General features: G+C 36.9%; 8 protein-coding genes across 9 annotated transcripts in view; 2 read left to right on the top strand and 6 right to left on the bottom strand.

The window, feature by feature from the left end:
• Positions 1–3,884, bottom strand: part of LOC106065893 (uncharacterized) — a 5,525-nt gene extending 1,641 nt beyond the window's left edge. The window contains exons 1-3 of the mRNA XM_056033961.1: positions 3,727–3,884; positions 2,480–2,620; positions 1,484–1,618 (exon numbers count right to left, since the gene is read on the bottom strand). Of these exons, the coding sequence (XP_055889936.1) occupies positions 1,484–1,618; positions 2,480–2,620; positions 3,727–3,796 (346 nt within the window). The 5' untranslated portion in view covers positions 3,797–3,884. The remainder of the gene's footprint in view (positions 1–1,483; positions 1,619–2,479; positions 2,621–3,726) is intronic.
• Positions 3,885–6,788: 2,904 nt separating this feature from the next.
• On the bottom strand, positions 6,789–9,846 carry LOC129926903 (uncharacterized). The gene is made up of 2 exons (XM_056033436.1): positions 9,739–9,846; positions 6,789–7,978 (listed from the first exon to the last, which is right to left on the bottom strand). Exons 1-2 carry the CDS (start codon positions 9,794–9,796, stop codon positions 6,936–6,938), a joined length of 1,101 nt encoding a protein of 366 aa, XP_055889411.1. The 5' UTR covers positions 9,797–9,846; the 3' UTR covers positions 6,789–6,935.
• Positions 9,847–57,193: 47,347 nt separating this feature from the next.
• On the bottom strand, positions 57,194–59,677 carry LOC106074166 (uncharacterized). The gene is made up of 2 exons (XM_013234897.2): positions 59,433–59,677; positions 57,194–58,443 (listed from the first exon to the last, which is right to left on the bottom strand). The coding sequence occupies exons 1-2, from the start codon at positions 59,494–59,496 to the stop codon at positions 57,383–57,385; spliced, it is 1,125 nt and encodes a 374-aa protein (XP_013090351.2). The 5' UTR covers positions 59,497–59,677; the 3' UTR covers positions 57,194–57,382.
• Positions 59,678–61,402: 1,725 nt separating this feature from the next.
• Positions 61,403–66,080, bottom strand: LOC129927022 (uncharacterized). The gene is made up of 2 exons (XM_056034230.1): positions 65,930–66,080; positions 61,403–62,953 (listed from the first exon to the last, which is right to left on the bottom strand). Exon 2 carries the CDS (start codon positions 62,926–62,928, stop codon positions 61,879–61,881), a length of 1,050 nt encoding a protein of 349 aa, XP_055890205.1. The 5' UTR covers positions 62,929–62,953; positions 65,930–66,080; the 3' UTR covers positions 61,403–61,878.
• A 4,082-nt stretch (positions 66,081–70,162) lies between these two features.
• Positions 70,163–72,827, top strand: LOC106057855 (uncharacterized). Its single transcript, XM_056033256.1, has 3 exons — positions 70,163–70,399; positions 71,780–71,935; positions 72,309–72,827. The coding sequence occupies exons 1-3, from the start codon at positions 70,178–70,180 to the stop codon at positions 72,771–72,773; spliced, it is 843 nt and encodes a 280-aa protein (XP_055889231.1). The 5' UTR covers positions 70,163–70,177; the 3' UTR covers positions 72,774–72,827.
• A 368-nt stretch (positions 72,828–73,195) lies between these two features.
• Positions 73,196–78,270, bottom strand: LOC106065719 (uncharacterized). 2 transcript variants are annotated; one of them, XM_056034197.1, is made up of 5 exons: positions 78,107–78,270; positions 75,875–76,015; positions 74,730–74,852; positions 74,513–74,544; positions 73,196–73,312 (listed from the first exon to the last, which is right to left on the bottom strand). In XM_056034197.1, exons 1-5 carry the CDS (start codon positions 78,204–78,206, stop codon positions 73,301–73,303), a joined length of 408 nt encoding a protein of 135 aa, XP_055890172.1. In that variant the 5' UTR covers positions 78,207–78,270; the 3' UTR covers positions 73,196–73,300. The 2 variants fall into 2 exon arrangements, with proteins under 2 accessions (XP_055890172.1, XP_055890173.1); XM_056034198.1 differs by lacking the exon at positions 74,513–74,544.
• A 4,314-nt stretch (positions 78,271–82,584) lies between these two features.
• On the top strand, positions 82,585–93,367 carry LOC106065718 (peptidase M20 domain-containing protein 2-like). The gene is made up of 10 exons (XM_056033751.1): positions 82,585–82,674; positions 84,331–84,499; positions 85,941–86,070; positions 88,160–88,343; positions 88,488–88,636; positions 88,756–88,898; positions 90,095–90,249; positions 90,879–91,004; positions 91,363–91,471; positions 92,130–93,367. Exons 2-10 carry the CDS (start codon positions 84,391–84,393, stop codon positions 92,306–92,308), a joined length of 1,284 nt encoding a protein of 427 aa, XP_055889726.1. The 5' UTR covers positions 82,585–82,674; positions 84,331–84,390; the 3' UTR covers positions 92,309–93,367.
• Positions 93,368–109,417: 16,050 nt separating this feature from the next.
• On the bottom strand, positions 109,418–118,172 carry LOC129926664 (uncharacterized). The gene is made up of 4 exons (XM_056032114.1): positions 118,114–118,172; positions 115,020–115,304; positions 112,426–112,524; positions 109,418–109,545 (listed from the first exon to the last, which is right to left on the bottom strand). The coding sequence occupies exons 1-4, from the start codon at positions 118,121–118,123 to the stop codon at positions 109,418–109,420; spliced, it is 522 nt and encodes a 173-aa protein (XP_055888089.1). The 5' UTR covers positions 118,124–118,172.
• Between the last annotated feature and the right edge of the window lie 26,007 nt (positions 118,173–144,179).

Here is a 144,179-nt window from a genome sequence, read left to right as displayed (position 1 = left end):
GGAAGCAATTATCTTCAACTCTGAAGGAACATCCGAAACATGTAAAACATTTTACAAACATTTTGCACACACACGCACACACATACACACACACACACACCCTAACACTGGTGACCATCATGACCTCAGTCTGAGTCTCAAACCACTCGACCAGGTGAACTTTGTACCTTACAGTCTCCTATTAACCCCAACCCGTCAACAAACAACTCGCCAGCCCGTTAACCCCAACCCGTCAACAATCAACTCGCCAGCCCGTTAACCCCAACCCGTCAACAAACAACTCGCCAGCCCCTTAACCCCAACCCGTCAACAAACAACTCGCCAGCCCCTTAACCCCAACCCGTCAACAAACAACTCGCCAGCCCCTTAACCCCAACCCGTCAACAAACAACTCGCCAGCCCGTTAACCCCAACCAGTCAACAAACAACTCGCCAGCCCCTTAATCCAAACCCGTCAACAAACAACTCGCCAGCCCCTTAACCCCAACCCGTCAACAATCAACTCGCCAGCCCGTTAACCCCAACCAGCTTTTTGAAAAAACCAACAACATCGTATTCTGTACAAACAGATAGAAGAGATGCCAAGAACTGGAACTGTACTAAGTAGCCAGAAACATCAGCCTCCACTTTTTAGACTAGCTGAGTGTCAGCCGAACATTCCCTTTGAGTTTATTTTAATATTCTCATTCACAGTCGAAGTAGTTCACACGAGCACATGATTTACATTTCAATTTCAATATGTGTGTGTAATCGAGACCATTCTTCATAGCTGATGTGGGCAGTGTAGACCAATAGCTCGTTACAACAACGTACAGACCTGTGACGCTGATCTAAAATGCCCACTTGATGTGACGTTGCAGGTCAGTGATAAGGTCTTCTGTAACGAGTGGTCTCGGTCCAATTCATTCACCAAGGGAGATAATGATGTGTAGGTCTAACGTAACTCATTCTTTTCACGTGAAGGGCGAGAGATTATATCGTTTTGTTGTATATCTTAACTTTGCAACTTATGCAACATATCAAAGTCAAACAGCAATCACTTTCATCTCACCGGTTACTTGCGATAGGATAGAAAGTGAAAGCGTGAAATTTTATTCACTTTGAAAAGTCTGTTACGATTGGGGTAAACATAAAATAGATCTGGGATTTTTTTTTTTTAGGTCATACTGAAATAGACAGACATTCGACTATAATGGCTTATAAAAAAAATAAAAATAATAATGGCTTATCTAATATAGAACTTGACTGAATCTCATACCACTCGACCAGGTGGCTGCCTGGTCGTGCGGTTTGCGCACTGGGCTGTCGTTCGGATTTATCGATGGTCGAGGGTTCAAATCCTGCCCGCTTCCATCCCCCGTCGTCCTGCGGGAGGTTTGGACTAGGAAGTAAACTATCTTCAACTCTGAAGGAACATCCAAATTATGTAAAACGAACATTTTTACAAACATCTACTCTGATAGTCAGGAACCAAACTACGCACCGAAATTGAAGAGGTTGAATCGGAGATTTCCAGCGATAGTTCCGTTAGCAGCAGACGTCAGGTTGGCGGCTCCTTGCTGAACTAAAGACAACAGATTGGCGAAGTTTGTCGGAACCGGTGGAATGGTACCATTTCCTGTGAAAGAACAATCATAGACATTTATAGATGTAGTTATACAATCATAGACAGGTATAGATAAGTGGTTATAAAATCATAGACAGGTATAGATAAGTGGTTATACAATCATAGACAGGTATAAATAAGTGGTTACACAATCATAGATAGGTATAGATAAGTGGTTACACAATCATAGACGGGTATAGATAAGTGGTTACACAATCATAGACAGGTATAGATAAGTGGTTACACAATCATAGACAGGTATAGATAAGTGGTTACACAATCATAGACAGGTATAGATAAGTGGTTACACAATCATAGACAGGTATAGATAAGTGGTTACACAATCATAGACAGGTATAGATAAGTGGTTATACACTCATAGACAGGTATAGATAAGTGGTTATACACTCATAGACAGGTATAGATAAGTGGTTATACAATCATAGTCAGGTATAGATAAGAGGTTATATAATCATAAACAATCATATTGGGAAGGGTGGTCGAGAGGGTAAGTACGCTTCAACTTGGCTTGGCTAGACTACTTAGGATGTGGGCTCGAGGTTCGACACCCGACTTGAGCAGAGTTGTGTTTATTGAGCGCCTAAAGGCAGCACGGAAAACCTACTCCCAGATACCCCCCTCAACCCCACTGGTCCACAAATGAGATTGGACCATAGCGCTCTGAGCATGCTATAAGCTTGAAAGTAGCGCTATATAAAAGCTATAATTTACTTAATTTATTTAGAGAGGTCATAGAAAGTAGTCCTACAAGCATAGACAGGTAATGAAATGTTAAGCGTTTCTTTCATACTATTGCAGTGCTCTTTGGTCCAAAAAAACACTTGCACTGTATGTCTGTAGATTCAAACTTACCGAATTGTTGAACTATATTGAAAAGATTATTACATGTCGTCCTGGTGGTATTGTTAGCAGTAGCGTTCTGGAGACCGGCCAGTGTTTGATTCAATGAATTCTTAAACTGCTGAAGCTGGCTAAGAAACGGGGCCAAGTTAACTGTAGGAGAAAGGAAGAACATGTTGTGAATTTGGAAGCGTCATTAAAAAAGAACTCTCTCTCTGTCTGTCTCACTCACTCTCTCTCTCTCTCTCTGTCTGTCTCACTCTCTTTCTGTCTCACTCTCTGTCTCACTCTCTCTCTCTCTCTCTCTCTCTCACTCTATAACTGTGCGATTCCTAAGTCTCAGTCTCTAAAACTTATTAAGTTCCTACAATGCACAACAGAAGACAATAATAGCCAGTACAAATAAATACTGGTAAATAACAAACAATTTCATAGCAACTGTTTCAAATGTTGACCATGTTGCTCCAACCAAAGATAGCTTCGTTTCCTAAAGCTTGAATAACATTTACGGACGACTTCTTAATTGATGTTAATTATGTCATATGAAATTGCTAGTTCAAGTTCGTTGAGCATTGTATAATGAAGGATTGCATAAAATTGATGTTTGATAATATTTGATTAAGCTCCATAGCCAAAAGTCCAATGGCGTGAGGTCTGGAGATGTGGTCATTCTTTTGATCCTCTACGACCCAGCCACCGCTGTGGAGAATGTTGATGTTCTCGTGCTGGAATACTGAAATGAGGCGGGGCGCCATCGTGTGGATACCAAAGTTGATTGTCATTTCAAGCGAAAGACGTCAGGTTTTGATTTTAAAAATGTGGAGAATGTTGATGTTCTCGTGCTGGAATACTGAAATGAGGCGGGGCGCCATCGTGTGGATACCAAAGTTGATTGTCATTTCAAGCGAAAGACGTCAGGTTTTGATTTAAAAAAATGTGACACACTGTTTATGACATATTGTTTCACGAATGATACTGAAGGTTTGTTCTTACTGTGGTTTTGTTCTAGTTTTAGAGTCGGAGACTTATGAATCGCACATATATCAAAGTAGTCACCTTTTCAACTTAACTTATACGAATATTTTGTATGCTCTATTAATTAATTAATTGCTATTATTATTATTTTTTTTTTTACTGTAAAAAAAAATCGACCACTGTTAACTTACATGAGTTGTAATGCCAACACATGACTTCATCGCATCGACTACTTAATTGAGTTTACAATGAAAAAATAATTAAAGAAGAGAATAAAAACTTACTTAAAAAGGCATCAGAAGAGGCGTAGCAGGCAAATAAAATTGCGAAACTGATAATCAACTTGTTGGCCATTTTGACTACTGCAGTTGAATCCGATAGGAGATGTCTGCCTTTCAGTCAGTAGCCAGTGTACGATCGCCCTGGTTTATATAAGCATTCGTTTCAGCGTGTGTGCAACCAGGTTGCGGTCAGATGATGATTTCTCAAGCGTCATCGATGACTTAAACAAATAATCAAGTTTGGTCAAAATAAATAAATACGATGACACCACCAGAGTTAGTTCTATTTCTTAGCAAACACTGTATCGTTACTCTTAGTGACGTGTGTTTATCTCTGTACAAAGTTCCAATTTATCAGGGCCGGATTTACCCAGTACAATAAGCTATAGCTTAGGACCCCCCCCCCCTAGAAGTATTTAGAATTGACATATAATGGGCCCCCAAAGGGTTCCATATATCAAATAACTTAAGCCCCCCCCCCTAGAAATATTTAGAATTGACATATAATGGGCCCCTAAAGGGTTCCATATATCAAATAACTTAAGCCCCCCCCCCTAGAAATATTTAGAATTGACATATAATGGGCCCCCAAAGGGTTCCATATTTCAAATAACTTAAGCCCCCCCCCAGAAATATTTAAAATTGACATATAATGGGCGCCCCAAAGGGTTCCATATATCAAATAGCTTAAGGCCCCCAAGAAACATTTAGAACTGAATCAAGGATTTTCTCAAGCCACCCGATGTATATGCACAGTAGCCTAATGGGGAAAAAATGAATACATTATCGTCAAACTTTCTTGACACTGAGTGGTCGAAATAACTATACGAGCTAGGCCACAGTACCAAACAAGAAATCCTCACACACTTTTTATACTGTGATGCAACATAACAGTATAACTTTTAATTTACGAAAATGAACAATTTTGATTCGTTGTTTCCGGCTGTGGGTGTTTTTTTTTAATGCCAAGGTGAAAGGTTCAACAGTGATAGCCAATTAGAATGTATAGGTCGTAGGACATGCTGTCTTTATCTAAACTGTACGGTATATGAAAACAAAAAGGTTGTTTTAGGAGCTGACATGGTCAATCGTATCATATCATGCCAGGGAATATTAAGCAACAAGTACTAGTTTATGATAACTAGTCTGGTTTTTCGAACCTGACGGTGACAGGCGCCCCACTCAGGCGCTGGGCCTGGGGCTCTTGCCCCACTTGCCACCCCCTAAGGCCTCTACTGATCTGCCCTACTTATCGCAAAGGGAAATTTACTTTTTTTACTTTTTTTACCAAGACGTTACTACTAAAATAAACACTTTTCATAAACTATATTCGAGTACTGATTTGTGTTGTTTATTAGATCTATTATTTTTGTTACCTATATTTCATTGGATAGTCCGATTGGAAAAAGTCTTACGCAGCATAAACTCTGTTACTATTAAACAAACTCCAAGCCTTATGGTTTTGCACATAGGAATTTTATTGAACATGTGCCAGGCTCTATGACTAGTAGGAAATAATGTAGAACCCAAAGAGTTGCTAGGGTTAGACAGGAAATGAAAAGTTTTTAGTATAGGCAGATGTACGATAAACCAAGCAATGTCAAGGACTCTAAGTTGAACCTCCCTGTTACCTAAAAAAGAAAAACCTGAGCTCTAATTTAACAATGTCTCAATGCGATCAAGCCGCATTCCAGAGGCGTAGCTAGGAATGTTCCATCATTTTGCGTAGTATTTAATATTTAATGTAAAAACACTCATTTGAGGGATGCCCCCCAAATGGAGGTTCGGAAGGATTTTCCAATTCACCCTCTCCCCCTAGCTACGCCACTGTCGCATTCGACCTAGAAAGCATAAACAAAAATATCACACAAATTCCGTATTTTTAAAGCATTTTGTTCCCAAGTCTACTTATTTTAATAAGCCTTACGTCATTTCCACTTACTTTTAGACAAAACCAACCCTAATAGCATCAATAGATACATCTAGAGACTTTTTTCTTTTTTTTTCTCTCCCTCTCTCGAGAGAGATACAGAGAGAGAGAGATAGATAGATAGAGAGAGAGAGAGAGAGAGAGAGCAAGGAATGGTACTTTGTAACACTATCGAAACAACCAAATCCTAATAGCATTGAAAAGATAAAATCTAGATCTATTGTCATTGCGCTACATTCAAATAGGGTCAACTAAACGATTACAATGAATAAAACCGAATTGATATCTTTTTCATTTAGAGAACAAAATACCAAGAGGAATGTTGAAAGGGGAACGGGAATGTGTACAGAGTACTAACTTTTTGTTGTTGTCGGTGGTGGTGGTGGTGTGTGTATGTGTGGGGGGGGGGGAAACGCGAATAAGTAAAAGTGTTACTGAAATAAACGGGCCTAAAATACGAGAGCGTGTATTTGACGGGGCGTGTTATAAAGCGGGTCTTTCCAGGTCTAAGTGGGAGAAATGAGGGATGCGCAGGAAAAAAAAAAGGTGTTTCCATACAGCGAAAGAGAGAGAGAGAGAGAGAGAGAGAGAGAGAGAGAAGGAAACAGAGAGCGAGAGACAGAGAGAGAGAGAGAAAAGGAAAGAGAGAGAGAGAGAGAGAGAAGGAAAGAGAGAGAGAGAGAGAGAGAAAAGGATAGAGAGAGAGAGAAAAGGAAAGAGAGAGAGAGAGAGAGAGAGAGAGAAAAGGAAAGAGAGAGAGAGAGAAGGAAAGAGAGAGAGAGAGAGACAAATTTCATTGTAACAAATACACTATATCAAGGCTTAAATAGAATGTTAGGTTGATCTTTAAAATGTGTAATCTTAAACAAGGATCACGTTACATCCTATGCAAAGAATACAAATGTACTGACAAGCAATGCATTGGAAGTTTTTAACAAACACATGATAATTTGTGTGCACATTGTAACAGTGCAAGTTCCATTTTAAGTTCCATTTTAAGTTCTTCTGTTTCTACCATACAGAGATTGTAAATATTTAGTTTGTAGCAGCGATCATTCAATAAAGCGTCTTCTCTATTCATTTGAAATATGTTTTAATTTTTTTTTTCTTTTTAAAATTTTTTTTTTCTTAAGGTTTCATTATATTGCCTCACTTTACTCCATATCACTTGCTATTCCTTTCATATGTGTTTATAAAGTTTAAAGAATATGAACCCGATCCTGATAATCATAACGCAAAGAAAAATATAGATTACTGTGGTTAACATAAGTTTCAAAATCCTCTATGTAAACTTTTGTGGCGTGACTTCACAAAGATAGTGCCATGGCATGTTCAAGTAATTATTGCACGGAATATTGGCCATGGTGAATCCATACGTCGGACTCAAAATAACACAGTTCTCATTTTTACCTATACTTGGGTCGCCATTAGGATTCCACAAGAGATATGTAGCAGGCGTTCTGCTGAAGGAGTATATCCAATTATTACTCGATCCATCAGTAACCAAACCGATGAATGGACTTTCTTTCTGGACATGAAGCTTAATAGAATGAACAATCACGTTGTATTCTGAGGCGGTGTCTATCTCCGCGAGATATCCGCCGTAGGTAGCACACACAATCTCCGCTGAATGAAATCTGTCAACACCGAATCTTGACAAATAGTAAGTACTGTTTTCAAACGTGAATTGAGCCCGGAACATAATTTCCTTCGATGAATTGTGAGTGGATGCAAGAAAGTGATTCGAATCATTTAACAAACTCAATGTATTATGAACATCTTTGAATTTTTCATCATTTTCTTGAGTTATATCGTTTTGAAATCTTTGTAAATCTGTTGATTTCACGCAGCTGTCACTAAAAACTTTAACCTGATTCTCCAGCTTTGTAACTCTATCAACCAGTTTCCTGTTTTCTGCCAAAAGTTCAGAAACAGTTGAAGAGCTGCTCTGAATTTCAGATACTTTGATCTCATGGATAACATCGTATGATCGGTCAAGTCCGCTAACTGTACATCTGTAGAAACCGAAATCTATAGATGTGGGGAAATGGACCTCGTATTGAAGATATGAAGATGAGCCGTTAATTTTTCCGTCCACTTTAACATTTTCTGATCTCTCTTTAATTTTCAGGGGATCAGAACATAAGAAGACGCTTGCGATATTTTGGAAAATGTTGTCTAGGTTTTTAGATTGGGCCAAAACGATGGCCAGAGGATGGACTATATTTGTTGACTCGTCTCTCAAAAAGGTACATCTGGTTGAGAGAGTGGTAATAGAATCAAATCGAACATTGGCAGGACTTTGATCAATTATAATGTAAGCATCTGAAAAATACCAAAACATGAAAGTTTAGTTAGTAACAATGCTGTTACTAAACTAAAAGGTATCCATAAGAACTATTTTGTTTTAAATAAAGTAACAGACACAAGCTTTGTTAAAAGTATTCTTCCTTATTTTCTAGCTTTTTGTTGGACGTTTTATTGTTCGCTTCTTAAGAGAGAAATGGTTTTTAAAGGGAAACTCCGATGGTTTTGACAATTTTTGATATAATATGTGTTTTCATTTACAGATAATGAATATATTATTTCTTAAAAAAAAAAAATTGCAATAATAACTTAGTAATTAATGTTTTTCTGAAATTTTTTCCGCGCATCCAAAACGATCAGATTTTTACCGGGTTTCTATGTGACGTCACTCTAACCTATTAATTTAATCTATTGACTTATTGTAAAACGGGAGACCATACAGCAAAGTTTACATTCTCGTAAAAAATATATATCTTCGTCTATACAGTTAGATCTAGATCTTGCAACCAAAAAAAAATGCGTGTTGAAAGTAGATTTACATGCTTGACTAACCACTTTAGTGTGTATTTTCTCGCCTGACCACTCAACACGCACAAACACTATCGCTTGGTTGTCTTGTCATGACCGACTACACGTAGTCTAGACTAGCCTTACACTGACCACATTGTTAGAATCAGTCGTCGACACACGATCTATTTACTTTTTAGGACAGGGAGGGGTTTAGATGAAAATGTTACTTTTTTTCTCGAGTTGGTTATCCTAATGCTTTTAGATCTCTCTCTCTATATATATAACTGTACCATAGCTCTAGACTAGGCCATCACTAAGCCCAACAGCCTGTAAGAATGAAGCGATACGATTGATTAAATGTTGTTTCCCTTTCAGTATTGTTGAGGAAAGTGAAGTATGCCTAACCTAAAAACAAAATCTCAAAGAACCCCGTTTTTTTGGAGATGTCTAATTTATTAAATATAAATGTTTTTAAGCATTTAAATAAAAATGGTAAAATGATTACTATTACAACTTTTTACGCAGAATTAAAATTTGTCAATAACTCAAATTTGAAAAAACTTCGGAGTTTCTCATTAAGTTTCAGGTGACGATCTCACAGAAGTTGGAATACTCGGAAGCGTTTTTTTTTTTTTTAAAGTGACATTTGACATTTTCTTTTAGGGAGAACAAACTGTCGGTCACTTTTGAAATGGTAGATTTCAAGAACTGGGAGTGTACACTAAACAAGAAGAGTCTATTACATATCATACATAAACTTTTCGATACTCAATATGTGTAAGCACACAAATCTATCTATCTATCTATTATTGTTATAGCTTTTTATATAGCGCTACTTTCATGCTTATAGCATGCTCAGAGCGCTTTGGTCCAATCTCATTTGTGGACCACTGGGGAGAGGGCGTATCTAGGAGTTGGTTTTCCGTGCTGCCTTTAGGCTCAGTAAACGCAACTATCTATCTATCTATCTATCTATCTATCTATCTATCTATCTATCTATCTATCTATCTATCTATCTATCTATCTATCTATCTATCTATCTATCTATCTATCTATCTATCTATCTATCTAATCTATCTATCTATCTATCTATCTATCTATCTATCTATCTATCTATCTATCTATCTATCTATCTATCTATCTATCTATCTATCTATCTATCTATCTATCTATCTATCTATCTATCTATCTATCTATCTATCTATCTATCTATCTATCTATCTATCTATCTATCTATCTATCTATCTATCTATCTATCATGAACAAACCTTTTTTATGAATAAATATAAGAAATAAAGTCAAGGAGTATATCTTGAAATAGTTCATAATGACGCTAGTACGAAGTTCTCTAAAAGTTTGTATGTTACTGTGTATGGCTTGCATATACAAAATTATGCGGATAGAACCTGTAATGCCTTCACTCCATACCTAATGTGTCATTACAATCTGGTTGAAGTACTGTACTTTGTAAGGTCGTGAACAGCTTGCCTGGTGATTATTTTTCGAGAACTTGACAATGTCACTTCACCCTGCGACTAGCCATGTTGATTTAACTCAGAGATTTGGATGTAACATTAGTGAAAGAGTTGTCAGAGATTTGGATGTAACATTAGTGAAAGAGTTGTCAGAGATTTGGATGTAACATTAGTGAAAGAGTTGTCAGAGATTTGGATGTAACATTAGTGAAAGAGTTGTCAGAGATTTAGATGTAACATTAGTGAAAGAGTTGCCAGAGATTTGGATGTAACATTAGTGAAAGTGTTGCCAGAGATTAGGATGTAACATTAGTGAAAGAGTTGTCAGAGATTTGGAGGTAACATTAGTGAAAGAGTTGCCAGAGATTAGGATGTAACATTAGTGAAAGAGTTGCCAGAGATTAGGATGTAACATTAGTGAAAGAGTTGCCAGAGATTTGGATGTAACATTAGTGAAAGAGTTGCCAGAGATTTGGATGTAACATTAGTGAAAGAGTTGTCAGAGATTTGGAGGTAACATTAGTGAAAGAGTTGTCAGAGATTAGGATGTAACATTAGTGAAAGAGTTGTCAGAGATTTGGAGGTAACATTAGTGAAAGAGTTGTCAGAGATTAGGAGGTAACATTAGTGAAAGAGTTGTCAGAGATTAGGATCTAACTTTAGTGAAAGAGATGTCAGAGATTTAGATCTAACATTAGTGAAAGTGTTGTCAGAGATTTGACGGTAACATTAGTGAAAGAGTTGTCAGAGATTTGGAGGTAACATTAGTGAAAGAGTTGCCAGAGATTTGGATGTAACATTAGTGAAAGTGTTGCCAGAGATTTGGATGTAACATTAGTGAAAGAGTTGTCAGAGATTTGGATGTAACATTAGTGAAAGAGTTGCCAGAGATTTGGATGTAACATTAGTGAAAGTGTTGTCAGAGATTTAGATGTAACATTAGTGAAAGTGTTGTCAGAGATTTGGATGTAACATTAGTGAAAGAGTTGTCAGAGATTTGGATGTAACATTAGTGAAGGTGTTGTCAGAGATTTAGATGTAACATTAGTGAAAGAGTTGCCAGAGATTTGGATGTAACATTAGTGAAAGAGTTGTCAGAGATTTGGATGTAACATTAGTGAAAAAGTTGCCAGAGATTTGGATGTAACATTAGTGAAAGAGTTGCCAGAGATTTGGATGTAACATTAGTGAAAGTGTTGCCAGAGATTAGGATGTAACATTAGTGAAAGAGTTGTCAGAGATTTGGAGGTAACATTAGTGAAAGAGTTGCCAGAGATTAGGATGTAACATTAGTGAAAGAGTTGCCAGAGATTAGGATGTAACATTAGTGAAAGAGTTGCCAGAGATTTGGATGTAACATTAGTGAAAGAGTTGCCAGAGATTTGGATGTAACATTAGTGAAAGAGTTGTCAGAGATTTGGAGGTAACATTAGTGAAAGAGTTGTCAGAGATTATGATGTAACATTAGTGAAAGAGTTGTCAGAGATTTGGAGGTAACATTAGTGAAAGAGTTGTCAGAGATTAGGAGGTAACATTAGTGAAAGAGTTGTCAGAGATTAGGATCTAACATTAGTGAAAGAGTTGTCAGAGATTTAGATCTAACATTAGTGAAAGTGTTGTCAGAGATTTGACGGTAACATTAGTGAAAGAGTTGTCAGAGATTTGGAGGTAACATTAGTGAAAGTGTTGTCAGAGATTTAGATGTAACATTAGTGAAAGTGTTGCCAGAGATTTGGATGTAACATTAGTGAAAGAGTTGTCAGAGATTTGGATGTAACATTAGTGAAAGAGTTGCCAGAGATTTGGATGTAACATTAGTGAAAGTGTTGTCAGAGATTTAGATGTAACATTAGTGAAAGTGTTGTCAGAGATTTGGATGTAACATTAGTGAAAGAGTTGTCAGAGATTTGGATGTAACATTAGTGAAGGTGTTGTCAGAGATTTAGATGTAACATTAGTGAAAGAGTTGCCAGAGATTTGGATGTAACATTAGTGAAAGAGTTGCCAGAAATTTGGAGGTAACATTAGTGAAAGAGTTGCCAGAGATTTGGATGTAACATTAGTGAAAGTGTTGTCAGAGATTTGGAGGTAACATTAGTGAAAGTGTTGTCAGAGATTTGGAGGTAACATTAGTGAAAGAGTTGTCAGAGATTTGTAGGTAACATTAGTGAAAGTGTTGTCAGAGATTTGGATGTAACATTAGTGAAAGAGTTGCCAGAGATTAGGATGTAACATTAGTGAAAGTGTTGTCAGAAATTTGGATGTAACATTAGTGAAAGACTTGCCAGAGATTAGGATGTAACATTAGTGAAAGTGTTGTCAGAGATTTGGATGTAACATTAGTGAAAGTGTTGTCAGAGATTTGGAGGTAACATTAGTGAAAGTGTTGTCAGAGATTTGGAGGTAACATTAGTGAAAGTGTTGTCAGAGATTTGGATGTAACATTAGTGAAAGTGTTGTCAGAGATTTGGAGGTAACATTAGTGAAAGTGTTGTCAGAGATTTGGATGTAACATTAGTGAAAGTGTTGCCAGAGATTTGGAGGTAACATTAGTGAAAGAGTTGCCAGAGATTTGGAGGTAACATTAGTGAAAGTGTTGCCAGAGATTTGGATGTAACATTAGTGAAAGTGTTGCCAGAGATTTGGAGGTAACATTAGTGAAAGAGTTGCCAGAGATTAGGATGTAACATTAGTGAAAGAGTTGCCAGAGATTTGGATGTAACATTAGTGAAAGAGTTGCCAGAGATTTGGATGTAACATTAGTGAAAGAGTTGTCAGAGATTTGGAGGTAACATTAGTGAAAGAGATGTCAGAGATTTAGATCTAACATTAGTGAAAGTGTTGTCAGAGATTTGACGGTAACATTAGTGAAAGAGTTGTCAGAGATTTGGAGGTAACATTAGTGAAAGTGTTGTCAGAGATTTAGATGTAACATTAGTGAAAGTGTTGCCAGAGATTTGGATGTAACATTAGTGAAAGAGTTGTCAGAGATTTGGATGTAACATTAGTGAAAGAGTTGCCAGAGATTTGGATGTAACATTAGTGAAAGTGTTGTCAGAGATTTAGATGTAACATTAGTGAAAGTGTTGTCAGAGATTTGGATGTAACATTAGTGAAAGAGTTGTCAGAGATTTAGATGTAACATTAGTGAAGGTGTTGTCAGAGATTTAGATGTAACATTAGTGAAAGAGTTGCCAGAGATTTGGATGTAACATTAGTGAAAGAGTTGCCAGAGATTTGGAGGTAACATTAGTGAAAGAGTTGCCAGAGATTTGGATGTAACATTAGTGAAAGAGTTGCCAGAGATTTGGATGTAACATTAGTGAAAGTGTTGCCAGAGATTAGGATGTAACATTAGTGAAAGAGTTGTCAGAGATTTGGAGGTAACATTAGTGAAAGAGTTGCCAGAGATTAGGATGTAACATTAGTGAAAGAGTTGCCAGAGATTAGGATGTAACATTAGTGAAAGAGTTGCCAGAGATTTGGATGTAACATTAGTGAAAGAGTTGCCAGAGATTTGGATGTAACATTAGTGAAAGAGTTGTCAGAGATTTGGAGGTAACATTAGTGAAAGAGTTGTCAGAGATTAGGATGTAACATTAGTGAAAGAGTTGTCAGAGATTTGGAGGTAACATTAGTGAAAGAGTTGTCAGAGATTAGGAGGTAACATTAGTGAAAGAGTTGTCAGAGATTAGGATCTAACATTAGTGAAAGAGTTGTCAGAGATTTAGATCTAACATTAGTGAAAGTGTTGTCAGAGATTTGACGGTAACATTAGTGAAAGAGTTGTCAGAGATTTGGAGGTAACATTAGTGAAAGTGTTGTCAGAGATTTAGATGTAACATTAGTGAAAGTGTTGCCAGAGATTTGGATGTAACATTAGTGAAAGAGTTGCCAGAGATTTGGATGTAACATTAGTGAAAGAGTTGCCAGAGATTTGGAGGTAACATTAGTGAAAGAGTTGCCAGAGATTTGGATGTAACATTAGTGAAAGTGTTGTCAGAGATTTGGAGGTAACATTAGTGAAAGTGTTGTCAGAGATTTGGAGGTAACATTAGTGAAAGAGTTGTCAGAGATTTGGAGGTAACATTAGTGAAAGTGTTGTCAGAGATTTGGATGTAACATTAGTGAAAGAGTTGCCAGAAATTAGGATGTAACATTAGTGAAAGTGTTGTCAGAGATTTGGATGTAACATTAGTGAAAGAGTTGCCAGAGATTAGGATGTAACATTAGTGAAAGAGTTGTCAGAGATTTGGATGTAACATTAGTGAAAGTGTTGTCAGAGATTTGGAGGTAACATTAGTGAAAGTGTTGTCAGAGATTTGGAGGTAACATTAGTGAAAGTGTTGTCAGAGATTTGGATGTAACATTAGTGAAAGTGTTGTCAGAGATTTGGAGGTAACATTAGTGAAAGTGTTGTCAGAGATTTGGATGTAACATTAGTGAAAGTGTTGCCAGAGATTTGGAGGTAACATTAGTGAAAGAGATGTCAGAGATTTAGATCTAACATTAGTGAAAGTGTTGTCAGAGATTTGACGGTAACATTAGTGAAAGAGTTGTCAGAGATTTGGAGGTAACATTAGTGAAAGTGTTGTCAGAGATTTAGATGTAACATTAGTGAAAGTGTTGCCAGAGATTTGGATGTAACATTAGTGAAAGAGTTGTCAGAGATTTGGATGTAACATTAGTGAAAGAGTTGCCAGAGATTTGGATGTAACATTAGTGAAAGTGTTGTCAGAGATTTAGATGTAACATTAGTGAAAGTGTTGTCAGAGATTTGGATGTAACATTAGTGAAAGAGTTGTCAGAGATTTAGATGTAACATTAGTGAAGGTGTTGTCAGAGATTTAGATGTAACATTAGTGAAAGAGTTGCCAGAGATTTGGATGTAACATTAGTGAAAGAGTTGCCAGAGATTTGGAGGTAACATTAGTGAAAGAGTTGCCAGAGATTTGGATGTAACATTAGTGAAAGAGTTGCCAGAGATTTGGATGTAACATTAGTGAAAGTGTTGCCAGAGATTAGGATGTAACATTAGTGAAAGAGTTGTCAGAGATTTGGAGGTAACATTAGTGAAAGAGTTGCCAGAGATTAGGATGTAACATTAGTGAAAGAGTTGCCAGAGATTAGGATGTAACATTAGTGAAAGAGTTGCCAGAGATTTGGATGTAACATTAGTGAAAGAGTTGCCAGAGATTTGGATGTAACATTAGTGAAAGAGTTGTCAGAGATTTGGAGGTAACATTAGTGAAAGAGTTGTCAGAGATTAGGATGTAACATTAGTGAAAGAGTTGTCAGAGATTTGGAGGTAACATTAGTGAAAGAGTTGTCAGAGATTAGGAGGTAACATTAGTGAAAGAGTTGTCAGAGATTAGGATCTAACATTAGTGAAAGAGTTGTCAGAGATTTAGATCTAACATTAGTGAAAGTGTTGTCAGAGATTTGACGGTAACATTAGTGAAAGAGTTGTCAGAGATTTGGAGGTAACATTAGTGAAAGTGTTGTCAGAGATTTAGATGTAACATTAGTGAAAGTGTTGCCAGAGATTTGGATGTAACATTAGTGAAAGAGTTGTCAGAGATTTGGATGTAACATTAGTGAAGGTGTTGTCAGAGATTTAGATGTAACATTAGTGAAAGAGTTGCCAGAGATTTGGATGTAACATTAGTGAAAGAGTTGCCAGAGATTTGGAGGTAACATTAGTGAAAGAGTTGCCAGATATTTGGATGTAACATTAGTGAAAGTGTTGTCAGAGATTTGGAGGTAACATTAGTGAAAGTGTTGTCAGAGATTAGGATGTAACATTAGTGAAAGAGTTGTCAGAGATTTGGAGGTAACATTAGTGAAAGTGTTGTCAGAGATTTGGATGTAACATTAGTGAAAGAGTTGCCAGAGATTAGGATGTAACATTAGTGAAAGTGTTGTCAGAGATTTGGATGTAACATTAGTGAAAGAGTTGCCAGAGATTAGGATGTAACATTAGTGAAAGTGTTGTCAGAGATTTGGATGTAACATTAGTGAAAGTGTTGTCAGAGATTTGGAGGTAACATTAGTGAAAGTGTTGTCAGAGATTTGGAGGTAACATTAGTGAAAGTGTTGTCAGAGATTTGGATGTAACATTAGTGAAAGTGTTGGCAGAGATTTGGAGGTAACATTAGTGAAATTGTTGTCAGAGATTTGGATGTAACATTAGTGAAAGTGTTGCCAGAGATTTGGAGGTAACATTAGTGAAAGAGTTGCCAGAGATTTGGAGGTAACATTAGTGAAAGTGTTGCCAGAGATTTGGATGTAACATTAGTGAAAGTGTTGCCAGAGATTTGGAGGTAACATTAGTGAAAGAGTTGCCAGAGATTTGGAGGTAACATTAGTGAAAGTGTTGCCAGAGATTTGGATGTAACATTAGTGAAAGTGTTGCCAGAGATTTGGAGGTAACATTAGTGAAAGAGTTGCCAGAGATTTGGATGTAAAATTAGTGAAAGTGTTGCCAGAGATTTGGAGGTAACATTAGTGAAAGTGTTGCCAGAGATTTGGAGGTAACATTAGTGAAAGAGTTGCCAGAGATTTGGAGGTAACATTAGTGAAAGAGTTGCCAGAGATTAGGATGTAACATTAGTGAAAGTGTTGTCAGAGATTTGGATGTAACATTAGTGAAAGTGTTGTCAGAGATTAGGATGTAACATTAGTGAAAGTGTTGTCAGAGATTAGGATGTAACATTAGTGAAAGAGTTGTCAGAGATTAGGATGTAACATTAGTGAAAGTGTTGTCAGAGATTAGGATGTAACATTAGTGAAAGTGTTGTCATAGATTAGGATGTAACATTAGTGAAAGTGTTGTCAGAGATTTGGAGGTAACATTAGTGAAAGTGTTGTCAGAGATTAGGATGTAACATTAGTGAAAGTGTTGTCAGAGATTTGGAGGTAACATTAGTGAAAGAGTTGTCAGAGATTTGGATGTAACATTAGTGAAAGTGTTGTCAGAGATTAGGATGTAACATTAGTGAAAGAGTTGTCAGAGATTTGGAGGTAACATTAGTGAAAGTGTTGTCAGAGATTAGGATGTAACATTAGTGAAAGTGTTGTCAGAGATTAGGATGTAACATTAGTGAAAGTGTTGTCAGAGATTTGGAGGTAACATTAGTGAAAGTGTTGTCAGAGATTAGGATGTAACATTAGTGAAAGTGTTGTCAGAGATTTGGAGGTAACATTAGTGAAAGAGTTGTCAGAGATTTGGATGTAACATTAGTGAAAGAGTTGTCAGAGATTTGGATGTAACATTAGTGAAAGTGTTGTCAGAGATTTGGATGTAACATTAGTGAAAGAGTTGTCAGAGATTTGGAGGTAACATTAGTGAAAGAGTTGCCAGAGATTTGGATGTAACATTAGTGAAAGAGTTGCCAGAGATTTGGATGTAACATTAGTGAAAGTGTTGTCAGAGATTTGGATGTAACATTAGTGAAAGAGTTGTCAGAGATTTGGAGGTAACAATAGTGAAAGAGTTGCCAGAGATTTGGAGGTAACATTAGTGAAAGAGTTGTCAGAGATTAGGATGTAACATTAGTGAAAGAGTTGCCAGAGATTGGGAGGTAACATTAGTGAAAGTGTTGTCAGAGATTTGACGGTAACATTAGTGAAAGTGTTGTCAGAGATTTGGATGTAACATTAGTGAAAGAGTTGCCAGAGATTTGGATGTAACATTAGTGAAAGTGTTGTCAGAGATTTGACGGTAACATTAGTGAAAGTGTTGTCAGAGATTTGGATGTAACATTAGTGAAAGAGTTGCCAGAGATTTGGAGGTAACATTAGTGAAAGAGTTGCCAGAGATTTGGAGGTAACATTAGTGAAAGAGTTGCCAGAGATTTGGATGTAACATTAGTGAAAGAGTTGCCAGAGATTTGGAGGTAACATTAGTGAAAGTGTTGTCAGAGATTTGGATGTAACATTAGTGAAAGAGTTGTCAGAGATTTGGATGTAACATTAGTGAAAGAGTTGTCAGAGATTTGGAGGTAACATTAGTGAAAGTGTTGTCAGAGATTTGGATGTAACATTAGTGAAAGAGTTGCCAGAGATTTGGAGGTAACATTAGTGAAAGAGTTGCCAGAGATTTGGAGGTAACATTAGTGAAAGAGTTGCCAGAGATTTGGATGTAACATTAGTGAAAGAGTTGCCAGAGATTTGGAGGTAACATTAGTGAAAGTGTTGTCAGAGATTTGGAGGTAACATTAGTGAAAGAGTTGTCAGAAATTTGGATGTAACATTAGTGAAAGTGTTGTCAGAGATTTGGAGGAAACATTAGTGAAAGAGTTGCCAGAGATTTGGATGTAACATTAGTGAAAGAGTTGCCAGAGATTTGGAGGTAACAATAGTGAAAGTGTTGTCAGAGAATTGGAGGTAACATTAGTGAAAGAGTTGTCAGAGATTTGGATGTAACATTAGTGAAAGTGTTGTCAGAGATTTGGAGGTAACATTAGTGAAAGAGTTGTCAGAGATTTGGATGTAACATTAGTGAAAGAGTTGCCAGAGATTTGGAGGTAACATAAGTGAAAGAGTTGCCAGAGATTTGGAGGTAACATTAGTGAAAGTGTTGCCAGAGATTTGGAGGTAACATTAGTGAAAGAGTTGTCAGAGATTAGGATGTAACATTAGTGAAAGAGTTGTCAGAGATTAGGATGTAACATTAGTGAAAGTGTTGCCAGAGATTTGGAGGTAACATTAGTGAAAGAGTTGTCAGAGATTAGGATGTAACATTAGTGAAAGAGTTGTCAGAGATTAGGATGTAACATTAGTGAAAGAGTTGTCAGAGATTTGGAGGTAACATTAGTGAAAGAGTTGTCAGAGATTTGGAGGTAACATTAGTGAAAGAGTTGCCAGAGATTTGGAGGTAACATTAGTGAAAGAGTTGCCAGAGATTTGGAGGTAACATTAGTGAAAGAGTTGTCAGAGATTAGGATGTAACATTAGTGAAAGAGTTGCCAGAGATTTGGAGGTAACATTAGTGAAAGTGTTGTCAGAGATTAGGATGTAACATTAGTGAAAGTGTTGTCAGAGATTTGGAGGTAACATTAGTGAAAGAGTTGTCAGAGATTTGGATGTAACATTAGTGAAAGAGTTGTCAGAGATTTGGATGTAACATTAGTGAAAGTGTTGTCAGAGATTTGGATGTAACATTAGTGAAAGAGTTGTCAGAGATTTGGAGGTAACATTAGTGAAAGAGTTGCCAGAGATTTGGATGTAACATTAGTGAAAGAGTTGCCAGAGATTTGGATGTAACATTAGTGAAAGTGTTGTCAGAGATTTGGATGTAAAATTAGTGAAAGAGTTGTCAGAGATTTGGAGGTAACATTAGTGAAAGAGTTGTCAGAGATTTGGAGGTAACATTAGTGAAAGAGTTGTCAGAGATTAGGATGTAACATTAGTAAAAGTGTTGCCAGAGATTAGGATGTAACATTAGTGAAAGAGTTGCCAGAGATTTGGAGGTAACATTAGTGAAAGTGTTGTCAGAGATTTGACGGTAACATTAGTGAAAGTGTTGTCAGAGATTTGGATGTAACATTAGTGAAAGTGTTGCCAGAGATTAGGATGTAACATTAGTGAAAGAGTTGCCAGAGATTTGGAGGTAACATTAGTGAAAGTGTTGTCAGAGATTTGGAGGTAACATTAGTGAAAGAGTTGTCAGAGATTAGGTGGTAAAATTAGTGAAAGAGTTGTCAGAGATTTGGAGGTAACATTAGTGAAAGTGTTGCCAGAGATTTGGAGGTAACATTAGTGAAAGAGTTGTCAGAGATTAGGATGTAACATTAGTGAAAGAGTTGTCAGAGATTAGGATGTAACATTAGTGAAAGTGTTGTCAGAGATTTGGAGGTAACATTAGTGAAAGTGTTGTCAGAGATTTGGAGGTAACATTAGTGAAAGAGTTGTCAGAGATTAGGATGTAACATTAGTAAAAGTGTTGCCAGAGATTTGACGGTAACATTAGTGAAAGAGTTGTCAGAAATTTGGATGTAACATTAGTGAAAGTGTTGTCAGAGATTTGGAGGTAACATTAGTGAAAGAGTTGTCAGAGATTAGGATGTAACATTAGTGAAAGAGTTGTCAGAGATTAGGATGTAACATTAGTGAAAGTGTTGTCAGAGATTTGGAGGTAACATTAGTGAAAGAGTTGTCAGAGATTAGGATGTAACATTAGTGAAAGTGTTGTCAGAGATTTGGAGGTAACATTAGTGAAAGAGTTGTCAGAGATTTGGAGGTAACATTAGTGAAAGAGTTGTCAGAGATTAGGATGTAACATTAGTGAAAGTGTTGTCAGAGATTTGGAGGTAACATTAGTGAAAGAGTTGTCAGAGATTTGGAGGTAACATTAGTGAAAGTGTTGTCAGAGATTTGGAGGTAATATTAGTGAAAGAGTTGTCAGAGATTTGGATGTAACATTAGTGAAAGTGTTGTCAGAGATTTGGATGTAACATTAGTGAAAGTGTTGTCAGAGATTAGGATGTAACATTAGTGAAAAAGTTGCCAGAGATTTGGAGGTAACATTAGTGAAAGAGTTGCCAGAGATTTGGAGGTAACATTAGTGAAAGAGTTGTCAGAGATTTGGAGGTAACATTAGTGAAAGTGTTGCCAGAGATTAGGATGTAACATTAGTGAAAGAGTTGCCAGAGATTTGGAGGTAACATTAGTGAAAGAGTTGCCAGAGATTTGGAGGTAACATTAGTGAAAGTGTTGCCAGAGATTTGGAGGTAACATTAGTGAAAGAGTTGCCAGAGATTTGGAGGTAACATTAGTGAAAGAGTTGCCAGAGATTTGGAGGTAACATTAGTGAAAGAGTTGTCAGAGATTTGGAGGTAACATTAGTGAAAGTGTTGCCAGAGATTAGGATGTAACATTAGTGAAAGAGTTGCCAGAGATTTGGAGGTAACATTAGTGAAAGAGTTGCCAGAGATTAGGATGTAACATTAGTGAAAGAGTTGCCAGAGATTTGGATGTAACATTAGTGAAAGAGTTGTCAGAGATTTGGAGGTAACATTAGTGAAAGAGTTGTCAGAGATTTGGAGGTAACATTAGTGAAAGAGTTGCCAGAGATTTGGAGGTAACATTAGTGAAAGAGTTGCCAGAGATTTGGAGGTAACATTAGTGAAAGAGTTGTCAGAGATTAGGATGTAACATTAGTGAAAGAGTTGCCAGAGATTTGGAGGTAACATTAGTGAAAGTGTTGTCAGAGATTAGGATGTAACATTAGTGAAAGTGTTGTCAGAGATTTGGAGGTAACATTAGTGAAAGAGTTGTCAGAGATTTGGATGTAACATTAGTGAAAGAGTTGTCAGAGATTTGGATGTAACATTAGTGAAAGTGTTGTCAGAGATTTGGATGTAACATTAGTGAAAGAGTTGTCAGAGATTTGGAGGTAACATTAGTGAAAGAGTTGCCAGAGATTTGGATGTAACATTAGTGAAAGAGTTGCCAGAGATTTGGATGTAACATTAGTGAAAGTGTTGTCAGAGATTTGGATGTAAAATTAGTGAAAGAGTTGTCAGAGATTTGGAGGTAACATTAGTGAAAGAGTTGTCAGAGATTTGGAGGTAACATTAGTGAAAGAGTTGTCAGAGATTAGGATGTAACATTAGTGAAAGTGTTGCCAGAGATTAGGATGTAACATTAGTGAAAGAGTTGCCAGAGATTTGGAGGTAACATTAGTGAAAGTGTTGTCAGAGATTTGACGGTAACATTAGTGAAAGTGTTGTCAGAGATTAGGATGTAACATTAGTGAAAGAGTTGCCAGAGATTTGGAGGTAACATTAGTGAAAGTGTTGTCAGAGATTTGGAGGTAACATTAGTGAAAGAGTTGTCAGAGATTAGGAGGTAACATTAGTGAAAGAGTTGTCAGAGATTTGGAGGTAACATTAGTGAAAGTGTTGCCAGAGATTTGGAGGTAACATTAGTGAAAGAGTTGTCAGAGATTAGGATGTAACATTAGTGAAAGAGTTGTCAGAGATTAGGATGTAACATTAGTGAAAGTGTTGTCAGAGATTTGGAGGTAACATTAGTGAAAGTGTTGTCAGAGATTTGGAGGTAACATTAGTGAAAGAGTTGTCAGAGATTAGGATGTAACATTAGTAAAAGTGTTGCCAGAGATTTGACGGTAACATTAGTGAAAGAGTTGTCAGAGATTTGGATGTAACATTAGTGAAAGTGTTGTCAGAGATTTGGAGGTAACATTAGTGAAAGAGTTGTCAGAGATTTGGATGTAACATTAGTGAAAGTGTTGTCAGAGATTTGGATGTAACATTAGTGAAAGTGTTGTCAGAGATTAGGATGTAACATTAGTGAAAAAGTTGCCAGAGATTTGGAGGTAACATTAGTGAAAGAGTTGCCAGAGATTTGGAGGTAACATTAGTGAAAGAGTTTTCAGAGATTTGGAGGTAACATTAGTGAAAGTGTTGCCAGAGATTAGGATGTAACATTAGTGAAAGAGTTGCCAGAGATTTGGAGGTAACATTAGTGAAAGAGTTGCCAGAGATTTGGAGGTAACATTAGTGAAAGAGTTGCCAGAGATTTGGAGGTAACATTAGTGAAAGAGTTGCCAGAGATTTGGATGTAACATTAGTGAAAGAGTTGCCAGAGATTTGGAGGTAACATTATTGAAAGAGTTGTCAGAGATTTGGAGGTAACATTAGTGAAAGTGTTGCCAGAGATTAGGATGTAACATTAGTGAAAGAGTTGCCAGAGATTTGGAGGTAACATTAGTGAAAGTGTTGCCAGAGATTAGGATGTAACATTAGTGAAAGAGGTGCCAGAGATTTGGATGTAACATTAGTGAAAGTGTTGTCAGAGATTTGGAGGTAACATTAGTGAAAGTGTTGTCAGAGATTTGGAGGTAACATTAGTGAAAGAGTTGTCAGAGATTTGGAGGTAACATTAGTGCAAGTGTTGCCAGAGATTAGGATGTAACATTAGTGAAAGAGTTGTCAGAGATTTGGAGGTAACATTAGTGAAAGAGTTGTCAGAGATTTGGATGTAACATTAGTGAAAGAGTTGTCAGAGATTTGGAGGTAACATTAGTGAAAGAGTTGTCAGAGATTTGGAGGTAATATTAGTGAAAGAGTTGTCAGAGATTTGGAGGTAACATTAGTGAAAGAGTTGTCAGAGATTTGGAGGTAACATTAGTGAAAGAGTTGTCAGAGATTTGGATGTAACATTAGTGAAAGAGTTGTCAGAGATTTGGAGGTAACATTAGTGAAAGAGTTGTCAGAGATTTGGATGTAACATTAGTGAAAGAGTTGTCAGAGATTTGGAGGTAACATTAGTGAAAGAGTTGTCAGAGATTTGGAGGTAATATTAGTGAAAGAGTTGTCAGAGATTAGGAGGTAACATTAGTGAAAGAGTTGTCAGAGATTAGGATGTAACATTAGTGAAAGAGTTGTCAGAGATTAGGATGTAACATTAGTGAAAGAGTTGTCAGAGATTTGGAGGTAACATTAGTGAAAGTGTTGTCAGAGATTTGGAGGTAACATTAGTGAAAGAGTTGTCAGAGATTTGGAGGTAACATTAGTGAAAGAGTTGTCAGAGATTTGGAGGTAACATTAGTGAAAGAGTTGTCAGAGATTTGGAGGTAACATTAGTGAAAGAGTTGTCAGAGATTTGGAGGTAACATTATTGAAAGTGTTGCCAGAGATTTGGAGGTAACATTAGTGAAAGAGTTGTCAGAGATTTGGAGGTAACATTAGTGAAAGAGTTGTCAGAGATTTGGAGGTAACATTAGTGAAAGAGTTGTCAGAGATTTGGAGGTAACATTAGTGAAAGTGTTGTCAGAGATTTGGAGGTAACATTAGTGAAAGAGTTGTCAGAGATTTGGAGGTAACATTAGTGAAAGAGTTGTCAGAGATTTGGAGGTAACATTAGTGAAAGAGTTGTCAGAGATTTGGAGGTAACATTAGTGAAAGTGTTGTCAGAGATTTGGAGGTAACATTAGTGAAAGAGTTGTCAGAGATTTGGAGGTAACATTAGTGAAAGAGTTGTCAGAGATTTGGATGTAACATTAGTGAAAGTGTTGCCAGAGATTTGGAGGTAACATTAGTGAAAGAGTTGTCAGAGATTTGGATGTAACATTAGTGAAAGTGTTGCCAGAGATTTGGAGGTAACATTAGTGAAAGAGTTGCCAGAGATTTGGAGGTAACATTAGTGAAAGAGTTGCCAGAGATTTGGAGGTAACATTAGTGAAAGAGTTGTCAGAGATTAGGATGTAACATTAGTGAAAGAGTTGTCAGAGATTAGGATGTAACATTAGTGAAAGTGTTGCCAGAGATTTGGAGGTAACATTAGTGAAAGAGTTGTCAGAGATTAGGATGTAACATTAGTGAAAGAGTTGTCAGAGATTAGGATGTAACATTAGTGAAAGAGTTGTCAGAGATTTGGAGGTAACATTAGTGAAAGAGTTGTCAGAGATTTGGAGGTAACATTAGTGAAAGAGTTGCCAGAGATTTGGAGGTAACATTAGTGAAAGAGTTGCCAGAGATTTGGAGGTAACATTAGTGAAAGAGTTGTCAGAGATTAGGATGTAACATTAGTGAAAGAGTTGCCAGAGATTTGGAGGTAACATTAGTGAAAGTGTTGTCAGAGATTAGGATGTAACATTAGTGAAAGTGTTGTCAGAGATTTGGAGGTAACATTAGTGAAAGAGTTGTCAGAGATTTGGATGTAACATTAGTGAAAGAGTTGTCAGAGATTTGGATGTAACATTAGTGAAAGTGTTGTCAGAGATTTGGATGTAACATTAGTGAAAGAGTTGTCAGAGATTTGGAGGTAACATTAGTGAAAGAGTTGCCAGAGATTTGGATGTAACATTAGTGAAAGAGTTGCCAGAGATTTGGATGTAACATTAGTGAAAGTGTTGTCAGAGATTTGGATGTAAAATTAGTGAAAGAGTTGTCAGAGATTTCGAGGTAACATTAGTGAAAGAGTTGTCAGAGATTTGGAGGTAACATTAGTGAAAGAGTTGTCAGAGATTAGGATGTAACATTAGTGAAAGTGTTGCCAGAGATTAGGATGTAACATTAGTGAAAGAGTTGCCAGAGATTTGGAGGTAACATTAGTGAAAGTGTTGTCAGAGATTTGACGGTAACATTAGTGAAAGTGTTGTCAGAGATTTGGATGTAACATTAGTGAAAGTGTTGCCAGAGATTAGGATGTAACATTAGTGAAAGAGTTGCCAGAGATTTGGAGGTAACATTAGTGAAAGTGTTGTCAGAGATTTGGAGGTAACATTAGTGAAAGAGTTGTCAGAGATTAGGAGGTAACATTAGTGAAAGAGTTGTCAGAGATTTGGAGGTAACATTAGTGAAAGTGTTGCCAGAGATTTGGAGGTAACATTAGTGAAAGAGTTGTCAGAGATTAGGATGTAACATTAGTGAAAGAGTTGTCAGAGATTAGGAGGTAACATTAGTGAAAGTGTTGTCAGAGATTTGGAGGTAACATTAGTGAAAGTGTTGTCAGAGATTTGGAGGTAACATTAGTGAAAGAGTTGTCAGAGATTAGGATGTAACATTAGTAAAAGTGTTGCCAGAGATTTGACGGTAACATTAGTGAAAGAGTTGTCAGAGATTTGGATGTAACATTAGTGAAAGTGTTTCCAGAGATTTGGAGGTAACATTAGTGAAAGAGTTGTCAGAGATTAGGATGTAACATTAGTGAAAGAGTTGTCAGAGATTAGGATGTAACATTAGTGAAAGTGTTGCCAGAAATTTGGAGGTAACATTAGTGAAAGAGTTGTCAGAGATTAGGATGTAACATTAGTGAAAGAGTTGTCAGAGATTAGGATGTAACATTAGTGAAAGAGTTGTCAGAGATTTGGAGGTAACATTAGTGAAAGAGTTGTCAGAGATTTGGAGGTAACATTAGTGAAAGAGTTGCCAGAGATTTGGAGGTAACATTAGTGAAAGAGTTGCCAGAGATTTGGAGGTAACATTAGTGAAAGAGTTGTCAGAGATTAGGATGTAACATTAGTGAAAGAGTTGCCAGAGATTTGGAGGTAACATTAGTGAAAGTGTTGTCAGAGATTAGGATGTAACATTAGTGAAAGTGTTGTCAGAGATTTGGAGGTAACATTAGTGAAAGAGTTGTCAGAGATTTGGATGTAACATTAGTGAAAGAGTTGTCAGAGATTTGGATGTAACATTAGTGAAAGTGTTGTCAGAGATTTGGATGTAACATTAGTGAAAGAGTTGTCAGAGATTTGGAGGTAACATTAGTGAAAGAGTTGCCAGAGATTTGGATGTAACATTAGTGAAAGAGTTGCCAGAGATTTGGATGTAACATTAGTGAAAGTGTTGTCAGAGATTTGGATGTAAAATTAGTGAAAGAGTTGTCAGAGATTTGGAGGTAACATTAGTGAAAGAGTTGTCAGAGATTAGGATGTAACATTAGTGAAAGTGTTGCCAGAGATTAGGATGTAACATTAGTGAAAGAGTTGCCAGAGATTTGGAGGTAACATTAGTGAAAGTGTTGTCAGAGATTTGACGGTAACATTAGTGAAAGTGTTGTCAGAGATTTGGATGTAACATTAGTGAAAGTGTTGCCAGAGATTAGGATGTAACATTAGTGAAAGAGTTGCCAGAGATTTGGAGGTAACATTAGTGAAAGTGTTGTCAGAGTTTTGGAGGTAACATTAGTGAAAGAGTTGTCAGAGATTAGGAGGTAACATTAGTGAAAGAGTTGTCAGAGATTTGGAGGTAACATTAGTGAAAGTGTTGCCAGAGATTTGGAGGTAACATTAGTGAAAGAGTTGTCAGAGATTAGGATGTAACATTAGTGAAAGAGTTGTCAGAGATTAGGATGTAACATTAGTGAAAGTGTTGTCAGAGATTTGGAGGTAACATTAGTGAAAGTGTTGTCAGAGATTTGGAGGTAACATTAGTGAAAGAGTTGTCAGAGATTAGGATGTAACATTAGTAAAAGTGTTGCCAGAGATTTGACGGTAACATTAGTGAAAGAGTTGTCAGAGATTTGGATGTAACATTAGTGAAAGTGTTGTCAGAGATTTGGAGGTAACATTAGTGAAAGAGTTGTCAGAGATTAGGATGTAACATTAGTGAAAGAGTTGTCAGAGATTAGGATGTAACATTAGTGAAAGTGTTGTCAGAGATTTGGAGGTAACATTAGTGAAAGAGTTGTCAGAGATTAGGATGTAACATTAGTGAAAGTGTTGTCAGAGATTTGGAGGTAACATTAGTGAAAGAGTTGTCAGAGATTTGGAGGTAACATTAGTGAAAGAGTTGTCAGAGATTAGGATGTAACATTAGTGAAAGTGTTGTCAGAGATTTGGAGGTAACATTAGTGAAAGAGTTGTCAGAGATTTGGAGGTAACATTAGTGAAAGTGTTGTCAGAGATTTGGAGGTAACATTAGTGAAAGAGTTGTCAGAGATTTGGATGTAACATTAGTGAAAGTGTTGTCAGAGATTTGGATGTAACATTAGTGAAAGTGTTGTCAGAGATTAGGATGTAACATTAGTGAAAAAGTTGCCAGAGATTTGGAGGTAACATTAGTGAAAGAGTTGCCAGAGATTTGGAGGTAACATTAGTGAAAGAGTTGTCAGAGATTTGGAGGTAACATTAGTGAAAGTGTTGCCAGAGATTTGGAGGTAACATTAGTGAAAGAGTTGCCAGAGATTTGGATGTAACATTAGTGAAAGAGTTGCCAGAGATTTGGATGTAACATTAGTGAAAGTGTTGCCAGAGATTAGGATGTAACATTAGTGAAAGAGTTGCCAGAGATTAGGATGTAACATTAGTGAAAGAGTTGCCAGAGATTAGGATGTAACATTAGTGAAAGAGTTGCCAGAGATTTGGATGTAACATTAGTGAAAGAGTAATCAGATATTTGGAGGTAACATTAGTGAAAGAGTTGTCAGAGATTTGGAGGTAACATTAGTGAAAGAGTTGCCAGAGATTTGGAGGTAACATTAGTGAAAGAGTTGCCAGAGATTTGGAGGTAACATTAGTGAAAGAGTTGTCAGAGATTAGGATGTAACATTATTGAAAGAGTTGCCAGAGATTTGGAGGTAACATTAGTGAAAGTGTTGTCAGAGATTAGGATGTAACATTAGTGAAAGTGTTGTCAGAGATTTGGAGGTAACATTAGTGAAAGAGTTGTCAGAGATTTGGATGTAACATTAGTGAAAGAGTTGTCAGAGATTTGGATGTAACATTAGTGAAAGTGTTGTCAGAGATTTGGATGTAACATTAGTGAAAGAGTTGTCAGAGATTTGGAGGTAACATTAGTGAAAGAGTTGCCAGAGATTTGGATGTAACATTAGTGAAAGAGTTGCCAGAGATTTGGATGTAACATTAGTGAAAGTGTTGTCAGAGATTTGGATGTAAAATTAGTGAAAGAGTTGTCAGAGATTTGGAGGTAACATTAGTGAAAGAGTTGCCAGAGATTTGGATGTAACATTAGTGAAAGAGTTGCCAGAGATTTGGATGTAACATTAGTGAAAGTGTTGTCAGAGATTTGGATGTAAAATTAGTGAAAGAGTTGTCAGAGATTTGGAGGTAACATTAGTGAAAGAGTTGTCAGAGATTAGGATGTAACATTAGTGAAAGTGTTGCCAGAGATTAGGATGTAACATTAGTGAAAGAGTTGCCAGAGATTTGGAGGTAACATTAGTGAAAGTGTTGTCAGAGATTTGACGGTAACATTAGTGAAAGTGTTGTCAGAGATTTGGATGTAACATTAGTGAAAGTGTTGCCAGAGATTAGGATGTAACATTAGTGAAAGAGTTGCCAGAGATTTGGAGGTAACATTAGTGAAAGTGTTGTCAGAGATTTGGAGGTAACATTAGTGAAAGAGTTGTCAGAGATTAGGAGGTAACATTAGTGAAAGAGTTGTCAGAGATTTGGAGGTAACATTAGTGAAAGTGTTGCCAGAGATTTGGAGGTAACATTAGTGAAAGAGTTGTCAGAGATTAGGATGTAACATTAGTGAAAGAGTTGTCAGAGATTAGGATGTAACATTAGTGAAAGTGTTGTCAGAGATTTGGAGGTAACATTAGTGAAAGTGTTGTCAGAGATTTGGAGGTAACATTAGTGAAAGAGTTGTCAGAGATTAGGATGTAACATTAGTAAAAGTGTTGCCAGAGATTTGACGGTAACATTAGTGAAAGAGTTGTCAGAGATTTGGATGTAACATTAGTGAAAGTGTTGTCAGAGATTTGGAGGTAACATTAGTGAAAGAGTTGTCAGAGATTAGGATGTAACATTAGTGAAAGAGTTGTCAGAGATTAGGATGTAACATTAGTGAAAGTGTTGTCAGAGATTTGGAGGTAACATTAGTGAAAGAGTTGTCAGAGATTAGGATGTAACATTAGTGAAAGTGTTGTCAGAGATTTGGAGGTAACATTAGTGAAAGAGTTGTCAGAGATTTGGAGGTAACATTAGTGAAAGAGTTGTCAGAGATTAGGATGTAACATTAGTGAAAGTGTTGTCAGAGATTTGGAGGTAACATTAGTGAAATAGTTGTCAGAGATTTGGAGGTAACATTAGTGAAAGTGTTGTCAGAGATTTGGAGGTAACATTAGTGAAAGAGTTGTCAGAGATTTGGATGTAACATTAGTGAAAGTGTTGTCAGAGATTTGGATGTAACATTAGTGAAAGTGTTGTCAGAGATTAGGATGTAACATTAGTGAAAAAGTTGCCAGAGATTTGGAGGTAACATTAGTGAAAGAGTTGCCAGAGATTTGGAGGTAACATTAGTGAAAGAGTTGTCAGAGATTTGGAGGTAACATTAGTGAAAGTGTTGCCAGAGATTTGGAGGTAACATTAGTGAAAGAGTTGCCAGAGATTTGGATGTAACATTAGTGAAAGAGTTGCCAGAGATTTGGATGTAACATTAGTGAAAGTGTTGCCAGAGATTAGGATGTAACATTAGTGAAAGAGTTGCCAGAGATTTGGAGGTAACATTAGTGAAAGAGTTGCCAGAGATTAGGATGTAACATTAGTGAAAGAGTTGCCAGAGATTTGGATGTAACATTAGTGAAAGAGTAATCAGATATTTGGAGGTAACATTAGTGAAAGAGTTGTCAGAGATTTGGAGGTAACATTAGTGAAAGAGTTGCCAGAGATTTGGAGGTAACATTAGTGAAAGAGTTGCCAGAGATTTGGAGGTAACATTAGTGAAAGAGTTGTCAGAGATTAGGATGTAACATTAGTGAAAGAGTTGCCAGAGATTTGGAGGTAACATTAGTGAAAGTGTTGTCAGAGATTAGGATGTAACATTAGTGAAAGTGTTGTCAGAGATTTGGAGGTAACATTAGTGAAAGAGTTGTCAGAGATTTGGATGTAACATTAGTGAAAGAGTTGTCAGAGATTTGGATGTAACATTAGTGAAAGTGTTGTCAGAGATTTGGATGTAACATTAGTGAAAGAGTTGTCAGAGATTTGGAGGTAACATTAGTGAAAGAGTTGCCAGAGATTTGGATGTAACATTAGTGAAAGAGTTGCCAGAGATTTGGATGTAACATTAGTGAAAGTGTTGTCAGAGATTTGGATGTAAAATTAGTGAAAGAGTTGTCAGAGATTTGGAGGTAACATTAGTGAAAGAGTTGTCAGAGATTTGGAGGTAACATTAGTGAAAGAGTTGTCAGAGATTAGGATGTAACATTAGTGAAAGAGTTGCCAGAGATTTGGATGTAACATTAGTGAAAGAGTTGCCAGAGATTTGGAGGTAACATTAGTGAAAGTGTTGTCAGAGATTTGACGGTAACATTAGTGAAAGTGTTGTCAGAGATTTGGATGTAACATTAGTGAAAGTGTTGCCAGAGATTAGGATGTAACATTAGTGAAAGAGTTGCCAGAGATTTGGAGGTAACATTAGTGAAAGTGTTGTCAGAGATTTGGAGGTAACATTAGTGAAAGAGTTGTCAGAGATTAGGAGGTAACATTAGTGAAAGAGTTGTCAGAGATTTGGAGGTAACATTAGTGAAAGTGTTGCCAGAGATTTGGAGGTAACATTAGTGAAAGAGTTGTCAGAGATTAGGATGTAACATTAGTGAAAGACTTGTCAGAGATTAGGATGTAACATTAGTGAAAGTGTTGTCAGAGATTTGGAGGTAACATTAGTGAAAGTGTTGTCAGAGATTTGGAGGTAACATTAGTGAAAGAGTTGTCAGAGATTAGGATGTAACATTAGTAAAAGTGTTGCCAGAGATTTGACGGTAACATTAGTGAAAGAGTTGTCAGAGATTTGGATGTAACATTAGTGAAAGTGTTGTCAGAGATTTGGAGGTAACATTAGTGAAAGAGTTGTCAGAGATTAGGATGTAACATTAGTGAAAGAGTTGTCAGAGATTAGGATGTAACATTAGTGAAAGTGTTGTCAGAGATTTGGAGGTAACATTAGTGAAAGAGTTGTCAGAGATTAGGATGTAACATTAGTGAAAGTGTTGTCAGAGATTTGGAGGTAACATTAGTGAAAGAGTTGTCAGAAATTTGGAGGTAACATTAGTGAAAGAGTTGTCAGAGATTAGGATGTAACATTAGTGAAAGTGTTGTCAGAGATTTGGAGGTAACATTAGTGAAAGAGTTGTCAGAGATTTGGAGGTAACATTAGTGAAAGTGTTGTCAGAGATTTGGAGGTAACATTAGTGAAAGAGTTGTCAGAGATTTGGATGTAACATTAGTGAAAGTGTTGTCAGAGATTTGGATGTAACATTAGTGAAAGTGTTGTCAGAGATTAGGATGTAACATTAGTGAAAAAGTTGCCAGAGATTTGGAGGTAACATTAGTGAAAGAGTTGCCAGAGATTTGGAGGTAACATTAGTGAAAGAGTTGTCAGAGATTTGGAGGTAACATTAGTGAAAGTGTTGCCAGAGATTAGGATGTAACATTAGTGAAAGAGTTGCCAGAGATTTGGAGGTAACATTAGTGAAAGAGTTGCCAGAGATTTGGAGGTAACATTAGTGAAAGAGTTGCCAGAGATTTGGAGGTAACATTAGTGAAAGAGTTGCCAGAGATTTGGATGTAACATTAGTGAAAGAGTTGCCAGAGATTTGGAGGTAACATTAGTGAAAGAGTTGTCAGAGATTTGGAGGTAACATTAGTGAAAGTGTTGCCAGAGATTAGGATGTAACATTAGTGAAAGAGTTGCCAGAGATTTGGAGGTAACATTAGTGAAAGAGTTGCCAGAGATTAGGATGTAACATTAGTGAAAGAGTTGCCAGAGATTTGGATGTAACATTAGTGAAAGTGTTGTCAGAGATTTGGAGGTAACATTAGTGAAAGTGTTGTCAGAGATTTGGAGGTAACATTAGTGAAAGAGTTGTCAGAGATTTGGAGGTAACATTAGTGCAAAGTTTGCCAGAGATTAGGATGTAACATTAGTGAAAGAGTTGTCAGAGATTTGGAGGTAACATTAGTGAAAGAGTTGTCAGAGATTTGGATGTAACATTAGTGAAAGAGTTGTCAGAGATTTGGAGGTAACATTAGTGAAAGAGTTGTCAGAGATTTGGAGGTAATATTAGTGAAAGAGTTGTCAGAGATTTGGAGGTAACATTAGTGAAAGAGTTGTCAGAGATTTGGAGGTAACATTAGTGAAAGAGTTGTCAGAGATTTGGATGTAACATTAGTGAAAGAGTTGTCAGAGATTTGGAGGTAACATTAGTGAAAGAGTTGTCAGAGATTTGGATGTAACATTAGTGAAAGAGTTGTAAGAGATTTGGAGGTAACATTAGTGAAAGAGTTGTCAGAGATTTGGAGGTAATATTAGTGAAAGAGTTGTCAGAGATTAGGAGGTAACATTAGTGAAAGAGTTGTCAGAGATTAGGATGTAACATTAGTGAAAGAGTTGTCAGAGATTAGGATGTAACATTAGTGAAAGAGTTGTCAGAGATTTGGAGGTAACATTAGTGAAAGTGTTGTCAGAGATTTGGAGGTAACATTAGTGAAAGAGTTGTCAGAGATTTGGAGGTAACATTAGTGAAAGAGTTGTCAGAGATTTGGAGGTAACATTAGTGAAAGAGTTGTCAGAGATTTGGAGGTAACATTAGTGAAAGAGTTGTCAGAGATTTGGAGGTAACATTAGTGAATGTGTTGCCAGAGATTAGGATGTAACATTAGTGAAAGAGTTGTCAGAGATTTGGAGGTAACATTAGTGAAAGAGTTGTCAGAGATTTGGAGGTAACATTAGTGAAAGAGTTGTCAGAGATTTGGAGGTAACATTAGTGAAAGTGTTGTCAGAGATTTGGAGGTAACATTAGTGAAAGAGTTGTCAGAGATTTGGAGGTAACATTAGTGAAAGAGTTGTCAGAGATTTGGAGGTAACATTAGTGAAAGAGTTGTCAGAGATTTGGAGGTAACATTAGTGAAAGTGTTGTCAGAGATTTGGAGGTAACATTAGTGAAAGAGTTGTCAGAGATTTGGAGGTAACATTAGTGAAAGAGTTGTCAGAGATTTGGATGTAACATTAGTGAAAGTGTTGCCAGAGATTTGGAGGTAACATTAGTGAAAGAGTTGTCAGAGATTTGGATGTAACATTAGTGAAAGTGTTGCCAGAGATTTGGAGGTAACATTAGTGAAAGAGTTGTCAGAGATTAGGATGTAACATTAGTGAAAGAGTTGTCAGAGATTAGGATGTAACATTAGTGAAAGTGTTGCCAGAGATTTGGAGGTAACATTAGTGAAAGAGTTGAAAGAGATTAGGATGTAACATTAGTGAAAGAGTTGTCAGAGATTAGGATGTAACATTAGTGAAAGAGTTGCCAGAGATTTGGAGGTAACATTAGTGAAAGTGTTGTCAGAGATTAGGATGTAACATTAGTGAAAGTGTTGTCAGAGATTTGGAGGTAACATTAGTGAAAGAGTTGTCAGAGATTTGGATGTAACATTAGTGAAAGAGTTGTCAGAGATTTGGATGTAACATTAGTGAAAGTGTTGTCAGAGATTTGGATGTAACATTAGTGAAAGAGTTGTCAGAGATTTGGAGGTAACATTAGTGAAAGAGTTGCCAGAGATTTGGATGTAACATTAGTGAAAGAGTTGCCAGAGATTTGGATGTAACATTAGTGAAAGTGTTGTCAGAGATTTGGATGTAACATTAGTGAAAGAGTTGTCAGAGATTTGGAGGTAACATTAGTGAAAGAGTTGTCAGAGATTTGGAGGTAACATTAGTGAAAGAGTTGTCAGAGATTAGGATGTAACATTAGTGAAAGTGTTGCCAGAGATTAGGATGTAACATTAGTGAAAGAGTTGCCAGAGATTTGGAGGTAACATTAGTGAAAGTGTTGTCAGAGATTTGACGGTAACATTAGTGAAAGTGTTGTCAGAGATTTGGATGTAACATTAGTGAAAGTGTTGCCAGAGATTAGGATGTAACATTAGTGAAAGAGTTGCCAGAGATTTGGATGTAACATTAGTGAAAGTGTTGTCAGAGATTTGACGGTAACATTAGTGAAAGTGTTGTCAGAGATTTGGATGTAACATTAGTGAAAGAGTTGCCAGAGATTTGGAGGTAACATTAGTGAAAGAGTTGCCAGAGATTTGGAGGTAACATTAGTGAAAGAGTTGCCAGAGATTTGGATGTAACATTAGTGAAAGAGTTGCCAGAGATTTGGAGGTAACATTAGTGAAAGTGTTGTCAGATATTTGGATGTAACATTAGTGAAAGAGTTGCCAGAGATTTGGAGGTAACATTAGTGAAAGTGTTGCCAGAGATTTGGAGGTAACATTAGTGAAAGAGTTGCCAGAGATTAGGATGTAACATTAGTGAAAGTGTTGTCAGAGATTTGGAGGTAACATTAGTGAAAGTGTTGCCAGAGATTTGGATGTAACATTAGTGAAAGTGTTGCCAGAGATTAGGATGTAACATTAGTGAAAGTGTTGTCAGAGATTTGGATGTAACATTAGTGAAAGTGTTGCCAGAGATTTGGAGGTAACATTAGTGAAAGAGTTGTCAGAGATTACGATGTAACATTAGTGAAAGAGTTGTCAGAGATTTGGAGGTAACATTAGTGAAAGTGTTGCCAGAGATTTAGAGGTAACATTAGTGAAAGTGTTGCCAGAGATTTGGATGTAACATTAGTGAAAGAGTTGCCAGAGATTTGGAGGTAACATTAGCGAAAGAGTTGTCAGAGATTTGGATGTAACATTAGTGAAAGAGTTGTCAGAGATTTGGAGGTAACATTAGTGAAAGAGTTGTCAGAGATTAGGATGTAACATTAGTGAAAGAGTTGTCAGAGATTTGGAGGTAACATTAGTGAAAGAGTTGCCAGAGATTTGGAGGTAACATTAGTGAAAGAGTTGTCAGAGATTAGGATGTAACATTAGTGAAAGAGTTGTCAGAGATTTGGAGGTAACATTAGTGAAAGTGTTGCCAGAGATTTGGATGTAACATTAGTGAAAGAGTTGCCAGAGATTTGGAGGTAACATTAGTGAAAGTGTTGTCAGAGATTTGGAGGTAACATTAGTGAAAGTGTTGTCAGAGATTTGGATGTAACATTAGTGAAAGTGTTGTCAGAGATTAGGATGTAACATTAGTGAAAGAGTTGCCAGAGATTTGGATGTAACATTAGTGAAAGTGTTGTCAGAGATTTGGATGTAACATTAGTGAAAGAGTTGTCAGAGATTTGGAGGTAACATTAGTGAAAGAGTTGCTAGAGATTTGGAGGTAACATTAGTGAAAGTGTTGTCAGAGATTTGGAGGTAACATTAGTGAAAGTGTTGCCAGAGATTTGGATGTAACATTAGTGAAAGAGTTGTCAGAGATTTGGAGGTAACATTAGTGAAAGAGTTGTCAGAGATTTGACGGTAACATTAGTGAAAGAGTTGCCAGAGATTTGGAGGTAACATTAGTGAAAGTGTTGCCAGAGATTTGGATGTAACATTAGTGAAAGTGTTGTCAGAGATTTGGAGGTAACATTAGTGAAAGAGTTGCCAGAGATTTGGAGGTAACATTAGTGAAAGTGTTGTCAGAGATTTGGAGGTAACATTAGTGAAAGAGTTGCTAGAGATTTGGAGGTAACATTAGTGAAAGTGTTGCCAGAGATTAGGATGTAACATTAGTGAAAGAGTTGTGAGAGATTAGGATGTAACATTAGTGAAAGTGTTGCCAGAGATTTGGAGGTAACATTAGTGAAAGAGTTGTCAGAGATTTGGAGGTAACATTAGTGAAAGTGTTGCCAGAGATTAGGATGTAACATTAGTGAAAGAGTTGTCAGAGATTAGGATGTAACATTAGTGAAAGAGTTGTCAGAGATTTGGAGGTAACATTAGTGAAAGAGTTGTCAGAGATTTGGATGTAACATTAGTGAAAGAGTTGTCAGAGATTTGGAGGTAACATTAGTGAAAGAGTTGTCAGAGATTAGGATGTAACATTAGTGAAAGAGTTGTCAGAGATTTGGAGGTAACATTAGTGAAAGAGTTGCCAGAGATTTGGAGGTAACATTAGTGAAAGAGTTGTCAGAGATTAGGATGTAACATTAGTGAAAGAGTTGTCAGAGATTTGGAGGTAACATTAGTGAAAGTGTTGCCAGAGATTTGGATGTAACATTAGTGAAAGAGTTGCCAGAGATTTGGAGGTAACATTAGTGAAAGTGTTGTCAGAGATTTCGAGGTAACATTAGTGAAAGTGTTGTCAGAGATTTGGATGTAACATTAGTGAAAGTGTTGTCAGAGATTAGGATGTAACATTAGTGAAAGAGTTGCCAGAGATTTGGATGTAACATTAGTGAAAGTGTTGTCAGAGATTTGGATGTAACATTAGTGAAAGAGTTGTCAGAGATTTGGAGGTAACATTAGTGAAAGAGTTGCTAGAGATTTTGAGGTAACATTAGTGAAAGAGTTGCCAGAGATTTGGATGTAACATTAGTGAAAGTGTTGTCAGAGATTTGACGGTAACATTAGTGAAAGTGTTGTCAGAGATTTGGATGTAACATTAGTGAAAGAGTTGCCAGAGATTTGGAGGTAACATTAGTGAAAGAGTTGCCAGAGATTTGGAGGTAACATTAGTGAAAGAGTTGCCAGAGATTTGGATGTAACATTAGTGAAAGAGTTGCCAGAGATTTGGAGGTAACATTAGTGAAAGTGTTGTCAGATATTTGGATGTAACATTAGTGAAAGAGTTGCCAGAGATTTGGAGGTAACATTAGTGAAAGTGTTGCCAGAGATTTGGAGGTAACATTAGTGAAAGAGTTGCCAGAGATTAGGATGTAACATTAGTGAAAGTGTTGTCAGAGATTTGGAGGTAACATTAGTGAAAGTGTTGCCAGAGATTTGGATGTAACATTAGTAAAAGTGTTGCCAGAGATTAGGATGTAACATTAGTGAAAGTGTTGTCAGAGATTTGGATGTAACATTAGTGAAAGTGTTGCCAGAGATTTGGAGGTAACATTAGTGAAAGAGTTGTCAGAGATTACGATGTAACATTAGTGAAAGAGTTGTCAGAGATTTGGAGGTAACATTAGTGAAAGTGTTGCCAGAGATTTAGAGGTAACATTAGTGAAAGTGTTGCCAGAGATTTGGATGTAACATTAGTGAAAGAGTTGCCAGAGATTTGGAGGTAACATTAGCGAAAGAGTTGTCAGAGATTTGGATGTAACATTAGTGAAAGAGTTGTCAGAGATTTGGAGGTAACTTTAGTGAAAGAGTTGTCAGAGATTAGGATGTAACATTAGTGAAAGAGTTGTCAGAGATTTGGAGGTAACATTAGTGAAAGAGTTGCCAGAGATTTGGAGGTAACATTAGTGAAAGAGTTGTCAGAGATTAGGATGTAACATTAGTGAAAGAGTTGTCAGAGATTTGGAGGTAACATTAGTGAAAGTGTTGCCAGAGATTTGGATGTAACATTAGTGAAAGAGTTGCCAGAGATTTGGAGGTAACATTAGTGAAAGTGTTGTCAGAGATTTGGAGGTAACATTAGTGAAAGTGTTGTCAGAGATTTGGATGTAACATTAGTGAAAGTGTTGTCAGAGATTAGGATGTAACATTAGTGAAAGAGTTGCCAGAGATTTGGATGTAACATTAGTGAAAGTGTTGTCAGAGATTTGGATGTAACATTAGTGAAAGAGTTGTCAGAGATTTGGAGGTAACATTAGTGAAAGAGTTGCTAGAGATTTGGAGGTAACATTAGTGAAAGAGTTGTCAGAGATTAGGATGTAACATTAGTGAAAGAGTTGTCAGAGATTTGGAGGTAACATTAGTGAAAGAGTTGCCAGAGATTTGGAGGTAACATTAGTGAAAGAGTTGTCAGAGATTAGGATGTAACATTAGTGAAAGAGTTGTCAGAGATTTGGAGGTAACATTAGTGAAAGTGTTGCCAGAGATTTGGATGTAACATTAGTGAAAGAGTTGCCAGAGATTTGGAGGTAACATTAGTGAAAGTGTTGTCAGAGATTTCGAGGTAACATTAGTGAAAGTGTTGTCAGAGATTTGGATGTAACATTAGTGAAAGTGTTGTCAGAGATTAGGATGTAACATTAGTGAAAGAGTTGCCAGAGATTTGGATGTAACATTAGTGAAAGTGTTGTCAGAGATTTGGATGTAACATTAGTGAAAGAGTTGTCAGAGATTTGGAGGTAACATTAGTGAAAGAGTTGCTAGAGATTTGGAGGTAACATTAGTGAAAGAGTTGCCAGAGATTTGGATGTAACATTAGTGAAAGTGTTGTCAGAGATTTGACGGTAACATTAGTGAAAGTGTTGTCAGAGATTTGGATGTAACATTAGTGAAAGAGTTGCCAGAGATTTGGAGGTAACATTAGTGAAAGAGTTGCCAGAGATTTGGAGGTAACATTAGTGAAAGAGTTGCCAGAGATTTGGATGTAACATTAGTGAAAGAGTTGCCAGAGATTTGGAGGTAACATTAGTGAAAGTGTTGTCAGATATTTGGATGTAACATTAGTGAAAGAGTTGCCAGAGATTTGGAGGTAACATTAGTGAAAGTGTTGCCAGAGATTTGGAGGTAACATTAGTGAAAGAGTTGCCAGAGATTAGGATGTAACATTAGTGAAAGTGTTGTCAGAGATTTGGAGGTAACATTAGTGAAAGTGTTGCCAGAGATTTGGATGTAACATTAGTGAAAGTGTTGCCAGAGATTAGGATGTAACATTAGTGAAAGTGTTGTCAGAGATTTGGATGTAACATTAGTGAAAGTGTTGCCAGAGATTTGGAGGTAACATTAGTGAAAGAGTTGTCAGAGATTACGATGTAACATTAGTGAAAGAGTTGTCAGAGATTTGGAGGTAACATTAGTGAAAGTGTTGCCAGAGATTTAGAGGTAACATTAGTGAAAGTGTTGCCAGAGATTTGGATGTAACATTAGTGAAAGAGTTGCCAGAGATTTGGAGGTAACATTAGCGAAAGAGTTGTCAGAGATTTGGATGTAACATTAGTGAAAGAGTTGTCAGAGATTTGGAGGTAACTTTAGTGAAAGAGTTGTCAGAGATTAGGATGTAACATTAGTGAAAGAGTTGTCAGAGATTTGGAGGTAACATTAGTGAAAGAGTTGCCAGAGATTTGGAGGTAACATTAGTGAAAGAGTTGTCAGAGATTAGGATGTAACATTAGTGAAAGAGTTGTCAGAGATTTCGAGGTAACATTAGTGAAAGTGTTGCCAGAGATTTGGATGTAACATTAGTGAAAGAGTTGCCAGAGATTTGGAGGTAACATTAGTGAAAGTGTTGTCAGAGATTTGGAGGTAACATTAGTGAAAGTGTTGTCAGAGATTTGGATGTAACATTAGTGAAAGTGTTGTCAGAGATTAGGATGTAACATTAGTGAAAGAGTTGCCAGAGATTTGGATGTAACATTAGTGAAAGTGTTGTCAGAGATTTGGATGTAACATTAGTGAAAGAGTTGTCAGAGATTTGGAGGTAACATTAGTGAAAGAGTTGCTAGAGATTTGGAGGTAACATTAGTGAAAGTGTTGTCAGAGATTTGGAGGTAACATTAGTGAAAGTGTTGCCAGAGATTTGGATGTAACATTAGTGAAAGAGTTGTCAGAGATTTGGAGGTAACATTAGTGAAAGAGTTGTCAGAGATTTGACGGTAACATTAGTGAAAGAGTTGCCAGAGATTTGGAGGTAACATTAGTGAAAGTGTTGCCAGAGATTTGGATGTAACATTAGTGAAAGTGTTGTCAGAGATTTGGAGGTAACATTAGTGAAAGAGTTGCCAGAGATTTGGAGGTAACATTAGTGAAAGTGTTGTCAGAGATTTGGAGGTAACATTAGTGAAAGAGTTGCTAGAGATTTGGAGGTAACATTAGTGAAAGTGTTGCCAGAGATTAGGATGTAACATTAGTGAAAGAGTTGTCAGAGATTAGGATGTAACATTAGTGAAAGTGTTGCCAGAGATTTGGAGGTAACATTAGTGAAAGAGTTGTCAGAGATTTGGAGGTAACATTAGTGAAAGTGTTGCCAGAGATTAGGATGTAACATTAGTGAAAGAGTTGTCAGAGATTAGGATGTAACATTAGTGAAAGAGTTGTCAGAGATTTGGAGGTAACATTAGTGAAAGAGTTGCCAGAGATTTGGAGGTAACATTAGTGAAAGAGTTGTAAGAGATTTGGATGTAACATTAGTGAAAGTGTTGTCAGAGATTTGGAGGTAACATTAGTGAAAGAGTTGTCAGAGATTTGGAGGTAACATTAGTGAAAGAGTTGCCAGAGATTTGGAGGTAACATTAGTGAAAGAGTTGCCAGAGATTTGGATGTAACATTAGTGAAAGAGTTGTCAGAGATTTGGAGGTAACATTAGTGAAAGAGTTGCCAGAGATTTGGAGGTAACATTAGTGAAAGAGTTGTCAGAGATTTGGAGGTAACATTAGTGAAAGAGTTGCCAGAGATTTGGAGGTAACATTAGTGAAAGAGTTGTCAGAGATTTGGAGGTAACATTAGTGAAAGAGTTGCCAGAGATTTGGAGGTAACATTAGTGAAAGAGTTGCCAGAGATTTGGATGTAACATTAGTGAAAGAGTTGTCAGAGATTTGGAGGTAACATTAGTGAAAGAGTTGTCAGAGATTTGGAGGTAACATTAGTGAAAGAGTTGTCAGAGATTTGGAGGTAACATTAGTGAAAGTGTTGCCAGAGATTAGGATGTAACATTAGTGAAAGAGTTGCCAGAGATTTGGATGTAACATTAGTGAAAGTGTTGTCAGAGATTTGACGGTAACATTAGTGAAAGTGTTGTCAGAGATTTGACGGTAACATTAGTGAAAGTGTTGTCAGAGATTTGGAGGTAACATTAGTGAAAGAGTTGTCAGAGATTAGGATGTAACATTAGTAAAAGTGTTGCCAGAGATTTGACGGTAACATTAGTGAAAGAGTTGTCAGAGATTTGGATGTAACATTAGTGAAAGTGTTGTCAGAGATTTGGAGGTAACATTAGTGAAAGAGTTGTCAGAGATTAGGATGTAACATTAGTGAAAGAGTTGTCAGAGATTAGGATGTAACATTAGTGAAAGTGTTGTCAGAGATTTGGAGGTAACATTAGTGAAAGAGTTGTCAGAGATTAGGATGTAACATTAGTGAAAGTGTTGTCAGAGATTTGGAGGTAACATTAGTGAAAGAGTTGTCAGAAATTTGGAGGTAACATTAGTGAAAGAGTTGTCAGAGATTAGGATGTAACATTAGTGAAAGTGTTGTCAGAGATTTGGAGGTAACATTAGTGAAAGAGTTGTCAGAGATTTGGAGGTAACATTAGTGAAAGTGTTGTCAGAGATTTGGAGGTAACATTAGTGAAAGAGTTGTCAGAGATTTGGATGTAACATTAGTGAAAGTGTTGTCAGAGATTTGGATGTAACATTAGTGAAAGTGTTGTCAGAGATTAGGATGTAACATTAGTGAAAAAGTTGCCAGAGATTTGGAGGTAACATTAGTGAAAGAGTTGCCAGAGATTTGGAGGTAACATTAGTGAAAGAGTTGTCAGAGATTTGGAGGTAACATTAGTGAAAGTGTTGCCAGAGATTAGGATGTAACATTAGTGAAAGAGTTGCCAGAGATTTGGAGGTAACATTAGTGAAAGAGTTGCCAGAGATTTGGAGGTAACATTAGTGAAAGAGTTGCCAGAGATTTGGAGGTAACATTAGTGAAAGAGTTGCCAGAGATTTGGATGTAACATTAGTGAAAGAGTTGCCAGAGATTTGGAGGTAACATTAGTGAAAGAGTTGTCAGAGATTTGGAGGTAACATTAGTGAAAGTGTTGCCAGAGATTAGGATGTAACATTAGTGAAAGAGTTGCCAGAGATTTGGAGGTAACATTAGTGAAAGAGTTGCCAGAGATTAGGATGTAACATTAGTGAAAGAGTTGCCAGAGATTTGGATGTAACATTAGTGAAAGTGTTGTCAGAGATTTGGAGGTAACATTAGTGAAAGTGTTGTCAGAGATTTGGAGGTAACATTAGTGAAAGAGTTGTCAGAGATTTGGAGGTAACATTAGTGCAAAGTTTGCCAGAGATTAGGATGTAACATTAGTGAAAGAGTTGTCAGAGATTTGGAGGTAACATTAGTGAAAGAGTTGTCAGAGATTTGGATGTAACATTAGTGAAAGAGTTGTCAGAGATTTGGAGGTAACATTAGTGAAAGAGTTGTCAGAGATTTGGAGGTAATATTAGTGAAAGAGTTGTCAGAGATTTGGAGGTAACATTAGTGAAAGAGTTGTCAGAGATTTGGAGGTAACATTAGTGAAAGAGTTGTCAGAGATTTGGATGTAACATTAGTGAAAGAGTTGTCAGAGATTTGGAGGTAACATTAGTGAAAGAGTTGTCAGAGATTTGGATGTAACATTAGTGAAAGAGTTGTCAGAGATTTGGAGGTAACATTAGTGAAAGAGTTGTCAGAGATTTGGAGGTAATATTAGTGAAAGAGTTGTCAGAGATTAGGAGGTAACATTAGTGAAAGAGTTGTCAGAGATTAGGATGTAACATTAGTGAAAGAGTTGTCAGAGATTAGGATGTAACATTAGTGAAAGAGTTGTCAGAGATTTGGAGATAACATTAGTGAAAGTGTTGTCAGAGATTTGGAGGTAACATTAGTGAAAGAGTTGTCAGAGATTTGGAGGTAACATTAGTGAAAGAGTTGTCAGAGATTTGGAGGTAACATTAGTGAAAGAGTTGTCAGAGATTTGGAGGTAACATTAGTGAAAGAGTTGTCAGAGATTTGGAGGTAACATTAGTGAAAGTGTTGCCAGAGATTAGGATGTAACATTAGTGAAAGAGTTGTCAGAGATTTGGAGGTAACATTAGTGAAAGAGTTGTCAGAGATTTGGAGGTAACATTAGTGAAAGAGTTGTCAGAGATTTGGAGGTAACATTAGTGAAAGTGTTGTCAGAGATTTGGAGGTAACATTAGTGAAAGAGTTGTCAGAGATTTGGAGGTAACATTAGTGAAAGAGTTGTCAGAGATTTGGAGGTAACATTAGTGAAAGAGTTGTCAGAGATTTGGAGGTAACATTAGTGAAAGTGTTGTCAGAGATTTGGAGGTAACATTAGTGAAAGAGTTGTCAGAGATTTGGAGGTAACATTAGTGAAAGAGTTGTCAGAGATTTGGATGTAACATTAGTGAAAGTGTTGCCAGAGATTTGGAGGTAACATTAGTGAAAGAGTTGTCAGAGATTTGGATGTAACATTAGTGAAAGTGTTGCCAGAGATTTGGAGGTAACATTAGTGAAAGAGTTGTCAGAGATTAGGATGTAACATTAGTGAAAGAGTTGTCAGAGATTAGGATGTAACATTAGTGAAAGTGTTGCCAGAGATTTGGAGGTAACATTAGTGAAAGAGTTGTCAGAGATTAGGATGTAACATTAGTGAAAGAGTTGTCAGAGATTAGGATGTAACATTAGTGAAAGAGTTGCCAGAGATTTGGAGGTAACATTAGTGAAAGTGTTGTCAGAGATTAGGATGTAACATTAGTGAAAGTGTTGTCAGAGATTTGGAGGTAACATTAGTGAAAGAGTTGTCAGAGATTTGGATGTAACATTAGTGAAAGAGTTGTCAGAGATTTGGATGTAACATTAGTGAAAGTGTTGTCAGAGATTTGGATGTAACATTAGTGAAAGAGTTGTCAGAGATTTGGAGGTAACATTAGTGAAAGAGTTGCCAGAGATTTGGATGTAACATTAGTGAAAGAGTTGCCAGAGATTTGGATGTAACATTAGTGAAAGTGTTGTCAGAGATTTGGATGTAACATTAGTGAAAGAGTTGTCAGAGATTTGGAGGTAACATTAGTGAAAGAGTTGTCAGAGATTTGGAGGTAACATTAGTGAAAGAGTTGTCAGAGATTAGGATGTAACATTAGTGAAAGTGTTGCCAGAGATTAGGATGTAACATTAGTGAAAGAGTTGCCAGAGATTTGGAGGTAACATTAGTGAAAGTGTTGTCAGAGATTTGACGGTAACATTAGTGAAAGTGTTGTCAGAGATTTGGATGTAACATTAGTGAAAGTGTTGCCAGAGATTAGGATGTAACATTAGTGAAAGAGTTGCCAGAGATTTGGATGTAACATTAGTGAAAGTGTTGTCAGAGATTTGACGGTAACATTAGTGAAAGTGTTGTCAGAGATTTGGATGTAACATTAGTGAAAGAGTTGCCAGAGATTTGGAGGTAACATTAGTGAAAGAGTTGCCAGAGATTTGGAGGTAACATTAGTGAAAGTGTTGCCAGAGATTTGGATGTAACATTAGTGAAAGAGTTGCCAGAGATTTGGAGGTAACATTAGTGAAAGTGTTGTCAGATATTTGGATGTAACATTAGTGAAAGAGTTGCCAGAGATTTGGAGGTAACATTAGTGAAAGTGTTGCCAGAGATTTGGAGGTAACATTAGTGAAAGAGTTGCCAGAGATTAGGATGTAACATTAGTGAAAGTGTTGTCAGAGATTTGGAGGTAACATTAGTGAAAGTGTTGCCAGAGATTTGGATGTAACATTAGTGAAAGTGTTGCCAGAGATTAGGATGTAACATTAGTGAAAGTGTTGTCAGAGATTTGGATGTAACATTAGTGAAAGTGTTGCCAGAGATTTGGAGGTAACATTAGTGAAAGAGTTGTCAGAGATTACGATGTAACATTAGTGAAAGAGTTGTCAGAGATTTGGAGGTAACATTAGTGAAAGTGTTGCCAGAGATTTAGAGGTAACATTAGTGAAAGTGTTGCCAGAGATTTGGATGTAACATTAGTGAAAGAGTTGCCAGAGATTTGGAGGTAACATTAGCGAAAGAGTTGTCAGAGATTTGGATGTAACATTAGTGAAAGAGTTGTCAGAGATTTGGAGGTAACATTAGTGAAAGAGTTGTCAGAGATTAGGATGTAACATTAGTGAAAGAGTTGTCAGAGATTTGGAGGTAACATTAGTGAAAGAGTTGCCAGAGATTTGGAGGTAACATTAGTGAAAGAGTTGTCAGAGATTAGGATGTAACATTAGTGAAAGAGTTGTCAGAGATTTGGAGGTAACATTAGTGAAAGTGTTGCCAGAGATTTGGATGTAACATTAGTGAAAGAGTTGCCAGAGATTTGGAGGTAACATTAGTGAAAGTGTTGTCAGAGATTTGGAGGTAACATTAGTGAAAGTGTTGTCAGAGATTTGGATGTAACATTAGTGAAAGTGTTGTCAGAGATTAGGATGTAACATTAGTGAAAGAGTTGCCAGAGATTTGGATGTAACATTAGTGAAAGTGTTGTCAGAGATTTGGATGTAACATTAGTGAAAGAGTTGTCAGAGATTTGGAGGTAACATTAGTGAAAGAGTTGCTAGAGATTTGGAGGTAACATTAGTGAAAGTGTTGTCAGAGATTTGGAGGTAACATTAGTGAAAGTGTTGCCAGAGATTTGGATGTAACATTAGTGAAAGAGTTGTCAGAGATTTGGAGGTAACATTAGTGAAAGAGTTGTCAGAGATTTGACGGTAACATTAGTGAAAGAGTTGCCAGAGATTTGGAGGTAACATTAGTGAAAGTGTTGCCAGAGATTTGGATGTAACATTAGTGAAAGTGTTGTCAGAGATTTGGAGGTAACATTAGTGAAAGAGTTGCCAGAGATTTGGAGGTAACATTAGTGAAAGTGTTGTCAGAGATTTGGAGGTAACATTAGTGAAAGAGTTGCTAGAGATTTGGAGGTAACATTAGTGAAAGTGTTGCCAGAGATTAGGATGTAACATTAGTGAAAGAGTTGTCAGAGATTAGGATGTAACATTAGTGAAAGTGTTGCCAGAGATTTGGAGGTAACATTAGTGAAAGAGTTGTCAGAGATTTGGAGGTAACATTAGTGAAAGTGTTGCCAGAGATTAGGATGTAACATTAGTGAAAGAGTTGTCAGAGATTAGGATGTAACATTAGTGAAAGAGTTGTCAGAGATTTGGAGGTAACATTAGTGAAAGAGTTGCCAGAGATTTGGAGGTAACATTAGTGAAAGAGTTGTCAGAGATTTGGATGTAACATTAGTGAAAGTGTTGTCAGAGATTTGGAGGTAACATTAGTGAAAGAGTTGTCAGAGATTTGGAGGTAACATTAGTGAAAGAGTTGCCAGAGATTTGGAGGTAACATTAGTGAAAGAGTTGCCAGAGATTTGGATGTAACATTAGTGAAAGAGTTGTCAGAGATTTGGAGGTAACATTAGTGAAAGAGTTGCCAGAGATTTGGAGGTAACATTAGTGAAAGAGTTGTCAGAGATTTGGAGGTAACATTAGTGAAAGAGTTGCCAGAGATTTGGAGGTAACATTAGTGAAAGAGTTGTCAGAGATTTGGAGGTAACATTAGTGAAAGAGTTGCCAGAGATTTGGAGGTAACATTAGTGAAAGAGTTGCCAGAGATTTGGATGTAACATTAGTGAAAGAGTTGTCAGAGATTTGGAGGTAACATTAGTGAAAGAGTTGTCAGAGATTTGGAGGTAACATTAGTGAAAGAGTTGTCAGAGATTTGGAGGTAACATTAGTGAAAGTGTTGCCAGAGATTAGGATGTAACATTAGTGAAAGAGTTGCCAGAGATTTGGATGTAACATTAGTGAAAGTGTTGTCAGAGATTTGACGGTAACATTAGTGAAAGTGTTGTCAGAGATTTGGATGTAACATTAGTGAAAGAGTTGCCAGAGATTTGGAGGTAACATTAGTGAAAGAGTTGCCAGAGATTTGGAGGTAACATTAGTGAAAGAGTTGCCAGAGATTTGGATGTAACATTAGTGAAAGAGTTGCCAGAGATTTGGAGGTAACATTAGTGAAAGTGTTGTCAGAGATTTGGATGTAACATTAGTGAAAGAGTTGCCAGAGATTTGGAGGTAACATTAGTGAAAGTGTTGCCAGAGATTTGGAGGTAACATTAGTGAAAGAGTTGCCAGAGATTAGGATGTAACATTAGTGAAAGTGTTGTCAGAGATTTGGAGGTAACATTAGTGAAAGAGTTGCCAGAGATTTGGATGTAACATTAGTGAAAGTGTTGCCAGAGATTAGGATGTAACATTAGTGAAAGTGTTGTCAGAGATTTGGATGTAACATTAGTGAAAGTGTTGCCAGAGATTTGGAGGTAACATTAGTGAAAGAGTTGTCAGAGATTAGGATGTAACATTAGTGAAAGAGTTGTCAGAGATTTGGAGGTAACATTAGTGAAAGTGTTGCCAGAGATTTAGAGGTAACATTAGTGAAAGTGTTGCCAGAGATTTGGATGTAACATTAGTGAAAGAGTTGCCAGAGATTTGGAGGTAACATTAGTGAAAGAGTTGTCAGAGATTTGGATGTAACATTAGTGAAAGAGTTGTCAGAGATTTGGAGGTAACATTAGTGAAAGAGTTGTCAGAGATTAGGATGTAACATTAGTGAAAGAGTTGTCAGAGATTTGGAGGTAACATTAGTGAAAGAGTTGCCAGAGATTTGGAGGTAACATTAGTGAAAGAGTTGTCAGAGATTAGGATGTAACATTAGTGAAAGAGTTGTCAGAGATTTGGAGGTAACATTAGTGAAAGTGTTGCCAGAGATTTGGATGTAACATTAGTGAAAGAGTTGCCAGAGATTTGGAGGTAACATTAGTGAAAGTGTTGTCAGAGATTTCGAGGTAACATTAGTGAAAGTGTTGTCAGAGATTTGGATGTAACATTAGTGAAAGTGTTGTCAGAGATTAGGATGTAACATTAGTGAAAGAGTTGCCAGAGATTTGGATGTAACATTAGTGAAAGTGTTGTCAGAGATTTGGATGTAACATTAGTGAAAGAGTTGTCAGAGATTTGGAGGTAACATTAGTGAAAGAGTTGCTAGAGATTTGGAGGTAACATTAGTGAAAGAGTTGCCAGAGATTTGGATGTAACATTAGTGAAAGTGTTGTCAGAGATTTGACGGTAACATTAGTGAAAGTGTTGTCAGAGATTTGGATGTAACATTAGTGAAAGAGTTGCCAGAGATTTGGAGGTAACATTAGTGAAAGAGTTGCCAGAGATTTGGAGGTAACATTAGTGAAAGAGTTGCCAGAGATTTGGATGTAACATTAGTGAAAGAGTTGCCAGAGATTTGGAGGTAACATTAGTGAAAGTGTTGTCAGATATTTGGATGTAACATTAGTGAAAGAGTTGCCAGAGATTTGGAGGTAACATTAGTGAAAGTGTTGCCAGAGATTTGGAGGTAACATTAGTGAAAGAGTTGCCAGAGATTAGGATGTAACATTAGTGAAAGTGTTGTCAGAGATTTGGAGGTAACATTAGTGAAAGTGTTGCCAGAGATTTGGATGTAACATTAGTGAAAGTGTTGCCAGAGATTAGGATGTAACATTAGTGAAAGTGTTGTCAGAGATTTGGATGTAACATTAGTGAAAGTGTTGCCAGAGATTTGGAGGTAACATTAGTGAAAGAGTTGTCAGAGATTACGATGTAACATTAGTGAAAGAGTTGTCAGAGATTTGGAGGTAACATTAGTGAAAGTGTTGCCAGAGATTTAGAGGTAACATTAGTGAAAGTGTTGCCAGAGATTTGGATGTAACATTAGTGAAAGAGTTGCCAGAGATTTGGAGGTAACATTAGTGAAAGTGTTGTCAGAGATTTCGAGGTAACATAAGTGAAAGTGTTGTCAGAGATTTGGATGTAACATTAGTGAAAGTGTTGTCAGAGATTAGGATGTAACATTAGTGAAAGAGTTGCCAGAGATTTGGATGTAACATTAGTGAAAGTGTTGTCAGAGATTTGGATGTAACATTAGTGAAAGAGTTGTCAGAGATTTGGATGTAACATTAGTGAAAGAGTTGCTAGAGATTTGGAGGTAACATTAGTGAAAGTGTTGTCAGAGATTTGGAGGTAACATTAGTGAAAGTGTTGCCAGAGATTTGGATGTAACATTAGTGAAAGAGTTGTCAGAGATTTGGAGGTAACATTAGTGAAAGAGTTGTCAGAGATTTGACGGTAACATTAGTGAAAGAGTTGCCAGATATTTGGAGGTAACATTAGTGAAAGTGTTGCCAGAGATTTGGATGTAACATTAGTGAAAGTGTTGTCAGAGATTTGGAGGTAACATTAGTGAAAGAGTTGCCAGAGATTTGGAGGTAACATTAGTGAAAGTGTTGTCAGAGATTTGGAGGTAACATTAGTGAAAGAGTTGCTAGAGATTTGGAGGTAACATTAGTGAAAGTGTTGCCAGAGATTAGGATGTAACATTAGTGAAAGAGTTGTCAGAGATTAGGATGTAACATTAGTGAAAGTGTTGTCAGAGATTTGGAGGTAACATTAGTGAAAGAGTTGTCAGAGATTTGGAGGTAACATTAGTAAAAGTGTTGCCAGAGATTAGGATGTAACATTAGTGAAAGAGTTGTCAGAGATTAGGATGTAACATTAGTGAAAGAGTTGTCAGAGATTTGGAGGTAACATTAGTGAAAGAGTTGTCAGAGATTTGGATGTAACATTAGTGAAAGTGTTGTCAGAGATTTGGAGGTAACATTAGTGAAAGAGTTGTCAGAGATTTGGAGGTAACATTAGTGAAAGAGTTGCCAGAGATTTGGAGGTAACATTAGTGAAAGAGTTGCCAGAGATTTGGATGTAACATTAGTGAAAGAGTTGTCAGAGATTTGGAGGTAACATTAGTGAAAGAGTTGCCAGAGATTTGGAGGTAACATTAGTGAAAGAGTTGTCAGAGATTTGGAGGTAACATTAGTGAAAGAGTTGCCAGAGATTTGGAGGTAACATTAGTGAAAGAGTTGTCAGAGATTTGGAGGTAACATTAGTGAAAGAGTTGCCAGAGATTTGGAGGTAACATTAGTGAAAGAGTTGCCAGAGATTTGGATGTAACATTAGTGAAAGAGTTGTCAGAGATTTGGAGGTAACATTAGTGAAAGAGTTGTCAGAGATTTGGAGGTAACATTAGTGAATGAGTTGTCAGAGATTTGGAGGTAACATTAGTGAAAGAGTTGCCAGAGATTTGGAGGTAACATTAGTGAAAGAGTTGTCAGAGATTTGGATGTAACATTAGTGAAAGTGTTGTCAGAGATTTGGAGGTAACATTAGTGAAAGTGTTGCCAGAGATTAGGATGTAACATTAGTGAAAGTGTTGTCAGAGATTTGGAGGTAACATTAGTGAAAGAGTTGTCAGAGATTTGGATGTAACATTAGTGAAAGTGTTGTCAGAGATTTGGAGGTAACATTAGTGAAAGAGTTGCCAGAGATTTGGAGGTAACATTAGTGAAAGAGTTGCCAGAGATTTGGAGGTAACATTAGTGAAAGAGTTGTCAGAGATTTGGATGTAACATTAGTGAAAGTGTTGTCAGAGATTTGGAGGTAACATTAGTGAAAGTGTTGCCAGAGATTAGGATGTAACATTAGTGAAAGTGTTGCCAGAGATTTGGATGTAACATTAGTGAAAAAGTTGTCAGAGATTTGAATGTAACATTAGTGAAAGTGTTGTCAGAGATTTGGAGGTAATATTAGTGAAAGAGTTGTCAGAGATTTGGAGGTAACATTAGTGAAAGAGTTGTCAGAGATTTGGATGTAACATTAGTGAAAGTGTTGTCAGAGATTTGGAGGTAACATTAGTGAAAGTGTTGCCAGAGATTTGGAGGTAACATTAGTGAAAGAGTTGTCAGAGATTTGGATGTAACATTAGTGAAAGTGTTGTCAGAGATTTGGAGGTAACATTAGTGAAAGAGTTGTCAGAGATTTGGATGTAACATTAGTGAAAGTGTTGTCAGAGATTTGGAGGTAACATTAGTGAAAGAGTTGCCAGAGATTTGGATGTAACATTAGTGAAAGTGTTGTCAGAGATTTGGAGGTAACATTAGTGAAAGTGTTGTCAGAGATTAGGATGTAACATTAGTGAAAGTGTTGCCAGAGATTTGGAGGTAACATTAGTGAAAGAGTTGCCAGAGATTTGGATGTAACATTAGTGAAAGAGTTGCCAGAGATTTGGAGGTAACATTAGTGAAAGAGTTGCCAGAGATTTGGAGGTAACATTAGTGAAAGAGTTGCCAGAGATTTGGAGGTAACATTAGTGAAAGAGTTGCCAGAGATTTGGAGGTAACATTAGTGAAAGTGTTGCCAGAGATTTGGAGGTAACATTAGTGAAAGAGTTGTCAGAGATTAGGATGTAACATTAGTGAAAGAGTTGTCAGAGATTAGGATGTAACATTAGTGAAAGAGTTGTCAGAGATTAGGATGTAACATTAGTGAAAGAGTTGCCAGAGATTTGGAGGTAACATTAGTGAAAGAGTTGTCAGAGATTAGGATGTAACATTAGTGAAAGAGTTGTCAGAGATTAGGATGTAACATTAGTGAAAGAGTTGTCAGAGATTAGGATGTAACATTAGTGAAAGAGTTGTCAGAGATTTGGAGGTAACATTAGTGAAAGAGTTGTCAGAGATTAGGATGTAACATTAGTGAAAGAGTTGTCAGAGATTAGGATGTAACATTAGTGAAAGAGTTGTCAGAGATTAGGATGTAACATTAGTGAAAGAGTTGCCAGAGATTTGGAGGTAACATTAGTGAAAGAGTTGTCAGAGATTTGGAGGTAACATTAGTGAAAGAGTTGTCAGAGATTAGGATGTAACATTAGTGAAAGAGTTGCCAGAGATTTGGAGGTAACATTAGTGAAAGAGTTGTCAGAGATTTGGAGGTAACATTAGTGAAAGAGTTGCCAAAGATTTGGAGGTAACATTAGTGAAAGAGTTGTCAGAGATTAGGATGTTACATTAGTGAAAGAGTTGCCAGAGATTTGGAGGTAACATTAGTGAAAGAGTTGTCAGAGATTAGGATGTAACATTAGTGAAAGAGTTGTCAGAGATTAGGATGTAACATTAGTGAAAGTGTTGCCAGAGATTTGGAGGTAACATTAGTGAAAGAGTTGTCAGAGATTAGGATGTAACATTAGTGAAAGTGTTGTCAGAGATTTGGAGGTAACATTAGTGAAAGAGTTGCCAGAGATTTGGAGGTAACATTAGTGAAAGAGTTGCCAGAGATTTGGATGTAACATTAGTGAAAGAGTTGTCAGAGATTAGGATGTAACATTAGTGAAAGAGTTGTCAGAGATTTGGATGTAACATTAGTGAAAGTGTTGCCAGAGATTTGGAGGTAACATTAGTGAAAGAGTTGTCAGAGATTAGGATGTAACATTAGTGAAAGAGTTGTCAGAGATTAGGATGTAACATTAGTGAAAGAGTTGTCAGAGATTTGGAGGTAACATTAGTGAAAGAGTTGTCAGAGATTTGGATGTAACATTAGTGAAAGAGTTGTCAGAGATTTGGAGGTAACATTAGTGAAAGTGTTGCCAGAGATTTGGAGGTAACATTAGTGAAAGAGTTGTCAGAGATTTGGAGGTAACATTAGTGAAAGAGTTGCCAGAGATTTGGAGGTAACATTAGTGAAAGTGTTGCCAGAGATTTGGAGGTAACATTAGTGAAAGAGTTGTCAGAGATTAGGATGTAACATTAGTGAAAGAGTTGCCAGAGATTTGGAGGTATTATTAGTGAAAGTGTTGCCAGAGATTTGGAGGTAACATTAGTGAAAGAGTTGTCAGAGATTAGGATGTAACATTAGTGAAAGAGTTGTCAGAGATTAGGATGTAACATTAGTGAAAGAGTTGTCAGAGATTTGGAGGTAACATTAGTGAAAGAGTTGTCAGAGATTTGGATGTAACATTAGTGAAAGAGTTGTCAGAGATTTGGATGTAACATTAGTGAAAGTGTTGCCAGAGATTAGGATGTAACATTAGTGAAAGTGTTGTCAGAGATTAGGATGTAACATTAGTGAAAGTGTTGTCAGAGATTTGGATGTAACATTAGTGAAAGTGTTGTCAGAGATTTGGATGTAACATTAGTGAAAGTGTTGTCAGAGATTTGGATGTAACATTAGTGAAAGAGTTGTCAGAGATTTGGAGGTAACATTAGTGAAAGTGTTGTCAGAGATTTGGAGGTAACATTAGTGAAAGAGTTGCCAGAGATTTGGAGGTAACATTAGTGAAAGTGTTGTCAGAGATTTGGAGGTAACATTAGTGAAAGTGTTGTCAGAGATTTGGAGGTAACATTAGTGAAAGAGTTGTCAGAGATTTGGATGTAACATTAGTGAAAGAATTGTCAGAGATTTGGAGGTAACATTAGTGAAAGAGTTGCCAGAGATTTGGAGGTAACATTAGTGAAAGTGTTGCCAGAGATTTGGATGTAACATTAGTGAAAGAGTTGCCAGAGATTTGGAGGTAACATTAGTGAAAGAGTTGCCAGAGATTTGGAGGTAACATTAGTGAAAGAGTTGTCAGAGATTAGGATGTAACATTAGTGAAAGAGTTGTCAGAGATTAGGATGTAACATTAGTGAAAGAGTTGTCAGAGATTTGGATGTAACATTAGTGAAAGAGTTGCCAGAGATTTGGATGTAACATTAGTGAAGGTGTTGTCAGAGATTTAGATGTAACATTAGTGAAAGTGTTGTCAGAGATTTGGATGTAACATTAGTGAATTTATTGCCAGTTAGTAAACCCAATCAAATCAAAATGAACAAATATCAAATGTCAACAATTCAAATCGGAAATTAAGATGAATGCACACGCTTAAGAGTGAGGATCTCAACGTACTGAGTGTTAAAAATTAGTTTAATAAAAAAAATCAGTTGATTATTTTAAGATTGGAAATAGATTCTAATTATTCCATTATACGTTGAAGACATAAAACAACAACAACAACATCGATATTTGTACTTTGAAGTTACTTCGAAACCATTAATACACCTGCTGGATGATCATTGTAAAAGAATGGACGGGCCTCTGTCTTGATACCGTTCCAAGAACAGCTCCTTCTTAGCGGTAAAAATGGAGGGATTACGTCAGGCCAACTGTCGCAACACACTATGACGTAAGACAATGGACAGATGAGGATGGCGATGAAGAGGCGGGTACAGAGTGTTATCCATGGGCGCCTACTTCTGAATTGTTTATAATATTTGCGTTTTATAGGACGCTTCCAAAATGAATAATTCACCCACATATCCTCATTATCTCCCTTCCCCTGTTTTCCCAACTGGTCCAGACAAGTCAATAGTGATAGGATCATAGTGTATTGAGAAAGCCCAAAGCATAATATTGCGCTAAGCAAAAAAAAAATGGTAAAAATATTTCTAATCGCACAGATTTATTATGGCTAGTCTAGATCTATTACAAATTTAATTACATGACTGATCCAAACTAATTGATACAATTAGTCAATTAGCTTAGCCCTCTAAGTAATATTCTAATATTCAACTTAAAAAAACAGTTCCCTTTATTGTTAATGGATATTAGCTGAACACAGAATTATTTAAAGTGATTATAGATTTGTATTTAGTTATTTTGTATTCTAGTTTAAAATCCACTTATTTAAATTCTGTTCTTTTTTGTGGTCGAAATATTATTCACATCAATTAGAAACTGTATCTGTTTTTAAAATATTCAATAGTACTTAATATTTAAGTTAATTACAACAGTATTTAAATTACGTGGTAGAGGGTATTCATTGCATTTGATATAATAAAGAGATACATTCATGATTTATACTGTTTGATGCAAGTTTTATATTATGTTTTACAATTAGTTTTCAGAAATGCAAGAATGAAAATAAAAACTTTTATCTGATGCCCAGATTAGGCAACCAAAAAAAAAACAAAAAAAACTCCCTTTTTTTAGATTTATCAGTCTATAGGGGAGATGATGTGGAGGCCATCTGTTTCTGTTGCCTACGCTTAACGAGGGAGTCATGTGGCCAAAACAAAGACCAACCGCCTTTACTTTTCCCCAACTAATGTCAGGTTCCCATTAGCACTGGATGTACTCAGAAGCGCCCAAATATTCCGAAATTAAGAACTCCGGTCTTTACTAGGATTCATACCCGGGTACCCTGGTTCAAATGCCAAGCGCTTTACCGCTCAACCACCGCAGCCCTCAACAAAGCCAAAAAAAAAAAAATAAATAAATCGAAGAACAGAAACAATTGAAAGTAGCAATGAACACATTTTTTTTATAGCTCTTGTTTTTATATGAGAAAAGAGTCCTTGTAATTCACAACACATTTCCATAAGGATGAATAAAGCAGTCTTAGTCTTAGCCTTAGTCTTCCTCTTAATACTGAAAGCGAAAAAACAGAATTCGAATGATGGTGCAAGTGTCGTGTCTTGTCTAATGAAGGATAAGTTTATAATGAAGAGAATCAAAACATTAAGGCCATAAACAAGTTCAGCCAAAAATAAACTCTGGACAGTCAAAGCAATATACAATTTGCGTTCATGTCAAAGGATCCTAGTTGATAGCCTGAAAAATGCAATGCTTAGGATATTCAATTTCTAATTGAGACTAATTGCCATCAAATAGCCAACATACAATTTTTAAGACTTAAGAATGATTTTTTATTTCTAGAATCTTTTTAGATTTTTTTTTTTATGAGTGTTTGTCTCAAACAGCTGCCCAAATGGTGTTTGTATTTTGCCAATGATTTTACCAGCAGCATTAACTTTTTTGAAGTTTATTTTTATTTGTAATGTTCAGATTGCCATACCAGGCAGTGATATTAAAACTTACACTACTGCAGAAGTGAGCGGGATAAAACATAGCCAAGGCCTTTTAGCTTACATTAAACGAATACATTTTTCTAACCAAGCGTACTCTTCGCTGACCTTTTTTGCTCATATAATCAGTTTTAGCAATATAATTTAATTTATTGTCTAAGGTAGTACCAAGGTATTTAAAAGTTTGCACTATTTCAGTAGTCTCTCCAGCGACAGAAACACTATTATTTTCTTTCTTTTACCAACGAAAATCGATTATCATTTTTTTTTGTATTTTTGGACATTTAATAAAAAAAAATCTTTTCAGTATTTTTCAATGTGTTCTATTTCTCTAAAATAGTCAACATACTATTTCAATATAATAATAATAATAATGGCAATGTTTTCGATTCCGAAGGTTAAATTGCGACTTGCAACTTATGCAGACAAAGCCGCTGTCAGCCGGCGTCTATTCAAGTTTCCCTATCGTCTTCTGGCCTGTCTTCAATAAGGGATTTTCTTTAAGTGTCAAATGCGTGTCTCGCAGCCTTTGTGAGAGGCCATCATTGGACAGATACTTTCCTCTATGCCAGCGAGGGCGAAATGGCGTCTGCCTTGATCTTTATAGCGCTTATGAGGGGCACGTCTGTTAATATGTCCTCCATTAAGCTCGCTAAAGAAGATCGCCTTTGTCATGCGGTCGTGTCCTATGCAGTATGGGTGTCCAACACGTGGTAATTAGTGTTTCTATACTGACACCCGGCCTGGAGTAAGCACATAGTTATTTGTATGCTCGTTTAGTGCGAAGACATCTTTGACGGAAGGGTTCGAGAAGCCTTAAACGCCTTTGATAGAGCAACCAGGTCTCGGAGACATACAAAAGTGTGTTGAGAACCACTGCTTTAAAAACATTGATTTTAGTTGTTTCTATACTGTCACACTGTCTCCATTTCTCTTTCTTACACTCCCTTCTTAGATTCTCTTCGATCTCTCTGTCTCTCTTTTTTTACTCAACAAAATTTTTAATACCAATAGTTAATTCACTATTTTTAATTGATTCTTGTGTTGTCAGGTAAAAGAAATAATTTTGCAGAATTTCAGCTTGATCCGAGATTGGGTGTGGGAGAAATAACGTGCACAAACTTTTTATCAGCCAGGCAGGCAGAGAGAGCTTTGTAAAAGCAATGAATGAAAATATTCTTTGTTTATTTTAAACTTTTGTCAAGTAGTTTAATAGACTGTGACAGTAAAGTGATATAAATACATCGTTGAAAAGCAAATACATTCATACCATTTCACTATCTTTCCTAAATTTTAAAAAACGAATAAATATAATTTTAAAAAGTAATAAATCGGTCAGTTAAAATCAAATCTTTAGAATAAGAAGGACAATTATCAACAGAAATGGTTAACAGTTTGTATTTCACACCATGAAAAATATTTTTTTTATTTGGAAACAGTAACTTTTGTTTTCTGTATCATAGAAGTTGTATCTTCAGAAAGTTTGCCAGGAATATTTCTCTGATTTTTAGTTGAACGGTATCTCACACATGAAATGGAACGAATACCCATAATGGTCACTACATTTGATGTCCACCATTTTATAATTAAATGGCTGCCACAGAACCGCACAATTTTCAATTGTGTCATAATTCGCTTCACCTGCGTTCCACAACAAAATGGTGGCCTGTTTTTTACTTGACGGATAGTACCAATCGCCTTCGTTTCCTTCGTCAGTCAGCCCGATTATGGTCCCGGAGAATTTAGCTTTGAGCTTTAGGGTGGAGACAATGACATTATATTCATCCAGGCTGTTTATTTCGACATTATAGCCACCGTATTGAGCACAGTCCGTTTCAGCCGTGGCCACTTTAGTCACGTCTGCTTGAGATAAGTAATACCTGCTTCTTTTATAGCTAAAGCCATAGAGGAACGTAACAAGTTCCGTTGCGTTGAGATTGAGCTCTACTGGTTGATCGGTCTTCTCCGGGTGGCAATATTCTTTCAAGTCTGAAATCTTCTGATCGAGTTGCGCTGTTAATTCGCTCATAAATCCCGTCAAAGATGATCTTAATTCCGATTCTATCAAAGTTTCAACTCTCTTCTGATTCTCTTTATGAAGGTTATACATCTCACTTTCAAACTCTGATTCTCTTTTCTCTAACTTGTTTAATCTAATCGACAGTTGGTTATGTTTCTCTAGTATACCCGAGACACTGGGTGTTACAGCGCTGGTCTCTACTGTTTCAGTTTCTTTCAAGAAATTCTCAGACTCATCAAATCCAGAGATTGCACATTGAAAAATTTTGGCAGATTTCAAAGTGAAAGAGGTTGAAATCAATTGAAGATAATTCGTACCTGCGCCGTCTACCAGTCCATCTACTTGAAAGCTATCATCGGTATTTAATAGAGACTGTGGTTTGGACAATAATGAAATCTTAGCGATATTATCAAACGTGTTATTATTGTTTGACTTAGCCAGATTCATGGAGTAAAGATGGACAATTTCACTAGTCTTGTCTTTGATGAAGTAACATGTTACTTGGGTTGAGTTCGAGGCAGGACTGACTTCAATAGTAATGGCTGCTTCTGTAAGATGCAAAGATTTGAATTAAAACAAATACACATGAGTGAATATAGTAGTAAAATAGTACATTTCAGTAGTAAAATACAATCTAGACATACACGCAAATGCACTCATTAATACCCTTTGTACTCTAAGACATAACAAGGCAAGCCCTAACCTGGAACCTCCAAGGAAAAGAGTCTTAATGATTTTTTTTTTTAAATTTTACTTATATAATGTACCATTTTAATTTAGACATAAATTTATTAAGTACATTATTTCAAGTCAATGATGTCGAATGTCAAAATTCAGGGGCCCCTAAAAAGGTCAAATCTCTAGCTACGCCACTGACCGAGTCACATTGGTATCACTGACAACACCATTGCTGACTCCTTGTCCTATCAGGGAGAGCTAATACCACCTACCGAGCAGGCTGTTGAGTTTTCATCATGCTCTGGCAACAATAAAAAAAAAAAAACAGAAATGGAAAAGTGGTTTGAGTGCTGGGACAAGTCCCAAAAAAAAAACGTGGAGTCTGGGAGCGCATGAGGCGTCCTCTATGCACTTTCCCGTGTGGTGGAGGCTGTCCACGCCTGAGCAAGCTATTATAGCACAGTGCAGGACAGGCCGCTGTCCTGTTGGCTCATATTTCTATGGCAAAATTTTGACTCACGGAGCCCCCGCTTCGGGGAAGAGGAGGAAACCGTGTCTCCTATTCTGTTTGACTGCCCCAGACTTGCTGATCTCCGTCTCGTCAGGTTTGGGAAACAAATTCTCGACCTGTATGGTGATATATATACACTAGGCAAAGCAGCAGGGTTTCTGTCCAGGGCTTTTGTGAGAGAGGATCTGAACCTCTCAAGCCCTCACTCAAATGGAGTTGGATGATGATGATGATAATTATTACTATATTTGTAATTATTACTATATTTGTAATTATTACTATATTTGTAATTATTACTATATTTGTAATTATTAATTTATCTAGAATCATCACTGTATTCATATTTACCTCCACCAATGCAGAACAAAAGTAAAAGAAATAAGAAGCTGTGATATGCATGAGACACATCCATGTCCTATATACAATGTTAGCGTTCTGTCTGCGAACTGGTTTATAGTTACTGGATGACGATGTGGGCAACACATGCCCGCCACCTGGTGGAGATCTGTCTCTGTTTGAAGTCATTCTAACATTGACAACAACACAAGAGTTATTTAAAACAGTGTGAGATTCAGGAAAGGTAATTACGTCCGTATTATATAGTTTTATGTAGGTATTAAAAGACTGACTGGCCAAGTCTTATATTTTATCAATCTAGCAATTTCTTTTGGTTTATCTTAAATGAATAAACATCCACGAAACTAGATGTCTAGATTTAAATCTGGATAAAAAAGATACAAGTTTAAATGGTAAAAATGTATCGGTTAAAAAGATTAATTTCAAGCATCTTGTATCACTCAAACATATCTCTCTTCAAGAACTACTTCAGGGACGATACCTTTCCAAAACATAAAACCTCTAAGACGATTAGCATCCATTACACCGCAGCTACTTCAAATCCTAATGCGCTATCTAAAGCATTATAAAGAAGCAGGGTGTTCTGTGGCCAACACAATGACCAACAGCCTATTACTTTCCCTAATTAAAGTCAAGTAACTATTAAAGCTAGATAGACTCAAGGCCGGCCAATAATTCCAGGAATCTGAAATCCCAGTTATTCGTGGTCATCACGAAGTACCTAGAATCCAATTCACCAAAAAGCTGGCCTCTATGATATATATACTTTTGTGTTTTTCGTGTTTAAATCTCTATTGTTATTGTTAAAGTCGCAATACTTTGGTGTACACTGGTAGTCAAACTAAATTTCCCTTTCCATAAACCAATACAATTATCGTATTTAAATACCCTTTGCATGAACCAATACAATTGTCGTATTTAATTCCCTTTTGTGTAAATCAATACAATTATGTTATGCCATTTCCACTTGTACAAGGCAATACAATTATCGTATGTAACTTACGTCTGTATAAACCAATACAATCATCTTATTTAATTTCTATTAGTGCAACCCAATACAATTATCTTATTTAATTTCTGGTATAAACCGATACAATTATCTTATTTAATTTCAGTGTGTATAAACCACTACAATTATCTTATTTAATTTCTATTTGTATAAACTGATACAAGTATCTTAAATGGTACAGGACCTAATCTTATCTTATATGATACTGACGTTACTTCAAAAAGATGATTACGTCCTACGCGTCATGCATTTAGTATTGCATAGTAATACAAATGAACAATGACAAGTAGAGGTCAACGTGTGACCCCAGCGAGATGACACAGCAGCCAGTGTTCTCTGGAATCTACGCGTATAAACAAAGACAGGATGTGACGTGTCCTCACGTGTTGTTCCAGAGGACAAACAGATCTAAGAAGGGGGGCAGTTACTAATGAACAGTGACAGATAGAGGTCAGTACGTGTGACCCCGGCTTGATGACACTGCAGCAGGTGTTCTCTGGAATCTACATGTAAAAGCAAAGACGGGATGTGACGTTTCCTCACGTGTTGTTCCAGAAGATACTAGCAGTGTTTGTGCAACTTTGGAGGAGCGATTAGGGACTCTATATAAACCAGAGAGTTAATGTGAAAGTCAGTCGTGAGTGAGCCGTTACAGTCGATACAGTCGATGTAAGACGTGTGCGGCTCTGATTCGGTAGACTTGAGTACGACTTGGTTCAGCTTTGGGAGACCTGGAGCGACACTAGGAAATGTGTCGTTGGTCTGTTCTGTGGAATACGGTTCGATGCAAGTTGAGAAGAGATGAGTTGCAACGAAGTGAAGAGATGAATTGCAACGAAGTATAGTTAACTGTAAACTGACAGATATTGTACAGTCTTCTACGCTACATGTTACAGTAACGAATTGTTAGAGTTAATAGTCATTAAAGTTATATGAAACTGAAAGTTTAGTCTTCAAGTTCTTTGCAGTGTTTTTATTTGTGTGCCAACTAATACATTTAGCCAGAAGATTCAGAAATACGTAACAATATTAACCAATGACCTAAACTCCGCCAAGTCACTGGTTTTCCTGGCTAGCTCAGGCAACCCATTCCATGCTCTAATAGCGCTAGGGAAGAAGGAGCTTTTGTACAAATTTGTCCTAGCATATGGAACGAGAAATGTGCCTTTATCTTTATGTATTTCTGAGTATTTTATTAAATTTTGTTTTTGTATTTGAAGATTATGGTTTAGTGTTTTATGTATGATCGCTACTTTACTTTTGAGTCTTCTATCCTGAAAGCTTTCTAAATTTAGTGATTTTACTAAAGTTGTTACTCTAGTCAAATGTGAATATTCGTTTGTTATGAATCTCACTGCTCTATTTTGTGCCTGTTTCTTGTTTTCTTGAGTTGAGGGGTCCCAAACAGAGGAGGCTGACGCAGTAAAGTTAGTGATCTCTGACTCTAAAGAACGTTAAGATCACTGGCGTTACAAAAGATCTAGCTATTATTAGCCACGTGACCACCTCTTTCACCATTTTACGGACATCGGGATCTATAATCCATTCTTTATGAACGTAGATTTCATGTATAGAGAACGGAAGTACCATTAGAACGTAGACAAAAGCGATCACAACCAATCTGATCTTCTCTTTTGTGAGATTCGATTGTGAGTAGCAGACAAAGTTCAACCTCTCGGATTCTGGGTAATGGGATTGTTGGAGATTAACTCGGTGTTTCAGCGGTTGAGATGGCTCTGTGACTAAGGGGCTTCTTTGCTCACAGTCAATGGGATTTTGATGTTGATCATGATTGAGCTGGCGAAGGGGAATGGCGTCTCTTGAAAGAGCTTCTCCTGACGCCGACGCCGAGATATTCTGTAAATTTACAGCAGCAGTCTCAATGTTGTCAGAATCGTTGTATCCTTCCCAGTTGAAAAATAGAATGGCGATAGATGAAATCAGTGCAAGACTTGCAGGTAGAAAGACAGACACTGAGGTCTTTGTTTCAATCGAATGTAGCGTCATACAGCTTCTTGAATTATCCATTGTCAAACACAATGGCAAGACTATAAGAAGACCGAAAATCCAAGGGGTGCAGCTTGCCAAGATAGATGCTAAAAGCTTGTATCTATTCAAACAGTGCTGTAAATTGTAACGAAATATTATATCAGCTCCTATCACTAACAGCCCAACACCGTAGACAAATTGAATCAGGTAATTAGCATATGCATCTGCCGCTATTATAACCGAACAGCCATTCGCGACCCTCAAGTGAAAATCAAAGAGCAACTTGGCATTTACCACCAAGGGAAATAACGCAAAGATAATGTCTCCAACAGCTAAAGAGATGATGATCATATTCTTGGGGCTGAAGTAAAACCCTGGTTTACGACATTGCTTCGCCAACAGTAACGTGTTTGCTGCTAGTATGAAGATGATGAAGATGACACCAAAGGATTGTTTGACCTTATGTAGACCTTTGATGTTGATGCCCATGTCGTTGCTTGAAAAAATATTCTATCTAAAAAACAAAAAAAAATATATTTCATTAATATAGTGCTTAATATAAATATTGTATGCTAAATGTTTCCAAAATACATAAAACCTTTTAACGCTCGTAAGCAATATAGGCAATACGTATTTTGCAATTGGATGGTGTGGACAGTATAGAAGCACTACTTAAAATTCACTAGCTGCGCTGAGTCGGACATCTATCTCGTATAGAGGATGACCGCACGCCTAAGGCGATCTATTCTGGTAAGTTTGAAAGAAGTCGTAGTAACAGAGGCGTTCCCCGGAAGCGCTCTAAGGATGGAATCTAGCGTCATTTCGCTCTTAGCTTAGAGGAAAGCAGAAGGTCTCTGTAACAGACACATGGAGAGCTCTCCAGAAGGTGGCTGGACATACATTTGAGACTCAAAGAAGGGCCCTTGTTGAAGACAGGCGCAGAAGATTAAAAGATAACTCCAGTAAACCCAAAGCGGAAAACGGCTTTGTCTGCATTAATTTGATAAATATACAGGTCGTAACCGGATTTAAGTGGTCATGAACAATTCTGCACTCATCCTTAATTTTCGGAATTGTAGAGATTAGAACCTAGCTAAAACTATAAGTTACGTTAGCTAGAACTAAAGATTAAGCTAGCTAGAACTACAGATTAAGTTAGCTAGAACTACAGATTAAGTTAGCTAGAACTACAGACTAACTTAAAACTACAGATTAAGCTAGCTAGAACTACAGATTAAGTTAGCTAGAACTACAGATTAAGTTAGCTAGAACTACAGGTTAAGTTAGCTAGAACTACAGACTAACCTAAAACTACAGATTAAGCTAGCTAGAACTAAAGATTAAGTTAGCTAGAACTACAGATTAAGTTAGCTAGAACTACAGACTAACTTAAAACTACAGATTAAGCTAGCTAGAACTACAGATTAAGTTAGCTAGAACTACAGATTAAGTAAGCTAGAACTACAGGTTAAGTTAGCTAGAACTACACACTAACTTAAAACTAAAGATTAAGCTAGCTAGAACTAAAGATTAAGTTAGCTAGAACTACAGATTAAGTTAGCTAGAACTACAGACTAACTTAAAACTACAGATTAAGCTAGCTAGAACTACAGATTAAGCTAGCTAGAACTACAGATTAAGTTAGCTAGAGCTACAGACTAACTTAAAACTACAGATTAAGCTAGCTAGAAATACAGATTTAAGTAAGCTAGAACTACATACAAACTTAGCTAGAACAACAGATTTAGTAAGCTAGAATTACAGATTAACTTAACTGGAACTACAGACTAACTTAGCTAGCACTACAGATTAACTTAGAGCTACAAATTAACTTAGCTAGAACAACAGATTAAGTAAGCTAGAATTACAGATTAACTTAACCAAAACTACAGACTAACTTAGCTATTATTATTATTATTATTATGTTAAAAACGAATGAGTAGTCATTCTCTGGCGCTGCCAGGGTCGAGTTTCGCTTAAGAGAAACAAAATTCATCGTAGTTCCTTTAACAGTTTCCACTGAGGAATTTTCTGGTGATGTGGCAGGTCTGCAAAAGTACCGCCCTCTGACAGGCAACTAGGATGTTCCTAGGAATGTTAAGGGCCTTGAAGGTGTCTGTGAGGTCAGTTGTTATTATCCCCTCGGTTGATATAACAATGGTGTATATTGTTATTTTGGACTATTTCCATAGACGCTTTATCGCCAAGCCTAGGTTCCCATATTTTCTTTGTTTTTCTATCTCAGTTTTTCTTAAATTATGAGACAGTGGTACGGCGATGTCGATAATGGTAGCGGTTTTTTCTTCTTTATCAACGAACAGAAGATCCGGGCGATTGAAATCTACCGTTTTGTCGGTCAGAAAAGGCCTATCCCAGTACAGCAGATGTTCAGTAGACTCTAGAACCTCTTGTGGCGAGTATTTATAATAAGGGGGAGTGTCCTTATTATTATTATTATTATTACTAAGATGAATCTGTGCATATTGTTTATAAAAGTTCCATTAGGTTTTACTTTAAGAAAGAAGTTTGTTCTACTTTTTTCAAGTTGTATTATTAGAAACACGATAAGACTATCACACCCATTTAACATGTTGGCAAGGCCTAGAACATTTCATTTCCTGCCCTTTTGTTCATGGATGTATCATAAACATATCTTTCAAACAAAATTTTTAACAAGCGATTGAAAAAGATAACTTAATAAAAGCTATTTAAGGGAAAGAACCGCTAATTACTGCCATCTATATGAAAATGGCAGGGGCACGGTGGCAGAGTGGTTAATCGCTCGGCTTCCGAACCTGGGGTCCTGGGTTCGAATCTCGGTGAAGGCTGGGATTTTGAATTTTGGGATTTTAATGGCGCCCCTGAGTCCACCCAAGTCTAATGGGTACCTGACTTTAGTTGGGGAAAGTAAAGGCGGTTGGTTGTTGTGCTGGCCACATGACACCCTGCTTGTTAACCGTTGGCCATAGAAACAGATAGCCTTAACATCATCTGCCCCATAGATTCTAAGGTCTGAAGGGAAACTTTTATATGAAAATGGTAGGGTTCAACATTCTTTCTGCTGTATATATAAAATAAAAAAAATATTAGTACTAATTGATTAACAAACTGACTAACTTTGAAATTAATTCGTATATTGTCATAGACCTTAAATAGTTATGCAAAAGTTAAACATAATACGAGAATGGGAAGTGGAAGAGAAACTGTCAAAACATGATATGGAGATTAAATCCATATATACATCCATCTACAGCTCTCATTAAGTAGCATTTATTTCAATTATTTCAATATCAAACACAATAATTAATCACCAATAATTAACTAATAATGAATAATTGAGCTAAGTTTCAACTTGATCCGAGAATAGGAAATATAGAAAAAACATATTTAAACTTTTTACCAGACAGACAGACAGACTGACTGACTGACTTGATATAAGCTTTGTAAAAATATGTAAAAATATGTTAAAAGTTGAAGCAATAAAACTTACAAATGATATTCACTTTTATAAGATGATATATATTGATAACTTCTCCCAAAAAAGAAATACCACAATCATTAGGCAGGAAATGGCAAATAGCTATTACTTTGAAATAAGAAAAGGGGAGAGGACCGGATTAAAAATGTGCTACTTAACATGTCGGAACTCAGAGGGATGTGGCTGAAGATAACCCGTTTCAAGGCCAGGTGTTATCTAAACATTAAGCAGGTTTTTCCAAGGGTTCTCATTCCTGTAGTAGAAATACGGTTTTAAGAAACTTTATAGAATTTAAAGATAGAGAATGAATTATTAGAAGTTATAAATAGTTAGCCCAAATATCGCCGACAATGACCGCATTACAAATGATGGAATTCGAAACAGAAGCACAGTGGGTATCTCGCCCTACGATGACCTGATGACCACTGCCAAAAAAAAACGCAACCTTAAACAGTATGACCATATTACAATGTTCTCAAGGCTCGCAAAGACCTTCCTTTAGGGAACAGCACCAGGAGAAGAAGAGGCAGACAGAGAAAGTGATGCGGAGACAATGCCGAAGAATTGACAGGTCTGTTCATGGAAAGAGACTAGTCATGACAAATAGATTAAGCTAATTGAACTACTATATAGAACTAATGGACAGAAATAACAGAACTCATGTAACTTAAAGATAGAACTAATAGAAATACAAATAACAAATAGAACTAATAAAACTTATTATAGATAACTAAGAGATCTAAGCGATGGAGCTCCTAGAAAGATAATATGCACAAACTAGATAACATTAAGAGTTAAAGCTACAATCCTGTTTCCGTACATTACCTTGGAGCTAGCATGGTATTAAAAACAGAACACTTGATGGTAGGATAACTCTTAAAATAGATATTTATAAAACATCTTGGGGCCAGCTTGGTATTAAAAACATAACTTGATAGCATGAAAACTTTAGGAATAGGTTTCTTTAGCTTGAAGCTTCAAAGAAGTCCATAGTTCTACTGAGGTCATTGCAATCCACAATGCATGAGACATTACACAGGTATTGTACTAGAACTGAAATAACTAATTGCATTCATGGAGATGGAACTTTATTTTTAGGTAACAATAAGATAGGCCTAGATCTAATACTATAGAAAGCCCAGAGCTAAAGTCATGGGAGGAGGGGGGGGTGCTGCATCAAAAACACACGATCCGATTGTTTTACATGACGTCGAAAATATGTCTAAAAGTACTGAAACATGCTACCAGTAGCGTGGCAAGGGTTGGTGTCACACAGGGTGGTTTGCGCATGCTGATCTCCCCTAGCCATCACATTCTTTTTTTTTTTTTACCTTTACCTATCTCTTAGTCTGTTGGACCGTTGGGGCACCACGCTAGATTTGTCGACCGTCTTTCTCCATTCCTCCCTTCTTTTGCCTTGTTTAAAGTCTCAATCAATTGTAGGACCGTCCATTCTTTTATGTTGTCCTCCCATCGCTTTCTCTGTCTGCCTCTTAATCTTTTTCCTGGTACTGTTCCCTGAAGGAGGGCCTTTGAGAGCCCCATGGATCTTGTAATATGGCCATAGATTTTAAGCTTGCGTTTCTTTACAATAGTTAGCAGGTCATCATGGGGTCCGATCGCTGCAGTAACCCTGTCTCTAATCTCTTGGTTTGTGATGCGGTCTTTGAACGTGATGCCTAGGATCCATCCTATTAAAAACACCAAAACATATTCCACATAGTCTCTTGTTGGTTGTTTTTTTTTCAACCATAATACAAACAGAAGATGTTTATTAACCTAAATGATTAATCAGAAAAAAAGTCTTATTGTTGGCTATAAAGACAAGTCAGCTGTTTATTTTTACGCCATCTTGGTTGATAACACCAGTTAAAGGGATGTTACTCCCAAACGCTGAGTAGTACAACCTATGTAACACACACATCAACAGGAGATAATGACCTACATTGAATAATTAACAAGCAACATGAACAAGAGAAACATTAAAATACTTTTTTTTTAACTCTTTCTCTCCGTAATTATTTACCACATTCTGGTGGAATCAACGTTGGTATCGTCAGTTAAGAGACAAAAGTTAAAAAAGAAAATACCTCTTTTAAAACTACTTAGTAAGCGATTGTTTTTCTTTTCACAACTTATGAATGTTAGATTCATAAACATTGGAACATTTTTTAACTAATCCTCACCCCCCGCCCCGAGCCTCCATTTTTACTCTCGATAAGGAATCCTGGCTTAGATCTATACATCTACCACACTTTATAATATTCCATTCATAGGCCTTAAGACTTAGACGACGATGCGCCAAATTTTCATGAGCATTAATTTATTAAACTCTAAGGCAGGGGTTCTCAACCTATGGATCGCGACACCTTGGGGGTGGGGGGGTCGATTGACGATTTGCCAAGGGTCGCCTAAGACCATCGAAAAATATGGATAGTATTTTGTCTATTCTTGTATTGCTGTATGTGTGTGTGTGTGGGGGGGGTCGCGGCAGAGTGGGGGAATGTAAAAAAGGGGTCCCCCGAGTTTAACAGGTTGAGAACCGCTGCTCCAAGGAATGCGGAAATACCCGAAGACATTTAGTATACTATAGTTCGTTCAAGATACAAATTTTCTCGTTCAAAATCAAATTTTTTTTTCTTTATTACTCTGACAAATTATAATTGTCAAATTAGAGCTTTGGCCATCGAGCAAGTAATTCTTTTCATAACGATATAAGCGACTCTTCGCAATGTAGAAGTAATGTTCAATTATTCGATATCAATCAAAATAATTGATAACCAATAATTATATGACTAAATGGTTAATGTTATAATTGATTAATGTTTTGTAAGTAATAAGTAAAGAAAACCTTTCAGATCTTGTGATCTATAGGACAGATGATGTTAAAGATCATCTTTTTTTTTTTGGCCAACGGTTGACGGGCAGGGTGTCATGTGACCAGCACAACGACCAACCGCTTTTACTTTCACCAACTAAAGTCAGGTACCCATTAGAGTTGGGTGGACTCAGGGACGCCCTAAAAATTCCAGAATTCAAAATCAGTCTTCACCGAGATTCGAATCCAGGACCCCAGGTTCGGAAGCCAACCACTTAACCACTCAGCCACCGCCTCTCCCCCTAATGTTATATTAGGTACTATAAAATTACTGTTTAAAGTTTTAAGTTACTTCGAGATTGCATGTGGGAGAAATGACGTGCACTACTATCGAAGGGGACAAAGCCTTACATATTTAGCGATTTCTGTAAATACAAAATGATTTATTTCCCATGTTGGTATCAAACAAAATAATTAATTATCATTAATTAATTAACTAATAGGTTACTTTTTTATTGATTCATCTCTTGTCTACGCCAATGAACAATTTTGCGAAGTTTCAGCTTGATTCGGGAATGGGTGTTGGAGAAATAACGAATACACACGTTTTAGCAAATCGACGGACAGACAGACAGAATTGATATAAACTTTGTAAAAAGAGACAAAGATTAATACAACTATATACGCCCCTTTCCCTTCACCCAAAAAATCCAAATAAAAATTTTATGTAAATATCAAAATTTCACTAGAAGAATAACGTAACCCAAAACGTACAGTTATAACGCCAGCCTGTGACGAACCTTGAATCTACCAATGTATCTACTTATAGATATATACGTATTCTAAAAAAATCTTTTGACGCTCACACTAATTAAAAATGACACATGCACAGGTGTTCAATCAATGACCTGTTCTTAAGCTGACGTGATCAAAACAAAATGCAACCGTACACTATAAATTCTATAATACATGAACTGGTTAGTAATGTTAATGTTAGCCTTGTGACAAGCGAATTTTTTTAGCACTGTCGTTAACAGTTGTAACCTCACTATTGAAGATGATGGCACACTTTAAGTTGACATTTCTGTTGTCATTTTGCATACCAAATGTGCAAGGTAATAAAAATTATTAGATATTGCGAGCGTACTATAGCATATTTCTAATTGAAAGACTTAATTGAAAATATATAGGTAATTTTAAAATTTCCAAATTTGTTATTATTAAAATTTGTGTTTATATTTTAACAGGAGCTGTACTTACGTACGAGAAACTGGTTCCTTCATTAGCTAATAACAACAGCTGCGCTGTGGTCACTTGCGACCAAATACTAAGGAGCGATGACCTTTACGTCCAGAAAATTGATGTGTACAACATTGGTCAGAATGGGTCAAAACTGGCCACAGTCTTCGCCCAGGCCGGGAAGCAAGTGGTTCAATCGATCTATGGCTAGCATTAAGCTGGCGATTCGCAATTCAGATATTTGTAATCGTGGCTCATTTATGTGTGAGGTGACATATATTAACGACGAATTTGGAAGAAACAGTGACATTTCTATTATAAGACCCAATTCGGATGTATCTAGCTTGGACAGCGTGCATGAGAAACTAGACTCGCTGACTGCATCCGTTAACAGTTTGAAGAGCTCTGTCAAAAAGCTTCAACAAGTAAGAATTAGTTTGCCAGATGCCAGTCATGTAATGCAAATAGTGGTTTTACATTAACAATAGGGACTTTACATTAATTGCATAGAGATTGATCTTTGGATTCCGATCTGTGCTATTTTAAGATGACTTTACAAGTCATCCCTACATGGGCTGTAGCTCCACTGGAATGGATGGATACAATATGATCAATGTCCAGTATGGTCTGGGTCGTACTGTGGTAGGAAAGGTATCATAGAATCAACGCTAGGTAAGGATTTAATCATTTTGAGTGTGTGTGTCTGGATGACGGAATGATTTTTTAGGGGGTGTATATACACTGGGAGCCCGTTTTCCCAAAGTAATGTGATTTCATTACAGCAGTGTTTCCCAAACTGTGTTCCACGGAACCCTGGTGTTCAACAATGCCTGAACAGGCGAACCTGTTACGGGTAACCTCTCAGACCAGTAGCGCTCAGTCTAGATCTATATCCAACCATCATTGGTTTTGAAAGGACTATCACTTTCTTGAAAGGACTATCACTTTCTTGAAAGGACTATCACTTTCTTGAAAGGACTATCGCGTTCTTGAAAGGACTATCGCTTTCTTGGAAGGACTATCACTTTCTTGAAAGGACTATCACTTTCTTGAAAGGACTAACACGTTCTTAAAAGGACTATCACTTTCCACTTTCTTGGAAGGACTATTACTTTCTTGAAAGGACTATCACTTTCTTGAAAGGACTATCACTTTCTTGAAAGGACTATCACTTTCCTGAAAGGACTATCACTTTCTTGAAAGGACTATCACTTTCTTGAAAGGACTATCACTTTCCTGAAAGGACTATCACTTTCTTGAAATGACTATCACTTTCTTGAAACTATCGCTTTCAGGAATTTCAGAATACATGTTTTTTTTTTATTCAAGAATTTAATAAATTGATGTTTAGGAAAATGTGCGCATCGTCCTTTAAGTCTATCTCTAAATACTTATCATTGGAATATTATAACGTGAACTAGATCTAGACATTAGCTTAACCATGGTACCCACCATTAGTTTGGGAAAAAATGACCTTTAGGGTAACTTCTCTTTACTTTTTTACTCTAGAAACGAATACTGTAGAGTTTTTGCATAAACATTATGCAAAAGGCAAGAGCCTTGGCTGGTATCCAAAAACGCAAAACCAACATGAGCATAGGTTTTATAATAGGACTGGATATGAAATGTATTTTCTGTTTTTTTTAAAGACCCCATGTATTTAAAAACAAAACAAAGAAAATATTTTTGTAGACAACTTTTAATTATCAAGCAAAGAAGTTTTTAAAAAATACTAAAACTTAGGTATCACTGTACAGATCGATTTTTCAAATAAAAGAGATCATTAAACCTTTTTCTTCCTTTAGTGTTTATTGTGTCAAGGTTCGAGACCCACTGATGTCGACTTTCCCAGTGGTTGGACTCTGGCGTTTCGTGGTACATCCGCTATAAATAAATCTGTCTTTGATGCGTACAAGACAGGAACTGGTATCCCAGCTAACGTTGAGAGTGGGTGCAAACAGGTAAAGCTATATTTTTTTTTCGTCTCATATAAAAAAAAGCAAAACATATAATTTACAATTGCCATTAAGCAATATCCTGTTTTGTGTTTTGCGATGCTGTCTAGAAGGTTTTATATTTTTATATTTTATATACATTAGTAGGCAATATTCCATTTACATACATTTAGATAATGGCGTTGTTCCTAAGCTCTGTTATTATCTGTTACACGACAGAAATAACAACGTCTTCCTATGATAAGATGTACATCTATTCAATTAAGCCCCTGAGAACACCATCCTTCGCACAGCACGTTTTGAGCTAGTCAGCTAATCATGCCTAAAATAGTTATCTTTATTAATATGTTTTATTATTGTGTCTGTGTTGTTTTTACAGGTAGATTCCAGCAAACCTTGTACCAATCATTACCGTAACAACGAAGTGTTGAACAACTGGAAAGGAGTTAACAAAGTGGCCTTTGTCTTGTACGAGAAGAATGCTCTTGTTGCTTACATGGTATTTGACGGACGTGGTACCGACAACATGAACTGGTTCAGCCAGGAGAAGCTGGAGCTCTCTTCGTGGACAGATCTGAAGACAAGCAGCTACAACTTTTTCAGCATCGAGGGCGATTTAAGGCCTTTCAATTTAATCTATCGCCGATTTATTGTGAATAAGTTTTACGGTGGCTGCGGTGGTGATTGGGGCTGGTTCTCTGCTGCAGACTTTATGCCTTTCTTCTGTCCTTGGGAAGGAGCTAATAATTATCCTTCGTTTGCTTATGTTAAGGGTTCTAATAGTACTAACTGGTCGACAGGCAAGGTGGGATACGCTGATGTTATGGCCATTTATGTGAACTAAACCTGAATATTATGAACTCTTCTCTGTCTTTCACTGCCTCCCTCTCTCTCTCTCTCACTCTCTCTCTTTCTCTCTTTCTCTCAACCATTGTATTTTCTTATTCTAATCACATTTTATTTTCCACGTCAAATTTCTCTTGCAATATCACGTTATATCTCTTACTCTATTCATACTCATACTCTACTCTCTCTCTCTCTCTCTCTCTCTCTCTCTCTCTCTCTCTCTCTCTCTCTCACTCTCTCTCTCTTTCCTCAGATCTGTTTTTTTGTTTTTCAATCTAAGTATTCACCTCACCTATCCCGGTGGCTATGTCCTTTTAAATATATATATAAGGGTATAGGTCAGTACATTTTAGTTTAATTATACATATTATTAATTTTAATTAATTAGTTAATTATAAAAAAAAGTCGTGACATAAAAGATTTTAATTTTCACAAGTGTATTTTTATTGAAATAAACACTTATTACAACTGAACTATTACATCTCAGGTGATTCGCTCCAGAAACATTCACAGCCAGCAGCATACTTATTTAGTTAGCTGTAAGAAAAGTATAAGATAAGTTTCAGTGTTAGGTAATAAAGTATTATTTTATATAGAAAAACAAACAAATCCTTTCTTGAAATCAAAGCTTATATTGAGTAAATGGAGAGGACCATCTAATTGCTGACATGTCTCTCAATATTGCATGGTTTATATCCCATGTTTCTATATCAATGAGATGTTATTAATTGTCACCAATTGATTAACTAATTTATTAATTGTTTGAGGGATTTAAATGTTGTCATCAACAATGAATAATTGGGCACAATTTTAACTTGATCTGAGAATGGTAAATGGGAGGAAAAAGTGTAAAAAGAATCTACCCAGACAGACAGACGGACACTGTGCTGACCGACGTTGGTATAACATTCATTTTTGCCTGCTATTATGTATTTTTGTTTTAGCTCTGCCTATATCTAGTACTTTAACCTTTTTGAGCAGGGACATTCGCTGTGATCCATTAAGTGTGGAACTTTTTTTTTTTTTTTTTTCAGTTCTGTTTTATATTGACTTGTGCCAGTTAGTCCTATTGTCGTGTAAAGTAGTAAAGTTCCCCTTTCAGACCTTGCGGTCTATAGGGCAGATAATGAAACGATAAGATGTAAAGCTCATGTGTTTCTGTGGTCCACGGTTAACTAGGGTGTCATGTGGGTCAGCACAACGACCAACCGGCTTTACTTTTCCCCTACAAATGTCAGGTACCCATTAGAGCTGGCTGGACTCAGAGGCGCCCATTAAAGCTGGGTGGACTCAAAGGCGCCCTTAGATCACGAAATTAAAAATCCTAGTTTTCACCAGGATTCGAATCCAGGACCAAGCGCTTAAGCGCTCAACCACCGCGCCTCCCTTATTGTCGTCTATCCAACGATCAAACCAGGCATATACGCCCCACACTTCTTAAGCTGGGAGTTATTCAACAATCTCAAAGAGTTCCCACCACCAGAGAATGTGGTCCATGGTGCCTCGATCTACTCCAATGGAGAAGTGCACTGTTGTAACTCTAAGGCAGGCACCCAACGAGAGGCAGGTCGGCAACAGTAAACGATGTATTTATTTATTAGTGAAAGTGAAATATCTTGATCGCAAATTTAAAGATTTGTATGTATCATTGGGAGACCTTGTCATGGGTGTCAACATGTTCGATTTTGTTTTCTCCCTGTGCAATCGTAATGAAAAGAAAGAGATCTATCTACTCACCGGAACTGTAGCACCATCGTTAGCTGCTGCAACTAGATGGAGAGACAAAATAAAAGGTAAATAAAATTGGAAAAATTAGTATCGAAAAGAGAGAGAGACTATGTTGTTCACACAAACTCAGATACGGCTACGCAATGGTCTGAAAGGGGGACTGTAATGTTTTTAGGAAGGGGCGATGAAAATTGGGAAGAAAAACGGAGGGAATGGGTTAACTTACGAGCGTTTTGTATGTAAGTCCTCAGGTTCTGTAATAGAGGATTGCCTCTCAATCTGGCCAGTGCTTGAGCCAAGAGGAACCTTGTGTTCGCCAAATTGAACTGTGGGCTGATACTGGTTTGATCTGGAAAGATTGTTACATATTGTATATTTAAACACGCATGTAGACATTTAATATATGCTTAATTTGTATTCCTAGTTATCGGCAAGAATCGCTTAGATACAGATAACAGGATGAAAGAGATGTGTTGGCTGAGTGGTAAAGCGCTTGGCTTTCGAACCGAAACGTCCCAAGTTGGAATCTCGGTGAAGACTGGGAGTTTTAATTTCGGGATTTTAAGGAAACTCATCCTTGACCTTCGTTGGGGAAAGGAAAGGCGGTTGGCCGTTGCGCTGGCCACGTGACACCCTGATCGTTAAACGTTGGACAAAGACACAGATGTTAACATCATTTTCCCTGTAGATCGCAAAGTCTGAAAAGGAGCACTTTTTTTTTTTTTTTTTTTTTTACTATTGATGAAAAACATCAAACAGAGTTACCCTTAATATTTTAGCTGACATTACAAATACTTAAGTGTTAATTAGCTTTAAAAATTCGGTACACAGCTCTTATTCGTGTATGTAACTAATAAATCAGCTGTTCATTTGGACGTCATTCTGGTAAACAACAACAGCTATCAGGGGACGTCATTCCGGTAAACAGCAACAGCTATCAGAGGACGTCGTTCTGGTAAACAGCAACAGCTATCAGAGGACGTCATTCTGGTAAACAACAACAGCTATCAGAGGACATTCCCGACATATTGAGAGGCAGAACTTAATACACATATTAATACTAAGTATTTTGAGTGCGGTGGCTGAGTGGTAAAGCGCTTGGCTTCCGAACCTGGAGCCCTGGATTCGAATCTTGGAAAAGACTGGGATTTTAAGACGCCCCAATTCTAGTGGGGTACCTAACCTTAGCTGGGGAAAGTAAAGACGGTTGGTGGTTGTGCTGGCCCCGTGACACCTTGCTCGTTAACCGTTGGCCAAACAACATCATCTGTCACATGAATGGGGAACTTTACTTTTTTTTTACTCCATTTTGATCTGACTTGTACATGCGCTAGCTATGACAATGACATTACAGGCACTTACTTCACTTACTCAGTGCTTGTAAGTTGGCTGCTAATGTGGAGAGGAAAGAGTTGGCTTGTGTCGTTGTGCTGTTGGCTGCAGCTGCCTTCAGTGCTTGGATTTTTGTCTGGATTCGATTTTGCAGTGCTTGGAAAACATTCGTTCCGTTGGCTAAATTAAAAAAAAAAAAGTTTTGAAAAAAAAAGAAAGAAAGAAAAATAGCTATTTTTCTTGCCAAAATAAAAGAAAGTAATAACTAGATTTATTAGACATTTTATAGAACTGTTGTTACATATATAATCCCCTGTATTTATAAATCAGTAATAAATATCCTGGATTTAATTGGATAGTATAGTTTACTGGAGGCGCTAAAAGCTCTTGGCTTTCGAACCGGGGGAATCCCGGGCTTGAATCCTAGTAAAGACTGGGATTTTTTATCTCAGGATCTTAAGGGCGCCTCGGAGGTATCTGATGTTAATAGGGGAAAAGAAACAGAGGTTAGTCATTGTGTTGGCCACATGACACCCTCGTTAACCGTGAGCTACAGAAAGAGATGACCTTTACATCATCTGTCCCCATAGATCGCAATGTCTGAAATGGGTACTGTATTTTTTTCTTTTATTGTTTACAGAAGGCTATAATCCCAATGTTACTGATATTGACCTAATGAAGGCGTGTCACGTCACGTGACTTATAACACTAGAACTTACATCTTGAGCTCTTGAAGTAGGGACTAGGGCAAGTTTGGGGTTTACAATATTTAATATACAAAGTAAAAGAAACTAAATTGAGAATTTAAATTTATCAACTAAATAACTAATAATTAGTTACAAAAGGGAGAGCGCAGACGTTATAACTGATAAGTGCTAAAACGTGCTGAGTAATTAATATAAAAAAAATAACATATCGACACTTTCTTTTATTCCTTGCACCGGATACGCCAAAAAAAAATTAAAAACTAAATTTGGTCTGTACTTCTAGACATTCTATAAATCATAGCTTTTATATAGCGCTACTTTCGTGCATAAAGCATGCTCAGGGCGCTATGGTCCAATCTCATTTGTGGACCAGTGGGGGAAGGGGGTATCTGGGAGAAGGTTTTTCCGTGCTGCCTTTAATCGCTAAGTACACAACCCTTCTCAAGTCGGGTGTCGAACCTCGAGCCCCATTCATAGGTAGCCAAGCCAAGCGTACTTAGCCTCTAGACCACATTTTATATATGGAACACATACGTCAACGGGGTATTCCCGCATGTATTAATACTTTCAGAATGAAATAAATAAACAGACGTCCTCCAAGTCTGGGTCTACAGGCCAATCATTAGAATTATATATACTCTGAGTACATTTATACATTTGCTTAAGAAGGTTTTTTTTTTGTTTGGAAAAAAATGTTGCGTTGGGGGCTGGGTGGGGATTGTTGGGCGGGATAAAAATTCTCCACTTTTTTTTCCCAATCTATCATTCATTAGTGATAAGCAAATAATCGCTCTTACAAAGGTTGCTCACATGAATTGTCTTTAACACCGAAAATAAAGAAGAAATCTTAAAAAAAAACAAACAAAAAAAAAACAACAACAACAAAGCTTATCTAAAGGGGAAGAACTACGTCCTTAAAAAAATATTTCTACCAATGCTGTAAAAGTTATTTCCCTAACTCGATATCAAACAAAATAATTAATTAACAATAATAAATTGACTGCTTGAGTATTTTTGTTATTGATTCATGTTTTGTTAGGTGCAATAAATAATTGTTTAAAGTTTCAACTTGATCGGAGAATGCGTGAGAAATAGCGTTAACAATTATTTAAGGGGGACTAACTTAGCCATATCTGTGAATACTGAATTAGTAGTTTCCCTTGTTGCTATTAATCAAAATAACGAATTACTAGTAATTAAATATTTAAAGGGTTACTTTTCTTTTATTAATTCATGTTTATGTCAATGAATAATTGTGCAAAGTTTCAGCTTGATCCGAGAATGGATATGAGAGAAATGACGTGTACACACTTTTGACCAGAGAGACAGAGTTAGGGAAATTACTTGTACATTATTGGTAGAAATAAGCTTTGTAAAAGAAAAACCACAACAACACCTTTTGTGACTTGTTTTGCAGTAGTATAGTGATGTAAAAGCTATGCTGTCTTTGTCAAACATGCAATCATTATTAACATCGTACAAGAGCCAAGCTAAGGCAGGAGCAATCAATTTCAAATAAAATAATGTCTTATCTGAATTAGCAACAATAATGTCAGATACTTACCATTAGCAAACAAAGAGAAAAAACCAAAGTTCAAATCAGCAGCAGCAGCAGTGTGACAGACTAGGACTACTGCCAAAGTTATCAACAATTTGTTTGCCATTTTTCAGTCTGGCCTGGCTTCCGTCTTCTGATTTGGAAAACTGTGGACTAGAGACGAGGTTAGTCTACCAAACTTTTATAGCCTGTCGAAACCAATGCAATATGTTGTGTTCTCACATAGATGGAGATAGGTGATCTCATCTACAGCGCGCCATCTATTGACAAATGTGTGTCACATTACATCCCCACCATGGGCGTAGCCAGGATTTTTTTGCTGGAGTTAGTGAAAAAATTGTAGACTCCTCGCCCTTGCCAGGAAGGGGTCTGGGGGAGCGCCGAGAGCTCCCCCATTCGGGGCGGAGCCCCGCCGCCAAGCACTATTTCTGGTATTGAAAGCCAACTAAATGCCTATTCTGAGGTACCTACAGTGCATTATTTTGCTATTAAAAAGTTTTATTTCAAAAACCTAATGTGCTATTCTTACTGACTTAGACCCTCCCGGGCCGTTCGGCGCATTTGCTGGCAAGCTTTTTCCACAAAACTCTGTCACTGGCAATGTCCGCAGCCTCTTCTCACCTGCTCTGAGGACCTCCATGAATGAGTGGCGTCAAGTTGTACTAGGATGTCATCGCAACTCTTATTATGCGTAATTCATTTTGTCGGAGAACATGTCCCGCAAACCTCATGCGACGCTCTGTCACAACCTTACGAAGGAGTCGACTCCCATTTCGGCATAGGATTTCCTTGATTTAGACCCGATCTCTATAACTAACTCCTAAAATCCGTCCTTAGCCATCTTTGTAGAGCCACATTTAATGTTTTTCAATTTCATTGCACTTTATTAATGGAGCCCAGCCACTGGTAGACGTGTAACTTCTCTTGATTACGATTTTAAAATTAGGTGACTATTTTGCTTTAGATGTTATATCGAAAAGTGAAGTTTTATCGTCTAAATCATCTGTTGGGGGGTTTTAAACTAAAATATATCTAGAGTTGTTTCTTTTTTTAAAATTCAAAACCACATTTAGCTACGGTCATAGAATTTGGGGACTGTAGTTTGCTTTACAAATAATATTGAAAAGAGAGGCTTTCAACCTTAAAACGCTCTGTAGGGGGATTTTAAACTCAAGACTATCTTGAGGGGTTTTAAACTTTTAAAAAAGCCAACTGGAGGAGAGGGGGTTGAAACTCAAAACCCCCCATTGGCTTGGCTAGGCTCAAAGAATTTTAGTGCGTAATTTGCTTTTTTTTTTATATTGAATATGTATTTTTTAGCATCAAACCGTCTGAAGGGAAATTTAAACTCAAAACACCCAATAAGCTTGGCTACGCCCATAGCATTTTGATTGCAAAATTTGATTTTTTAAAATTTTATTTTAAAGATTTTTTTTAGCTTCAAACCCGCTGGAGGGGTTTATACGGACGAAGAAGAGGATCTTCAAACTTGAGGGGCCCTCAAGCATTTTGAGTGCGTAATTTGCTTTTTTTTTTAAAATATTGATGAGGTATTTTTAGCTTCAAACCCAGCTGAAGAGGGGTTTCAGCTCAAAACCCCTTTGGCTACGCTCATACAATTTTGAGTGTGTAATTTGCTTTTGTATTTTGAAGAGGGGTTTATCGTAAATTTTAAAATCAAAATCTTTCTTAGGTGTGCTCTTGGAATTTTGGGATTGTCGTTTGCATTTTGTTTTTGTTTTATAGAAGAGGGGGATTTAAATGCAAAACCCCCTTATAGGGGGTTTCAAACTCAAAACCCCTGATAGGGGGTTTTAAACTCAACCCCCCTGGTAGGGGTTTTCAAACTCAAAACCCCTTGGAAGGGGTTTCAAACTCAAAACCCCCTGGTAGGGGGTTTCCAACTCAAAACCCCCTAGTAGGGGTTTTCCAACTCAAAATCCCCTTGGCTGTGCTAGGGCAAGTGATGGTTTAGTATTAAAATTTCACCTAAAATAAACAAAATTAAAGCAAAAGATCAGTCACTGAGCTCCAACACCCCCATCTGCACGGGGGGGGGTGTTCACGCCCATGATCCCCACAGTGAAAACATCTATCACGAATGACGCATGGTGTTACGTTGACTGTTTAATGACTAGAAGTAAAACAGTTGTAGAATGTGAAATGTCCAGCAACTAGTCTCATGCCTTTACTGAAGAGCTAACGAAAGTAGCCCAGAGACGCCAAGGTGAACGATTAGGTTGATGAGAACTCTTCAACTAGAGTTACTAAACTTGTCAGCTTTACATATGGCGCCAAGAGGACATAATAGCGCTTTTCAATTTAACGCTTTCAAATTCTGTGATCTCACATACACATGCAAGTTCCCTTTACACAAACACACACAATGCTCTTTAGTCTTTCAGAAAACTTCTAGGGCTCAACATTTCTCAAAGGGAACTAATTCAACTTATTCCACCACATCTGTCAAGTACGATTTTTTCCATTGTTCAACATACCAAATACCAATAGTTATTTTTTTTTTTAAATTGATTCTTGTGTTGTCTGAAAAAAAAACAACAACAATTGTACAAGTTTTCAGCTTAATCCAAGATTCGCTGTGGGAAAAATAACGTGTACAAACTTTTTACCGGACAGACAGACATCAGAGTTGATATACGCTTTGTAAATAAAAAAAAAAGTGAGGCGCGGTGGCTGAGTGGTAAAGGCTTACGAACCGGGGTCCCCTGGTGAATACTAGGATTTTTTATTTCGTGATCTATAGGGCCCCTCAAGTTTGAAAATCCTCTTCTACTTCGTCCGCATAAAGTCAAAGGCCAAATACATTGGGACACAAATTAAGGTCAATATAGCTCCTTTTCGGATTAGCCTTCTTTTTTTTTTTTTACATATCAGCTTATATCAAGTCTGTCTGTCTGGTAAAAAAGTTTGAAAACGCTATTTCTCCCACGCCCATTCTCGGATCAAGTTTTAAACTTTTCACAATTATTCATTGGCAAAGACATGAATCAATTAATTACTAGTAACTAATACATTTTTGTTTGATACAACAAGGGAAATAAATCCTTCAGTAGTCACAGATATGGCCTAACATGTAGGGTCTTGTCCCCTTAATTAATTGTACACGTTATTTTTCCCACACTCATTCTCGGATTAAGTTCAAACTTTAAACAAATTTCTTATTTTATCTAAAAAGAAAACACATGAATCATTTAAAAAAAAAACAATGAGTCAATCAATTATTGATACCGGTAATGATTTATGTTGTTTAACATCGAAAAAGGGAAATAACTTCTACATTATTGAAAGATATACTTGTAAGTGTGGGGCTTCTGAATCGCACATGAAGGCCTAAAGTTGGACTGGTTGTCTGATGCTTTTGAAGACGCATGGAAGCGTTTCATAGGTAATGTTTGCTTTAAACAATTACCACTTCCGGTGATAACAGTCGTAAGTAAATAAGTCAAAATTAAATAAATGATAATAAGATTCATTTAGCCGTGGTAAAGAAATGGATTGTCTTGATGCTCTAAAATTACATAGTCTTATGAGCGCGCAAAAGTTTGACTTAAATCTTAAATCTAGATTTGCCATTTGCAGATAACGATTTTGCCTGCATTGGTTGTGGCAAAATATTTAGGTCACAGCTATGTCTGCAAACACACACACACACACACTCATATATATATATATATATATATAATATTTTAAGAAACTCTTACAACTTTGAAATAACGTAACACTCAATTGATTGTACTGAAGCAAAGAACTTTGAAAAGAAATATAGCAATATTTTTTTGTATATAATAAAGAAATATTTTATTGTTTTCATTAAGAATTAGAAGGGTCTTGTGGAATGGGACAGAATATTAAACTACGAATCTTTCACACGATATTCATGTAAATTTTTACTGTAAATCGTTTTGTGTGGATTCAGAATTTCAGAGTGTACAAATGTGTGTTATGGACTCATTTTTATATAAGTAGGCTTATCTCTTTCTCTCCTAACTGACGATACCAACGTTGATTCCACCAAAATCAGAATACTCAGAAAGACACAAAGATAAAGGAGCTTTTAGAGGATGGAATGAGTTGCCTGAGCTAGCCAGGAAAACCAGTGACTGGGCAGAATTTAAGTCATTGGTTAATATGCATGGCTGAATGCATGACGCGTAGGACGTAATCATCTTCTTTTTTGAATTAACGTCTGTATTATATAAGATAAGATAAGAATGTGGTAAATAATTACGGAGAGAAAGATTTAAGAACCACGAAAACAAAATAAAACATACTTTTTAAAAAGACAATACCTCCTTTATGCAACTTATTGAGCTATTGTTTTTCTCTTAATAATAAAATCATTCAGGTAGCTTACTGTGTCAAGTAGCTGTCAATGAAGCTCGAAAAATGAGAAAGCACATAAAATTACGTCATCAATTGGTGTGTGGAGCTACTTCAACAAGAAATTATCTTGGATTGAACTCTGCACGTCACTTCCTTGTATGCAAATCCATGGCGTCCACATTCTAGTGAAGACTTCGCCTGAAGAAAAAAAAAGAAAATTAAAAATTAAAGTAAGAAGATGGAAATAGCTTTAAACAGATTTAGTATTTTGTGTAGACTCTAGTGTCATTTGTCAACATATATCGAACAGTATTCTTTTAAAACATAGGATGTAATTTAAATATTGATTATAGATTGTAGATGTAGAAAAATATAGATCTAATACAGTACACTACAGTAGATTCTTATAACTATCGGACAATAAGAAATCCTCTATATTCTACATTAGATTTGATGGACCGCATTTCTTACAGTATGGACAGTATAAAAGGACATCTTATGGTCCGACAGTTACGCTGGGCATGGCACGTATCCCGTATGGGGGACGAACGTATGCCAAAAGCAGTACTTTTTGGTGAGCTGAAAGGTGGTTGACGTAACAGAGGTGTACCACGGAAACGCTTTAAAGACCAGCTTAGGCGCCAACTTGCTTTAAATGACATAGAAGAGAGCACCTGGTTGCATATGCGGCCTCAAAACAAGACAGCTAGAGGTCACTTACAAAGGCCGCGGGATACTCAATTGAGACCAAAAGAAAATCCGCCGCCGAGGATGGACGCAGACGGCGAACAGAAAGCCTAAATCAACCACAGGCGGACAAAACATGCAGGTCACAGTTGGGGCGGCGTACCCACGGGGAAAACTGCATTCCGCCTTTATCTTCGGACTGGAATGCAAGACTTATTATTACTAGTGGACCTCATTGGCCAGTGGACCTCATTGACCAGTGGACCTCATTGACCAGTGGACCTCATTGACCAGTGGACCTCATTGACCAGTGGACCTCATCGACGTAAACAAACGCTGAACCACGTGCTCTAATTCCTTTCCCCCTCTACGTCTGTCCTCCGGAGCGGATTTCGTTCGTTTTGGTGAATGAGGTTATGAATATACGAATATTAAGTCCCAATAGTAAGAAAATATACAGATTTCTAGATTAACATTAATTATCATTAAATAGACTTCTAGATATACGACACCATAGTTTACTTACAAATCTGTTGATAATTAAAGTTTTAGACTAGACTACAAGAAGATAACCCACTATATGCAAATAGGAAGAAAAAGATTTTTAATGCTGAGATTCTAGGTGAACTATTTATTTGTTATTATGTGTATATAATAATTAATATCTATATTTTCTTTTATATACGTTAAGATAATAAAATGCTGAGAAATACGAGGAAATCTACATTTTTATATTTGGAATATAAATCTAGATCTAATTTTTAATGTGAAATATTGGACGATTCGCTTACTTGATGACCTATCAAGAAACAAGAAAATTTTCTATATATAATAAAAAAAATATTTTCGTGAAATAGCATAGTACATATCAAACAATTTCTCCTGTGCTTTTAATAATTTGACTTGAACAGAGACCAATAATTATAGAAGGCCTCAATACTGACCTGTGACACGAGCTATTGGTCTCTACTGCCAAGAGGTTGTGACGTTGCAAGTCAGTGTTCAGGCCTTCTGTGACGACTGGTCTTGTTTGAGCTACTGTTTGATTTCTATATATTATTTTTAGTGTTCATGATATTATTTCAAGGATAAATATGTATTTCATTATTTCATTAAATACCGGTGCACGCATTTTTCCTCTGTTTGTTCTTCACACTGCGAGTTAACAACACCAACACTTCACGTCTGTCTCTCTCCAGTCCTTGAATTTCGTTTTAAGTAAGTTACTGTAGTGCCCAGAGACTAGGTCAGACCAGAGAATGCCCAAGAAGAAAGTTGAGATTGAAGAGAAGGAGCAAATCCTGACAGAAGAGAAAAAGATTGCTTTCACAGCCATAGAGCAACAGTTGGACGAGCTCAATGGAATAGGTAAGTATGTTCCAGTGGCGTCACTAGGATGGGTGTCACCCGGTGCGGACCGCATCTCTCCCTGGTGACGTCGCTTGTGCATTCTAAACTAAACATTCTAAACATGCACTTAAGGACTGAAACGATGCTACCTGCTCTTTGAAGCACCCCCCCCCCTCTCACCGACGTCCCTTGTGCATTTTATACATAAATGTGCCCTTAAGGACTGAAACGATGCTACCTGCTCTCTGAAGCACCCCCCCCCCATCACCGACGTCCCTTGTGCATTTTAAACATAAATGTGCCCTTAAGGACTAAAACGATGCTACCTGCTCTCTGAAGCACCGTGATGACTATCTAGTGCACTTTACGTTGTCTGATTTTTGGCTGAGACAGTAGGTAACGTTTTCAAGGGGATGAACCGCAAAATCACTGGCATATATCCAAATACGAATACGCTCTCTTTTTATATAAAAACGAAATTAATTAATTACCAATGATTGATTAACTAATTTGTTGAATTTTGTTATTGATTCATTTATTTTCATCGACTATGAAGTAAGTCTCCCCCACCCCCCCCCTTTTCAGACCTTGGGATCTATGGGGCAGATGATTTTAAGGTCATCCGTTTCTGTGGCTCATTGTTAACGAGGGTGTCATGTGTCAGGCACAACGACCAATCGCCTTAACTTGTTCCCAAGGCACCCAAAAGAGCTGGGTGGACTCAAAGGCGCCCAAAGATCCCGAAATTAAAAATCCCAATGAGCACCAGGATTCGAACCCGGGACCCCCCGGTTTGGAAGCGACGCGCTTTACCACTCATCCACCGCAACTATGAATATGTGTGCGAAATTTCATTTCATCCAAGAATAGGAAATGGGAGAAATAACGTGCTAAGAATGTAATTGGGGAAAAACTGTACATATAAAGCCACATTTTTCAATACGTAGCATTTTCTTCCCCTTTTTCGGTACCAAACTAAAAAAATTAATTACCAATAATTAATTCATTAATTGGTTAATCTCTTTTGTTATTAATTCATCCTTTGTGAGGTGCAAAAATAAATGTGTAAAGTTTCACGTGGATCCGAGATTGGGCGTGGTCGAAATAACGTGTACAAAGATATTACCAGACAGACAGACAGACAGATAGAGAGACTTGATATAATCTTTGTAAAAAGGCTGTTCTGATCAAACATGTGCCTAACGGCAATGTGTGTCGGGTAATGTTATAATCGGCAATAAAGACCTGTATTGCGAGATGGGCGGAATATGTAGGGCATTTGACAGTTGACCTCTATGTTGCAAAATGTGTGTAGGCGTTACACTACCGATCAAAATGTTTCCTTTTTTATTTTAGGGGGAACATCGGAATTGAACAATCAAACATCAATCGTAATTCCTAATTAAACTAAATAAAACTGTTTCTTTAATTTTGCTTCAGTAATTACATTCTGTTTTAGGAAAAGATATCTGGAGACTCCGGGAAAAATCCGGGAAGGAATATAAGTGTCACGACAGAATCGTCAAATTCTTGAAACGTAAAGGGTTTAAAGTCTCAGAGAGATACAAAGGTTTCAAGACTGCCTTCAGGTGAAGTACTGCTTTCAAACCTTGTGATATATGAGCCAAGGCTGTAAAGTTTCTAAAGCCTAAGGTTGACTTGGATATTATGTGGTCACCACAACGACCAACCACTTTTACTTTTCCTCAAATAAGGTCATGTACCCAATAGAGTTGGTTGGACCCAGAGGTGCCCTCATGGTCCCGAAATTCAAAATCTCATTCTTCACCAGGATTCGAACCCGGGACTTCGCGGTTCGGAAGCCAAGCTCTTTACCACTCAACCACTGCACCTCCTTCAAGAGTGAGGCATCACAGGAATTCAGTAGATAGTTAAATCAAACCTCAAAAGTTCTTTTCTCGCCGTGTTTAAATCAGTTTTTATCTTCACCTTTCCACACCATCAGAAAGTACAAATTGAAAAAAAAAAAGAAAAAGAAACCTTGGCAAACATGCTTATATTTATTCTCGCATGAGTCAAATTTTTTTTTTCAAAAATCTGTTTTTCTTTTTATTGACATTAATCACTGGTTAATCATTAAAACAGAAGATGTGCACTGTTTATATAGTAACTGAATATATGAAATGACAACAAGAGTAGGGTGTCTCTTCACAGACTTATAAGATTTTTTGTAACCATAAAATTTAAACAAGTTTTTACTAAAAGGAAAAAAGAATTTAACTTCACAAAACGAAACTCCGCTCCTGTAGTGGAATAAGTCCGCCGATCGGTCAGTTTGCACTTTCCGATGGGGATGATGGCCTGCCCTGATGGAGGAGGCTATGAGATGAGACGGGAGAGGAGCCTGAATTATTAAACCATACAGGCTGGTTGGCGAGGGGCGCATCCTTGGTAGGAACGTCTCTCTCAGACTAACTAAGATACATGTTAACAACATTTTACTAGTCTAATAATAATTGCTGTACAAATAATATAATAATAATATTACGAATACACATATAAATGTACAAGTCAGGGGCATAAATGAGGAGGGAAACAGGGGGACCATATTACAGGGTTATAGCCCCTGTGACCTTATTGACCCACAGGTAAACAAGTCCACGGTCACTCGTAACTAGAGGACCGTGACAAGAAGAAGGGCCGATAGGCCGAAAATAGTGGGGTATACAAGTGAGACTGATTCTCGGGCCTAAGGATGCATGGTAACAGCACAGTACGTCCATAACAAAAACAAGCATAATCATATATATATACAGGCACATATGCACAGGTAAGGAAATAATCTAGACGTGAGCAGGTCCAGATGAACATGGATATGAATAAATAACAAATGCATAAATAGACATTAGGATTAATTAAGTTGTAGAGTGGATGTCCCCCGTTGGGAGTACAGTCAACATTGACGAGTAAATAAGGAGCACATATTTATAGATCTTTACAAATGTGATGTTTAGATTCAACTAAGTACTTACATGGTAATGATACATGAACATAAATGTTACAAGCGAAGACACCCTAAATAAAAATGATAGAGTTTTTCCAACTCACCCGCTTTGCCTCACACAAGTTCCCAAATGAATCGTTGACTTGAGAGTCTTCTGACTTCTCAGTGATTCTGATCTAGAATGGCATTAACCTGAAACTTTCGTCTCCGGCTTTTATAGGTTCCCGAGCGGTATGTTAGAGAAGTGACGATCCAATGGCCATCGCTCGAGGGCACAGCGGACAGGAGCGATTTGAATAGCCACGGGCGTTAGGAGTGTCGACTCAAAGTGGTGTACATGGACACCAAATTTTAATGTCCATGGACTTTGCGGATGCGTGTGTTTCTCTTGGCGTTTGGGGCGTAACTTTCAATTTTAATGTTCCTGGACTTAATGGCAGCGTACATTTGTTTCGGCGTTTGGGGCGTAACGTGGGATGTGTGTCTATGGCCTATAACTTGGTGTAATAGGCTGTTCATGTTCTCCACCGGTCAGTTTAGTTTTGAGAGAAGGCTATACAATGCTAACTAGTGGTAAAAAGGAGGGGGGGGGATAGTTCCGCACTGGTCAGTTCTGTCTTGAGAGGACATAGTTCGTCACAGTCTTCCACATTTCAGTTTTGATTCTTTCAAGAATGTTCTGAATTAAATACATTCTTTGTTTTGTTTTATAGGGCGGAATTTGGAGAGGGAGAGGTCGGAGGAGTGGATCACCCAAACATCGGGTTTCTGTGCCAGTATGATGCTGACGAGGCAACTGGTCACTCACAAGGCCATAACCTGGTTACCGTAGTGGCCCTAACAGCAGCACTGGGCGTTCAGACTGTCATCAAATTTGCCACTGAGCCCGTAGGAATGGTCAGTAATTTTTTTTAAAGCTTTGCATAACAGGTGACATATTTAATAGCTATTGATTTGAAATATATTTTCTAAATGTCACATCTGTAATTTATTCAATAGTGTTGTGTTTAAATTGGACGGTTTTTGCTTTGCTCCCTCCAGGTGACAGTTATCGGCTGCTGTGGTCATCCAGACAATGTGGGGAAAATTTTGATGTTTGAGGAGGGATGTTTTAAGGGCATCGACTTTTTGTTGACCGCCTACCCCGCCCATTACACCAATGTCAGGCCACACTTTGTTGGCTCACAGAGGTAAGTTTTGGGACTTAACACTGTTTATACTCTCACATTAAAAAAAAAAGAAAATTGTTTAAATCGTGTTAACTTAATGTAAACATTCCATTTGTCGCATTTTATTTGTATATCTGCAGGAATAAAATTGTATTTAGGGGCCGAAGTCGACCAGAGGGAGATCGACCGTGGGAAGTGGCCAATCCGGTCAACGCTGTGGTTCTGGCCTATCAAAACATCGCATCTGCCAGGCAGCAGTTTAAAGAAGACTGGTTAGTGAAAGGTCAGTGTGGATAAAATAGCATAGGCGGGTTAATGAGGAGTCAAGTTGATGCTTGGCGGCAGGTCATTTTAGAAGATGTAGATTGAAAGGTAATTGTAAAGGATGACTAATTAAATGGAGACAATGTCCAAGGATGGATATAATGTAAAGTAAGTCAAGTATAGTTCCCGTTTCAGACCATGCGGTCTATGGGACAGATGATTTTAAGGTCATCTGTTTCTTGGGGCAACGGTTAACGAGCAGGATGTCATGTGGCCAGCACAATGACTAACCGCCTTTACTTTTGCAAACTTAACTCTTTCTCTCCGTAATTATTTATCACATTCTGGTGTAATCAACGTTGGTATCGTCAGTTAGGAGAGAAAAAGATAAGTCAGGTAACCATTACAGTTGGGTGTACTCAGGGCGCCCTGAGTTCCTGAGTTCAAAATCCTTCTCTTTACCGAGAGGTTCGGAAGCCAAGCGCTTAACCACTCAGCCACTGTACCCCCCGGATATAATGTATTGTAGGCATGTTATTCGTGTGCATCTCATTCGTAAGCAGCATTACAGTCCTGAGACTGGACTAGCAACAATCACACAGGGGCAAGGAACTCCTTGTGGACGTGGTATACTATGATGCTTATTTGCATAAAATAAATCCCATTTCCATGAAGATTAACACTAAGACTTGCTTTTTTGATCATTATGGAAATGTGTTGTGATTACAAAGACTCTTTTCTCATATAAAGACAACACAACAGAAACATTCACATAAATAGAACAGACACAACATAAAGAGTTCATTCAGCGACTACACTCAGGCATCTTGGTCCTTTTTTATGTTTCCTAGTCAACGAGTAGCGCTGATAAAGTCTAAACAGCCCACAGGTTGTGACGTAGGAAGTCAGTGTTTAGGCCTTCTGTAACGACTGGTCTCGAGCCAACTCCCTGAGCTCTGGTGTCCAATCTCTTTTGTGGACATGTTTTCCGTGCTGCCTTAAATGGCGATAAGTACATTCCAGTCGTGACTCGAACTCGATATTCCTTGAAAAGTCCACACTCAGTATAACCACTCAGCCACATAGTCCACGTTTAGGTTATCGAGTACAACAGATATAATGGTTTTGAACTGAAGCCCAAGAAAAGTTGCCCATTTCAGGGTGCCCATAGCACGTAAGTTTGGGTTATAGCCGTTGAGTTTCACTTCCTGTCAGGTGTCATTGCGGAGGCCGGCTCTAAGGCGGATGTCATGCCAGAGTTCTCTACCATGGATTTCATCACGAAAGCCCCCAAGCCCATTGAAATGAAAGTGCTCAGCGAGATGCTCCAGAGAAGTTACGAGGCCGCAGCGATGGCCAGCGGTTGCAGGGTGAGTCTACTCTACTTTAGCTAGATCTCATCACTGGCCCAAACCTAGAGATTTTAAATTAGTCTGAAAGTTTTACAAAAGTTTTACATTGTATAAAAGATGTAATCATGAAAGGTGTAAGCATGAAAGATGTAATCATTAGGGCATCAGGAAGAAAAAGACGATTACAATATTAAAACAAACAAAAAAAATCACATTAATGATGGCATCAACAAAACATCACATTAATAAAACAAACATCACATTATGTTGTCATCAATAAAACAGCATACAAGTATTAGCATATTTTTGTCATCATTAAATTATCACATTTTTTTTTTTAATTATCAGTCAAACATCACATTATTAGTGTTATAATCAAAACACCACATTGTTAGTGTTATGATCAAAACATCGCATCATTAGTGTCATCATCAATACATCCCTTTTGTGGTGTGATGTGATTGTCAAAAACAGCATTATTTTATTGTCGCCATATCTCTCTTGAGAATTTTAAAGATCCAGTAGATAGTTGAAGTGGATTTGGTCAGGATGTCGTAAAATTTAATTAGAACGTCTTAGGACATCTCAACAGGAGAGAAAACACTGGTCAATAAATCTTATCACTGCTTGAACTAATGTCTCCACAGTTTGAGATCGAGCCCGCAGTGAAGGAGTTCCTATGTAACATCACTTGCCCTCGTCTGGTTGAGCTGTACAAACACAACGCCACTCTGATGGGGTTCACATTCCATCACAAGATGAAAGCCTTTGAGGTCAACGTTTTAACTAATGCCACTGTCTATTTGTAATGTTGTTTGTAAAATGTTTGACATGTTTCGGATGTTCCTTCATAGTTGAAGATAATTTACTTCCTAGTCCAAACCTCCCGCAGGACGACCGGGGGGGGGGGGAGCGGGCAGCGTATGAACCCGGGACTATCGAGAAGTCCGAACGACAGTCCAGAGCTAAAGTTAGCAATGATTAGACAAAGCGTTACTTTGTCTCAATTCTCAATCTCACGAATTTTAGAATCTTATGGCAAGAGATTTATATGTAAAATAAACTAACCACAACTGATGATCTAGAAACTAAAAACGTAAGTAAATAGATTCTGTTTCCTCTTGACTACAGCCCCCGGATGACATTGCCAACGTGACAACAGCTGTGCCGACACTGAAGGTATTCTATTACTCAGGATCATCCGCTGAATTAGGAACTGATGAGTTCAGTAGATATGCAGGTAGATACAAGTTTATGGACAACAACTTTAAGTTAGATTACTCTGCCTTGGTAGTTACAACAATATTGAATTAAGAAGACGAGGAAAACTCAGTGATTGTATGTAAAATTGTTTTTTTTTTTAAGGAAATTTGACTTGGGAAAGGTTAGTAATGAGTAACTAGAATTCTCAGGCCAGAAGCATGTGTTTGTGTGTAGGAGGTCGACATAAGCAACCCGTTGTAATTCAACGTAACAAGCTATAACGATTTAAGAATTAAAAAAAACACCGTCTAGGTCAGGGGTTCTCAACCTGTGGGTCGCGACCCCCTTAGGGGTCGATTGACGATTTGCCAGGGGTCGCCTAAGACCATCGAAAATATGGATTGTTTTTGTCTATTCTTCTATTGCTGTGTGGATGGGGGTCGCCGCAGAGTGGGGATTATAAAGGGGGGGGGTCGCAGAGCTTAAAAGGTTGAGAACCGCTGGTCTAGGTGATGATTTTAATATTTAACCCTCACAAAGGAGGTACAAGACACCGATTACAAAGACAAACAGACACAAAAGCTTTTGTTCACTGCCAATCAAATCATAAAATATATTTCAAGCTCAAACTCTGTTGATGTTAATTTTGAGTTAATCTGTTGTGAATGTATAGTTTCTCATTCATCTTTCTCTAGGTTCCAAGGAATGTGAATTTATGAGCATCGTACAAGGCAAAGCTCTGGCCATGTTGGCTATCGACTTGATGGTCTCTGAGGAGAATATGAAGGAGGTCTTTGAAGAGCACCAGTCCGAGCTTGTACGTCTGTACGAGTCGGCGGGAATCGCGCCATCAGAAGTAACACCACAACAGTGACATCTCGTATACAGTTTCAGACTTATCTAATTCGTAGAGCGACACTGTTGAGGAAATATGTCATTAGTTTAGGTCTTTTAAAACCAAATGTTGGTCTCCGCCTCTAAGTCTATATTTCTAAGTACTCTAAGCGTAACTTTAAGAATAACAGATGATATTATATAATTTAAGCTGCCTACAATGCCTCTATTCAGCTTACGAGAGCGTTCTGTATTATTATTAAAAAAAAAAGATTTTACTTTGTCAATGTAATAATTTATTTGTGTTTTCCTAAACATCGACCGTAAGAAGTATCGGTAGTTCAATCTTATCAAAGAATTTTTTATCAATGAAATTGTCTTGTAGAGAAGACCTAACAGATATAAAGCATTTTACTTTCTATTTACTTACTTTCTAATTTTATGCATGTACATCACAAGAAAGTTTTGATACAAATAATTTAATATTTATTCTATGTTTCTTATAATTCTTTTATTTCGACAACATTATAAGAAGTGATACGTTTTCTGCCAATACTGTTTGATATGGTTACGTACACTAATGGTTATGTACAAATGTTACATAACAGTGAATTGACCACTGGCTAAATATGTCCTAGTGGTTAGACCAAAGAGGGTCTTTATATGATCACATAACGAGATAAGACTTTGCCTTGTTCCGTTTCTTAGAAAGTGATAATTTTGTGGTTCTATTCCTTTAGAATACATCCAAGGGATAGGAACTGGTAAATGGTACCCGTAAGATGTGATGGTACCTGTAAGGAGTGATGGTACCTGTAAGGAGTGATGGTACCCGTAAGAAGGGATGGTACCTGTAAGGAGTGATGAAGGCTCAATACATAAGGATAATTGTATTCATTTATATCTGGGTCCATTCTACTTATCAATGTAAGAAGTAGTATGGTACTATTGATTGTGGGATTGGGATGTGACTAAAATAAAGCAATATTTAGAATATTTAAAAATAAAAAAGACAAATGTTAGTATATCATGTGTACATTGTTATGTTAGAATAATTGCTCCGAATTTAAAAATAAATATCTGTCAAAGTGGCACAAAAGAGTGTGTTTCTTTTCTTTTTTTTCTATCTTCATTTATTTCCATTCAGCTCTGTCCTGAATTTGTTTCTTCGAATGTCTCCCCATAGTGTTTGTTTACATTTGTAAGACAGTGTACAGACCATATTTCGTGTTGTGATCTTTACCATGTGTGCAGTTGTTTGTCATTCAGTGTAATAAAGCTTTAGATGTAACATGGCTTTTGCTATGTTAAAGTACGACAATTCATTACACTGAACCTATAGGTGTGGTATTGATTCTAGACATGGATAGACTGTTTCGACCGGAAAGGTTTGATGTTGAACCTACCGCACCACAAGCATCAGAAAAGTAGCAACACTGGTATGAAACCTTTAAAAACTTTTTGTCTGTTGTTACCATAGAAAACATTGATAACAAGAAGCTATTAATAAACTGCATTTCGCCATCGGTGTACCAGATAATAAGTGACCAAGAAAAGTATGAAGATGCGATTCAGTCACTAAATAACATCTACATTCAGCCTAAGAATGAAGTATTCGCAAGTCACAAGTTAGCCATGTGTAGACAGGAACAGGGTCAAGGCCTTTCTTCAAAAACTCCGCAGTCTATCCAAGCACTACAACTTCAAAGCCGTGACAGCTGAGCCACATAGTGACGAGTCCATCACAGGAATTGCCTCCAACAGTATTAGAAAACGTCTCCAAGAGAAAACAGATTAAAAGTTGAAGGATGCATTTGAGGAAGCCAGAGTACTTGAACACGCCTATCAACATTCGTTGTTGTACGAGTCACAGCCAGAAACCACTTGTGGGGCTACTACAAATGCTGTCGCTCCCCAGTTGCCTGATCTACGAGCCTCAGCTACTTCGGCGCAAACAAAACAAGAGGTAAGCGCTATATCTAGCAAGTGTTACCTCTGCGGCAGAGGAAGACATCCTCGTAATGAGTGCCCCGCACGTGAAGCCACATGAAATGTGTGTGGCAAGAAGGGACATTTTCAGAGATCTTGCAAATCAAGAAAATCTACAGCATTTGCCCTCGCTACGTTGCACTCTTTAGGACTAGGCAAATCAACCTCCTTGATTCTTCTCAATGGGGTGCCACTTTAAGCCTTGATAGACACTGGAAGCTGTGAGAGTTATGTATCAGCACGAGTTGTCAGGAGTCACAGGTGGCCGATAAAAACCTCCGTGGACAGAATATTTATGACATCTACTCACTTGTCTCGAGTTACTAAAGGCCATATCTTTGCTACCATTCAACTCAAAGATGAAACATGAAAATACTAAACTGTCACTTTTAGATGGATTATGTTCAGGTGTAATTCTAGGCTTAGATTTCATAAGCCTACACGAGAATCTACGGATTCACTTTAGTGGAAAGAGACCACCTCTGTGTTTAAGTACTCTTAAACCAGCTAAAGTAGAGGCGCCTAGTCTTTTTGGTAACTTATCTCCAAACTGCTCTCCAGTGGCAACTAAGTCACGCAGACACTCATTACAGGACTCTAAGTTTATTACTGCTGATATTCAGAGACTACTAAAAGAAGAAGTAATAGAACCATCAAAGTCTCCCAGGCGGGCACAGGTTCTAATAACAGCCAATGAGAGGCACAAAAGACGTATTGTTATTGACTATAATCAGACGATCAACACATTTAAGCTGTTAGACACCTACCCCATGCCAAAAATGGATGAATTAGAAGAGAAGATAGCACAATTTTCTGTCTTCAGTAATCTGGACTTCAAGAATGTCCATCATCAGATCCCGATTAAAGAAGAAGAAAGGCCATTTACAGCTTTCGATGGTAGACGTTACCAGTTTCGAAGAATTCCATTTGAAGTTACTAATGGAGTGGCTTGTTTCCAACGAACTATAGATAAAATAATGGAAGACGAGCAACTAGAAAATACATTCGCTTATGTGGACATGATACCGAATCTCATGATAGAAACCTGCAGAGATTCTTCAAAGTAGCTCAGAAGTATGGTATTACCTTCAACAAAGCTAAAAGTGAGACCGGAAAAACGTAGTGTCAGACTGCTGGAATAAGAAATATCTAAAAGTCAGCTCAAGCGTGACCCAGAACGATTCAGAGCTTTGCAGGAATTAAATGCTCCGTCGAACCTGCGAGAACCACAGCTGCAGGGTGTAGAACTGTGCGCTGCAAGCTAATAATGTGTCTTTTTGTTAGTAGTCGCTTACTCTCCAAAGGTACACTTTTAATTTATGTTCTCTCCTTTTTAGTTTCGAAAATAATTCTTAGCCAATCAGAAGTATCCCCATGTTATATATAGCAATACAAAGTTCGATATAAAATATTATGACACCAAACAACTTTCTGTTTAGTTTATTATTATCTTTCAACTCGTAGAATGTCGAGAAAGTACAGACATGTGTCATGGCAAGACTTAGATAATGGGAGGCTCTAGGAGAAGTGAATTTGGTGGCCTCAAATGAAATAGAAAAATTTAAAAAATATACAGCGAAAAATATTTATATAGAGAGAGTTGTGGATTATTTATGCAAATCTATATAAATTTAACATTTGATCTAAAAAAAATATACATTTAAACACAAAAGACATGAATATTCATACATACAGGGCTTCTAAAATGTGCTTATGGTGACTCCTCTCATCCTTATGTACAGACCTCCATATGTAGTAGATAAACGTTGATATTGAGTTTGGCCTTGTTATACTAGCTCTTGAAAACATAGTGCACTCCTACAATAGCCTTGAGGACAAGTTTGGCTATTTCTACCCCCTCCCCCACCCGCCAATCTGACGCCCTAGGCGGCTGCCTAGCTTGTCTATGCATAAGGCCGGTCCTGGTGGCGCCAACCCTAGCTAAATATTTTAATCTGGCATCTATTAAACAGATGTCACTGAATATGTGTCGCAAATAATGTTATTAGCGTAGACTAATGTCTGATATCGTGATTAGGTGGTGAAAGAAAGCAATGTATAATCCTTAAATGTGAACGTTAAAGCAGAAAATGCTATTCTAAGGGTGATTAAGTTAATACTCTTGACGTGCAAGAAAGAAACAGTGGCTGTTCTATTGCTATGTTGCTGGCTGTTACTTGTATGGCGAGTTTATGTACATTGCAGTTTGTATTAAAACTATCTGTCGAAGTAACGAACCAGTACCAACAGATCAAAAGTAAAACTGCTACAAAAGAAGGGCACAGCCCAATGTCGCTGGAACTGGAAACACGTACTAAGCAATGCTGAAATGGGTCCCTACTCGTAAATTTGTGACTTGCTAAGACTGAAGATCATGGAACTGTTCAGAATTCGGAAATCCGACAACAATAGATATACATGTTTTCAAGTTCTATGAAGTTATTTCCTTTTTTCCAGTCTATATTGATGTCTATGCCCTACTGTTATTGCGCCTCTTAGCGATTTACATTCTACGTTTTTTTAATGCACCTACACGTTACTAAAGGAAATCCCCGATTACACTGCTACGCGTCCATCTTATGGATGTGCTAAACCTTTCTCTAACTTGGTTGTTCAGAAGTACTGAGCTATTTGCATTTTGGTAAAGCGCTTTGATAACCAACTATAATGATTTTTGTTTTATATCTATGATTAACTCTCTCATCACTTACAATATACCATCGAGTTAAACCAGGACCTAAACATTTTTAAAGTCCACGAAGTTGTGTACCACTTTCTTTTGATGTTGAAAGGCCTTTTTTAAAATTTTAGCAGTTTGATGTTAAATGTTTGCCCAACACCGCTTCTGTCTACCTGTTCTTCGGAAAAGATCTCATCTGACCTGCAACAAGATTAGGCTCAAAAAGATAATTCTAAATGAATTCGCAGTCGCAAACATAGTTCTAAATGAATTCGCAGTCAGAAAGATAGTTCTAAATGAATTCGCAGTCACAAAGATAGTTCTAAATGAATTCGCAATCACAAAGATAGTTCTAAATGAATTCACAATCAAAAAGATAGTTCTAAATGAATTCGCTCTCAAAAAGATAGTTCTAAATGAATTCCCATTCAAAAAGGTAATTCTAAATGAATTCGCAATCAAAAAGATAATTCTAAAAAATGAATTCGCAATCAAAAAGGTAATTCTATATGAATTCGCAATCAAAAAGGTAATTCTAAATGAATTCACAATCAATAAGGTAATTCTAAATGAATTCACAATCAAAAAGATAATTCTAAAAAATGAATTCGCATTCAAAAAGATAATTCTAAATGAATTCGCAATCAAAAAGAAAATTCTAAATGAATTCACAATCAAAAAGATAATTCTAAATGAATTCGCAATCAAAAAGATAATTCTAAATGAATTCGCAATCAAAAAGGTAATTCTAAATGAATTCACAATCACAAAGATAATTCTAAATGAATTCGCAATCAAAAAGATAATTATAAATAATTTCGCAATTGGAACTTTTACCCTATATCGCAAGAAATATAATCTGGGCGATGTATTTCCGCTGGTCGTTGTGCTGGCCACATGACACCCTCTTTAACCGTGAGCCACAGGAACAGATGAACTTTATTTCATTGATCGCATGGTCTCAAAAGGGAGAACTTTACTTGACTTTACGTATTTCGCGTGACCAAATTAAGTCTGCCAAAAGTTTTGTTGGTTCAAACGAAGGTGCTTTCAAGAAGAGTTCGTCAAATAGAAACATACTTATCACTATGGGCCTACTCATCGTGGTTTTATTTTATTATCAGCCAGCCAGGGTCACCTTTTATTTTTTTTGGTACTAAATCTGACCTTGGCCTATTTTTCATTACTATGAAGGTTAATCTGATTATAAATGTACTAAGAGTATAGAAAATTCTAGTTTAGTAATAAAGGCCCAGACTGGGGAACAGTAAAAGACAGTGGAATGCTATATAGTAAAATGTTTTTTTTTAAATGATTGTAAATGTTTTACATGTTTCTTCAGAGTTGAAGTTTACTTCCTAGTTCAAACCTCCCGAAGCACGACGGGGGATGGGAGCGGGCAGGGTTTGAACCCGAGACCATCGATAAATTTGAAAGAGAGTCCAGAGAGCAAACCGCAAGACTAGGCAGCCATCCAGTAAGAGATATAATATTGATATTGTTCATAAATTAATTGTATAAATATTATATACACATGTATAAATTTTCAAAAATTAATTCTACCAGTCCATCTAATGATTTTTAACATTATTATAAGGCTTGTCTTCGAGTCCGAAGATTAGTGAGGAATGCAGTATTTCCCGTGGCCGCGCAGCCCCAGTTGTGACCTACATATTTTGCCACAACCAAGGCAAGCATAACCATTGTCCGCAGGTGGTCGATTTAGATTTTCTTTTCGCCATCTGCGTTTGTCGTCGGCAGCAGATTTTCTTTTGGTCTCAAATGTGTATCCCGCGGCCTTCGTGAGTGACCTCCAGCTGTCTCGTTCCGACGCCGCATGCAACCAGGTGCTCTCTTCTATGTCAGTCAAGGAAAGTTGACGTCTAAGCTGGTCTTTGACCACCTTTTATCTCCTCAAAAAGGACTGCCTCCCATACGGGTTACGTGCCCTGCCCAGCCTAACTGTCGTACCATAAGAAGTCCCTCTATACTGTCCATACCGGTGTTCGCAAGGACATCGCTGTTTGTAGTTTGATCTTACCACCTTATGTCCATGATGGAGCGCAAGCATCTTTGGTGGAAGCGCTCAAGAAGTCTTTGTTGTTTTCCGTATAGTGTCCATGTCTCAGAGCCATATAGAAGGGTTGAGAGAACCACCGCCTGGTAGACATTGATTTTTGTAGGCAGGCGGTGGTGCCATAAATGTTCCTCAACATCTCCTTATTATTTCAACTCTTTATAGAATACATGCGGGAACTCCCACTGTAGGATGTTCAAAATAATACTGTCAGACATAGAGTGGTAAACCAAATTTCATTTTAAGATGATTATATTTTGAAAATTGATAACGGCTAAATCAGAGTTTTCCCAGAGTGGAAAATTAGCTAGTAATTGTTTTCCAAATGATTTTCATAAACTGTTAATTTCTAGGAAAATCGTTACAACCGTTTTCAGATCAGTGTGTATAACAGCGTTCGCAAGTGTTAATATACTCATAGATACAAGTAGAAATAGATTAACAACAAGGCCGGTTTACAAAACACACACACACAGGCTTTATTCAACCATTTTAGATAACGAACAGGAACACACACTTCCGAATCCGCTAAGGGAACTAACTCTCACGCAACATTACATCATATATCAACAGCAAGGACATCGCTGTTTGTAGTGCGGTCTAATATGGCCGCCATCGCAGTGTATACTTAATTACCTCCCCCGTCTCTTAACATGAGGTCGTCCATAGCCCCCTTTTAAACGCAATGTTCTGTTAAGCTCTGATATGTTCTAATGGCCTTTAAGGATTATCTACCAAATGTTTGATCACCTTACGGGATATTAACTCCTGGTTTTAAATATAAACAGGTCGGCAGCTGAACTAGATCTATGTTTTTCAACAAGCAGATGAGAATGTTCGGACTTTTCTTTGTGGTAATATGTTTCAAAATCTTAAAATCCTTCAAACATATTAGCAACGTGTCGTAGTTTTTAATTTAATGAACTTATTGACCTAGTAAATGTTTTTAAGAATAAATTGGAAGCCACATGGATCGAAAACATAATTAGAAAATAAAGAAATTAATCTTTAAAATGGTTTTAAGAAATGTAAAACAAAAAAAAGTCATGTGAAAATAATACAAATTTCTCCGCAAAACTGTCATTTTTTAAAATACCTGAAACTTGGATGGGGTGGGCAACAGATAATCTCAAAAACGGCTCTATCGATTTTCCTAGAATTTTAACAGTTGATGTATATCGCTGAGAAAAGAAATTTACTAGCTCGTTGGCCACACCTGGAATTGACATGGTTATGATTTTTCAAAGTTAAATTTATATATATAAATTTGGCTGGAAACTATATCTAGGTCTAACACGAACATGGCATAGTCAGCCTTATTACTGTAATCTTATCTTATATAATACAGATGTTACTTCAAAAAAAAGAAGATGATTACGTCCTACGTGCGATAACTGACTACATTTAAAGTTGCTTCAATTTTATTGACGTTTATAAGCGTTACTTATATTTTTACGTAAATACTAGATCTATAAGTAGATCTAAACTAGATCTTAGAAGTTCTAAATCAGAACTTTAGGTCTTGTGTTAGATCTAGATGTCCATATAATGCACATACCAATAAAAAAAAATCGCACTAATTGCCTTCCTCGCTGGCCGAATTAGAGAGTTCGTATTTTCTAGCAGCTGAGTCACGGGTCCGATACCCAAATGGAACCAAAACTTTTCAAAATTATTATTTTTTAAAATTGTTTTACTATATTTAAAGTTTAGTAATGGAGGTATTGTCTAATTTTTCATCAAAGATTACCAAGCACAGTAATATTTGTTTTGTTTTTTCTGTTGCAGTGTCTCTTGACTTTCTCATGCGTTGTTCCGTTTGTCAGCGGGCAATACAACTATGACAGCTATAAGAGTCTAGCTAATGGGTATGTTTCACAAATGACCATTATTAGATGAAATGCTAAGCTCACTGACGTTTGTGTGAAATAATTAGTTAATACAAAATATTTTGTTGGTAAGTCCCATAATTAGATAAGCGCATATGCTGTTTTAGACCAATCCAGCTAAGTGCCAATATAGTTTGGGATCAGTTAACCTTATATACTTATTTTTTTTTTTTTAATTTAGTGCTAAAACTTTTTCTCCAGTCAGTACCAGGACTATCCAACTTACCAATCTAATCTAGGCACGTGTAACGACCTGCTGTGTAGTCCTAACGAGTGCTGTGTGGAGACCCACAGGGCGCCAGTCTGTGTGGCTTTAGTGACAGGTAAAAAATTTTAATTTAACTTAAGAAAAGCTCTTAATTCATTACAGTGTGGACCGATGATACTAATCCTAGTGTTAAATCTCTAGTCTTCCATCTTTTTAAAATACCAATAGTAAAGTCGCATATTCGGCATGGGCAAAACCTTGGTGGACATAGTTCTCGAAATCGGCTCTAACATTTTACAAAAAAGTTTGACAGTTGGTGTATGTCATTGGGAACAGCTCGTTTGCCACACTGATACAATTTTATGTCAAGAGTTAGGGTTTTGTAAGCAGGGTAAGCAGTTTGCAGTTTGACTGCCTTAATTAATAGTTTAAAAAATAGACAAAACCCTTTTATCATCTATTTAGCCTAGATCTAGTAGTCATTAGAGATTGAGAGTCCAGGTCTACAACAATTATATAAGAAGATACATTTTACAGTTATTTATCTGAATGATACGTTGAATTACGGAAATTTGCAGTTAGAATTCTTATCTCTGTGATAGTTCTTTTCCATAATGAAAGCTACAAAACAACAGCTCACCATTCCAGATTATCTGATCAAAAGTTGTCATCAGTAATAAAATTGTCAGTGGCAAACAATCTTCAACCTGACATTAATAAAATTGTATCCCAGAAAAGATGTCAATCATCATGACAAAGAAAATAATGCGTAATCATAGTAATTTTTAAGTACCAAATAGTACTACAAATTTAGCTAACTTAAGGGATTAATTAGGATTAATCCATTAATTATTGTATTCTATTGTATTGTTATTTGTTTCTAATTTACATAAAACTAGTAGGCTTTTTGCAACTGATTTTTGGCTGCGGCCCCTCAGGTCATAGTAAGTTTTTTTATTTGGCCCGTACACCTTAATGATTTTGACATGCCTTCGTTAGAGACATGTCGGAACAAAATTGTTTTGGTATGATTATCAATGACCTATGTCAATCAGTAGTATCATTTTACATTCATAGAAAATAATGATGATTTTTTTGTGTCGGAATTCAGAAATTACAAGACGTATGGTATGGAACGGCGATAGAACATGTGAGTTTTTATTTATTTACTATTATGTTTTAGCGGGAAGGTTACACATTATTTGGAACAGTAGGCTTATCAGCAAGAAGCACATAAAAAAAAAATTGGAATCCCTGAAAACATATATTTAGAGTAGGATGATAAAAAATAAAATAATTTTGTGATGATCTTTTACTCTAAAAAAAAATATATCTACCATAACAGCTGGTCTGAAAATGGATGAAGTGTTTAAGAATCTGTTTACAAAGAGCTAAAAGACATTTCTAATCAACACGGGTAAATCGCGCTAGTTCGAGGCGGAAAATCCTTCTTTGTCTCCGTAATTGTTTTAAAAAATACAATGCGGCATGCGCAGAAAGGGCTGCGCAAACACCTGTTTTGAAGTTACTGTTAGAATAGTTCCAAGGTTTAATAAATTAATGTTCAGGAAAATTTTGCGTACAGTCTTCTGTTCTGAAAAACTGTGACCGAAAATGAATTTGCGTGTTATTAACGCGTCATAACTTTGTAATCATGATAGATAGCAGTTGGAAATTTGTAATCATGATAGATAGCATTTGGAAATTTGCAATCATGATAGATAGCATTTGGAAATTTGTAATCATGATAGATAGCAGTTGGAAATTTGTAATCATGATAGATAGCATTTGGAAATTTGCAATCATGATAGATAGCAGTTCGAAATTTGTAATCATGATAGATAGCATTTGGAAATTTGTAATCATGATAGTTAGTATTTGGAAATTTGTAATCATGATAGATAGCAGTTCGAAATTTGTAATCATGATAGATAGCAGTTCGAAATTTGGAAAAGTCATTACTTCATTATATGCTTTTCAAATGTATTGCCTTACGCTTAATGCAAACTAAACATTTTGGTGGAATAAAACAATCTAGAGCATTAGAGCATTAGTTCTCGTGAAAGTACGAATCGAAATCCACCAATTAAAAGTGAGCTGTGTGATCGAAATTGGAAAAGTGTGCTTAATTTCAATCACAATCGAATATTTTTTTTTTTTTAAATCTATTCGTACAGCTACTACAGCGCAACTTTTGTTTATCTTATGCAAGCTCAGTTCGCTGTGCTTCAATAAATTAGGCGAACTTTGTTGGGAGAGTTACGTATCTGGGACGTTTCCATGTTATTATTAGGCGATCAGTTAACGCAGCTCTATTTTAAAGGGAGCTCTATTTAAATTCCTTATTCCAGAAGAGTCTTATTATGGATGGCGTGTTGTCCTGTTTGCTTTTAACTTAAAAATAACCCCAAATGTTTTTTTTTTGAAATTGTATTACTTGAAACATCAAAACATGACCATGGCTCGAATATTTCTGGTCCGTGGGTAAATTCGACCAGGGCCGCCTCAGCTTTGTAATCTAGTTATTTTAAATATTTTTCTTGTTACAGTACCTCTTTTTAAGTCGAACATTTTGAATGGGCAAACATTGGTGGGTTGCCACGGTTCTCGAAAAAGACTCTAACGATTTTCCTATAAATCCTGGGAACAGAAATACTAGCTCGTTGGCTGTATTGGAAACTTTAGATTAACCGGTATAATGTTTTAAAATTGTGCTAGTGTTTTTATATGTTTTGTTTGTTTAAAACTTAACCTCATAGATTTCGAGCCATGAGTTCATAAATATTAAATGTGTTAAATATTATCAGAAAACATTGAACCCAAAACCTTTAGATGACCAGTAGATAGATAGATATCAACAACGACAGTTTAGGTCAACTAAAACATTATACCATACATAAGTTACAAGATTTTCTTTTTCAGTATTCTGTGCACGCTACAAGAAATGTTCAAAGCACAGTCATTGCCCAGCCTCTGCCCCATGCTGTGTCCAGGCCTTGGAACCCACATTTGCCAGAACCTGTCCTCGACCACATATCTATGGACCAGGTTATGGCTCCAAATATGACAACAGCTACATCTCCAGCTACGGTTATGACAATGGCATTGATAAAACACCGTTCACCGAAGGTTATTGCCTACCAAGTGCCCTTACTGGTGAATGTAAGTACGAATTGCTCTTGTTTACAATATTTGCTTTTTTAAGCAAGTCTGCTATATTCATAGAAGCTATCTAACAGACATTTCTAAAACAATTTGATTATATTTAAAATAACTTTTTTATATTTTTACATACAAATGAATGTCTTCCGTTACAACCTCCCTTCCCCCACAGTTCTTTCATTCTCTACAGTAATAATCTAATTAGGGCTAATTGGCAAAAAATATATATAAAGACCAGCTTAGGCACTAACTTGCCGTAGCTGACGTAGAAAAGAGCACCTGGTTGCATGCGGCCTTGGAAAGAGACAGCTGGAGGTCACTCACAAAGTCCGCGGGACACAAATTTGAGACCAAAAGAAAATCCGCTATCTATCCATCCTGTCTGTCCTGTCCTGTCTGTCCTGTCCTGTCTGTCCTGTCTGTCATGTCCTGTCTGTCCTGTCTATCTGTTCTGACCTGTCTGTCATGTCCTGTCTGTCCTGTCCTGTCTGTCCTGTCCTGTCTGTCCTGTCTATCTGTTCTGACCTGTCTGTCCTGTCCTGTCTGTTCTGTTCTGTCTGTTCTGTCCTGTCCTGTCCTGTCTGTCTGTCCTGTCCTGTCCTGTCCGTCTGTCCTGTCCTGTTCGTCCTGTCTGTCCTGTTCTGTCTGTCCTGTCTGTCCTGTCCTGTCCGTCTGTCCTGTCTGTCCGTCTCGTCCTGTCTGTCCTGTCCTGTCAGTCTGTCTTGTCCTGTCATGTCTGTCTGTCTGTCTGTCCATCTAACTATCTTTACAATGTGTACTTCTTTTTCGTAATTTTCTAAGAAATTTATTCATTTTAAAAAAGATAAGCCAATGAAAGTAAAATTGTGTATTCTCTTATCTAGTGTGCTACAGTCCAGTGCCAGGGTCTGAGACTTACAATTGCCCATGTACAGCTCCAGCTACTTGCCAAATTGATTTGGAACCTTTTGTAGCAGGTAATAAAAGTAGAGTATAGAACCCTATTATGTCATTAGATTTAGATTATGTCATGGCTTTAGTTTTTAACATGTCATTAGTTTTTTTTTCATGTCATTCGTTTTTATGTTATTAGTATTTGTCATGTTATTAGTGTATAGCTTCAGTACATCTGTGCACAATCCTTGAGTAAATACAGAAGACGCATTGGCCACTGGAAGAAGAGGTGAAAAAGTAATGATTCTGTATGAGCAGACAAGAAAAGCTTTGGAGGGAAATGTATTCTTCCTTGGACAACTTTAGTTCTGTGGCAGATAAATTTGAATAAATAGAGTATGGAATCCTCAGATAGAAATCAATCTCGACAGTGCTCCTCACGACATTGACTAAAACCAATGTCGTCTGACGAGAACGAGGCTTAAACAGTTTACGTCATTTTCTTCAGAGGCCCCCAAACTTTCGTTTACAGCATGCTGAATTAAATTGCGCTATAGACGAATAACTTGTTTGGACCAATTGGTAGGCGGGGGGGGGGGGGGGAGGAGGGAGCTGGTTTCTGGAAGAAGGTTTCCCTGCTAGCTCGAGGGCTAAGCCTTAACGGATGGCCAACACGCTAACAACTGAGCTAGACAAGTGCTTATTTAAATAGATTTTTTGAGTTATGTATTGCACGTTTCCAATTTTTGGGCGACGACCCGCTTCTCTACATAATGCTTAGATACTCTTAGCTAGCACTGTCTCTATATACAACAATATTAATTAATAACGATTAATTAATAAAGTAATTGGTCAACTTTTGATTGATTTATGATTGTTGTTAGGGTCAATGAATCAGTGTTCAAAGTTTTAACTTGATCCAAGAATGGGAAGAGGGAGAAATAACTTGTACCAGACAGCTTAATCTAGAGTGGTAGTATTAGCTTTGTAAAAAAAAAAAATTGCTAGAGCAAAACTAGTATCAAGGCCGGTAAGAAATCTATGGATATTATTAAATCAGATTTCCTTTTTAGCTTATTAAGGGATGTAGATGACGAATCATTCAAAATAAATAGCGGCTTTTCTTTTGCTGATGCTTACAGTACGTCTTTTAAAATTTACTTCCGAGCTAGGTCATTCTCTGAATTCATAATTGTATTTCGAATGAGTATAATTTATTAGGGGTGCACCGAATAGTACTTTCTGATATTCAGCCGGAGCCTGATATAGCCGGATAGTAGAATATGATATTCGGCCGGAGTCTCGGCCGGAGTCCCAGCCGGAACCAACATGTCTTGAAAATTGCTTGTGTTTTGAACGTTTTACATAACTGTTAAATAACATACCTAGATTCGTATCTATATTGTACGAAGTTTCTCTTACTTTTAACAGGTCTGTGTACAGAAACACCAGTAACTATATCATGAGGATACATTTTTCAAATAAACGCAAACCATGGCTCTATAACTTTTTGAAGCCTGTCTTTTTTTATGAAGAATATTTCGTAAATAACATATTTGTTTATTTTATTGTAATTAAAGATTAAAAAAAAAATTAAGCACATATCAAAATAGAAATATGTGGACAGTATAGAAGCACTATTTACCATTCGACAACTGCAATTGGGGTCGGTAACTTATCCAGCATTGAAGACGATTGTGGCAAACTTAAAGGAGGGCGGCGAAACAGAGGTTTCTCTCCCCCTCCCTCCCGTAAACTCTCTAAAGATAAATTCTGAACACTGCTGGAGAGCTCTCATAGAGGCCACGGCACACACTTTTGAGATCGAAAGGTGAGTTCTTATTGAAGTCATATATATATAAAGTTTTAAAGCGTTTAATTAAGCACATCTGTTACCTCGACCACCTTTCAGCTCATCAAAAATATTATCTTTGGCCTACGTTTGTCTGATTTGGACGCCCCCCCCTCTTAGGAGACTGTCTATAAATCGCCCCACCTGCCTACAAAGTCAGTGTCTATCAAGCAGTGGTTCTCCCAACGTTTTAATATGAATCAAAGACATTGGTACTATACAGAAAGCGACTAGGAAAGCAAAAAAAAAAACTTTTTCAACGCTCTCGTCAAAGATGCCTGCGCTCCGTCATAGACATAAGGTGGCAAGACCGCACTACAAACAGCGATATTCTTGCGAAAACCTGTCTGGACTTTAATATAATATAATATAATATAATATAACATAATAGTATTTTAAATTATATTTCTGTTTCTAATGCTGACAAATGTCAATGCATCGGAGATACTGCTTTAAAAAGACAAACAAAACATAATTTTAAACAAGGTTACAAAGTGTGGAAACAGAAAACTCAAAAAACACAAAAAAACTCGCTATTCAAATTAAGTCAAAAAGAGGTATAATTATGGTATAAGTATCGCACATATAGGATTAAACATTCAGACGAGAAGACTACAACCGTTGTGCCTTAGAAGTGTTAGGGTTAATTTAATGTTGTGGGCCGTTTGATTGAAAGATGAAATGGACAAAACTAAAGGGAACTTAAAGATTTTCGTAGATTTCTCCTCGGCTTTCGATACCATACAGCCGCATCTAATGATAAACAAACTGAGTATCTTAAATGTAAGCCCTAACTTACAAGCATGGGCTCTAAACTTTTTAATCCAACGCCCCCAGTATGTTAAAGTCAACAATACCAAATCGACAACTCGAGTACTATGTACTGGTGCTCCACAAGGTTGTGTACTTTCTCCTGTACTGTACACTCTTTACATTAAGGACATAAGAAGCATCTATGACTCAGTTAAACTCATTAAATTCGCTGATGATACTGCCATAGTCAGTCTTATTTCAGGAGACGAAACTCAGTATCGAAGCTCGATAGAAGAGTTTACAAACTGGTGCACCGACAACTTTCTAGAACTGAATGTCACAAAAACTAAACAACTTATAATAGATTTTAGAAAGAAAAAACAAACTATACGTGAACTGCAAATAAAAACTACATCTATAGAACAAGTAAAGGCATATAAATATCTAGGCGTTATCATCAACAACAAGCTTTCACGGGAAGAGCACCTTGGAACTCTGACAAAGAAAACAGCCCAGCGACTCTTTTTTCTATACAAACTCAATAGCTTTAAACTAAACAAGAAGATCCTTGAGACATTTTTATGGCGCGACTATACAAAATCTGCTAACATACGGAATAACTTGTTGGCAAGAGAACGCCTCATCTAAACTGTTGCAACGTCTAGAAAAAAGCATCAAAATTTACAGTCACAACATTACCACATTCAAAGAAACTTTTTGAACAAAAGTGTTAAGAAAAATCGAAAAAATCTTGGAAGACAACGGCCACCCACTCCATCAGAACTATGTCAAGTCGTCGCGAAGTGGGCGACTGCTGTCAATCAAAACAAGAACAGAGCGGTTCAAAATCTTGTTCGTACCTCACTCGTTCAGACTCTATCAACGCCACTCATTGATCAGGGAACATGAAATGCACCAAGATACCTGTGTGTAGTCGCTGAATGAACTCTTTATGTTGTCTGTTGTATTTATGTGTATTTTTCTGTTGTGTTGTCTTTATATGAGAAAAGAGTCCTTGTAATCACAACAAATTTCCGTAAGGATCAATAAAGCAGTCTTAGTCTTAGTCTTAATTCAGAAGATTGTGTTTGTATATAGATATTTTTTAGATATCGTTGTAATTTATGCAGTTTTATTTAATATATTTTAAAATTGTTGCGGGCGATTTACACACATATCAACTATTTTAATCAAAGCGTAGCTCATATGTTTTTTATGCGTCATTTGGAATTCAAGGTGGCTAAGTGGTTAAGCGCATGACTTTCGAGCCTGAGGTCCTGGGTTCAAATCTTGGTGAAGTCTGGGATTTTGAATTTCGTAAAATTTTAGGGCGCCCTGAGTCCACCAAACTCTAATGGGTACCTGATTTTAGTCGGGTAAAGGCGGTTGGTCGTTGTGCTGGTCACATGACCGAATACCCGTAAACGTTGGCCATAAAAACAGATGACCTTAACATCATCTAACCCAGTGGTCTTCAACCTGTTTTGGTCTACCGCCCCCCCCCTTTTTCGTATTTTTTCACTAAAAAAAATCCGCCGGCGACCCCCTCGAAGAAAAAAAATTATAAAGAAGCGTGAGAAGAAAAATTTGAACAAAATGTCATTTATTTATTAATTTGTATGATGTCAATAACGATCTTCTTTGGCGACCTTAGTGTAGGACGGAGTTACAGAAGTGCCCCCAGTAAGCGCCATAAAGATGCCCTTACTGGCATAGAGGAAAGTAACTGGTAGCATTCTCTGGCAGGGCAGCGGATGGCTTGTAAGAGAGATAATTGGAGAGCACTTACAAAAGCTGTGGGACAAACATTTGAGACTCAAAGAAAAGCCATTATTGAAGACAGGCGCAAAAGACTTAAAGAAAACTTAAATAGACCCCCCAGCAGACAACGGCTTTGTCTGCATACAATTCGGGAAAATATGTAGGTCGCAACTAGGTTTGTGTAGTTACTTTCTTTGGAATATAAGAGCAGACGTTCCATTGTAAGATAAAAAGAGCCAAAAAGTTGTTGGAGGAGGGGCGCTTAATTTGAAAATAATTGTGTGGGGCATTAAAGTGCAAGCAGGTGAGAAGGCTTCAACTGATGGGCCTAAGAAGTGTTTGTGCATACTTTATAACAGAAGATCGTGGGACGTTGGATTGAAGGTGGATAGAGTCAAATGAACAGGGACTTTTGGGACATGAAGGCTAGAAAATTACGTTGGGAGTGAGAGAAGTTTTGTAATACGCACTGTTTTAGTGATGGGCCTAAAGTGTTCTGGCTAATATACAACCTTAGCGTAGCATGAGTACTAGTTAGCGATAAAAATTTTATCACGTCCTTAGTAAAAATGATGTTTTAATGGAATTTTTGTTTTAAATTTCATTACAAAAACGTAAAAAATATAAATCATTTAAAAAAAAAAAAGGCAGCCATTTTTATCATCAAAAAACAAAGACAAAAGTTTAACAATGAAAGATGTCCTTTTTAATTGTATCCTTTAAACAAATGCAATCAAGTCATGACATTGTTTTTCTCTTGACCATGATAATGTATTGCTTGTCACTTAATTCTGTGTGTACAAATTCCTGAAGGTAAAAATTGTAAAGACAAAAAAACAAGTTTAGAATGAATGAAACCAAAAGATGTGTACACAGGTGCTGAAAACAAATCAACACATTTTTAAATTAAGGTTTAGATATTTTTTTATCTATTGAATATATAATTGATATACTGCACATGAATGTGGTTGTTAGCTTATTCATTTTAACCCATTAGCTGCCAATATTGTTTTCAAGAATTTTTCTTTTTATTTTGTATGTCTACATCGGACATCCCAATAATCAGAACCACTTGCATTTTGGATTTCACTAAAGTAATAAATATAATAACGTTGTCTTTGAGATGGAAACATAATGAGCAGTGCAGTATTTCATCTGGCTGTGGGGTTTAGCGCTTCTGAGCTTAAGGTCCTGGGTTCGATTCTCGGTGAAGACTGTCGTTTTGAATTTTAGGATTTTTAGGGCGCTCCTGAGTCCAGCCTACTTGACATAAGTTGGGGAAAGTAAAGGCGGTTGGTCGTTGTTCTGGCCACATGACACCCTGCTCGTAAATCGTTGGCCAAAAAAATTAAATAAAACCCAAGATAACCTCAACATCAATTGCCCTACAGATCTCACGCTCTGAAAGGGGGTACTTTTACGCAGCCCCCCCCCCTCGTTCTGGTATGAGGTATGAGAAACACTGCTCTAGTTGTAATATGGACACTTTGTTATTCTCTGTTATATAAATAAATAAATAAATAAATAAATAAATAAATATATATATATATATATATATATATATATATATATATATATATATATATATATATATATATATATAAATATGTGTGTATATATATAATCTAGCCTGACATTACTTGCGGCCTGCGGGTCTAAGTTTGTGTTTACTAATCTAGTGGATTGGATTTAGATGTATGTTAAACCTAGCTAATGATCCTTTCAAGTTTTTTCTCTTTCGCTACGAAAATAAAATTAGTTTTGCGAAAATGGGTTTACCCGAAGCCGATACATTCTTATCTATTAAAAACGAAAAGATCGATAGATTAATAGTACAATTAAAACGGGTTTACCGGATTTGTTAAATGAATGGGATTATAAAGTAAACAATTAAACGAAATAATTTTTAGTACGCGATTCATGAATGAATATAGGCCTATCTCAACACGGCTTCGCAGCTTTCGTAAACGAATGTATTAAAAATTGTTTAGAAAACCAAATTTGAATGTTAATTTGATCAAAATATGAAATGAATGGCTATAAATAGAATGTTCATGTATTAAAGTATAAAACTATCTGTGCGAAGAGAAGCTATATCATCTTAGAGTTTTAGATCTAGGAATGGAATGATGTGTAACATTACGGTATTGTCTAATGTAAGAATGTTAGTCATTAAATCTGTAGTCACAGATATAAGGAACTAATGTATGTAAAAAATGGTTTTGAAACACAAATTTGAAGGTTAATTTTATTATATAATGAAATCAATGGATCTTCTTTTGTATTTTCATGTGTCAAAGTAAAAAAAAACTATCTGCGCAAAGTGTATTTCTTAAAATTAGATCTAGGTCTAAATCCTTTCGATCTTTTCTCATGTCAACATTGTAGACATGGCCTAGATCCATAAAATACTATAGCTGTAATAGAGGTTTTTTTTTGAGGGTCTTAAGTTATTTTTAGGGCTACAATACATATACTACAGTCTAAGTTAGTACCCAAGGAACATTTCTGTCAAGTTTTATCAAGATTGGTCAAGCGGTTTTTATTTCTATACGGGGACATACATACATACATACATACATACATACATACATACATACATACATAGATACATACATACATACGCCGAACATTCTGCTTTATATATAATATTTATATATGCGTTTATACATAGGCTTAGGGTTTACTGGGCGTTACGGTTAGGGTTTGAAAAAAAAACGCACTCACCCCACTCAAAAAGTTCTGGATCCGCTAGTGGACACACATAACTAGCCTTCCCTGGAGGCGGTGTCTAAATGTGGTGATTAGGCTTTTAGAGACCTAGAAAGAACCGCCCAGCAAGAATCTCGGTGTTTCTTAATCTGACAGGTACATATTGCGCTAGGTATAAAAGAATGCATTAATAAAACCTACCAATAGGGAAAGGTTCTATAGTCAACGTGCAGACTTGGGTTTCTAATGCACAAGGGCATGGTGACGCTGGAACATCTCCACCGATAAGTCTAAAACAAACTAAAAAACAAACAACAAATATGTATATGTAAATATGTAAGAAAACTTTGAATAAAAAATAAACACATTTTTGTTTTAAAACGTAAGAAAAAGACTCTGGCCCCAAAACCCTCCTATAGAAGAAAGACTATACTGAAAAACTGCCTGATCCGGAAACCACTGCGCGGTTTATCTCAGATATTACTGATCTGAACTCAAATGAGAACGAGATAGAAGAAGAAGTAAGGGAAATAAGAGAGAAAAAGCTTAATAGAAAAAATGGGAAGAGAGAGTGAGAGAGAGAGAGAGAGAGAGAGAGAGAGAATGAGAGAGAGAGTGAGATAGAGAGATATGGGGGCGGGGGAGGGGACAGGGAGAGAAGTAAACAGTTTGTTTACTATTGATTTTCTTCCTGTTCACTACGTCAGATGTTCTCCCTGTTGACTACGTCAGATGTTCTCCCTGTTGACTACGTCAGATGTTCTTCCTGTTGACTACGTCAGATGTTCTTCCTGTTCACTACGTCAGATGTTTTCCCTGTTGATTACGTAAGATGTTCTTCCTGTTGACTACGTCAGATGTTCTTCCTGTTGACTACGTCAGATGTTCTTCCTGTTGACTACGTCAGATGTTCTCCCTGTTGATTACGTAAGATGTTCTTCCTGTTGACTACGTCAGATGTTCTTGCTGTTGACTACGTCAGATGTTCTTCCTGTTGACTACGTCAGATGTTCTTCCTGTTGACTACGTAAGATGTTCTTCCTGTCGACTACGTAAGATGTTCTTTCTGTTGACTATGTCAGATGTTATTCCTGTTGACTACGTAAGATGTTCTTCCTGTTGACTACGTAAGATGTTCTGCCTGTTGACTACGTCAGATGTTCTTTCTGTTGACTACGTAAGATGTTCTTCCTGTTCACTACGTAAGATGTTCTTTCTGTTGACTACGTTAGATGTTCTACCTGTTGACTACGTAAGATGTTATGCCTGTTGACTACGTCAGATGTTTTTCTGTTGACTACGTAAGATGTTCTTTCTGTTGACTACGTCATATGTTCTGCCTGTTGACTACGTCAGATAATCTGCCTGTTGACTACGTCAGATGTTCTTTCTGTTGACTCGTAAAATGTTCTTTCTGTTGATTACTTAAGATGTTATTTCTGTTGACTACGTAAGATATTATTCCTGTTGACTACGTAAGATGTTCTTCCTGTTGACTACGTAAGATGTTCTTTCTGTTGACTACGTAAGATATTCTTTCTGTTGACTACATCAGATGTCCTTACTCTGTACTATTGCAGATGTTTTTCCTGTTGACTACGTCAGATGTTCTTTCTGTTGACTACGCAAGATGTTCTTTCTGTTAATTACTTAAGATGTTATTTCTGTTGACTACGTAAGATGTTCTTCCTGTTGACTACGTAAGATGTTCTTTCTGTTGACTACGTAAGATGTTCTTTCTGTTGACTACATCAGATGTCCTTACTCTGTACTACTGCAGATGTTTTTCCTGTTGACTACGTCAGATGTTCTTCCTGTTGACTACGTCAGATGTTCTTCCTGTTGACTACGTAAGATGTTTTTTCCTGTGCAATACGGCAGATGATCTGCCAAGTTGTTATGCCGTCAAATGAAATAGAAAAAAAAAATTAAGACCGAAAAATACGCAACGAATTGTAAACGGTTTCTGCATCTATATCTAAATCTAGAGAAAAGAATAAATGTATATAGAGCATGGCGATAACAATGATGTGCTTCGTGGACGATTTAAGATCACAAGACTAGAAATAACGTTTTTACATTTCACCAAAAGCAAGAAACAATGGTCTTCTAACATGTGAGTATTCTAAGAAACAGATCTAAACATTCGACAACTTTCAATCATAGTCGAAACTTAGAGCTAGTAGACCTAAGCCACAGAGTTCTATGTTTGAGATTGGATCTCATATTTCGACATGTTTTCTCTAAGAAATGTATTCAAGTCCTTTGATCTTTCCATCAATCGGAGGCCCAAGGCGGCTGCCTACTTTTCCTTTGCCTATGGCCGGCCCTGAGCACTGGTCTACAACGTCGCAACCTGTGGGTAGTGGAGACCAATAGCTCGTTGCCACGTCAGATGTCTGCACAATTCCTAATAAACAGATCTTACAATAACTTGTAGATAAATACATTGTTACAATCGCGTATTGATAGCTCCAATTGTATACATGTTATAATTACTTGACTCTTGGTGGCTGAGTGGTAAGGCGCTTGGCTTCCGAACCGGGGTCCGGGGCTCAAATCCTTCTGAAGACTGGAATTTTTCATTTTTGAATCTTCAGGCGCCTCTGAGTCTACCCAGCTCTAATGGGTACCTGTCACTAGTTGAGGAAAAGTAAAGGCGATTGGTCGTTGTGCTGGCCACATGACACCCTCGTTAACGGTATTCCACAGAAAAAGATGACCTTTACACCATCTGCCCTATAGACCACAAGGTCTGAAAGGGGATATTTACTTTTACTATGTTAACTTATTACCTGACGTAGACGCTTGTAGACAATAGCCTTCGTTGATTGAACTCAACGACTCCGACGAAATGTCATTTGCTTTATTGTTACTATAGATGTGGTCATAGCTGTAGCTATCACTGTTGCCATAACTGCTTCTAGGGCTAAATCCTTTATATGGGCCATACATACTGTCATAGTAGCACTGGGGTTTTAAATTCGGTTTGGCAAATGTAGAGTCCAGGACCTGAACACAACAAGTGTTCTTAAAACAGTCTGCACTTTTAGAACACTTCTTCAAACGTAAACAGTACGCTGTAAAAAAACAACAACAAGCAAATATGAAAAAAAGAGATTTAAAAATAATGCTAACTAAGGGGAAGAGCTCCACATTTATAACTATATAAAACAATAATGTAAAATAATAAATTACGTATAATTAATTGACTACTTTTGGTTAATTAAAAAACATTGATTTATATTTTGAATAGTACTATGAGTAATTGTGGAAAGGTTTAACTTGATCAGAGAATTGATGAGGAAGAAATAACGTGCACAATTATCTAAGGGGACAAAACCTCCACATATTCAGCCATGTCACTTAGTACTGACGAATACATTTTCTTTGTTGGTATCAAATAAAATAATTAATTATAAGTAATTGATTGACTAATTATTTAATTATTTTATAGATATATGTTGAGTAAGGTATTTGAAATAAGTGTGCAAAGTTTCAACTTAATTCATAAGCTCATGTGGACGAGCTAACGCGTTCAAATTTTTACCAGACAGACATTTTGAGTTAAAATGAAAAAAAAAAAAGCCCAAAGCTTATACGAAGTGCAAATGTATCAATTCGTTCAGATCAGTCATATAATTAAATTTGTAATAGATCTAGACAGTTTTTTTTTTTGTAAAACAAAAAAAGGTGCCGGTACTCATTGCTTAACTTTTTTAATTTATTAAAATTAATTAATAATAAACGTTAAAATACAAGAAAAGTAATAACTTTTTTACCCACTTTGAAAAAGGTTCCGAGACGCCGTATCTCAGCGTACCATCACACACACACACAAAAAAAAGCACTGGATCTAGACCAACAACAATGGATCTGTGCGCTTAAAAATATTTGAGCCAATTGTTAAGCGCTATTTCAATACGCTATGATTTATCACTTGTCTAGGCTAGTTGGTAAAATTGGGAGCGGGGGGGGGGAGGTGGGGGGAGAGAAAGAGATATATGTGTGAATATATGTGGTTCCATGATGACCACTTTGTCATCCAGGGGGCTGAGGGCTTTGCACTGGGGTTTTATGCCTCCTCATGTGGCTGGTGAGACCTATGTGAGCCCGGAATGTTCGGCCGCACACTGGGCAGGTTATTCCAGCTGGACCTAGTGTCGTTTGTCTTGCTTTTCTTTTCTGGCGTCTTCTGCCTGCGTTGTTCTTTTTTCCTCAGCAACCTGTGCGCCAATTTTCACAGCGCGACGCCATGATGATCTGTCATGTGCCTCTGTCTCCAGGTGCCTGGGTCTATGCTGAACGCCTTCAGAGAAACTTTTTGGTTGTCGCTGAAGCGCTTTCTTTGACCACCTTGCAAGCGCTTTCCTTCGCTTAGTTGGCCATACAAGAGTCGTTTAGGGATGCGGTGGTCTTCCATTCTGCACACGTGACCTGCCCATCGCAGCTGGGACTGCATCAGGATTGTGTGGATGCTTTGCAGACACGCTCTTCGAAGGACTTCAGTATCTGGTATTTTGTCTTGCCATTTGACATTTAGTATTTTTCTCAGACATGTCATGTGGAAGTGGTTTAGTTTCTTTGCATGTTTACTGTACACTGTCCATGTTTCTGAGGCACAGAGCAATGTAGGGAGGATGAAGTAATCGTTTTTAAAAGCATTTATAAAAAAAAAAAAAGGGAGCTACCTGAATTTGAACTCATGGTCCTAGACTCCCGAAGTTAACACACTAAACACTCAGCTAGTAAGGTGCTTATGAATATAGAAGATTGTATAGTTATCTATTGTTTGTTTCAAACTTACTTTAAAGCGGCGACCTATAAAGGGGATTAATTGAACCAAAACTCCAGTACAGTACAATTTCTTTCCCTTGCTTGAGATACCAAACAAAATATTTAATGACCAATAATTAATTCACTAATTGTATGTTTAAATTGATTCTTGTTTTGTCAGGCAAAAGAAATAATCTGGAAAAAATTTTAGCTTTGTCTGAGATTTGAGTGTCGGAGAAATAACGCGTACAAGCATTTTAACAGCCAGAAAGAGTGGGTTGGTATAAGCTTTGTAAAAAAAAAAAAATAAAAAAAAAAATGTTCAATGCCTTTCACCAAAATAGTTACTAAAAAGTTAAAGAGAAAACGTTAGGTACCTTGACCCCCATTTTTAACGAGAGCCACACATTGGGCAGACCTGTGGGTCTCAATACAACACTCGTCCACAACAACACAGGAGATCATTACATGTTATTGCGTCATACAGCTCTAAAACGGTGTTCTGTTGAGGGTAGTTCTGGTATTGTCTATAAACCAAACATAGAAACAATATAGCGCTTAATTGGCATACACGCTTTATACAATCTTTATACAATACTTCGGTTTATCAGCACGGTATCTAGCTATTTCTACAAATAATACCACTATTCTAATTGGTTCTTTGGTTTCAAGCAATAATTAGATAACATTGTAAAAAAAACAACAAAGTTCCCTATTCAGACCTTGTGGTCTATAGGGCAGATGCTGTTTCTGTTGCCTACCGTTAACGAGGATGTCCTGTGGCCACACAACGACCAACCGCCTTTACTTTTCCCCAGCTAATGCCAGGTACCCATTAGAGCTGGGTGGACTCAGAGGCGCTCGAAGATCCCGAAATTTAAAATAGCAGTCTTCACCAGGATTTAAACCCTGGACCCCGGTTCGGAGGCCAAGCTCTTTACTGCACAGCCACCGCTCCCCCCCCCAGATAACATTGTAACTATCATAAAAATGTGTATAATGCTAATATAATGCATAATTGTTGAAAGTCTTGATTGGTTAGATAAATTAACTGAACATAAATCAAAATGTTGGTAGCTAAGTTTTCTTCATATCAACAATAGAAATACTTACAGCTGCCCATAGGTAACACCAAGAAGTATAGACAAAAATGTCAAGAGGCACACTGACTGGAATAAAAACATGTATCAAGTTAGATTAAACTAGATTAGTCTCGACTGTGACTAGTTCAGTAGCGTAATATTTGTAAACTAGCCGACCCTCGGCGTAGCGTACGCCGCTACTTAGTGACGGGGGAACACTTCCTGAAAGACACAGTTGTCCAAATGGAGTCGGCTTGCTTGGTGACCCGCATGGTTGGGAGACGTAGAGAATTATATATACAGAAAGAAGACTATTTGTTTTCCTCACTCCCTTTTTTGCTGAGCCGCGCTCTCTGTAGACGCGAAAGTTAAGTGGGGTAGCTCTAGTCCGACTTGCATTTAAAAAAAAAAAGAGTTATCTTTCCATGACTTTTTCATTGAGGATTAGAGAGTCGGCGTGCGTGCGTGTCCCCGCAAGGTTGGGCGACGTAGAGAATTATATATACAGATGATAGACGTGAAAAAATACTAAGGAAGGAGGACGGGAAGGTGTTTGAGAGTTACGCTTGAAGTCTTGTTTCAGAGCAGACGTATGAATAATTGTGGAATTTTTTTGAGTGGGACTTGTTATTGTGAATTGTAACTGGTTTCAATTGGATTACACCTATCATTGTTTATGTTGTGCTTCTATTATTTTATTAAATGTATTTTTAATTTGTGTGGTGAATTGTATTATTGATGTGCGTAAAATGAAAATCTTATTTTATCATGAATATTTTATGAAGCCTGCTATCGTCTAACTTTATCAGTACGACAAAAGCTCCCAAAGTGGAGCACAAACACTAGCAGTGACCAGCACACGACGCGGATAGTTAAGCGCAGGAACTGCTGAATAACTTCACACTCGGTCCCTACTACGAGCCACAAACTTTAAAAGGTGAATTGATAGTGATAAATCTATATTATTAAACCATGTGGATTTTTGCGTTGCGTATTACATGAGAAAGATATTTTGTTTAAATTTCTATAGGTTAATAATGAATTTAATGCAATTAAACAAGTTAAACATGAAAATACGTTTTTAAAAACTTCCATTTTAGAGTGAGACTACATCATTTATCTATTACAATGAGAGTTTGTTTAATAACACAAACTCAGAGGTGGCCCCTGACAGATCTGCCCATGAATATGAAATATTCATGCCATTTTGTTATTTTCCTTTGAAAAGTAATATCCCCCCCCCCCCAAAAAAAAAAAAAAACCTAACATATTTCTAAATCTATGCTGGTGTGTTATGAACTTAACATGCACAGAACAAACTATCCTATGCTAGATATAAAATAAGAATGGAATCAAGTTTTTTTTTTTTATGAAATCGTTCGGAAGAAAATCTTTCCACTACGTTACTAGACTTAGACTGTAGCATGTCTATGTAGAAAGGAGAGAGTTTTAATGAATCATTAGGGCAAATAAACAAGAGTTCTTATAGCATTTACGCCTATGTTTTCCCTTTTTAAAACAAATTCGAATCAATGTTACACAAACATTTTTATTTTTTTTAAATATAATCTTACTTATATTTATGTATTGTGTTAGACGTGGTGTATTGTTATGAAAAAAACAACACTAACAGGTCTTTTTAATAAACAAATAATTTTAAATAAAAAGTTCATATTGCAAGCTACAATATGTGAAATCGATTTTTTTTTAGACCTGAGTGTGACTGATTGTCAAACGGACGGAAAGACGGACCGACCACATAAAACTAGTATCAACTTTTACCATACAAAATGCATTCTTCTGCAACATTTTCATACCAGTGAATAGTTGAGATTATATAAAATAATAAAGACTACCTGAACCATAACTCCGTCCTTCATTGTATCACTGCGTTAGACTTTTTACACCACCAAAACTTGTCTTACATATCCTATACTCTTAAGCGAGCAATTCTTGTATGTATGTATGTATGTATGTATATATATTTATATTTATATATATATATAAATTTTATTTCGAAAACGGCTCTAACGATTTTCTTTAAAAGTTCATGGTATGTGCATAATAGTGAGAAAAAAATTCTCAACTCATTGGCCACATCGGGAAAACTCGAGGTCGACCGTTATATCGGTTTGAAAATGCCTCATTATCGAAAAATTAGTTTTGGCTAGAATGTTTTATGAATGAAAATTTTCCATGACGTAAACGGGAAAAACGCTGCTTACGTCACTAGGCTTACCGCAGTACACTAAAATATTTCTTTGCAAACAATAACGAGTTCTAAAGAATCAATAGACCTAATGAAACATTTGCGCACCATCTTAATGTAGATTGATTTATTATAGAACTATGAAAGAAAAGTAATGAAATTAAATGTGCCGATATATGATTAGTTATTGTGTTTTAAGTGCTTAATAAGTTGTTTACACTTTAATTGTGTAGAGCGGTGTAGATACCTTTTACTTTGTTGTTTATTTTGCTGGTGACCTCCAGCTGTCTCGTTCTGAGGTTGCATGCAACCATGTGCTCTCTTCTATGTCAGCTAAGTCAAGTTTGCGCCATAAGCTGGTCTTTTAAGGGTTTCGGTGTTACGTCAACCACTTTTTAGCTCACCAAAAAAAACACTGCCTTTGGCATGCGTTCGTCTAAGATTCGTCTCCCATATAGGATACTGCTCTGTCCAGCGTAACTGTCGGACTTAAAGAATTCCCTCTATACAAAGGCCGCGGATACACATTTGAGACCAAAAGAAAATTTGCTGCCGAGGACAGACGCAGACGCTAAAAGAAAATCTTAATCGAGCATCGCGGACAATGGTTATGCTTGCCCTGGATGTGGCAAGATATGTAGGTCACAGCTGCAATCCTCATTAATTTTCGGACTCTAAGACAAGCCTTATTATTATTATTATTTTGCTGGTGAATTATTACCATGTGTTCATGCTTCAGTGTCTACCTCTCCTGTACCAAAACAAAGGAACTGGTCATAACACAGCTTCTCTACGCCTTACTTGCTCACACTAAACATGATATCCATCTAGCGGTCAACGAGTTTGAGTACACTGCAGCCTCTTTTGATTTAACTATAAACCTCGGTAAAAAGCTTGGAGTTAGGGCCAGGAGAGATCTGAATGGATGGATGTGTAAAAGCAGGCCATAGTACCACAAGGATGGATGGATGGCAAAAGCCGGTATGAACTTCCTATAGTCCGACTGTCAGGCTGGGCAGGGCACGTATCCCGTATGGGTAACGAGCATATTGTTTGGCGTAACAGAGGTGCCCCACGGAAACGTTTCTTTAGAAAACTAATGCCATGATTTAAGTCTAATAAGAAAAAATGCGCCATTTTACTTTGTCACTAAGTGCATGTTTTACCCTATAACGTAGAGAAGTTACATTGCAAAGACTTTCTTCCAAGCCAATAATAGTAAGCCTACAATAGTTTTACGCAAAAGATAGATTGTAAAACTATAAGACGGACGTGAGCTGTAGTTTGTCTAGACTGTAGGAGGACTTAAAAGACTTTAAATTTAATCGACATGTACAATTAGGCCTACAATTAGAACTAACAGAACACTAAAACAACTCTTCAGATTAGTAGTCTTTATCCGATCGTTCATTTTCGTAATTACAAGAATATTCCCAAAATGACTTCGGGTATATAACCTTCCGAAATTATTTAACAGAGCGAGGTTCGGCCACCTGGTACAAAAATATTCTCAAAATGACTTCGGGTATATATCCTTCCTTAACAAATTATTCATCCGAGCGAGGCTCGGTCACCTGATATTAGCTCTAATAAAAGATGTCGTTATAAGATTAAAAGTTATCATGAAACATTTCAGTAATCTTAATTGCACGCTGTTTGAAATCTTAATTACTACATAAAACATGGACATGTCTGTGTCTTTTTCTTTTTTTCTTGTTTGCCTTGTGTGTGAGTGTGTAAATAAAGTTCCCAGTTCAGACCTTGTGGTCTATAGGACAGATGAGGTAAAGACACAAAGATAAAGGCACACACCTCGTTCTATATGCTAGGACTAAGTTGTACAAATACTCCTTTTTCCCTAGTGCTATTAGAGCATGGAATGGGTCGCCTGAACCAGCCAGGAAAACCAATGACTTGGCAAAATTTAGGTTATTGGTTAATATGCATGACTGAATGCATGAGGCGTAGGACGTGATCAACTTTTTTTTTTAAAGTAAAGTCTGTATTTTATAAGATAAGAGAGAGAGAGGGAGAGAGAGAGGGAGAGAGAGATCGATTGGAGTTTAAGAAAGACAAAGGGAGACATTGTGACAGTATAGATTTTAACAACAAAAATCAATGTTTTTAAAGCAGTGGTTCTCACCACACTTTTGTCTGTCTCCGAGACCTGGGTGCTCTATCAAAGGCATTTAAGACTTCTCGGACGCTTCCGTCAAAGATGTCTTCGCACTAAACGAGCAAACAAATAACTATGTGCTTTCTCCAGGCCGGTGTGGACAGTATAAAAGCATTAATCCCGCATGGGAGGCGACCACAAGAGAAAGGCGATCTTCTTTGGCGAGCTTAATGGAGGACAGCGTAACAGATGCGCCCCTAGTAAGCGCTATAAAGATCAACCCAGGCGCCATTTCGCCCACGCTGGAATAGAGGAAAGTAGCTGGTATCAGATGGCCATGGGTGCCCGCAAGGGGATGCGAGGTGTCAGGGTTCTTATTATATATATACATATATATATACTGCTGCTGCTAGCTCTGCTCTTGTCTCTTGTTCATGTTGACTAGGCTCGCTAGGGGTATGAATCCTCAATAACACTTAACAATACTTGTTTAATTACTCAAATAAGAACAGTTACCACTAGATAGCCTACATATCAACTCCAACTCCAAATCTCCAAGAATATATCAATATTTTAATATCCAATATTGCTCAAGTAAATATTAATAAACACAACACCAGTCCATCAACTTATAAATATATAAATGCATAAATACCAGTCCAGGAAGTAAACGTCCAACCTTCCTGGACCGGGAGCAAGACCTTACTGGCTAACACATTCTCTCGCACATTCAACATAGACTTAATCACTCAGTTCACAACACGTGCAACACTTCGCATTCATAACAAGGGGATATAACAATCATATCAAACTAACATTCATTCTCGCCATACCTCTCCCTGACATCCCCCCTCTCACGATATGACTGTTATTAGATAACAGTCATTCAAATATATACATAAATATACATACATACACACACTGTGTCATACACATACTTATATAAATATATATAAACATATATATCTACACACAAATGTATATAATGCACATGAAAGTGAAATAGCCCTTATTAGCCTAACAAAAGAAATATGTCCAGCTATTTACAACAAAGGGAAAGAGAGAAAAGAATAAATGAGAAAAAAAAATAGTGGCATGGAGAGTTAACATTACAATTTGAAGTCGGCAAGCCTAGTCCTTCCCACGTTAATATTTAATATGTAAAACAGCAAACATACTAGAAAAGATCAACTCCTATGTATAGCAATAATATACAAGATACCATCTCTAATAGTTAAAGGCACGTTTCACATTGTATTGGGGAAAAAAATGAATTCTATCAATTATAACTAATACAAATATGCTAAGTCTTGACAGTGCATCTGCTAGTAGACAATGGTCTGTGGTCAAACTGGATTGTGCAACCTCCTGGGTATCAGAGGTATCTGTCTAGGCGTTGGACACTCACGCTACTGATGACGTAATGCCACTCTCTATGTATCAGCTCTCTGCACTTTACCGGAAGGAAGCCATCTACTTGGTGCAACACACAGCAAGCTATTTCGGATGTACTGTTTAGATAAACACAATAACTATTAAGATTTGGTACAAAAAATTAATTAAAATACATGAAGACAGACAATGCTGAATTTTCTCTATTGCCAAATCGCACTCGGGAATTCAGGTGACCCTCGTGGACATCCCCTTCTCAGCAACAGGGAGAGGGGAAACACTACGTCAAGATTTCTTTTTTCTTTTTCTTGGAAGTTTTAGGTACAAAAACATTTGTAGCCTATTGGGGTCTGGTTTTACTTTACCAGTACCAACAACTTGATAAACTCCTTTTGTTAGGTTTAATCTCTTTAATGGTTTGTGTACTCTGTGAAATGGTCTTAGAACATGAATAATATTATTGTCAATAAACTGACAATCAATAAGTTCCTTATCAATAAGTTCCTCAGTAGTTACTTCATTAAACCGACAATCAATAAGTTCTTTAGTAGTTAACACATTTTCACTTTTTTCTCTTTTATATGGGTTGTCACTGATATCATTTTCAATATAATGGCAGTCATTTAGTTCCTTATTAGTTAAGACATTTTCAATTAATACTTCCTTATCTTCAATCTCTCTCATATCATTAATAATATAATTACAATCCTTTAGTTCCATATTGGTTAAGACATTTTCAATTACTTTTCCCTTTTCTATCTCACTGATATCATAAACAGTATAATTACAATCATTTAGTTCCTTACTTGATAAGACATTCTCAATTTCTTCATTATCTTCTATCCCACTTATATTATTATCAATATCCTGACAGTTACTTTGTTCCTCATTAGTTAATATGTCATTGTCAATTTCTATTTTATAGTTTACATCTCCCTGTAATGACAGTTTTACTTCCAGTTCCATTTTCAACTTTACCACTTCTATTGCCTTTCTTTCTAATTCTAATTTTGATCTTTCTAGATCTAGTTTTTGTCGGTTTAAATCTTTTAATCTTTCTAGATCTAGTTTTTGTTGGTTTAAAACAAACTCTCGTAATTCATCACCCTCAATTCCAAATATGTGGGCCTGTTCTATTAATACCTCAATTGACCTAGGTTTAAACTCGTCCATTTCCAACTTTACCACTTCTATTGCCTTTCTTCCTAATTCTAATTTTAATCTTTCTAGATCTAGTTTTTGTCGGTTTAAATCTTTTAATCTTTCTAGATCTAGTTTTTGTTGGTTTAAAACAAACTCTCGTAGTTCATCACCCTCAATCCCAAACATGTGGGCCTGTTCTATTAATACCTCAATTGACCTAGGTTTAAACTCGTCCATGATAATCACAAATAATAAGAAATATTACTGAATAAGAGTAAATTAACTTATAAAGGTTAAGTTAACAAGTAACGTTCAATTTACATAAGACAATAAATTATAAAAAGGATCAACAAAAAAATAAAAAAAATCACCCTTTATCTCCCCTACTGAAAAGGCAATGTACACTCGACCCTGAATGCCCGATACAACAGACAAAAGAAAACTCAAATTATCTGTGTCTGATGCCAGGAAAGAAATGACAACTCTTTCCACACGACAGTGTTGCTTTAAGAATATAGAACTTCTGGGGTGTCAGGTCGCTGTTCGGCCTCCTTGTAAACGCAGATATACAAATAATCAAGTCAGTCCCATAGGTTAGACACAGTGATACAGGCACTTGCTATTTACTTTACGTTCAACGATGACCAAGTCGCTCAAGTCCAGTATAATCCAACATCAATGTAACAAAGGTAGATAATTCATGATTACTCGAGTAATTGCATTCATGTAGAATAGTCCAATAGTAAGTGAGTAGTAGTAATAGTAGTAGTGTCTCTTTAAATGGTGATGTCCCTTTAAATGGTGATGTCCCTTTAAATGGTGATTTCCCTTTAAATGGCGATGTCTCTTTAAATGGCGATGTGTCCTTAAATGGCGATGTCTCTTTAAATGGCGATGTCTCTTTAAATGGCGATGTCTCTTTAAATGGCGATGTCTCCTTAAATGGCGATGTCTCTTTAAATGGTGATCCTCTTTAAGTAGTGATGACGCAATGACCTCGGTGTACAAGAAGTAGCTGCAAGTCAAAATTAGTCAATGACCTTTCCTAGAGTTCTAGTAGACTGCTTGACTTCAACAATAACGTGTTGATGGCGAAAAAAAAATAGTTCCTCCATGTTCTCAAAAATGTAAACAATGTCAAGTTCTTCAGTGTGTGTTAAAAGACTCAATTACTGGCCGAACGAGGCCCAAAAATGTCAACGAGTAGTAGGTTACAAATAATACAGATTGCCTTGAATCCAACTTTAGTAGACAATGTCATGTACAATAGTTACTGTCCCAGACCGGACGAAGCTCAAAAAATTCGGTATCCTTTTCTTTGCTTGTGTTGCTTATTCTTTATTTTCTTATCGACTTCTTCAACGTGACGAATGACATAACAGGTATAACTGACCTGCGCGGACTAGCCCTTAGATAGATGTCAAGAATAATACTGTATTAGTACACCGGTTAATACACTGGTGTTTAATAATACAGGTAACAGGTACAACGATACCTGCCCGGACGAAGCCTCCAGATGTCAGGGTTCTTATTATATATATACATATATATATACTGCTGCTGCTAGCTCTGCTCTTGTCTCTTGTTCATGTTGACTAGGCTCGCTAGGGGTATGAATCCTCAATAACACTTAACAATACTTGTTTAATTACTCAAATAAGAACAGTTACCACTAGATAGCCTACATATCAACTCCAACTCCAAATCTCCAAGAATATATCAATATTTTAATATCCAATATTGCTCAAGTAAATATTAATAAACACAACACCAGTCCATCAACTTATAAATATATAAATGCATAAATACCAGTCCAGGAAGTAAACGTCCAACCTTCCTGGACCGGGAGCAAGACCTTACTGGCTAACACATTCTCTCGCACATTCAACATAGACTTAATCACTCAGTTCACAACACGTGCAACACTTCGCATTCATAACAAGGGGATATAACAATCATATCAAACTAACATTCATTCTCGCCATACCTCTCCCTGACACGAGGTTGTTCCACTTTAACCCCCCTGGATACCGAGCAGTCATATTCTACCCTTTTTTTTGCATCACCAGATTAATTAAAATCTACGAAGCAACTGAACAAGTATTGCTTCCACTGGTGACTGAAGTACAGTTGTAGTAGACTAGCCGACTAGCGTAGGAATATCAGAAATAGATGGCTGACCATGTACGAGCATCCTCTCTGAATTCTGGGTAACCAACTTTTAGCCAGTTTTTTTACACATTTAAATCAATGAACTTCAGCTAGAAAGCAACTTAACATGCTGTGCTTCCACTGAAATAAAGTTAACAAGCATAAGCTATTATTGTAAGAAACTAAAATAGACTAATCTGTAGTTCATGTCCGACCATGTGCGCTTTATTATAGACTTACAGTTCAATATTCTATAGCAAGGTAGGCGTGACGATTTGTTTTCACTGGCACACTTTTATAGTTATCATTATATTTAGTTAAGACCTAGAATATGATAAAAAGTGTTGTTGTTTTTTTTGTTTATGTCTTGGAGGAAAAAACCTTGCCAGCTTTCCTTCGATTTGATATATATGTGAAAGTTTCTTTGAACAAGATTGAGGAGTGCAGTCATCTTGGTAGATGTAGTTACGTCTTGCGGAGTTGCGGTCATTGTTAGCGCTTGATAAAATAGCAGGTAAATTACGTCCACCAGTTAACGATGAAAGAGATATAAGAACGTTCTTCCCACGCCATTTTAGTCTAGACTTTGATTCGTATCAACGGTACACTTGCAGCAGCAAGAAACCAAAATATATAATCAGAAGCAACATGCATCAACTGCGTTTTTTCTTTATTTCGGTAATGAAACTGCAGATATTTCTGGCACTAAATTGAAATTCTGAGCGTTGGATTTGTTGATGGCGATTGTACTCGAGAAGACTTCATTGGCTTTGTTCCTGTTGTTAATAAAGACGCACTGCCCTGGTCATTGTCACCGAATGCATTAAGTCCAGTCTAGACATGGACAAACTACTTGGCCAAGGCTAAGATGGCTGCCCCGTGATGGGTAGCATTCAGAACTGTGTTCAGACAAACATTCGTGAAAATATATTCAAGAGCAGACATCGCAGACCTTGTCCGTTGCGCGGACCATACACTTACTTAAACTTGTTATCATGGCGTTTCAGATATATGTAATGCGTAATATTATCTATTTCTTCCTTAACAGTCCCAAGCGGGAGCGTGGGTGCTAAATTTACCTCTTTTGTGTGAGACACGATGCACAGAGAAATACGACGTCCTTCGCGTTTTAAGTCACAACTTTGAATAGACTTTAGACTGTTTGGCGTATTTAAAATAAGAATAACGGCTTTACGTGAAACCAGACAAATTTCATCTGTTCAATCAGTGCCTGCTTTCCATAATTTCCATGTGTTTCTTATTTGTCTTTTAATTGTCGTCCATTATGATCAAGAGCACATCAGCATTCACATCAATGGCATAATAAAAAAACAACAACTTGACCATGCTGAGGAGCACTTCGGGAATGGAAACTCGAGGAAGACGACACTGCTGGCAGACAAACTACCTATCAAATTTGGTATTGAGTCGGAGCTGCGAGAATTTGCAGTCGAAGCGAAAACCAGATGTTTTGGAATTTGGGATTATTACAGAATACGGCTTTATATTTCGTATCTTGATTCGTTAGTTTCTTCATTTACGCGCTTTTCAAGCAATAATAATGCTCAGTTTAAACTGTTTTGTCTACATCCTACAACGATGCAAGATCTGCAATGAACAGAAGAATATAAGAACTGCCAGATCGGATTGCAATTCAATTGTAAAGTTATTGACAGTTTTGGCAGCGTTTGCATTTTTTGTTTGATCGACCGTTGGGATGCACGGGCTGCACGGATAAACGTATCAACTTTGACTTACTTAGAATTAGATCCTCCCTCCACAAAGATCTGTCACTGGCAATGTCTGAAGCCTCCTCCCACCTGGTGCCCACTGTTCTGAGCTCATCCATGAAGGTGTGGCGCCAAGCTATACGAGGACGTCTCTTCTTGATCTAGATCTAGATCAGCCATCCCCTTTGTTTTTAAAGCTCATTTGAGAAACTCACCCACTTTTATTATAAATTTGATAAGGTATAATAGCTATTAAGGATTATTTGCTTAATTCTTTATTTGACCATAGGATATTTACTGCATAATATAAGACGGGTTTACAAATGTTTAGAAACCTTTGTCTAGAACAAGCTGATGAGAATGTTAGACCATTCTTTGGTGGTAATGTGTTTCAGGTACTTTACAAGACAATTTTATTGCTTTTTTTTTTCAGAAAGTAACTAGATCTATAAAGAAATTTTGAAAGAAAGAGTCTCTATGTGATAGTTAACTGCTAAGGAGTGCGATTTAGAGTATACAATTGGATGACCATAAAATCTAAGCCAATGTACAATTTAATATATTATAAAAAAATATTATAAATGGTGTGAAAGATCTTGAATGAACAGAAATTAGATTTTTTTGCCACACAAGTTTTGTGTAAAGCTACCATTTTCAATTATTAAAGCTTTTATATAGCACTACGTACATGCTTATAGCATTCTCAGAGCGCTATGGTCCAATCTCTTTTGTGGACCGGTGAGGGGGAGGGGGTATCTAGGAGTTAGTTTTCCGTGCTGCCTTTAGGCGCTCATAAACAAAGCTCTCCCCGAGTTGGGTGTCGAACCTCGAGCCCCCTTCTAGGTATCCAAGCCAAGCGCACTTGGCCTCTCGACCACGCTTCCGAATTTTACAAATATTCTAAGTAGGCCTATGCTAAATAGATTTTTTTAAAATTCTGCAACAACTGCCAATTGAAATTAAAGCTGGTGAAAGAAAATAAAAATATTTGATTTACAATTTAATTATTTGTATAAATCAGCGGTTCTCAACCTTTTAAGCTCGGCGACCCCTTTTTACAATCCTCCATTCTGCCGCGACCCTCCCTCCCACACACACACATACAGCAATAGAAGAATAGATACTAACAATCCAGATTTTCGATGGTCTTAGGCGACCCCTGGCAAATCGTCAATCGACCCCCAAGGGGGTTGCGATCCACAGGTTGAGAACCCCTTGTATAGATGATGGGTAGGCATTATACGTCGCTCAGTCATGTGACCTAACTATATAGTTTGGATGGATTGTTTTCCGTGTAGATGTCATTTAGTTACAAGCTCAAGCCCACGAAGAGACGTCATCGGACGTCACTGCTTACTTTAGTGTCCTTTAAAGTGTATGTGTGTAAACGTCTTGACCTGACAGCTTTTTTTTTTTTAAACTTATCGTCTAAAAATGTTATTCCCTATCTTATTCTCACTGTGGGGTTAAAGCACAACTTAGACGAAGGTTTCGTATCACGTTCCCCCCCCCGCACCCCACAGTTTCATAAAAGAGATTTAAAGATGACCAACTTGGTACATGCATAGACAAGAAATTTAAAAAAAAAAAGAGTTAAAGATATATAGAGTGAGAGATAGAGAGATAGAGAGAAACGTATATGGTATATGAAAGCGCTCTGAGCATGCTATAAGCATGAAAATAGCGCTATATAAAAACTATAAATATATATGAAATATATTAATTCAATTACTTTTTGTTATAAAATTTTAATAATTTATACTTTTTTCTTTTTTTTCTTTTCAATAAAATTTTAATAAAAATTTTAATCCATAAATTGTCGGATTTAATGGCAAAAATTAATTAATTAATATTTTTTGTTGCCTGTTTCAGTGTATTTTGACTTTCTCGTGTGTTGTTGTTATTGCCAATGGAGAATACAGCTATAACAACAATAACATATATAACAACGGGTATGTTCCACTATTGAGTTTCAATATATTTAATAAAATAAGTTTACTGAAAATGTATGTTAAGTTTGGTTCCGCAAGGTTCTTGACGCCGGAAGTGGTAAGGTTTAAGCCCACCATTACTTATAAAATGCTTCCAATGGCATGCGTGTCAAATAGCCTCTGACAACCAGTCCATTTCCTGGCCTCCACGTGTGGTTCAGATACTGAGCCTGGCGGAATCTTTACCACCAACAGAGGGGTCAAAGACGAGCAACTGGCTTCTAAACCAGAAAGCTTTGGGCAGGAGGGGCTCGTTAGCCCTAGCTGGCTACCCTTCTCGGAGAAGGAAAGCTGTGAATCCAAACTTCTGCTGCCTTGCTGCTATAACCGGACACAGGAAAGTTTTGGGGAGACAACCCTGAGGAAAAATCCTCAGGTGATCCTAAGGCAGATTGTGGCACATTGTGCTACAGCCTGGCAGAGCCTGCGGCGCTACTGATCCCAAACTGTATCGGATATTCCGTTCCTTTGGTCACGTCAGCTGCGCAAAAAGGTAGCTATTCATAAATACCTGCAATAGAAGAAAATTTTCACTAAAAATAATGGCGAAATTGTTAAGTGATATTGGAAACATGTTCTGGTATCACTTTGTATCAGCTATCCTTTACCGACAATGTGAGTTTGCATTCAACATTTCACGTACTAAATTAGTGGACCATGCTTTCAGCCGTCAAACAAAGACCTTTCATAATTTGCGATCTATAAGGCAGATGATCTTAAAGTCATCTGTTTCTTTAAACATCGGTTTACGAGGAGGGTGTCATGAGGCCAGCACAACGATCAACCACCCGTTTTCCCTATCTATAATCTGGTGCCTATTAGAATTTAGTAGACTAGGGGAGCCCTAAAAAACCCGAAATTTGAAATCCCAGTCTTCACCGCGATTCGAACCATGGATCCCAGGTTCAAAATCCAAGTGCGTAACAACTTATCTACAGCTCGATCAAAACAACCTTTATTATTCCTGGTCAATTGATAAATTAGACCGGGGCCATCGCGCCCCCAAAAGACTGTTTAATTGATATATTAATATTTGGGGTGCAGCCAGTAATTCTTAGGGTTATAATTGCCATACTAAAATAAATGGGGACAAATGTATTCTGTACATTAGTATGATAATATGTTGTTCTTCTTTAGTCAGTACCAGAGCTATCCAGAGTACCAATCTACGCCAAGAACTTGCAATGACCTTCGGTGTAACCCTAACGAATGTTGTGTGGAGACTCACAGGGCGGCAGTCTGTGTGGCTTTAGTAACAGTTTCAACCGGACAAGGTATTTGACCATTAAAAAACTTGTCTTAATTTTTTTTTTAATAATACAAATCCTAATAATAAATATCTCACAATTTTTCATTACAATCTGGTTACATTCGAAATCTCGAGTCTTTGTTATGAGGTATTAGCGTGTGTGTGTGTGTTTCTATGGTGACGATGAGATGAAGTTACTGATCGGTTGGTGACTTTGCAGTAAAAATGATGCTAGACAAGTGGAACTGTCGTAAGATGTCTTGAGTTCGCAAAACGACTCCAGAATGACAGAGTGAAAATTTTTATTTTTATAGTGTGTTAGATTTTATTCAAACTACTTTTTTATATTATTACTAAAGTCTTGTTTTTACCTGACGAATTGTCCTGATCGCTATTAAGAGAAACATAACGACAAATGATTTTTTTGAAATTTTATTACTTAAGACGATCAAAAATACGTTTCCCTTTCAATCTTTGCAGATGATGTTAAGGTCATCTGTTTCTTTGGTTAAAGGTTAGCAAGGATGTCATGTGGCTAGCACAACGACTAACCGCATTTACTTTCCCCTACTTTAGTCAGGTACCCATTAGAGTTGGGTGGACTCAGAGATGCCCTTAAAATTCCGAAATTTAAAATCCCAGTCTTAATCGAGATTCGAACAAGGGACCCCAGGTTCGAAAGTTAAGCGCTTAACCACTTAGACACCGCGCGATCAAAACAAGCTTGATTATTCCTGGTCCATGGATACATTTGTCTGGGGCAGCCTCTGAGTTATGATAGCATAAACTTTCTTTGTATTTTTTTTTAATTTTATATTTCACTAACTTAAAATACCTGACGTCGGTTAAAAAATGTTTTATTTCAGCTTTCTGCTCTCGCTACAAGAAATGTTCAAACCTTGGTCATTGTCCATCTAGTGCTTCTTGTTGTGTCCAAGCCTTGGAACCCACATTAGCCAAAACTTGTCCTCGACCACATATCTTCGGACCTGGTTATGGCTCCAACAGCTTCATGTCCGGTTACAGCTCCGGCTATGGTTACGACGATGACGTCTTTAGGACAAATTTAAATGAAGGTTACTGTCAAGCAATGGCCCCGACCGGTGGATGTATGTAACAATTGTTGCCTCTGTGGACATTTAATGAATATGTAAATAGGTCTCTTACATAACAGTTTAAAAAATGCTAATAAATTCAGTGAGCGTAGTCAAGTGGGATTTTGAGTTCAAAACCCCCTTCAAATTTTTTTATAAGACTAAAGCATATAACAGTCACCAGATTCTATGAGCGTAGCCAATAGGGGTTTTGAGTTTAAAAGAACTTTTCAGAGAGTTTTATGTTAAAACAACCTCCAGAGAGTTTTGAGCCCTAAAACCCCCTCCAGAGAGTTTTGAGACCTAAAACCCCCTCCAGAGAGTTTTGAGCCCTAAAACCCCCTCCAGTGTAGTTTGAAGCTAAAACCCCCTCCAGTGTAGTTTGAAGCTAAAAAGCACCTCTTCAGTATCAGATTAAAACAAAATAAAGTCACAAAAGCTAAGAGCGCCTCCAATGTTGTTTTTTATAGTTGAAATGCCCTCCTTCAGAAGTTTAAAACTCCCTCTAGATTGTTTTGAGATTAAAAATCCTGTACAGAGAGTCGTTCTAATATTATTCTAAAGCAAACTACAGTCACTAAATTCTATGAGCGGAGCTACGTTAGGTTTTGAGCTTTTTAAAAAAAAATGAAAGAGACTTTTTAGTTTAACCCCCCCCCCCCTTTTTCCCCAAGAGATGATTTTGACGACAGAACTTCCCTTTTTGATATAAAATCTAAAACAAACTACAGTTACCGAATTCCATAAGCGTAGGTAGGAGGGGATGCTAATCTCTACCAGTTGCTGGCCCACAGGCCAGATCTGGCCCGCGATGTGCTTCCTTCCGGCCCTCCGAAACGTCGGCACAAAATATAGAACATTCCCCCTCAAAGTGTATCTTTACCAACGTTAGGGCCCTCGCCATTTTTCTAATGGATTACTAACAAGGCATTTAACATTTAAAAGTTCATGCAATAGGACTATAGAATCTACTAGGAAAAGTGAACGGATCTTTACTTTTTTGTAGAACATGATACCATTGCTAGCCAACATGTTTGTTTTTATAAAGAAAAATTGGCTGTTTTTTACAAACAAGAACAAAAAATATAAATAGAACTTACGCCATTTTTTGAAGTGTAAAGAGAAAATTCAACTATCCCAATACTTCACAAGTACTAGATCCTCGGGTTCGAAATAAAATAGTTTCAGATCAATTTCATTAAGTTTTTGTAGCTTTTTCATCGCATGGCCCGCGACACTAGTGTTGGAAATTAAAATGGCCCGCAGCTTAAAAAAGGTTGGGCATCACTGCTGTAGCTACCTCAAAATATGCATCTTGTGTTTTAAATTCTGGACCCCAGATATATGGTGGGGAGGGGGAGAAAAATCCCCCACAAACCCCCCACCGAAAAAAATCCTGGCTATGCCCATAAGCTATATCTATCTATTTATTTATTTTACTTCATATGTTTGTTAGGGAAATGTAATTGCATAAAAAGATAAACCAATAATTGTAAAAAGTATGTTTTCTCTTGTCCAGTGTGCTACAGTCCACTGCCTGGCTCTGAGACTTCTAATTGTCCATGTACGGCACCAGATTTTTGCTCTATTGCTATGGATCCTTTTGTGACAGGTATTTAGGAGACGAATGTAGAAATATAGGTCATCAGTAAATCATGGGTAGTTTACATTTTGACTTAACTTTTATCTTATCTTACCTTATCTTATCTTATCTTACAGACGTTACTTGAAAAAAAATGTCCTACTCGTGTCCATAGGTCAAACTAGTCGTCCACGTCAATTAATGACTTAAATCTGCCAAGTCACTGTTTTTTCTGGCTGAGTCAGGCAAGCCATTTTATGCTCTAATAGCACTAGGGATGAAAGAACATTTGTACAAATTAGTCCTACCATATGGAACAAGGAATGTTTATGTTTTGCATTATGTTGTGCCTTATGTACGCACCATGCTTAAGTTATAACTTAATGATGAAAAATAAAAATCGAATTCCAGCTTTAAAAAAAGGGAAATGTTTTTAACAAGATTAAAGAGGCGTCCCACCTCTAAGTGGGATCCCTGTCGAACCCGCATATTCGCAAGGAATATTCAAGACGTGATTTTGTTTTGATTGTCAGAAGTAATCATGTTTCAAAGATTCATTTGGCGTTGTGAAATTTATTTTCCTGTAAAATGTTTTACATGTTTTGGATGTTCCTTCAAAGTTTAAAGATAATTTACTTCCTTGTCCAAACTTCCCGCTGGACGACGGGGGATGGCAGCGAGCAGGGTATGAAATCGGGACGGTCAAAATAATCAGTCCAGCGCGCTAACCGCACGACCAGAATTGCTGTTAACTTAATAACAAACTAATAGCCTATTATTGATAAAGAGATATATTACACATTACGGTATGACAACTACCGGATATGTACAATATGTCAGGCGAGCGATTTTAGATAATCTTTTGGTATTGATTTGTAATTGAAAAAGAAAAGAACAAGGCATCGAGCTTGTACTTCGGCAACGTCTGCTCGATGTCCCAGCACAGTTACCTACAGAGCTATTGGCATTGGCATTTAAATGGACCTAGAATGAGGATGTAGATCTACCTAAACAAAACTTCTGATTTGGCACTTATAAGATCTATATCTACTAGATCTAAAATATAAATTTTGGATAATGTAGATGTAATTTAGATAATATTTATTTAAAAAAAAGCCTAGATAATCTATTAATAGACTGAATGCAATATTAAATTAAATATAGTCGATTAGTTTTAGTATTTTATAACATTGCAATATTGATCTAGACATTTGAAAATAAAAATCTACGATTTACTGGATTTAGGTCTAGAAATTGAAAATCTAGATCTTGATCTAGTGTATATCATTCTAAACTAGACATAGAAATTCTAGATCTAGAATCTACAATGATTTGAATTAGAAAATAAAATCCAAATCTTGTTAGAAATATCTATCTCAAGTGTAAAAAAAAAATCTAGTACTAGTGTAAAAATAGTCCCGTGTTCCAATCCTGGTGAAGGCCGATTTTTAAGTTTGTGTTTCCACACAAACTGTCTTTGTAACCTTGTTAAATTATGCAATTATGAATAGATCTAGACAAATAATAAATATTAGCGGTTAGAAATTTTCGTTTTAATTTTTTGTTTGTTTAACGCAACTTTCATGTTGATAACAAATTCAGTGCACTATGGTACAATCGAGACCAATCGTTTATACGATTATCTCTGTACGATGTGGCGACGAGCTATTGGTCTAATCTGCCCACATGTATTGACGTTGCATGTCAGTGTTCTGGCTTTTTAACTAATGGTCTCGTTTCAATCACTTTTGTGGATCAATGGGATGCGTTGTCTGCAAGAAGGTATCCGTGATGCCTTTAAAAAACGATTTAAAAAAAAAAATAATTACTCAAGTCTAAATTCAAACTTTATATCTCAAGCTTCAATGATAGAAGGCCGACTTGTTTGGCCACTGAGCTATTAAATTACTTATTTTATAAAGGGTTAAGGTTTTATAGTCTTCCAAAAATCTATACGGCATCTGAAAGAGAAACCTTTTAGCGGTCTCATGAGGGTCACAGCAAAAATATGAGAAACAAAGAAAAGCTCTTGCAGAAGACAGTCGAAGACCACGAATAGAAAACCTAGACATACAGCGAACAACGGCATTGTTTGCATTAGATGTGGCGAAATAAGTAGGTCGATACTGGGGTTGTATTCATCTTTAAATATTGGAATTGTCTTATCAGGTCATTTCTTCTTTCACAATTGTATTTAAAATGAAAATAATTTATATTTGAAACTATTTTCCTTACGTTTCACAGGTCTGTGTACATCTCCTACTACAACAACAACTACAACAACAACAACTACAACTACAACAACTCCAACACCTAAACCACCGCCTATTGTACCTTAATCTAGGAACCGTACCTCGTTTCAACACTTACGTTTTAGTATGAAGAATATTTCGGATGTAATGACATTGTTCTTTAATTTGTGATGATTTACTATTTTAGTTTATTCTTCAATAAAAGCAGATCTCATTTTGTAGCAATTTCAATGCTTATTAATACAAGTAAAATTCTTTCTAATTGTGGCGATCACACTTGCCGGGGATTATATTATCAAACTGTTTAATTCAAATTAAATGAAGAAAGAAACATCTCTGTATTTCCTCTAAAACTTCTTTAATAATACATCTCCAACTTTCTTATACAAATAACTCCTTAATTCAAATCTTAAAAATACACAAAGCTTCACTTATAATACTTTAACTGTAACTTCAATTGAGGTAACTTCAACTCATATTACTTCAACAAATATTTCTTTAACTAATAAAACTAAGTGAGGACCATCGCTCTACAAGAACCACTACTATGCGAGGACCATCGGTCTACAAGAACCACTATTATGCGAGGACCCCGTCTAACTGACTTTCCCCTAATTTATACCTTTCTTAATCGTACATTCCAGAATCATGGAAACTTCTCCCCTAATTATTTTAGTAACTCTGACCTTCTAGAAGCTGACGTATGTTATTTTTTTCCCATTAACCTCTTTCTTTGATTGGATACCTAAAATTAACTTGTTTACGCTGGACAATAGCACTGGTTTGACCTCGCTTCTGAAACTTGGTCGAAATAGGTCACAGATTCGACTCGTGATACTCTCCAACTCTCAACAGAATGTAACTCTCTCCTTTTCAATTCTAACTTGTTTCACTCTACAACCCCTAACAAACTAATAGTAACACCAGCAAAGTACAAAAAAAGATCGGATCCGCCTATTTGCAAGGATCATTCAAGACATTATTGATATAACAAAGAAAACAAAAAGATAGGGACGATATTTAGCTCTTTAACATATACAATGAATACCAGCACATATAGAATGAGTCGTGGACTACCTACACAAAGCAAGAGAGAAAGCTCACTCCAATTGCGCTGCCTTCGAAGGATCTTGAAAATAACATGGAAAGAAAGTGTGTGTAATACTGAGATCCTCGCGATAACGGGCCTTCCCAGTATCTTTACAGTCCTCAGGCAATGACGCCTGCGCTGGCTCGGACATGAACTTAAAAACTATGAATTCAAGGTATTTTTTTTTAAGTACTGATATGTAAAAGTAAATGTATAATTAACAAAAGGAAATTATTTAATTGTTTTTTTTTTAATCTTTTAGTTAAATAAACGTGGGACTGAAAATAATACATGTAAAGTTAATAATAAGATGATTTTTTTGTAGGGTTAAAAAAAGGGGATATAAAAACACTGCAACACTAGAAATCTAAATAAATAAAATTAATAATAATCTTTATTATCCGTATGGAAATTTGTCTTACAATTTGTGCATTAGATCAAACAAAAACATTATAACTATAAGAAACCAAAGTGTACATTCACACCAGACTCACTCATAATTTACATGTGACAAAGTTTATACCAGATTGTTCTTATTTAATGATTTGATTGCCAGGGGAACAAAAGAGTGTTTGTGTCTGTTTGTCTTTGCTATCGGTGTCTTGTATCTCTTTTGTGATGGTAAAATCACAAAATCCTGACACAAAGGGTGATTCTTTATTTCGAGGATCTTGTTAGCTGCCCAAATGGGGTTTGTTTTTTGCCAATGATTTTGCCAGCAGCATTTAGGATTCTATAAAGTTTATTTTTATTTTTAATGCTCAGATTGCCATACCAGGCAGTGATATTGAAACTTAAAATATTGCAGATGTGAGCGTGATAAAACAGCCAAGGCTTTTTCGCTAATATTAAACAAGGACAGTTTTCTTACTAATCGTAATCTTTGCTGCCCTTTTTTGCCGATATAATCAGTATTTGCAGTAAAATTTAGTTTATTGTCTAGGATAGTACCAAGGTATTTAAAGGTTTGCACAATTTCAATAGTCTCTCCAGCTACAGAAACAATATCATTTTCCTTCTTGTCCCTGCGAAAATCGATTATCATTTCTTTGTTTTTTTTTACATTTAATAATAAAAAAATATCTTTACAGTATTTTTCAATGTGTTCTATTTCTTTGAAATACTCATTTACGTCTGAGCTCTCTGAGAGCAGGGCAAGAAGAGCCGCATCATCAGCGAATTTTGTGAAGGAGCAACAAGAACTATCGGATTGAAAATCATTCGTGTACAAAGTGAACCACAATGGCGATGTCACAGCCCCCTGAGGCGCCCCTGTGTTAACTATGCGTTCATTAGATATAACATTGTTTACCCAAACCCTCTGAGCTCTCTGGGTCAAAAATTCATTAGCCCATAGTATTATGTATGGACTAATCTGCAACGCTTTCATCTTTTCAATGAGTAAATGAAGTTGTATAGTGTTAAAAGCTGATGAGAAATCAATAAAGAAAAATCTTACATAAGTGTTCGGTAAGTCCAGATGTTTGTAGACACAGTTTAAAATATTTAGGATGGCATCGTCTACACCTTTACCCTTTTGGTAAGCAAATTGTAAAGGGTCTAACTTATTACAAAGATCATTCAGAAGAAACATTTTAACCAATTTTTCTAAACATTTTTGTTTTGTAACGTAAATTAAGAGACTGGAATGAAAGTGAAGAATGAAACTGTGAGAAGCGTGGTAGAGAGGCTAAGTGCGCTTGAACTTGGCTTGTCTTGGCTCAAGGTTCGACACCCGACTAGGGCAGAGTTTTTTTTTACTGAGCGCCTAAAGGCAGCACGGAAAACCAACTCCTAGATACCCCCCCCCCCCCCATTGGTCCACAAATGAGATTGGACCAAAGCGCTCTGAGTATGCTATACGCATGAAAGAAGCGCTATATAAAAGCTATAATAATAACTATTACCACTAAGTGGCCTTCTGTTACACGGAGCAAAGAGAGCAATACGTATCGTTGTGCAGTAAATTATCGAGCCCTGCGGAGGTGTGACCATGTGGGGATACATGTGGAGATAATAAACGGGGCCAGAAGGGGGTGTATTTTTTTTTTTTACTTTAAATTGTCTTCGGGCTTGTTGCAGAATTGACATCAACTTAATCCGCATGATCGTGATCCAACATGTCATCATAACATTGTCCACTAAGTCAGGGAAAAATGCTTTTTTATTATTTCGTCTGTCTATTGCAGCAAATTTATGTTTTTAAAAATCAGATGTCCCTGTTAGATGTCTATATTAAAGTGAACGTTTCTCAAACTATAATGACGCGACTCGCCAAGCGAACGATGTGTCGCGAAGGATCTTCAAAAAGGTTCAGCAGTGATCATCCCGATTGATTACTGAAAAGGATTTTAACCAACGAACATGTTTGGACCGGGAGCCCTTCAAACGTGGTCCTGTCTGAATGATCCCATAAGTATGAGCATAGACCAGTGTTTCCCAAACTTTTGACCTTTTATAATTTTTGTAATGCTGATCACCCCCCGCCCCCCCTCTACCGCAACTACACTTTAATTTATTGACAGAACATAAAAATATTTTTAAAAAATCATCATACTTAATGAGGTGTAACGTGTACCCCCTCCAAAGTCTTCCCGTACCCCTGGGGGATACGCGTGTCACACTTTGAGAAACACTGCCGTAGACCAAGCGAGGGGTTCCTACCGTATACACGACGCACCGCGCCCCTGATCCGGCCCGCTCGCTATAAGCGGCCCGGGGCAGCTCTAACAATGGAGAGTTGACCTCATATTCCTACGCGGTAACCGCAACAAAGGCGTGAAAGGGTCTCCAATCCAGCTGCCCAATGCTTATGACGATCGGCCTGGTGGACTTTTTGGACTGGGCTATTCGTTCCATCCTCAGTTCGAGTGAGATAAAAAACAACTCCAAACCAAAGTTTGGGCCATGTTGTAGTACCATAGGATTCTTAGATACTTTTCATTTATTTATTTTAATGACACATGCGAAAAAGTATGCCCAGGATTTATGACTTAACATAGTACAAATAATTTCTAAATATATTGTTATCACTCTAATAATATTAGTACGAAGAACGCATGCAATAATGTACTCAATATTCCTTCATAAATCCTTTAAAAAATGCAACCAAAATATACATACAGTTTTTGCACTTTAAATTCTTGCAATTACAAGGAAGCACAATGTGAAAAGAAGAATAATATCAGTTTCAGCTGAGCTGAAAACGTTTACTTTTGATCTACTACAACTACAATTCTCTAAGCAAATCTTTTTTTTCTGTTTCTACTTTTTAATTCGTCTTTTTTCTGTTTCTACTTTTTCATTCGTCTTTTTTTCTGTTTCTACTTTTTCATTCGTCTTTTTTTCTGTTTCTACTATTTCATTCGTCTTTTTTTCTGTTTCTACTTTTTCATTCGTCTTGTCCTGAATAGACTTTCTCTCGTTTTCTAGAACATCAGCGACCTTTGATTTGATCTCAATATCTGATTTGTTCCTTTGTAACTGTGGGCTGGCCTTATTCGGTCGTAGATCGACTACGGGTCATCTCGTAGAACAAAGAAGATGAAAGCCTGGACATTATTTATGGTCGTTATGATGTCACCCACAAAGCTGTTCCCCTCCCCTCCAAAGAAACTGCAAATAATATTGGCTTGGAGAGTTCATTCTGCGATGCGAGAAGGCTTTGCTCTGCGCAAGCGTGAGCGTTTTTAGTACGCGATTCATGAATGAATATATCTCAACACGGCTTCGCAGCTTTAGCGAACGAATGTATGAAAAATGCTTTAGAAAAACAAATTATTTTAATGTTAATTTGATTAAAATATGAAATGAATGGACTATAATTAATATGATCAAGTGTTTAATTATAAAACTGTCTTTGCAAAGAGAAGTTGTATCATCTTAGAGTGAAATTAGAGTTTTAGACCTAGGAATAGAGAGATGTGTTATTGAGTAACATTTCGCGTAATGTCTAAATAAAGAATGTTCGTCAGGGATTCCAAATTCGCAGATATAAGGAACGAATGTATGTAAAATGCATTTGAAACACAAATTTGTAGGTTAATTTTATTAAATAATGAATCAATAGACTATATTTAGTATTTTCATGTGTCAAAGTAAAAAAACTCTCTGCGCAAAGTGTAGTTTCTAAAATTATATCTAGATCTAAATTCTTTTGATCGCTTCATGTAAATATTGTAAACATGGCCTAGATCGAATAAGTTATAATGCTTTCATAGAGTTGGTTAACTTTTTTTTTAGGGTCTTAACTTTGTTTTAGGGCTACAATACATACACTACACAAGGAACATTTCTGCCAAGTTTTATTAAGATTGGTCAAACTGTTTTGATTTCTATTCCGCGGAAAAAAATTTGAAAACAGATCAACAAAAAAAGAGTGATAAAAGAAAGAGTGACACTACAGGGAATAAACTGGCAAAATATAAAGGTTTGATATTCAACGAAGACAAAATGGGCATTGACATTTTTCTGAAAAGGTTCGAAATAGAAATGAGAGAACTGAAATACCCTGAAGACAAATGGACATTCTTATTGTCTATATCATTTAAAGCGGAGTTGCCGTCAAAAATATGTATGAACCAGGGTAACTATAGTGTTGTGAAAGAACAACTACTTCGAACTTTCGGGAATACAGAAGCTTTCTATCGCCAAAAGTTTGTTAATTGTGAGATAGAACCAGAGGATGACCTGCAGACCTTCTTGGACAGAATGAGGAGCCATTTCGATAACTGGAAGGAAACCGCTGAGGTAGAAAAAACCTTTGACAGTCTAAAGACATTTATCATGCTGGACAAAGTGATGTACGAGTGTCAAGAGAAATTAAAAATATCCATAGAAGACATAGTAAGACTGATAAGGGCTTATAAAGTAGCACATATGGAGAAGAAATTATCTAGAGGCAGTGATATAGAAGAAATAGTTGCCTTTAACAGAACTTTTCAGACACAGAATAACTCTCACAGAACAAGGGAGACACAGGATAGACAGTATAGAAGTGGTACATATGAAAGACAATATGATAGCCGCAACGGAAGAAATCAAGGAAACAGACAGGAAAGAAAGGACTGGGAGAAAGGTAGAATAGAGCAAGGCTTATCATTATCATCTGATACTGGAACATTGGAGATTTTTCAGACATTCGTAGGGAACAAGGCAGCCAAGACCATCAGGGATACAGGGAGCACTATTATTGGAGTGAATAAGAATTTAGTGGAAGACCATGAATATACAGGCGAATATAGGAAGTGTGTTATGTTTAATGGGAATATTGTACAATTACCGATTGCTAAAGTTAGTATAGACACACCGTATTTTAAGGGGACAGTGGAAGCTTGTTTTGTAGATCAGGGTGAGATAGATTTAATTATTGGGAATATTCATGGGGTGAAAATATGTTCAGTAAGGGAGATTGAGAATTGGAAGAAATATTATGGGATAAAGTCTACGCGAGGTAGAAATGGGGATGTGAAAGAAGACATAAGATCCCATACATCAGACGACATGGGTAGCAGAGAGCACGAGAAGAAAGAATTAACAGATAAGGTAGAAAGCAATGCAATTGGAATGGGTCGAAATCAAAGTAAAGTAAGGCCATCATTGGTACAGGGAAAGCGATTTAAACCCACATACAGACGTACAAATCCATACATCTTATGCTTTAATTGTGGGAGAAGGGGGCATACTAGAACTTCTAGAAGACAGTGTCAACAGTTAATCAGAGTTAAGGGATTAAGGTACAATAGTGGAGAGGCGTATACGAGAAAAGAGAGGGATATTAGCAGTCTAGAAAACAGTACAGCTAGACCATGTTGTAGTGGGATCACAATGGGACATCATAGCAGTCTAGAAAACAGTACAGCTAGATCATTCGGTAGTGGGATCACAATGGGACATCATAGCAAAGGAGGGAAGCTGAAAGGATGGCATGTCAATAATGTTAGAATTATATAGATAGGATTAGAAAAGGTGGAAATGATGGATACTAATTATTGTTATATTTTACAATGAATAAATATATGTGTAATGAATTGGATATTGTTGTTACATATTTATATAGATTAAGGCTACTACTTTATAGAAGTTTTTGTAAAGGCTAC

Source organism: Biomphalaria glabrata, chromosome 6 (genome assembly GCF_947242115.1).
Source record: "Biomphalaria glabrata chromosome 6, xgBioGlab47.1, whole genome shotgun sequence".
NCBI lineage: Eukaryota > Metazoa > Mollusca > Gastropoda > Planorbidae > Biomphalaria > Biomphalaria glabrata.
The sequence above is the reverse complement of the archived record's forward strand: the minus strand, read 5'-3'. Positions and strand labels throughout refer to the sequence as shown.

Coding starts and splice junctions, on each gene's coding strand:
- LOC129926903 (XM_056033436.1), bottom strand. CDS start 9,796: ATGAACTATTTCAAGATATACTCCTTGACTTTATTTCTTATATTTATT. Junction 7,979..9,738: donor TATATTTATTCATAAAAAAG/GTTTGTTCATGA, acceptor GGTATTTTTCAG/ATGCTTACATTATAATTGAT.
- LOC129926664 (XM_056032114.1), bottom strand. Junction 112,525..115,019: donor TCTACAAGCGTCTACGTCAG/GTAATAAGTTAA, acceptor TTTGTTTTTTAG/TTTGTTTTAGACTTATCGGT. Junction 109,546..112,425: donor TATAGAACCTTTCCCTATTG/GTAGGTTTTATT, acceptor TTTGTCCCACAG/CTTTTGTAAGTGCTCTCCAA.
- LOC106065719 (XM_056034197.1), bottom strand. CDS start 78,206: ATGGCAAACAAATTGTTGATAACTTTGGCAGTAGTCCTAGTCTGTCAC. Junction 76,016..78,106: donor TTTCTCTTTGTTTGCTAATG/GTAAGTATCTGA, acceptor TTTTTAATTTAG/CCAACGGAACGAATGTTTTC. Junction 74,545..74,729: donor GACTTACATACAAAACGCTC/GTAAGTTAACCC, acceptor CTCTCCATCTAG/TTGCAGCAGCTAACGATGGT.
- LOC129927022 (XM_056034230.1), bottom strand. CDS start 62,928: ATGGGCATCAACATCAAAGGTCTACATAAGGTCAAACAATCCTTTGGT.
- LOC106065718 (XM_056033751.1), top strand. CDS start 84,391: ATGCCCAAGAAGAAAGTTGAGATTGAAGAGAAGGAGCAAATCCTGACA. Junction 84,500..85,940: donor GGACGAGCTCAATGGAATAG/GTAAGTATGTTC, acceptor ATTCTGTTTTAG/GAAAAGATATCTGGAGACTC. Junction 90,250..90,878: donor CGATGGCCAGCGGTTGCAGG/GTGAGTCTACTC, acceptor ATGTCTCCACAG/TTTGAGATCGAGCCCGCAGT.
- LOC106074166 (XM_013234897.2), bottom strand. CDS start 59,496: ATGGATGTGTCTCATGCATATCACAGCTTCTTATTTCTTTTACTTTTG. Junction 58,444..59,432: donor TTTGTTCTGCATTGGTGGAG/GTAAATATGAAT, acceptor TGCATCTTACAG/AAGCAGCCATTACTATTGAA.
- LOC106057855 (XM_056033256.1), top strand. CDS start 70,178: ATGGCTAGCATTAAGCTGGCGATTCGCAATTCAGATATTTGTAATCGT. Junction 70,400..71,779: donor CTGTCAAAAAGCTTCAACAA/GTAAGAATTAGT, acceptor TTCTTCCTTTAG/TGTTTATTGTGTCAAGGTTC. Junction 71,936..72,308: donor TTGAGAGTGGGTGCAAACAG/GTAAAGCTATAT, acceptor TTGTTTTTACAG/GTAGATTCCAGCAAACCTTG.